At 42.3% G+C, this 127,215-nt stretch overlaps 7 protein-coding genes, 1 long non-coding RNA gene and 1 other non-coding gene across 25 annotated transcripts in view; 6 read left to right on the forward strand and 3 right to left on the reverse strand.

Moving 5' to 3' along the window:
- Positions 1 to 6,434: 6,434 nt before the first annotated feature.
- kcnn3 (potassium intermediate/small conductance calcium-activated channel, subfamily N, member 3) lies at positions 6,435 to 48,935 on the forward strand. Of its 2 annotated transcripts, none has more exons than XM_040116711.1 (10): positions 6,435 to 6,933; positions 7,570 to 8,696; positions 18,585 to 18,680; positions 30,730 to 31,026; positions 32,108 to 32,229; positions 33,628 to 33,769; positions 38,987 to 39,097; positions 45,444 to 45,571; positions 46,817 to 46,886; positions 47,839 to 48,935. In XM_040116711.1, the coding sequence occupies exons 2-10, from the start codon at positions 7,596 to 7,598 to the stop codon at positions 48,286 to 48,288; spliced, it is 2,517 nt and encodes an 838-aa protein (XP_039972645.1). In that variant the 5' UTR covers positions 6,435 to 6,933; positions 7,570 to 7,595; the 3' UTR covers positions 48,289 to 48,935. The 2 variants fall into 2 exon arrangements, with proteins under 2 accessions (XP_039972645.1, XP_039972646.1); XM_040116712.1 differs by having other exon boundaries at positions 6,435 to 6,926.
- A 7,493-nt stretch (positions 48,936 to 56,428) lies between these two features.
- Positions 56,429 to 63,780, forward strand: LOC120784455. 3 transcript variants are annotated; one of them, XR_005706443.1, is made up of 6 exons: positions 56,429 to 56,668; positions 58,366 to 58,559; positions 61,938 to 62,111; positions 62,363 to 62,679; positions 62,814 to 63,185; positions 63,401 to 63,780. It is a non-coding gene; the product is annotated as an uncharacterized LOC120784455 (long non-coding RNA). The 3 variants fall into 3 exon arrangements; XR_005706444.1 differs by having other exon boundaries at positions 62,363 to 63,185; positions 63,298 to 63,780; XR_005706442.1 differs by having other exon boundaries at positions 62,363 to 63,185.
- Positions 63,781 to 64,615: 835 nt separating this feature from the next.
- rps27.2 (ribosomal protein S27) lies at positions 64,616 to 70,438 on the reverse strand. Of its 3 annotated transcripts, none has more exons than XM_040117077.1 (4): positions 70,314 to 70,438; positions 69,504 to 69,612; positions 68,530 to 68,640; positions 64,616 to 66,473 (listed from the first exon to the last, which is right to left on the reverse strand). In XM_040117077.1, the coding sequence occupies exons 1-4, from the start codon at positions 70,317 to 70,319 to the stop codon at positions 66,445 to 66,447; spliced, it is 255 nt and encodes an 84-aa protein (XP_039973011.1). In that variant the 5' UTR covers positions 70,320 to 70,438; the 3' UTR covers positions 64,616 to 66,444. The 3 variants fall into 3 exon arrangements, with proteins under 3 accessions (XP_039973011.1, XP_039973010.1, XP_039973012.1); XM_040117076.1 differs by lacking the exon at positions 70,314 to 70,438 and adding an exon at positions 70,179 to 70,305; XM_040117078.1 differs by lacking the exon at positions 70,314 to 70,438 and adding an exon at positions 69,996 to 70,150.
- Positions 68,767 to 68,898, reverse strand: LOC120784847. Its single transcript, XR_005706511.1, has one exon. It is a non-coding gene; the product is annotated as a small nucleolar RNA SNORA13 (small nucleolar RNA).
- A 1,585-nt stretch (positions 70,439 to 72,023) lies between the features above and the next one.
- rab13 (RAB13, member RAS oncogene family) lies at positions 72,024 to 77,768 on the forward strand. Its single transcript, XM_040117075.1, has 8 exons — positions 72,024 to 72,524; positions 73,301 to 73,361; positions 73,777 to 73,837; positions 73,954 to 74,031; positions 75,109 to 75,198; positions 75,584 to 75,649; positions 75,797 to 75,847; positions 75,987 to 77,768. Exons 1-8 carry the CDS (start codon positions 72,401 to 72,403, stop codon positions 76,056 to 76,058), a joined length of 603 nt encoding a protein of 200 aa, XP_039973009.1. The 5' UTR covers positions 72,024 to 72,400; the 3' UTR covers positions 76,059 to 77,768.
- Positions 77,769 to 80,610: 2,842 nt separating this feature from the next.
- fam189b (family with sequence similarity 189 member B) lies at positions 80,611 to 88,811 on the forward strand. The gene is made up of 14 exons (XM_040118807.1): positions 80,611 to 80,844; positions 80,939 to 80,995; positions 81,834 to 81,941; positions 82,082 to 82,198; positions 82,333 to 82,440; positions 82,621 to 82,781; positions 82,902 to 83,001; positions 83,101 to 83,173; positions 83,921 to 84,209; positions 84,396 to 84,757; positions 84,839 to 84,880; positions 86,163 to 86,338; positions 86,465 to 86,611; positions 86,789 to 88,811. The coding sequence occupies exons 1-14, from the start codon at positions 80,611 to 80,613 to the stop codon at positions 87,044 to 87,046; spliced, it is 2,232 nt and encodes a 743-aa protein (XP_039974741.1). The 3' UTR covers positions 87,047 to 88,811.
- A 422-nt stretch (positions 88,812 to 89,233) lies between these two features.
- On the forward strand, positions 89,234 to 92,776 carry fdps (farnesyl diphosphate synthase (farnesyl pyrophosphate synthetase, dimethylallyltranstransferase, geranyltranstransferase)). 2 transcript variants are annotated; one of them, XM_040118806.1, is made up of 10 exons: positions 89,234 to 89,396; positions 89,860 to 90,006; positions 90,100 to 90,240; positions 90,524 to 90,604; positions 90,729 to 90,851; positions 90,937 to 91,025; positions 91,118 to 91,190; positions 91,394 to 91,471; positions 91,571 to 91,705; positions 92,029 to 92,776. In XM_040118806.1, the coding sequence occupies exons 1-10, from the start codon at positions 89,394 to 89,396 to the stop codon at positions 92,227 to 92,229; spliced, it is 1,071 nt and encodes a 356-aa protein (XP_039974740.1). In that variant the 5' UTR covers positions 89,234 to 89,393; the 3' UTR covers positions 92,230 to 92,776. The 2 variants fall into 2 exon arrangements, with proteins under 2 accessions (XP_039974740.1, XP_039974738.1); XM_040118804.1 differs by lacking the exon at positions 89,234 to 89,396 and having other exon boundaries at positions 89,403 to 90,006.
- A 4,853-nt stretch (positions 92,777 to 97,629) lies between these two features.
- On the forward strand, positions 97,630 to 107,327 carry rusc1 (RUN and SH3 domain containing 1). Its single transcript, XM_040118666.1, has 10 exons — positions 97,630 to 98,764; positions 103,047 to 103,130; positions 103,262 to 103,338; positions 103,900 to 104,074; positions 104,414 to 104,519; positions 104,683 to 104,729; positions 104,805 to 105,307; positions 105,417 to 105,661; positions 105,900 to 106,067; positions 106,374 to 107,327. Exons 1-10 carry the CDS (start codon positions 97,630 to 97,632, stop codon positions 106,537 to 106,539), a joined length of 2,706 nt encoding a protein of 901 aa, XP_039974600.1. The 3' UTR covers positions 106,540 to 107,327.
- A 2,539-nt stretch (positions 107,328 to 109,866) lies between these two features.
- The window catches only part of LOC120783754 (histone-lysine N-methyltransferase ASH1L-like), an 18,261-nt gene continuing 912 nt past the window's right edge, over positions 109,867 to 127,215 (reverse strand). The window contains exons 1-14 of one of the 11 annotated variants that reach the window (XM_040116954.1): positions 124,938 to 125,331; positions 121,238 to 122,124; positions 116,153 to 120,329; positions 114,274 to 114,478; positions 113,921 to 114,094; positions 113,741 to 113,835; positions 113,584 to 113,657; positions 113,435 to 113,480; positions 113,300 to 113,340; positions 113,106 to 113,176; positions 112,821 to 112,996; positions 112,161 to 112,252; positions 111,902 to 112,044; positions 109,867 to 111,816 (exon numbers count right to left, since the gene is read on the reverse strand). In XM_040116954.1, coding sequence (XP_039972888.1) covers positions 111,916 to 112,044; positions 112,161 to 112,252; positions 112,821 to 112,996; positions 113,106 to 113,176; positions 113,300 to 113,340; positions 113,435 to 113,480; positions 113,584 to 113,657; positions 113,741 to 113,835; positions 113,921 to 114,094; positions 114,274 to 114,478; positions 116,153 to 120,329; positions 121,238 to 121,918 — 5,961 coding nt within the window. In that variant the 5' untranslated portion in view covers positions 121,919 to 122,124; positions 124,938 to 125,331 and the 3' untranslated portion in view covers positions 109,867 to 111,816; positions 111,902 to 111,915. Of the gene's footprint in view, positions 111,817 to 111,901; positions 112,045 to 112,160; positions 112,594 to 112,805; positions 112,997 to 113,105; positions 113,177 to 113,299; positions 113,341 to 113,434; positions 113,481 to 113,583; positions 113,658 to 113,740; positions 113,836 to 113,920; positions 114,179 to 114,273; positions 114,623 to 115,569; positions 115,669 to 116,152; positions 120,330 to 121,237; positions 122,125 to 124,843; positions 124,871 to 124,937; positions 125,332 to 127,215 lie in introns of those variants that run through there. The other 10 variants (XM_040116953.1, XM_040116950.1, XM_040116952.1 and 7 more) reach the window with 10 other exon arrangements.

A 127,215-nucleotide genomic window follows, 5' to 3' on the forward strand; every position in this document is an offset into this window, starting at 1 on the left:
TACGCATGATATTGAACAGTAGTCACAAAAAGTCTGGCAGGCATCAGGCAATGTCTCTTAGCTGAGAGATAGGAGACAGCTGACTCAGGAAGTCTGCAGTCATCTCACACACACACACACACACACACACACACACACACACACACACACACACACACACACACACACCAACCCTGCATAAACTTTACTATCATGCTGACACTTTGAAACTGTAGTTCGCTTCTGAGCTCCTGAAACACCCCTCAAAATTAGTATCAGGACAGCTGTACACACTCGCAGGTATACTTAGTTAATTGCCTCTTTGATCAAGGGTGACACATATCGTATGATACAGCATTCCTTTTGTCAAAAGGCTTGGGACCTTGACTCCCTGCTACCTGTGCACTAAAAGGGGCCTAAATTTGACACTGCTTTTCAGAACTATGAGGGCAGAGATCAGGCATGTTGTCACACCACCTTCTTCCCTACAACTATCACCATCAACAGTATGAACAGAAGAGAGGGGTTGTGTTAGCTGAGGAGGAGTGCAGCAGCAGTTTTTTTTTTTGCAGCTTATCAGTGGTAGAAATGAGAGGAGGGGTAAGGGTAGCATTCCACATATCTTAAATGTGGAATGCTACATATAAATCTCCTGTTGTTAAGGGATTCAAATAAACCTGGTGTTGCGCTCTTTAATAGCTGTTTCCAGCGGTTAAAGGAACAATCGATCAATCAGAGATTAGGGGGGATTTAAGGCCTGAACCATGAATGTTAACGTCCATGTTTTGAGTCTGGCCAGGGAGCTTTGTTATATGTCTTTATATGTCTCCCTCCCATGTTAACTCTCTACTGTCAAACCTATTATAAAGGCAAAAAATAAATAAATAAAATAAATAACAAAAAAGTATTTCAGAGCAAAAAAAAAAAAAAAGGTGGCCCTGAATGTATAATTAACAGGAAAGTTACAGTGGCAAATGGTAATATTATGTCACCGTCCCCGGTCCTGTGAGAGAGGGGTCAAATTAGAAGTCAAGCTAATCACCTAGTCTGGTTGGAAAGGTGACCAGGCATCTTGCAACCTGACTGGGGCCGCCTGGCATGAACATGTAGCAGCTGAACCATCTGGATTCCAGTGGACTACAGGATGAGAATAGCTGTCCAGTCTTTAACCTTAAAAACATTAAAGTTACCCATGAAGCCTTGGAGGGGGATGAAAATGGCCCTGAACTTTAAAGTGACAGGAAAAGTATGTATGAGTGGAAATCCGGCAGTGTCACTGGCCTTCTGACTAGTGTTCCCTTAGTCAATAGACAGCTGACACAAACACACACATCCAGGATGTCAGTACCCCAGCGTACGCGTTCCTATCATGCTGACACTGTGAAATTGCACTTTTCCGCCAAACACTTCAAACACTTCCAAATATTAGCTGCATGACAGCTCCACACGCTTGCAAGCAGCACACTTAACCAACTAGCTGTGGGCCAATGATGCTCCACGTACCTGAAATGGCGCGGTGAGCATTTTGTTGTTGTTTGATAGAATTCCTTACACTCTAATAAAGCTGTTGATATGCTGTGTGTGTGTGTGTGTGTGTGTGTGTGTGTGTGTGTGTGTCTGTCAGTCCTTTCATTAGAAGGGCAGAGTTGTTTGGAGGCGAGATGTTCTGCACTGCTTGCTTACCACTTAAATAGGAGAGCGGACGCATTACAGCTTTCTGCAAGCTCCATCATCCCCTCACCCCCTCTCACCCTAACCCTCCAACATCTAATAACCCCCTGTAGTCTCCCGTTCTGTATTTCATTAGTCTCTCCCAGGCAGTCAGATCAGAATGCTGTTTGCTGTGCAGAGATCCATCTGCATACGGCGGCGGGTTTTAGGCTGTGGGTTATAGCCCGCACAGCTTCCAGGCCCCTAATGCAATCTGAGCCATTAGGATACAATGGAGCCGGTGTAGGGCAACGATTAAAGTGTGTCTGATAGAGTGGGGCCGGCCCAGTGGTCTATTAAGAAGAGCCATGCAGCTGTGCATTGCACTTACTCATCACTTCTCTGACATTAATCATAAATCTGGTCAACAACGGCTGTCTGTCTCAGAGAAAGTGAATTTCCTTTTCATTTCCTTTTTCTCACGGAGTGACCTTGTAGTTCAGCCAGAGGTGTTATTTTATTCAGCACATTATTCAACATACATTTACATACATTTGTACTTATACTCAAACAAAATTTCCAACAGAGGACTTTTACTTGTAATGAAATATTTTTACAGTGTGTTGTGGCTGCTTTTAGTGAAGGGGAGACTAATTAACTTTTGAGTTGAGATGTTTATGTTTCCTCTCAGAAGAAGAGTTGAATGTATAAGCAATAACATCCTTTCTCAATGCAAAACACACTCAGGGGTTTTGAAGCTACAGCCTTATTTGGTCTGGTTTGACCAGTAGCTAATGGCAGCTAATGATAGCAACTTAAGAAAAATATCGCTGTGTAAAAGGACATTACTGAATAAGTTTGCTCACTTGTGCTGATTCTACTTGGGCTACTATATTACTATGTTTTGAAATTAACCACCACACTGTGGCCATAACTTATGGCAAAAGATACATTGTCTTGCTTTAATGGAATAGGCCTAATATTGGGACATTTCGGGAGGCCTATTTGCTTTCTTGTAATAGTAACAGTAACATATAATACGTAATAGTAAATGCGTGAATAGGTTTGATAGAAATAGTGAAAGGAAGTTCTGGTAATGCAATGACCGCTATATGTGAATGTGTTTGTGCGTTTGTGTGTGTGTGTGTGTGTGTGTGTGTGTGTGTGTGTGTGTGTGTGTGTGTGTGTGTGTGTGTGTGTGTGTGTGTGTGTGTGTGTGGGTGGGTGTGGGTGTGTGTGTGTGTGTGTGTGAAAGAAAGAATCTAATCAATTCCTCTCTTCCCTCACTCATGAGCCTCCTTGACCAAATTCTCACATTTTCTCTGCATCTCCCTTTTTTTCCACCCATTGCACATTACTTTCTTCCTGTATTTCCTCTCCCACCCACCCGCTTGTTGTGTCACTTAGAAGTTTTATGTGATTTATACAGTATCATTTCCTGTAGTCAAGCTTTTATGTGGCTTTAATGCTCGGAAGGAGACAAGAAAGAGAGATAGATCAGGCTGAGCAAGGACTCATCTGTATACTACAGCGTTGGCATAGCAACTGCCATGCCACTTTATTATTCCTCTTTGTACTCTATTATTCACTTTCTCATTCACATATTTCTCACACCATACATCTGACGTGTGCTGCAGGGCAGGACTATGGGCTAACCTTTTCATTCAAAGGGCCCAATCATTCCTCCTCTCTGTCACTCCCCTTATGCTTTCATTGCTTCAAACTCTCCATCTTTCTCTGCTGCCCCCTGACCTCTGTCGACAATATTAAGACTTGTGAAAGATATACAGTCTGGCCTGCCACCATTCCTATTTTCTGTTAGTCTTAATGTCCCCCTGGGCCTCTGCCAGCTCTTTTTTTTTTTTCCATTTACCGTGCTTCACTGTATTGTATTATGTTTTTCAAATCTCTTTCTCTCTCTTGCCCTCTCTCCTGTGTTATATTCGCAGAGCAGCTGTGAAGAAACTCCTTCCAGAACATTAGAGTTAAGCCCAGATAATTTATATTCCTTTAGGTAATTTAGGTGAGACTTTTTATTACGAGGGATAAAATGAGAAAACACAAATGGGAAGAATTTTGTTATCCTTCCACAGCCAATCCGCACATGACTCTGTTCATAGCAGATAAATCCAGGAGATTCAGCGAAACTAAACATCTTTGGCCTCACTTTTTTTTCTCTTTCTGTTGTTGGAGTGTGGCTTTCAAACAGCGCTAGCAGCTAATGTTAACAGACCACAGCGCAGATTGCACCAAGCTCTGGTTATGAACTTCAGTCTGAGTTCAGTACATTAGAGAACTGGGTTGACACTGAACTGAACACTGAATAAGTTTAATACCATGTTCAATACACACAGTATATCATTCTTCAAAACAACAACTAATCCTGCTTTCTGTCATAACGCTTTGCGACTGTATTAATGAATTAATCAATTTTACTTTTATTTTTTGTGGACGTGAGTGATAAAATGTTTCAACCAAAGAAGGTTGAACCCACCTGTATTTAACAGGCACTTCATGAGGAAAAGTCACATCATTATTTCCTAATTAACCTAATGGAGTCATCTGATATCAGACATTTTCATTAATGGTCCATGCATATCTGATTTGATTACTTATTTGACAAATCATAATATAGTATTGCAGGCAACAAGCAAAGAATAAAATTAAGAAAATGTCTATACTCGTTGGTGCTCTTGATAGAGTAAAATGATGTGATATTCAGGAATTTTGTATTCACACTTGAGAGATAGAAACTGGGAATACTGTTATTTCATTTCATTTATTTGTTTACAAGGACAATGTACCGTCCTGGTGTAGAGCAGATCATCTAGTCAGGAGATGATGACATTTCATCACAAACTGACCATAAATAAAAGGTGTATGTTCACTTCTTTACCCGAGGAGGAGCATCTGTGGTTGAAAGGTCGGACATTTCCACATAAAATGAAAGAAGTGGGAGAAGGACAGTATTGTGCAGTATTTTCTTTTGTACACTAAATCAAGTGGTTATTTTGATGACAACTTTTACATCTGCTTGAGTAAGTAAAAGTACTTTTACTTGAGTTTTGGCTATTCAACCTACCTCTGCCTAAACTAAAAAATATTTAGTTTACAGTGAATAAAACCGAGAAAATAGCACAATTTAAAAGCCGGAACCAAAAAAACACTTGACTTTTTTGTTTGAGAAATTAAGTAGACAACTAAACAGCTGCGATTAATAGTCTTTTGATTGACTAAAGGACTAATCAGTTCAGCTCTACATAGCTGAATCCTAGTATTAATCTACAAAACTATGCCCAACTCTTCCCTTAGCTGAAACACTTAGTCTAAAGTTAATCCTAAACCACTGGTGGAGTGCCTCCTCACTTTTAGGGTCTGAAAACTAAAATCAAACCCAAGTTGTTGGCTTGATTTTAGTTGCTCGAGGGTTGTGTCCTCAAATTTAGACAAACACACGGAGACAATTTAGAGAATGAGACACGGCAAAAAAAACACACAAACAAAAAATACAAATAAATATGATACTGAGAGTAGATTAAAGCATGATGTGGGGGTCACCATCTTTTTCTCCGTCATAAACCGACCGCTGGCTGTCTTCCATCCACATTAACTGCGTGAGTGACGCGTTGGCACACGGCTGGTGTTGTTTAAATACTCGGAATCATCCTCCCCACGGTATGATTTGCTCTACTGATGTCTGTCAGGTTGCATAATCGCAGGGTAGGCTGACCTGTTATAAAGAAACGGTCTAATCCGCTCCCCCACAATTCGGCGTCTGCCCTGATCCGATTAAGGGAGCACATAACGCACACAGAAAAGCATAATATTAAACCGATTAGGCCAGGTGGAATAGTCTAATTATGCAGGATTATGCTGCATGGACTCTATAGAGTTGGAATTGTAAACTGATTAGTCTGCCAGGGATGAAATCAAAGACTCCCTGACGAAAAACTGCGTTTACATCCATCCCATGTAAATTATCCATCAGGCTTTTTCTTTCCTGACGGTATTAATCATTCATATAATACTCCATTCAGAACAACTTTATTTATCTTTTGTAAGGGAAACTGTAACCAGCAGCTCGCCACCCAGATCCACAGATGCACACTGAGTAGACAGGAAGAGAAAAACATTAATGTTATTAGAGGGCTAACATATTAGCATATAGCATCTTATTATAACCTAAGCGGGAAACTCTGTAAGTATTTTTTTTTTTCTGAATGAGTCAGTTTAATCTCAAAAAGGAGAAGTGTGCAGGTCTTTCCCTTGTACTGAGCTGAAGGCGCACAGAGACGCACCGCGCCGCCCCTTCTTTTCTGCTTACACACCCTCCTCCTCACCATATGTTGTTTTGTTTTTTTTTGTTTGTTTTTTTGTTTGTTTGGTACATCCCAGCTTTGTATTAGCAAGAGATGTTTTTGGCTTACAGATGAATGAACTAGTAAGTGTGAAAATGAACCTCCAAGTGCCTGTGTTTTGGACACGGAGCTGCCTGTTCCAGCGACCTTTAGCGGGCGTAACAGGTGCCATGGGCGAGCAAACAGGCCATATCGTCGGTATTACAGAGGCAGCAGCTACAAATGCCAAATGGATCACATGTTTTCCGAGGCTACAGTAAAAACAATAACCCCCGAATAACACAGGCACGATAAATTAGATATTTGTCTGGTGGCTGCCACCTGTTTTCGGCGCTTGTTTCGCCTTTCTGATTCCGTCCAATGGGAGGGGACGGTGGGATCGGAGGCGGAGAATAGAGGGAGTGAAGTTGGAGGAGAGAGTGAGAGACAGATCCGGGGAGACAGAGAGCTGTGGATTGAGTGGAAGTCGGCGGAGTCACAGATTAAATCACAGACTTCACTGCTCATCTGAGGACTCTGACTTGACGTCCAGCTTTGCGTTCCGCCCCCTCCTCCTGTTTTGCCGGTTCATGTTGCTGCACATTTTTGACGTGCAGCCACAGGTTGACCGATTTAATCCAGTCACCATGGATTATTCCTCTTCATCTCGTGTCGATTGTCACTGACAGGATCGAGATGGGCGCCATCCGAAGATCATTGATGACAGAGAGAGAAACAAACTGATCATATCAAGTGAGCGGAGACGGAGGCAACGTCTGTGGGAAGCGAGGCACAATTTCGAGAGACAAGCGAGGACCTGTGGAGGAGCTATATGAAAGGAGGCGAAAAGATGATGGGATGGCCGTGACAACATGAAAAAGAAAAAGTGTGGTGGTCTATTTTCATCCAGCCAGTGATTCAACACAACTAACCTGGGGGACAGGGACTGAGAGAGAAGAGGTAGGAGGTAGGTAGAGAAACAGACAGGGAGGAGGGGGCCGTGAAGGTGTCTGGTTATATCATACTGAAAGTAGGTTATTGTTTTGGACTAGTCAAATGCAACCAAATCCAGCCAACTTATGGTTAACTAGTCACAGTACTTCCCCTCGGTATCAAAATTGATGTGGAATTATTATCCTCTAGTCTCCTGATCTCATTTCCATGGTGTAAAGCCAGAGGATTTGCACCATCCTCCAGGCTGACAACAGTGTAACACAGATGACATTTTATGGAAGCACTATGTGATGTGAGAGAAGGAAAGGACACTGGGAAACATACAGAGAGCACTGAGAGTGGCTGACTGGGCAGCTGACTCAAATGGGACTCAAGGAATAACATATTCCCCAATTACAGCCACTTCTCTTCACTCTGCTGCCCCTCTTTGTCACACAACTTCAGCTTTTGGAGTTCAGTCTTTCCCCTTATTTCTTTTAACTAACCATTATCCATCACAATGCTCCCCCATTCCTCCCTCCATCCTTTCTCTCTTTGTCTTTCCTGTCTTCATTACTACTGTCATGATAAATAGTATGTATTTTTTATAATTTTTCTTTCGTGTCTCACTTTACAATTCTTCTCTTCTTTTTTTTGTGTTTGTCTATAGACAGGTGTGTGGCCACAGCCGTGACCATGGAGCCTCCCCCCTCTCTGAGCTTGGCTCTCCTAGGAGGGAGCGAGGATGAGGACCAGCGCTTCCTCTTTCCCCTGGGCATTATATCCCATCCTTCCACCACTGGCAACCAGCCAGGATCAAACCACTCCAACCACATGGGAGGATCAAGCCTCGACCGTCTAAATGGCAGCACCCCATCCCCGTCCCCTGCCACGCCCAATTTACCTCCAGCATCGCTCCCCAAGTTACCCCTATCCTCGTCTGGAGCCCAGCCTCTACCCCCACCCATCCCCAACGCCCTGCATCCCACCAGCACCCCGCTGTCCTCCTGCTTGGGCTCACAGCACAGCCTGAGCGGGGACAACTCCCCAGTCTACAACGCCCTCTTTTACTCCTCCCATTCGCCCTCCATGGAGCGTGAGAGGGACAGAGAGCGTGACAGGGACAGGGAGAGAGAGAGGGGCTGCAAACACAGACAGGCTAGCCCTCTGGTTCACCGCAGGGACAGTAACCCCTTCACGGAGATCGCAATGAGCTCCTGTAAGTACACAGGTGGGGTCATGAAGCCCCTGAGCCGCCTCAGCGCCTCCCGCAGAAACCTCATTGAATCAGACAGCAGCAGCGAAACCAAAGAAGGTGGTGTTTCAGCTGTTGCCGGGGCAACGGCCGCTGGGGGACACGACCGACAGCGAGAAGCCCCACCTACTTCCTCTGTGTCCCAGTCCTCTACCAATCCACCCCCAATCCAGAGCCCTCCAGAGATTGTGATTTCATCCAAAGAAGACTCGCCGTACCCCAGAGGAGGGTATGACATCACCGACTCCACATCCAACCAGATGTCCATTTACCACCAGAACCACGCGCTGGTGGAGAGCAGGCGTGCGCAGCCGGGGAGGAGCAGCAGGCAAGGAGGGGTTGGGACGGTGGGCACTGGGGCTAGGGGCAGCACCTCCAAGGCCCCCAAACGGAAGAACCAAAACATTGGCTATAAACTGGGGCATCGTAGGGCGTTGTTCGAGAAAAGGAAGAGGCTGAGTGACTATGCCCTCATCTTCGGAATGTTTGGCATCGTCGTCATGGTGATTGAGACGGAGTTGTCATGGGGCGTGTACACAAAGGTGAGGGCACGGACCAGTGATACTTAAAGGGACACTCCACTGATTTACACATAAGGATGACTTTACTAGCCTTAGTTTGTACTACTCAGCCTGGGAAAACAATTGTATAATGTCTTCTCCTCTGGGGCTCTGGAGGAGAAAAATACCATTATGATGTTACACTGATGTCATCAGGGTTATCTTGGCCTGGGTGTGGAGACTACAAATCAGAAAGCCTGCATTACTCAATGGGTGTGTAGCATTTCAAAGACATGGGCATGTAACAGGCAGGGAGGGTCTAATGAAAAACACTATCAAGTTGCAGAATGGGAAATGTAGGATCCAGTGTTTGACCCATACTAGGGACTAAAAGCCAGGATACCTGCTTCTCTGCTACCTCAATTTCAAGCAATCTGCTTTTAATCTTTCCTTTCAAAGGCCTCTAGCTTTATGAAGGTGCAATAGTAATTTTGATGGAGAGCCCCTTCAGTGTTGCTCCCGTACATCCAAGTGTCCCAAAAAGTCCAAAAATGTCGCACCAGGCTGTCATACATGCTGGCTGTAGCTTTGTGCGCTGGTGCCTAGCTGGAATCTCAGTCTAACTTTGGCTCTTTTTAAACATTTTAGGGTCGCTTCTGCCCTTAACCTGAAAGTAGTTAGTAATGACTGACAGAAAATGTAGGGGGAGGGTCAAAGAAAGGGGATGGCATGTTACGAAGGTCACCCCCCAGACTCAAACCAGCAGGGTTAAATATTATGCATTGTCAACCCAGGTCACAAGGGCGCCCAAACTCTGACTATATTGGACTTCCCAATTGCCAGATAATTATAATCTGCTTTCCAGTTAATCACCAAATACATGAGTGGTACACCCCACTCAGTCTGACCAGCACCATGCCCATGTTGTTGGAGGTTGTGTACTGTAATGACCAGGCTTGACAGTTGCTGCTTCTTGGTGATGTAATGTAACGATACAGAGGACAAGGGGGGCAGATTATCAGTAGGAGGCCAGGATCTCATTTGTCTGTGTAATGGGGAGTGTAATAAGCTGAATTGGCCCCTGGCTGCAGTTGTCTGTTTGTTTTGGTTGTGTGTGTGTATGTGTGTGTGTGCCACGGGGTCCCACTGAGCCTAGGAGCATGTTTTGCTCACCTTCCTGATGTAAAGGTACTTCTATCTTCGTTTCATCCTTGCTTGTGGTCTGAAATGTCACACAGGGTTGGTTTTCTTTAGCTAATAAGGTGGAAACATTACTTCCACTTAGGCAGCTTGTCATGTATGGATCACTGATCATGTGAAGGAAGATGTGGGATCATGTGAGTGCACAGATGTACAGGTAGCCCGTTAGAATAGGCCAGCTGGGTGTGTCTCTCATCTCTATCTCCCTCCTCGCTGTTTCTCCTTCTTTTTCTCTTTGTAGACTTTGGTCTCCAGTTGATAATTGGTCTTTCTCTGTTATTGTCATTGCTAGAAAAGTCTGCCTGTTCTGTTTTTGCTGACTGTGTCTTTGTTTCTTTTCCCCTTTGCCTCTGTCTCCCACTCATTACTTTATGAAAATCTCTGTTTTAGAGGCACTCTCGTTTTATTAATGAAATTCATGGTTTGAATTTCTCTCTCAATCCCTCCTTGTCTCTTTTCTTCCTTTCTGTCGGCCTATTCTCCTCCCTGAAGGAGACAGTCGACTCTTTCTCTGACTGTCTCTTTTCTATTCCAACTCCATGCCTGTCTCTTTATCCTGCTTTCTCTTTTCCTTTCTTTCTTTTTTCCCCTCACTTTCTCCCTCTGCTCCTCTGCTCTTCCAGTGGGCGTCAAACTGGGGGAGTGTGATCGGAAGAGAGAAGCGGCTGGGTGAGAAATGAAAGGCTGTAGATGGAGGGAAAAAGGAAAGGCGATAATGAAAAGCCTGATTTAGGTTCTTAGGCTACAACCAATACAGTCCTCATCTGAATCAGTCAGCATTGTCAATCAATAACAATGGATGGACATCTGTGAATTTGAGCAGGGTAGCCACTGTGTTTGCCAGTGCTCTTAATATTGATTAATCTATGTTCATTGAGATATCTAGTGAAGAACAGGAGGTCAGAGTTGAGGAAAAACAAAAAAAAACAGAAAATATTTTTGGACCTTATAGGCTCCTTTCAGGGTTGTACATTTTTAAAGAGGGGTTGAATCCGAAGAGTTAAGTATGCTCCAGAAAAGCTTGTTCAAAATTCATTTTTAAATGCCAAGTGCCAAGTTATTTTTTTTTTCTCTTTTTTTTATGGTTGCAGATTTGGTTTGATTCCAACAGATACTGGAGTTCCGTCAGACAGTTCAAGCCCTCACTTAGATAATTGATGTGGAAAGAAGCCCGCTGGTTGTTGCAAAAAATGGTTAGAGATCATGAGGATGAAAGAGAGAACGGAATAGGAGATGGATGGGAGGATGGAAGTAGAAAGGTTCATGCAGTGCTTTACACCAGTCTAAGGGGGGAAGCCTTGAATGATTTTTTATTGATTATTGATAATCACTCACCTACACATGCACTGTCCACCCCCACACACATATGCTGTACAAACATACACATTGAAAAAGGATGCCGCCTTTCAGAGGTGTTATATTGTGTGCTGTGCCATCCTTGAGAGGTGGAGGGCAAGATCATTGACAGATCATTTTTCATTACTGAAAATATATACAGTATGTATGTATGTATATATATCCTGTTATCAGCTTCATAAGACTTTATGTCTTTGACGATAGCTGTAAACTCAATGTCACTGTTTGCTGCTAGTGTGTGTGTGTGTGTGTGTGTGTGTGTGTGTGTGTGTGTGTGTGTGTGTGTGTGTGTGTGTGTGTATATATATATGTCTACCAAACACTCCTGCACTTTTTTCAGCAGGTCCAGCTGCTCTATGTTGCTCCCAAAAATAGAGCTGAAGAATAAGAATGGAACTAAACAGGGTGGGTTGGATAGTGCATGTGTTTGTGAGTGTGTTAGCGGGGATAAAAAGAGAGAGGTTAACAGAGGAGGACATGGTCTTCGTGACTGTGGATATAGTGAGTAAGCATATGTATATTCATGTGCAGAAAACAGATTTCCTGTCGGCACATGCTGTAGCCAAAGCTGAGCTATTGAATTAATTGTATTGTAGCCTCTATCTTGAGTTATTATCCAGTCCAGTTTAGTCAATTTCAAGACAAAAACTAAGTCCATGATTAAGGCTGCATCCGAGATCAGAGGGTTATATTTTTATTGCAGATAAACACCGTTCTCATGTACTGTATGTATATTCAGTACACGAGGCAGTGGCAGTAAATTCCTCTACTGTAAATGTACAATCACCGTTGCTGAGCCAAGACAGATTATACAGAGAGAATATTGGATGATGAAATAATTTATGAATGTGAAATAATTTAATTTGCTCTCAGGCAGAATTGTGAGTTTTCACACTAAAGCCAACCAACACAAAAGCAAAACTGAGGCTTTAAAATAACATTTTTTTGAGAGTTTAATAGATACTATACATCTTAAGAGGGTGAATCATTGCAGTGTATTTTAAGTCTACATGTTCTGTGGCCTCTCTTCATGATCAATGTCACCATTTCACTGCCAGTGACCCAGGACATTGACACCTCAAATGGTAACAGCAGTAAAAGGACAGTTCCTCTTAAAAACACTTTTATGAGTTCCTATTATTAATTTTATTAGGAACGGGTTGTGTGTGTGTGTGTGTGTGTGGGGGGGTGTCGCCGTCTGACGTGTCTCTATCTGAGAATAACTGAGCTCTTGAGACACCTGGGACCTTAGCATGTGGCCTGTCACTTTCAGATCAATAGATCATTTCACAAAGGCGCACTTGGCTCCTCGGGGCCCCGGCTTCACGCCACGTTTCAGGCCTGCGATGGAACAAGGCTATTCTGAGGGAATGTACAGCTGTTGTCAACTTCACCTGTCACACTGTCAATAGACACACTTGATGCCTCAGCATACAGATGGGTGTTTTGTGTTAGAGAGGCAGAGGGATGGGGTATCATGCATGAGCATGTATCCACTTACTGTCTGTTTCTCACCACCAGCACAGATGATTTCACAGATTAGCAGCAGTGTTCGCTTTCATTCTCCCTTTCCTTCCCTCCTTCCCTCTTCTCACTTACAAGGAGTGTTTATGTTCCTCCCCTGTTGAGTCTTTAATACATCTCTGTTTCCACAAGGGGGTCATTGCCATCTCAGCAGGCTTACAAAAAGTCCCTCATTCTCCCCACGCTACCTCCACCTCTCCATCCCTGCTCTTACCCCCCATCTATAACATTTCTCGCAGACATTCACAGGGAGACCTTTCCGGACCCTGCTCTGCTAAGCAACTTACAGTGGCTGTGTGCTGCTTTTCAGACAGGGCATGAGGATCATCAGGGAATTAAACTCACTAACTGCCACCATATTCTCTAACCCCCACCTCCTCTTCCTCTCCTTTCCTCCACTCCACTCCACACTTCCTTCATCTTCTAGATCACAGGCTTCTAAGGGATGGTAGGTCCCACAGGTCTTGCTACTAACAGGTACAAATAAGCTCATTTCTTTCAGCGTAACAAGGCTAGGCTACTTCTGTCTGCAAGTGTGAGTGTGTTGGAACACATGGGTGTGCTAGAACTTGCATCATCCACTGGTAAGGTAAACAGTCACGTCACGAGTATATTTCGTCTCCTCTGTGTATACACACTTATGGTTTGTGTGTCTTTACGTATTCAGCTCTGAAATATTAGTACCCGTGGATGCACCTGCTACTGTGTATGTGTTCACATCCCCCTTTGTCTGGATTTAATTGAGTGTGTAAGGCCGTAATGGTGTGTGTCAATGTGCAGTTGAGTGTGTGTGTGTTTGTGTGTGTTTATCCTGGTAAGGTGACATCTCTCCTCTGTCTACTGCCTGTTTCCCTGGAGACTTGATTGCAAGAAGGCATCGCACTGACAGGGAGAGACCCCCAAGGCTAACTTATTACAACACACTAAAACGCACGCACGCACACACACACACACACACACACACACACACACACACACACACACACACACACACACACACACACACACACACACACACACATACATACACACCCATTCATGTTTTTTGCCAACACATATAGTGAGCAACTTATCACTGCAAGGGCAATGCGTTGGTAAGCTATATGTATTTACTCTCACATTTGTGTCAATAAGGGGTGAGGTGGGGACAAATGAGGAAAACTCATCTACATACTACCTGGTTTAGTGTGTGTGTGTGTGTGTGTGTGTGTGTGTGTGTGTGTGTGTGTCTGTGTTTCTGTGTGTGTCTGCCTTCCTGCTGATTGAACTAAAGAAGCTCAAAAAGCTCATTATCTCTACATGCTGTCCACCAAGCCATTGATCAATACACACTAATCACACACTTATGCACACCTGGACAAAAAGAAATAGGAAGAGACACACTTCCACACACACATAACACATGCACATACATGCAAACATAAAGCTTATATACCAGGGACAGTTTCCAACAACTTGTATATTCTATAACTTACCTTTGGGGTTCTACAAAGGCTACTAGCTTCAATGTAGCTAACATTATTTCAAAAGTCTGATCTTTTCCTCCCCAACTGCCTGTAAATTTGGAGATCCGGAATCAAAATAAAATAAAAAAGCAACACATAACAAACTAATTTATATTTTATCAGCCTTTTTTTTAAAAGAATAATTTTTATATTGTGGAATATACTTGATTGCCATCACTCATATCTGTCGGGTACGTATGAAACTAAACGGTTGGCTTAGCTTAGAATAAAGACAGGAGGCAGCTAGCCAGCTCGGACCAAAGTAAAAAAAAAAAAGCCTGCCAACACCTCTAAAAGATCATCTTTACACTAACAGAGCTGCGGTTTTAGAGGAAGTCATATGCTGTAATGCTAGTTCTTGATGAACAAGACTTTGTCCCTCTGCCTAGCACTAAGCCTTTTTCACAGAAGACATTTTAAGTTGTGGACACACTGTATGTGACATAGTAAGAAAACCACAGGGTTTACTCCCCATAAAGCCACAAATTGTTACATTTCTGTTTGTGTATGGATTTAAACAAATGTGAAAGAAAAAGTCACTGTGCTCGGCCAAGAAATAGTCCAGCACATAACCTCCCTGTGAAACCACAACTTGTTATTAATTAGTGAGCAGTACCGGTGTTGGTAGTTCTATTTTTGAACTTAAGACAGAGCCAGGCTAATATCGTTTCCCCCTGCTTCCAGTATTTATGCTAATCTAAGCTAATACACAGCTGGCTCTAGCTCCATACTTAGAGCAAGGAGAACAGTAAAAATTTTCTGGTCTATCTCCCAGCAAGAAAGCAAGTAAGTGCATTTCCCAAAATGAGAAACATTAAGTGGTAATACAAATGTCAAAACTTCAAAACTTTTGAACTAAAACCAAGTAGATTCTTGCGGCATCCACATAACCACAAAGGTCTGTGTGATGTCTGTGAAGGTCCGTGTGGATTGTATGCACTAAAAGTGCACTGATTGACTGACTGAAAGGGAATTTGTTTCGAGGAGAGAAGCTGTGCGAGGAGATGTGTCTATCCACATCTTTATAAGTCTTTTTTAAAAGGAGCACAAAGACACACAAATTACTTTTTCTTGTTGTTCAGCAAAAAACAACACAGGAGCTCTTCTTCTTGCTGTCAGGAGGTCACAATCTAATTTTCTAGCGCCAAAGTTTGAAGTAGTTGAAGTATAAACAAACCGTAGGCCTCACTGTTGCTGTCTTTATCTAGAGTTTATTACTGGTGCATTAATTTAGAACAGCAACTACCTGCATTTATTAATGGACCCGCTCCAGCCAATCAGCATGGAGAATTCTCAGTGCTCATGGTATAAAAGAACTGAAATGAACAGAACGGAAGCATGTAAACACACACACACACACACACACACACACACACACACACACACACACACACACACACACACACACACACACACACACACACACACACACACACAAAACTGTCACAGTCCATTCATTCACTGTAAAGGTACAGTAAGTGAAGTGGAAATAGGCAGAAACAAAATGCTCTTGACAGCATGATGGGCAGAACTGAAAAAAAAAAAACTTAATGGCCAACATACGGCTTTAAACGCAGTGAGAAAGGTGAGAGTAGGAATAGAGGAAGTAAACTCAGCACACATCACATTTCAGCTCTCCAGTGTGACTGTGTAGTTAAAAAGATTTGCGGCTAAAACCCAAGTCTGCATTTTGGCTCATTAGCACAACAATGTTGGCTTCTTTTGCACCGAGTTTTTTTCAGTGAGTACAAATGAGATGTTAACAGAGGAGAGACAGACCAAGACAGGAAAAGAGAGCGTGAGCAAATAGAAGGCCAGAAGACAGCTAGAGCTTTGGGCAACCTGATAGACGAAATCAGTGACGAGCCAAAGCTAGATGGTATTTTCCCGGTGTTGTGCAGTGGCCCATAACCACACTGATATGAGCAACAAATGAACAACACTCACGTAATGCTCTCCTTGTCTGTGTCTGTCTATACGTGTATGTGTTTGTGTGTATATGTGTGTGTTATATAAATGGTAGAAAGGGCACCCTTTCTCATATTCAACCCTCATAGATTTAGATAATTATGGGAAAGTCAACAGAGAAATATGCCAGTGAGGATTAACAAACTAGACTGTATGTGTGTTTTTGAGTGTTTTTGTGATGTTGAATTAATAACATTAAGGCCATGAAGCATCTACAGAGACCCTGAATAGAAAAAATAACACACTATCACACGCTATTTTCCAGGAGGCTGACTTAATATCTTTTCCTGAACCCAAAATGCAATGTAGATTCTGCTTAATAACATCATGAAAGAAAGGCTGAGTAATACATAAACTAAACTCAGAGTGCACACTCAGATCAAGAGAGTGTTTGGCGATGAATGCTTAACAGCAACCTACTTAACAGCTGAGATTTCTAATTTGAGATGCTGCAGTCTAAAGGTGGCTCAACTCTTTTCCAGAAGAGGACAGCAGGCTGTTGTGTTCAAATGTGACCTTGGCGATCCTGAAAAGGAATGCACTTTGGGTTTTTTTGTGTATTAAATTATGCAATTCAAATCATAGTCCTTGAGCTGATGTAGACAAATGAATAAATTTAGCAAGTGTGGCTTTTGGAAACCGTAGCACTGAATACAGCTAATTGTATTTGTAAGACTTAGAAAATGAGTCAAACTAAATGTTTTGTTGACTGCTGATTCCTGTCATCTTGCCTTTGCGAACAGAATCTTTTTTTCCAATATTTGACAGGTTGGGAGAGCTTTTGTAACCGAATATTGACACTAAAATAAAATTAATGTATGACACCTGGAACCTGGTGAACTACATTGATGAAATCCAATCTCGGATAGAAGGTCAGTAAGCCAGTAGCAGTCTAATCTTAATTCATGCCTCTGCTTGTTTAAAGATAGACATGTTAGTAGACAGAGAAAAAACATCTTAGTTTTACCTGAAAAGTATGTAGCTGTTATTGGTTTTTTCCTTTTTTTTCCTCAAAATTTATAGTATAATGAGAGTCTATATTTTTGTCAGTGTGAATAAATCAGCAATGAACTGATCCCTCTAACAAGCATTGCCTGTTTGACCAAAGCCTGATATATCTCATTCTTCTGTGCCATAAAGCTCTGTTGTTGTCCAAAAACTATACAAAGCCGTCAGAACCCGTTGCGCTGAGATTTTCATACCTCCGTCCAGCTATTAATATTTACCAGAGCACCAAATGCATATTACTGATGACTGTGCTTTATATAATAACTACTTTAATTGAATAATTACATTTATAGGTTACTTATTATCATAATTCTATACCTTATAAATGTAATTCTGTTTTTGGAGTTGGCACTGCTGCTTCTGTGTCGAGTTTAACCCATGGTTAGGCAAGTTCCTCCAGTGAGAGATACCTGCCAGTGTGAGGCATCAGTGTTGTTGCTATGGTTACCTGCAGTTTAGTATACTCTCTGCGCTGATTTAAAATGGTGATTAAACTGTTGCGCGAAACTACGAATAGGTTGTCCTAAGGTCGAATTTTAATGGACATCTGTCAGCCAAACAGAAATAAATATATCCCACCGATATGGTATGATATAGTTCAGGTACTCTGTATGATATGTGAATACCGGAAACTTTCTTATTATCTCAGCTTTTTAACATCTTTTAGAGTTGTGAGACTTGGTGCTCAGGCTCCTTTTAATTTCTGGAAGTAACACTACAGAGCAGCTAACAAAACCAATCTAATACACTTTTTTCCTTCTCATATTCTTTCTGCACTTATTAATGTAGATCAGGTGTGTGCAGTTGAGTAAATGTGGGGATATACGAATGTGTTTGTATATATGTGTGTGCAGATGTGTATGATAACTCCAGTAAGTGTTGCTGTGCTCTGAGTGTGTGAGGTGAGGGGGTTAAAGAAGCCACTGAAGTGCTATGAGTTGTATTGATCGGAAGTTCCCCAGTGCATTGATTATAAACCCTATGAAACCAGACAAGCAGAGGATTTAAAGCTCGACTGCAGAGTCATATTGACTTGTGCAATACTACCATTCTACTTCTTACTTCAGCCTTTGATGGTCTGTTTTGTAAATGTTAGTTCTTATTGTTTATGCTAAGCCAGTGCTGCTACAGTACACATGCCATTTTAACTGAGGAGTGACACAGAACATCATGTGACATCTGGCAAGTTTAACCAGACTTTGAATCTGGACAATCAAGACCTTTTTAAGATTCTCTTATCTTTCCTCTGTGTTTTTCATCATTGTACTCTGAATATTGAACCAATCACCATGGTAAAGTCAATCTGAAATATGTATTATGTTTTCGCTGCATGTTTTGAAAGATGTGTGTTTCAATTTTCTCTCTACAGAGCTCGATGTATTCACTGGCTCTGAAGTGTCTGATCAGCCTGTCCACAGTCATACTGCTGGGCCTCATCATAGCCTACCATGCACGGGAAGTTCAGGTAAAATACAAACACATGCATCCACACGCAGATATATACATACTGACATTCACAGATAACTTTCCTCTGTCTAAACATAACAAAACCTGCCTGCCAGCACAACTAAACCTCACTGATATGTTATACCTTTATTTGTTTAATCTCTACAAAAAGTTATAGTACAAGATAATTAAAGCAACAATAATTTATGGTTTTACAAAGAGTTATGTTTGGGACTTTTTTAGTCAATTAAGGAAATCAGTGCACTGGACCAAGAAATAGTTCTGCACATAACCCACTGTAAAACCACAATTTGATATTAAGTAGTGAGCTTTAGAGTTGCTGATAGGCAGATTTTGTTACCTTTGGACAGAGCCAGGCTAGGTGTTTCCCCTTGTTTTCAGTCGTTATGCTAAGCTAAGTTAACCAGCTGCTGGCTGTAGCTTCATATTTAGTGAAGAAATATGGTGTCGATCTTCTCATCTCACTCTTGGCAGGAAAGCATATTTCCCAAAATAGCAACCATTCCTATAATGCCTTTTGGGTAGGAGCAATTTTCTTTAAAAATAAACAGAAGCACATCCGAGCTCCGTCCATAGTGTACATAATAAGTGTACACATTATGTTGTCATCCCTCAGGCTTCGGAGATAGACCAGGGGACCCAGGTGTGTGTCGGCTCCAGCCAATTAATGACATTAATGAGAATCTTAGTGGGATCAATGAAACAGTCTGCATGGCTTTGCATCAAATAGATACACACCGAATGTTAAATACACACTCAGCCAATAACAATCCTGTCATTCAATAGATGCACAGAGAACACACATAAACTTGCGAACGCTCGCACACACAAGGCCCACAAGCACACACACAGACTCAACCTCTTGTAAGGCTGAAACAATCAATCAGAAAAGCTTTCATGCTCCGTGATATCTGTCTTGCTGTTTGTCATTTCACTAATATAATGGTACCACGGTCATTTAGGTGGGGTTTTCATTTGAAGCCATTTGCAGTCGATGCACATTGACTATTTATGGGAGCCTTGCAGGAATCAGACCCAATGAGTGCCCCCACACCAGCTATTACTCCCACCAGCTAAACCACGGAGCTACACTCATCCATCTAACCACATATTAGTTTAATGCTGTGACTATTTCTTTCATTACATCACAGCTTGGATGTTGCTTGAGATGTCTTTTAAAGTTCCAGCGGCTCTGTGATGGGGATTCTGATGCATTCTGCTCTGACGTTCAGGCTCTCCGTCTGTGGATCAATTACTAGATGGCTGCTGCTTATTCACTGTCATACACGGGGACCGATAGACTGGTAATCACTCTGTAATAGGCAGCTTGTGTGTTTCAAGATGCGTGGCTCATGTCGATTAAGAAAGGGAGCCGACTCAAATGTGTTTGTATGCACATTTGGTGCATGTGCATGTGTGTGCTTGCGTACATTGTTAAGTATTCATTGATAAAAGAGCCCTTGTTTCTGCTCAAGAGTTTGATGTCACTTTCACATACAGAGTCAGTCATCCACCCACGCACACTGTGGCTGCCGCACGTGACAGGAACACTAATACCGACAGGAGAAGAAGAGATTGAGAGTAACAACTGTAGGCCAACAGAGAGAGAGAGAGAGAGAGAGAGAGAGAGAGAGAGAGAGAGAGAGAAAGCGAGGAGATAAAATGGTCTTTTGTTAATCTCTTTGAGAAATAATTCCTTTTGATTAAATGAAGTTAGGAGTTTGGGGAGGGTGCTGTGAAGGTATGGGTGGGAATCGCAGCACAGTGGGGGCGGTGAATTTGGGATATAACCCAAAATCACTTTTGATAATAACTTGAGTCAGGACGGTGATAATTTATATGCATTTTTACCCTGCAGCAGCTGACCGCTTTAAAGGAAAAATCCGGTTTATTACAGCATCAGCCTCATTTTAATTGTTTTGGACATCATTTCTATTTACTGCTATAGCGTTGTACTCACCAGAGTATCTGCTGAGATCAGAAACATTGCAATCAGGTGGTCAGAGAGGTTCTAAAAAGCCAACAGTTCAGGTAATCTAAAACACTTTATCAGTAGGCAAGACCAAATGTGTGCACATCTGAAAAGACGGCCAAACTAGCCGAATAAGACCCAAGTTGTAGTTAACTGGAGTTATCCTTTACATTGTTAATAAATAAAAGGGGATTCATGTTTCTGGGCACCTGGTGAATGTAAGTGTAATATTCATCTCCTCTTAGTTCTGTTTTGCTCTTTGCCAACTCCTGAGGGAAATATCTGGCACTTTAGCTGCTAAATGCTCCACTATGCTCACCAGCTTGTTGCTAACTGTGTCTGACTGCTGTTTGGTGCTGGGCAGGTAGGGTACAGTCAGTTTTTAGAGCTCTTATTGCTATTAACAGCTGCCTGCTGTTGAAAACAATGCTGATGGGGTGAGAGTGAACCAAAACAGTAAAGTTAATGAAATATTGATTAGATGAGGCTGAAGTTGGGACGTGTTTAGCCTAGCTTAGCAAGAAGATGGAAAGCAATGGTAAACAGCTAGCCTGGCTCTGTCCAAATCCAAAATTACGCCAACTAAAGAGGCTAAAGGTAACTAATAAACTATTTTTTTTTTTAACCCTGTACATAACAGAAATGTAAAAATAACAATTTTTGGTGCTGTCAGTCTTACATGTAGTTCTGTGCGTGAATGCAAAACTGCTATTGTATGTAGGCCAAACCTAAACCATACGTTTCATTACATGCATGTAAATTTTATGACTTTGTACCTGCCTGCTGATGCCAGCCCTATTTGCTTCCATACATGAACAGCATAAGAAGTGCCAGTTTGTCTCTGGTTTCTAATGTTGGTTGGTTCAAACACACAGACAAACACACATCATGAGAAGTAATGTCGTGCGAAATGAAAGGCATTGTTCAATAAAGATCTCACTCCCAGATTATGACACACTCTGCTGGAGCATTTTGTGCGGCATATAACTGGATATTACACGAATGTACACACACAACACATACATACACATGTCTAGGCCTATACGTTTGCACAGAAGGTTGGAGAGGCAGAGTCGCTGCAGACCAGAACAATGTTATCGTGGATAGGTGGCATTTATACCACCTTTCTCTCTCCCTTTTTCACTCTCTCCTCTCATGTCTTGTAACTCACAGTACTTTTTGTTTACAACCATCAGCATGCTTCCCTTTTTCTGTCTTTTTTCTTTCTTCCTTCTCATTCATTACCAGATTAGATCTGTCTCCACTGTCCTCCACTGGGGCTCGATTCAATTTTGTTGTTGAGTTTCACGTCCTTTCTTCCTGATTCCTCTCCTCCGTTGTTACTCAGCATTCAACTTCTCACCTATTCAACCTTCTCCTGTTGTACTTAAACTCTCAACTGCTTCTAAAAACCTTCACACTCCCCCCCAACTGTCTTTTCTAATTTGTCAGGGGACAGTCCTACCCCTTTGTACTCAGCGTGAAACAAGGAAAAACAATCAATTTAGTGCAATTCATTGGTAATCATCACAGATTACAAATATCTCGCTTATTCACTGCCATCAAATAAAAGATTTCTTAATAAGTGTTCTTAATAACTACGTACAGTAATTAGATAATTATTCTCTGTAAGTGGGAACATGTTTTAACCAACAAGAACATGAAGTAAAACTACGTGTGTTTCAAAGCTTTTTGCACTCATGTCATTCCAGCGTTACAGTGAAGAGTGACAGGGTAAAGACACAGGGAGCTGACATGAGAAATTTGATTTGAAGTGAGAACATTGCAGTTTTGTGTTGTGCTTAGTCAGCCGAGCCACATTGACACTCCTGGGTTTGTTTCTTTCCTTTTTTATCCAGCAAACTGGGAAGTTAAAATCCTGGCTAAAAAATAAAATACATGCAAACTTTAATGAAAATGTTGTTGTTGTAACTTTGATTTTCATTAGTTTACTATAGGTGTAGATTAAATCAGTGGAGCACAAATTAAACCATTGCTAAATTCTTTAAATCCTATTACACTGAGATATTTCTGTTAATATATACAAATGTTTCATTTTAATCGCTCATGTTCCAACATTTTTCTGGATGGCTTCTGATTCTTGACTAATTTTGTCACGTTGCTCATGTTCTCAGTTGCAAATATGCCTTTTCACAGAAGACATGTCACAGTACAAAAAGCACAGTTGTAAATAATAAAACGAATGATGGCTGCATCAGTTTCAGGGTCCTGGTGTTGTTCATGCTGTCTCTATGTCACATGACCATGTCGTACTTGGACACCTGAATAGAACAGAGCCATTGTTGATGTTATTTGTAACACCTGTGCTTTTCCTGCCATCACAAAACGGCTTCTGTGAGAAAGGTCTATTAATTTTAAGAATTCACCTTAAACATAAACAAAATGCAACAAGGGTTATAACTTGAACAAAAATATATTATCCCTGACATAACATTTAATTATCATTAATTGTTTGTGTATTAGTTTTAAAATAGATTTTAAGATTTTACTGTTTTCTTTTGTGGTGTGGATGCTCTTCAGACCCTTCCTGGAGCATGAACAGTATTACAGCCAGTAGGTCGAAGGGAGATTACTATTAACCATAAAAAAAAATTTCATGGGAGATTTCATGGATTTGAATAAAAATGTAAAAAGTCCTGTCAATACTTGATTGTTTACAGTTATTCATAAGTAATGATGTTATTAGTACATTGAACCGAAGCCAAATTAGGTTTGGTTCCATAAATCCAACCATAAAAATGTATGTATGTATGTATATATATGTGTGTGTGTGTGTGTGTGTGTATGTGTGTGTGTGTGTGTGTGTGTGTGTGTGTGTGTGTGTGTGTGTTCTCTATTGTTTTAATTGATACAGTAAAGATATTAAATTACAAGCTTTATAATACTTATATTGTAGGAAAAAAGCTAAAAGTCAAACAGAGACATTTTCCAAAGAACGTTAGTGTAGTTCTGGGCATTGCTCTTCTCTTCCTTTTCCTCTGTGGGAGAAATAAGGCCTCTCTTTGTCCTGATATTGTCTTAAACCTTGGCAAAAATGTACAATCCTCAAGTGCTTGTTCAGGTGGTTATTGGTGTGTCATGTCTGGTATTTCCAGCTCTGCTGTGCAATTTGCACAAAAGACTGGACTGCAAGTGGCCATCAGACCCAGCTGGCTCTGGCTGGGTGAAAAAGTTATGACATTTTTTTCTGAAAGCAGTCTGGAATAAATCATTTCAGCTCTTAAAAGAACCGTTTTTTCCTACACATCTACAAATTTACTCCCACACAGGTCAGGTGTATGCAGCATAGAATCTTAAGACATTTGTATCATCATTTTTGAAGTATTTTAAGATTTCTTTAGAAAACAGTGAGTTGCACAGATTTAACTTAGCTCATAATATCCTTAAAGGGGAATTCCAACGATTTTACTCATTGAAATCTATTTACAAATGTTTGGGAGTACTACTGCATATGTGAAGAAAGCTGTATAAAGTCTCTTGTAGCCCTGAAGGGAGTCTGATAAATTGCCTCAAGTGATGTCACTTGAGTCAGCGTCAATTGGTACTAAAGTACTAAAGTTTGAAAATGAAAAAAATCTGGGGATCCCGAGCTAGAAAGAAGTGCGTATATCAGACCTCTGTAGCGCGCTCCTCATCTCGGCTTGACCCTAGTACCTGAAGGCTACATTAGCCACTACTAGCATAAAATACGTGAATCTCCAACTAAACTCTGTTGGTGGTGAAGTTGCGCTGTGAGTAATGAAGGCACAAGGTTTTGAAGAATGAGTGGGGGAAAAAAATTGAAATATTTCTGGTTCTGATTTTTGACCTTTCCACTGTACATCGTGATTCCAACAATGTTATATTAATGCAATGTTAAATGGGTGGAGTACTCTTTTAAATAAATAAGGATTTTAGCCTTACAGACACGCTCACGTTGCCTCAAAGGCTCAAATTTCCTCCCTTTTCACAGTTGATATTTGGAAACGTGACGCAGTTCAGCAGCAAGATAGGAAAAAAATTTAGGGATTTGGGGGCGTCATATCAAATCCAGGAATACAACAAAATCAAGATGAGTATCCTCAAGTGCATTTCAAGGCTTCAAGGAGTATTTAAAGTATGTTTTCTGTTGCACAAACCTTGATGAAAAAAAGGGGACAGTGTACTGTATATAAATGTGCTAATAGGGGTGTTTCGAGACAGACGAACCCCTTTAAACAGACAAGGTGCATTTTCTTGGCCATTATTTCTTTCTTCTTTATTTTTTCCCTCATGTCTGAATGATCATATTTACTTTGCAAAATATTGTGAATATGCACTTTTGGCAATTTGTCATCCCCTTCTCCTATTTTCTTTGATTTTTGCAGAACATTTTAATAACCACATTATATAAACACCACCGAGAAGAGCCACTGTTATTACAATTAAGACTGGATTTACTTGAATAGTGTTACCATGGTAACAATACCATATTCTTGCGAGACTGTCAAATCATTTATTATTACACATACCTTAGGAATCCATTTGAGACATTTCGTGCATTAATCATACTTAGGCAAAAAAAATTAACATCATTTTATGCCTGTTTCCTGGGTCTGCAGGCACTGGCTCCGTCATTGAGCTGAGCACTGACTAAGATTGAAATAGACTGAAAACACAAAGTGATCAGGTTTTGACCTGCAACATCAAGATAATTCAGTATTGTCCGATTTGGAAACACGATTTCATCACCGACCTTGACAGTGTGTTTCTTTCTTAAATCACTGTTATTGTTACTATTGATTTAATCTCCTTTTTAGTTTACTTCCATCTAAGATTTCTCTACAACTTTTTGGTAACCATGTTTAGACAAATTCATAACCGATAAATACTATTATGGTACATATATTTTTAGAATTTTGAAAAGAAATTGTTATCATGACCAAACTCATTTGACACTTTGAGAGTGCTTTGATTGACTGCCCGATCTATGCAAACCGCACGCCATTAGTCTGAGTTAACACTGCACCCAATTGACTTAGATTGGGCAGGAATAATGGAGACTGAGGACTGAAATATCGTTGTTGTAGCCAATGATGAATCAAAAGAAATACTCCAAAGACAGTTGTTATTATGAATCACAGTTTTCAAGTGGCCTTTGGCTAATCAGAAGGATAAATGATTCACAGAGCCAAAACCAAGCTAAATGCTTGCTTAAAAAACTCTTTCAGAAGTGAATAGAATATCCATGAATATTTCAGAAGCTTTGCACCTTATTTTTCATTTGTTTCATGTAGCATCCAGGGACAGTATGCATGTTCATGTATTTGAAGTTCTGGTGTGTCGCATGACTCATTAATCTGCCAGCTCACCAGTGGCCTCTTCTTCCCTAACACATACACAAACGCAGAAACTTTTACGTACCTGGCAACAAGAAATAAAGTACTCTAAAGCAAAAGGATTCGTTTTAGCTTATAAACTTGCAGACTTGAAAGGCAAAAATTGAATTGTTGTTGAAATTGATCAAATAGAAACTCTAAGAGAGTGTGTGAGAAAGGGATGTTTCTCCATTCCATTAGTACACTTGAAGCATTAGTGAAGTTTATTATTTAGTTACTTTTGGAGGATTTTAGAAGCAGTCCATTGATCGAGGAAGCACCAGCTTGACACTCACAGGCACTCAAACCCTGGCAAGATGGCATTAGGGAAATAAACTGAGCAGTAGTCTTCCACAAAGGGTTGTCTTCTCTTCTATGGATGGTCATTTCATGATATCATGTTCTGCAAATTCTGCATAATGGACAGCCGCCCTGGGAACTAATATGGAAGAGGAAAAAATGAGAGTGACGTAAACATTCATACTGTTTAGACTTTAGACATGAAAGAACCGCTTTACCCACTTATTTCCAAGAAATGTTAATATAACAGATGCTATTTGTGTCTTGCCAGCCTCTGGCCATTTTTAGTAACATAGATTGTCTTTTATATTTGCACTGAAGGAAGGAAATTCCTGGTCTCAAGACACCACTGGTGGAATCCTCTGTTTACTCTCTCACAGTTGCTGTTTTTAGACGTTCTAGTGTCAAACTAGGCAGCATCGCTCATGCACACACCGCAACCGTGAACCTTTCCTCATCTCTCGCACTTTCCAACACACCCCTTTCACTTCCATAACACTTTGTCCCCTTCCTTTCCTGTCTCGGCTGTGTAGAAACAGCCATCAGGGTGATCCCTCAGAGCTGCAGTTACAGTCAAGGAAAGCGTGTTATTCTCTCTGCATATTCACGTACCGTATATTTTGGTGTGTGAATCTGTGCTTGTCTGTGTGCGTGTTTGGCTTGCCCCAGTTATTTTCTGCCAATTCCAAGGATTTCCATTCTGTAGGACCCAGACATTTCCCATAGGTGTGACTCTATGTGTAAAAGTGTGCGTGCATGCTTTTCAGTGTTGACGCTGTCACCGTCTCCTTCAATAATTAGGGCTGTTTATTCTCTGTCCCTCCCATGGGACATGCCGACTTGAGGCCGATTTGGCTGCATCTACCTCTTTCTTAGAGTCTGTGCTGCATTTTACAAAGCCATCTGGATGTGTGTGCATGTGTGTACATGCATGTGTGCAAAGTGGTCCTTCATGTCTCGCTCGCTCGCTTGGCAGACTCTGGCCAGTACTGCGCCTGGTTCCCTGATGGGAGGCATCTGCAATCAGGGACTTAACACGATTACAAAGCTCCAACGGCTGTGGTGGCTGGAAGGGGTTGAGGCATGGTTGGATGAATGGGTGGCTGGGGGGGGGGTGAAGGGGTCACAAACTCCTCCAGCAGGTTGCAGTGAGAGCAGAGTGGGGGATGCTTCAGGTGGAGAGTGTCTCAGACCTCACACCTTCACCTTAGGAGAGACCTCAGCCTATCTTTAGCGTTGTCATCTTCAAACATTTTTCCTTTTATTCCCTGTTTGTCTCCCTTGTCTCCCACTGGAATGCTCTTTGTTTTTTTCTCTCTGACTTTTCCCTCCCTCTGTCCTGCCGGCTCTCTGTTTCTTTCTCTGCCCTCTGCTCTGTGATGCCACATTTCGTTAAAATTAATAAAATAACAGAAGACATTTTTTCCATGATCTTGTTTATTTTTCCCGATGGGCTTGTTCTTCATGTCCGAATTTATTTAGCTTTGCCGTTCCCTAACCTTCCTCCCTGTTTCCTCATATAGAGTTGACAGGGTTTGTCTCTCATACACATAGACACACACACACACACACACACACACACACACACACACACACACACACATACATATACACAGACAATTCCTATCTACTTTTCCTCTTCCCAACACCCCCCCCACACACACACACACGCACACAAACACACACACACACACACACACACACACACACACACACACACCACCAAACCCACAACCATCCACCCCCACCCCACCTCCCCCCTCATTCCCTCTGTCCTGGTCATGTAGGGGCAGTGGCACTCACTCATTCCCATTGACAGATTACTTTCCTAATGGAATTTAATTATTTATCACTTCCTCATGGCGATTTAGCCAGGAAAAGACCGACGCGAGGGAGGACAGGACATGAAGGGAAGGCGGAGAGAGGAGGAAGGGAGAGGCGCTCATTTCCTCCAGTGGCAAGAAACTGGATCACCTCTGTTTTGATTTGGAGAGATGTCATTCAGAGAGAGACAGAAGGGGACAGAGGGGTGTTAGAAGGAGGAAAAACAGAGAGGTAGACAGAGGAAGAAAGACAGAGACAGAGGTGATGGAGCAGCACTGTCTCATACACACACACAAACACACATGCGCTGAAAAAAAAAAAATGAATGATTTGCAGACAAAAAGCAATGTTCTGAAAGTGTGAGTGAATATACATGAAGTTTGGTTCCCTGCTCTCTGGCTCAAACAAGGACACACGTGCACACACACACACACACACACACACACACACACACACACACACACACACACACACACACACACTTGTTTTTTCCAGTTAGGAGGACATTGCATTGAGTCACATTCATCCCCTGGAGACTTAGCCTAGTCTCAACCATAACTATACAAGCCTAACTCCATCCTAACCCTAATTTAAACAGAAAAATGAGTATAAGTCCTGAATTTCAATGGTTTACCTTATGGGAACCAGCTTTTTGTCCTCAAATGGGAGGTGAGTCCCCATAATGTCATTTTTGTCCCCAAAATGTGGGCACATATACACACACATAAGCCTTTGCAAGTTTCTGCAGAGAACATGCCTGTGAGACAACCTGTCTTTCTTCTCTGTACATCTTCGCTCGCTGTCACACACACCTCGCCATCTTTTTCCCTGTATCTCCTTTTTTCTTTCTTCTTGCCTTGTCTATGGCTTTCTCCTGTTTTGACTCTCTCTCTCTCTCTCTCTCTCTCTCTCTCTCTCTCTCTCTCTCTCTCGCTGGGGATCCTAATTAAGCTTGGCTGCTCTTTGATGTTGTCGCCTTGGCAACAGTCACCATGATGAGGCTGGGTCTGTACACTCTCTCTCAAACTCACTCAGGCATACACAAATACACACAAGTACAGTACACACACATACACACTCACTGAAATCATTAAAGAATACAGCCAGCGTTTGACCCTTGGTTCAAATGATAGCTTGTGTGACTCAGCCATGTGCGTGGGCTACATGTGTGTGTGTACATATGTTGGTTGCATGGGTGCACACATGTTACAGCAGAACACGGAAAACACATACATCTACATCCTGCTGAGCTAAATATAGATAATGATGAAACATGGAGTGTGTGTATCCATAGGTGGCTGAGGAAGTGGCAGAGTATCAATCCACCTTCATCATGATGGTAACCGTTATGACACTGAGCAGCAGGCTGTCATGCCCGCCCTTTCTGACATTTGACCTGTTATTGTATTTGTTTTGTTTTCCTTAATAAATGTTTATGTGGGCTAAAAGCCTTTGAGATGAATCATGTGGTAAAGAGCAATTGTTAGCATTGGCTGTAACTCGAGGTAGTACAGCATCTGGCAAACTTGGCTGATTTACAGCACGGGGGTTCCTTTTTCTCTCACTGTGCCCTTTATATGTTCTCTGTTTTGAGCTGGTCTCTCTCTCTTTAACCTTTTCTGTCCAAAAATCTCCTATCAAGGCATTTTTGTTCATGATTGAGTCCTTCTTTTTTTTTTAAAAATGAAAAAAATACATGCCATTGCAACATGATTGCAACAAGATTCCAGCCTGTTTCCAATGCAAATCAACTGCGCAATCATTTAATTTTTCTTGATTTTTGTGAAGCATTATGTTTTGTTTACTGACATAAATTTCTAGAAAACAAGTTCTCTGTGCTAGAAACACTTTTTTTGCAGCAAACTCCTTTCCCTGATTTTCCCCTGTTTATCCTATTTTCCTCATTTCCTATCTTTATCTCTTCATTTCCTCTGCACTTCATCCATCTTTTTCCACCGCCTTCTCTCTCTCTGTCATCAACTCCACCCACCCACCACCTCCCCACACCCCCAGTTCCTGTCAGGACAGTCTGGAGGAGGGCCACCACTGTAATGAAACCTGCTCTTACCACTTCCTTGTAACAACGGCTTTGGGCAACAATATCAAGAATAACCACAGCAATTACGAACACAAAACGTCAACATACAGTGAGGCAAAACTGCAATTAAAGTAACACTGTTAGGCATGTGCTCATGAGACTGGCAGAAATGACAGTGTAGTGGTCTTTTTTTAGAAAAATATTGTGATGGTGATCATTAGGAACCTGTTTTCCTTATGAGCAGCAGCTTCAGATGACTAGGCATCTTTGGCTTTATTTTATTTAGACAAGAGTTGTAGGTCAAATGAAAATAAGCCAAAGCACTGTATGGCGACTGAAAGGATTACTGGTTAGATGGATGGTGTTTTACATCTCAGGAAAGAGACATTTACTCTATATTGCTTCTGGCTCCTATATTCATCAGATCACTCAGCTGTAGTAATGAGTGGAATGTACCAGCAGAGGATCCTGATGAAAAGTTTGCCAAGCTCTGCATTAAAACAAGTGTAACTCCTCTCCCTCCTTAACTCTCCTCGTGTACATCCTGCCCCTGCAGCTTTTTGTCATCGACAACGGAGCGGACGACTGGCGCATCGCCATGACGATGGAGAGGGTTCTGCTGATCGCGCTGGAGCTGCTGGTGTCTGCGGTGCATCCAGTGCCTGGGGACTTTAAGTTTCAGTGGCGGGCGCGGCTGGCCTTCTCGTATGCGCCGTCCCAGGCCGAGGCTGACCTGGACATGGTGCTGAGCGTGCCCATGTTCCTGCGCCTCTACCTCATCGCTAGAGTCATGCTTCTGCACAGTAAACTCTTCACCGATGCCTCCTCCAGGAGTATAGGTGCCCTAAATAAGGTCAGAGGGGTTTTGTACTTGCAGGTGTGTGTCTGTATGCATTCTAGATTGTGGTTGTCAAAGGTTTAGCTGGAAAGAGGTGAGGGAGTTGTAAAGGTATTAAGGTCAAGAGCTCTCTCCTATGAATTAAGTCTGTGTCCGTGTCCCTTTCATCCCTTGCCTCTATCTCTCTAACCATCTCAAGTCCTTTCTTCCACTCCGTCCTTCTAGTCACCCTGTTTCTTTTCATATACCAGTTTAGATCCCCTTCCTCTCCTTTTGTTATCACTGTGCATAGAGACTTAGATGCAAGCTATGGTGGATCTTTCATAATATAATATGAGATGGGAGCATGAAACGGGGACAAGATATTGCATACGGCTCAAATGGGGCATGAAAACAAAGGACTAGAATGAGATTGCAATATGAGTGCAGAGAAATGTGTACGAGCCATGCAATAAATGATTGGTGCCAGGTTTGTGATGACTTTAAACAATAAACATTACTGTAAAATCAGGAAGTGGAGATATAGCACAGTGTTGGAAATATGCAAACTACAAGGCGGAAGATAGGACGACTGCAGGAGAAATGTAGTAGATTTCAAATGAGTAATTTAGCAGTTTGCAAGTGTTAGCTTCGATGGCACTATTCTGACCCTCACACTACAGTGACAGAATGAGGAGGTGAAACTGCCAATGAAGTGCAGCTCTAACACAACAACTAATTTATCAGCTGCTTAACCCTTCTAGGGCTGAACCATTGCTCTCAGATGATCCATTTACCTGAACTTGATGGTCTGCTTCTTATTGACAAATGGGCCACAGTAAAAAAAAAAAACTCCACTGAAAATAGACCAATTATTCAAAGACACTGTATAGCTTAATCCCAAGTCAGAAGGCGAGCCCCAATCTCGACTCCAGTTACAGTGCGGTCGCTTTCAAAAGCTACTCAGAAGACTAATTAGTAAAACATCAAGTCTGTGTGGGAAACAGTATACAGAATGAGGATTCACAGCTATGCAATACCAACCCTTGAGAAAATGTGTATTACAATGACATTTTTCAGCTCTGCTATACTGAGTGTGTGTGTACATGTATTTCAGGTGCATTTTAACACACGGTTTGTAATGAAAACCCTCATGACTATCTGCCCCGGGACGGTGCTGCTGGTCTTCAGCATCTCTCTGTGGATCATTGCTGCCTGGACCGTACGAGTGTGTGAGAGGTCAGTAGAGAAGCTGGTCCATTTGGGTGTGTGTGTGTGTGTGTGTGTGTGTGTGTGTGTGTGTGTGTGTGTGTGTGTGTGTGTGTGTGTGTGTGTGTGTGTGTGTGTGTGTGTGTGTGCATAAGACAGAGTGTTAGACTGTGATTGGATGAGGAATTCAACTGAGCAATTAAATTTGATTGGAAGGAAATATAATCTGGGACATGTGTGCAACATAATCCATCTTTAGACTTAAATTAATGAGGCTTTCTCACCAGTTGTACACTTAATTTGATCTGATCTGGTTTGATGGAGATGTTACATAGTTTGTCTATTTTTTCTGACAATAAAATGAAGAATAATATCAATATAATTGCATCCTGAGAGAAACCTTTGTTAACACTTTATTTACCTCCTCACCCCACATCCTTCAGCATTTCTAAGCAGTATACAAGCACATATAAGACACTATAATGTAGTACCAGATATACCAGATGTAAGGATATTACTATATTACAATTTGTCAACAACTATACATTCTACATTCTTCTACAACTCATTTGTAAATGGTGAATAAAAACATAATATAATTTAGCTGTAATCACAGTACAGTAGATGATGGGGGATTGGGTCATAAAAATGGGCGTATCCACAAAGCCACAGTTTGTGTTATGAAAGTTATCTGCATACACAGGCAGAGAAATACATGCTGTTGCAAACTGTGAATCAAATTGTCCAGTTGCATTTAAAGGCTAATAATCAGATTTCATGAGTTATGAATCTTTATTGATGTACCATCAGGTGGAAAGTAAAACATGCTCATCCCTTTTGATGTCTTTAAAATGCTTTGGGAGATAATCAAGGAAATATTGGAAAATGTCAGTTGGTTAATAAGCTTGGTTGAATGCATCAGTGCCTGGCTGCTGGGAAGCCGTTGTTTGGTCCACATCCAACTTTAATTGGCATTTCCCCTCCTCTCCAAACCAAATTAACGGAGGAGAAAAAAAACCACATAAAAATCAATTAAACTGCTTCAAAAAATGGAAAAATTTGAGACTTTGGAGAGCGTGCCCCCTCAAGCAAGAGAAAAGAGAGCTCAAAGCAAATATATCTACAGTATCGCTATCATCCAAGGCTAAAATTTGCGTTTTTCTGTTGAATAGTTTTTTCAGAGAACAACTTTATTTCAAATCTGCACCAGTTTGGTTCCTATGGCAACAGTGTTGTGCGTAGGGCAGAAATGATGGAAGCAAAAGCTGCAGTTATGTGTTATCTTCTGTGTCAGGCAAAATTGCAGGACACATGTTTGACGTTTGACACCCACATTTGCACATTTGTTATGTTTTTTTAAAATTATTATTCATATCTTTTACTATTGACTTACTTTATCCTCCTAACATGGATGGTGTTTGCTTTTAGGTACCATGATGCCCAGGACGTGACCAGTAACTTCTTGGGAGCCATGTGGCTTATCTCCATCACCTTCTTGTCCATTGGCTATGGAGACATGGTTCCTCACACCTACTGTGGCAAAGGAGTCTGTCTGCTCACAGGAATCATGGTCAGTATATTTCCTCCCTCCCTGTCTTCTCTTTCTATTGCTCTCCCACTCTCCCTCCCCTGGGCGCTGTCCTCGCCTTGTTCAAAGGTCAGTGGATTAGAGAGCATGCTGTCATTTGCAAGAGAAATTCTGCCATTTGTGTAATTTGGGCAGTCCTCCCTGAATTAGCCTGCATCTGTGCTTCTGTGTGTTTTGGGTTTGTAGGCATGCAAACAAGAGCACATTAGTGGTTTTGTGAGTGTGTGCATGTGTGCGTGTGTGTGTGTGTGTGTGTGTGTGTGTGTGTGTGTGTGTGTGTGTGTGTGTGTGTGTGTGTGTGTGTGTGTGTGTGTGTGTGTGTGTGGTTGTGTGTGTGTGTGTGTTATTCCTTTATCTGTCCTCATTGCATAATGAAGGTCCTACCTTTCAGTGTGCCATGTCCTCCCACTCTCTTTCTCTCTTTCTCTCTCTGTCTTTCATATTCTTTCTGTACCACTATCTACCTCTCTCTCATTCTGTCTCTCAGTCTATTTATCCCTCTATCTCTCTTTTCCTCTCTGTCCGTCTATCCTTCCCTGAGGCCATGTGTTTATTTCTATCTACCCTCCATCTGTTCGTATCAGTGTTTAAGCTGCCGACTGGTCCTCTGTTTGCCTCACTTCACAGGTGTTCTTCCCTCATCAAACTATTTCTTTTTCCGTGTTTTTCTCGCTTTTTGTCTTTGTCTCATTTTCTGTCAGTGTTTGGTCAATTTGTCTTTCTTTGTCTTCAACTTTTTCTTAATTTCTAGCAGTCAGTCGTTTAAAGGAATAGCCACATGTCTGACAAACTGGTTAACTCATTTAGGGATGTGAATCTAAAGGCGATTCATCTTTTTCCATGCCATCACGTTAATACTGTTCTGAGTGATTGGAGGCAATTAGTCTCTCTACAAGTGCAAGATAATTTGATTTTTTTTTAATAGCTTTACAGCTAAATGTCAAGTAATCTTAAATTCAATGTGGTAATAAGTATGGGGGCTTTTTTTATAAGGTAATGAAAGAAAAATAGGACTCAAAAATAACATGTTACCTGGGAATACCATTCTCATAGGACACAGTGTGCCACATGTGTTGGGGATGGTGCTGTTTTTTAACAAATTACACAATAATATTACTTTTCTAAATTACAGACTTTTGCAATGTATTTAGTACTACATTATCAATCTGTCTGTTAAAATGACATTCATTCAAAAGAAGAGGTAGCCTGGATATTAAATTAAAATGTCATTTTTCATTAAACAAAAAATGCCAGGAATGCAATTTTTTATGTTTTTAAAAACTAATGGAGTCATTGCTCATCAGCTTTGACTCATAGATGTAATTCCAGTAGCTGAGATTTTTAAATTGAATGAAAAGTAAAGGCATTGTGTTCGTACAAAAGAAGAACGGCAGTTACCATTCTAAAAAGCACCTCCAAACAGTCCTCAGATCAGTCAAGTTATATGTTAAGATGTGATAATGTGACCACTGGCTGAGTGATGATGGAATCAACCTGCAGAGCATCATAATTGTTCTAGTTTCATCAAGAAAATAAGATTATAGGCTGCTAAAATAGCATTTTATTATCACTACCATCACTGCAGCAATCTTCTATATTCAATTTACACACTTACATGTCTAGTACTTTTGCACTTGAGTTGAGTGTGTTTTGACGAAGTATGCCTAAAGTCAAGCAGCAACCCCCATGGCTGAATGTTGAAGCCAGTGGGATGCAGTTTAATGACTGCTGGATGATTTTTCAAGAAAAATCAAGAGAAGGAATCAGGGAGCCCTCAACGTGCCCCTCAAAATCAAAACTCCATTCATTTTTTTCCTTTTAGTTCCTCTGATGTTTATACTTGTTGTGTTTTGAAAATAACATTTCTCCCCAAAACTCCCAAAAACCTGCATGTGTATACTCGCATCTTCTCTGTGTAGGTCCAACCTCTCTGCATTTAGTAGCTCGACCACTTTCTCAACCGCGTTAGTCCATTAAATGTGTGATTAAACACACACTTTCACAAAGACACACAAAAACCCTCAATTTGCTGGGTTACTCATCCAATCAGTGTTTTAGCGTTTGGAGTACACCTCTTACTGTAATGTTAACACATACACAAAAAGACACAAAACGGGGGGTGGATAGATGGTTGACCCAGGCCCGCTGCTACAGACTGCATCCTCCACATAACACTGACACAGAGCATGACATACACTCTGAGTATGACTCCCACACACACACACTCTCCTCTCCTGTCACACACACAACCACACTCTCGCTACACTCTTCAGAGCGTTCAGAGTGGTCTATTTTCGTGAGGCGTGAGCTTGCAGGTAGAAAGAGAAGGGTGAGGCTTTTACGTGAGGGAGAGCAGGTGCAGCCAGTTGTGGGAAAACACCATGGAAGTGAAGTGAAAAAAAGATTTTCAAAAAACGAAGAGGGGGGGGCAGGGGTGACAGGTTGACGGCAGAGAACAGGGTATGATTTTTTTTTTCTCGGTTGAGAATTATTGTTCTGAGTTTCTGTGGGAGAAATTCTTGCTGTTGTTACTATGACAACACATGAAGGCCAACAGTGGTGGAATATACCACTGCCCCAAGGCTACCTAGGGGTGGGCCAGGTGTTAGTGTGTATAAGTGTGTGCTTTCATGTGTCTGTGTGGGAAGGTGGATGGTGGTAGGCTAGACTACAGGAACATGTTTAAATACAAAGAGCTTCTCATTATACTTACAATAACAAAGCAAAAGATGTATGTTGGCTGAATAAGAGCACACATCAGATGATGCAATTCATGTATGTGTGCATGTTTGCGTATAATAATATGTACATTCATGCATGTTGTTATGAATGGTAACACTTTACTTTAACTCCCCGTATTTAGCATCTATAAGCATTATATTAACATTTAATAAATGGTTTATAACACAATACAGTGTACTTGTACACCGATATAAGCGTTGATTAATGAAGTTGTCCACAGCTATTACTCTCCCTGTGGGTGTCCATAAGAGGTGGCTGCTGTATAAACAGATATCAAATTACAATATGGTAAAGCGTTGCTATAATAATATAAAATATTTCTTCATAGGAGATGTTAGAATTGTTGACAAATACTGTACATGAATAGACACTTAAAATGTCCTCATATCTGTGTACAGCTACTGTTATAAACCATTTATTGAATGTTCACATACTATTTATAAATGTTGGGAGGGCGTTAAAGAAAGTTAAACCATAAAGTTAAAGAGATGCATAGTAGCTACAACTTCAAACCTTTTTGTGCTCTGTGTGCCTCTAAGTGCTTGTTTTCTGCACATTAATTGAGCAAATTAACTTTTTTTTATGCTGAATATCTTCCCTTCTTTCTTTTATACCTTCCTACTAGTTTGGGAAACTATTTTTCGCTGTTCTTTTGTTTTTGTTTTTTCTTTCGCATGAAGAGAGATGCAGTTTTTACCTGGATTGTGTGGATGTTACACAGAAGCACAGATGGGTGATTCCCCCTTTTTTGACAGCTAGGTAGATGGCTGTGCTGTTGTGGAAGGAGGGAGGGAAACACCCAGGCATATGAAACAAATCACAGAAGCACAGCCATCATCAGCCGTGGCACTCTGTGGAGATTGCACAGGGAACCCTGCTGGAATCAAATGGATGCAGGCGTATACACAAACAAACTCTCTCTCTCACACACACAGACACACACACACACACACACAAACACACACACTCATACACACACACACACACACACACACACACGCACGCTCTCACTAGCACATGCATGTACATATACACAAAGCCTGCCTTGACGAACCAATCAGCACCCCGCTGTTTTCGACCAAGGAGGACAATTTTGATCACACATGCAAACACTTACACACTGCTGGGTACATGCACAGGGCACTGCACTTGTACATACTGAGCTCTACCAATTCGTAGAGCTCTCTTTTCCCTAAAGCACTGACATGTATAGATGCTCTAGGGGTTTTTCCATCAGCTCTCATCATATTTTATTCATAGTTTTTGAATAAACACAAATAGAGTGGATGAGTGTATAGACGTGGGCACTAATGCCTGTTTGTGCGTTACATTTTACTGAACCCAGCCAAAGTTATTTTTGGCAAACCTGTCTTATCGTTCAAGAGTGTGCACGATGAAGTCTTGGCTATTTCCTACACGCTTCAGAATGTTGCATGCTCCCTCGCTCTCACTCTTCAACTCACTCTGTTTCTCACCTTATATCTCTTTTATTCCCTCTCTCCCTTTCTCTCCCACTGTGAGTTGCACAAACCCACAAGCAGCCAGGAAGAGCACGCATACATTTCCATTAAACACTGTTAATCTTAATTCATTACTTATCAGATATGTGACCTCATTAACACTGCCTTCTTCTCCATCTTTCTCTCCTCCGATTCCATGCACACACCCTTGCCGCCCACATTCATCCCTCCCTCTATGTTTCCTTCCTTCCCCATTTACATTTACTCATAGCTCTTGACTCTCTTTATCTTTTCTCCCCTTCTCCCTTTTTCCTCTCAGTGCCTGCTGCTTCAGAGGAGCCTGTGAAAACTCAACAGCCCCATTGAAAACAGTGTCTAATCTTAAAGTTAATTAAGTCTGTCTTCCTCCCCGTATTCCTGCTCCTCTTCTCCTCTCAAGCATGTATTTCTGGTTGAGAGACTGCTGTCACTATCACCCAAAGGAATTTGCCATATAGCCCATGTGGGACAAGTTAGAATACAGACAACCCGGTCTGAGTTTTACACTTTTACACTTCCTGCAGACCTCGAACCTCCGTTGACAGGAGGAGACTGACTCCGTGTAATTCAGATTGACAGCATCTAATGAAATGAAATGAGGTAGTGTCAGTCTTTGGTGTGTTTTTGTATCTATACGGGGCATATTTCCCCGCCACATATAGAGGTGATATAGACAGGATCTTACACCAGATGGGTTGGAAGTGAAAATAGACTTGGCTTGCCTCTCAACATGAGGAAATGTTGATCTGGAACAGACCTATAACTCCTAATCCTCTCCTCTCTCCCTTTCACTTCTCCTTCTGTCATCCGGCCCCCTTCCTCACATTCGTCCTCTCTCCCTTCAATCATCTGGGCTAATTCCACGGCCAAAAGCCACCAAATTACCAATCCCTCCTCTGTACTGACTGACTCCGTGCTCTCTTTTCTCATCCTCTTACCTCCCTTCTCCCTCTCTCAGGGTGCAGGCTGTACGGCTCTGGTGGTTGCCGTGGTAGCCAGGAAGCTGGAGCTGACCAAGGCCGAGAAACACGTACACAACTTCATGATGGACACGCAACTCACCAAGAGGGTGTGTAGGCTTGTGTTGTGTCGGTGGTGTGAACGAGTATGTTGTACTTTTGCAGAAAAGAAGCAAAACTGTAATATGTGAAAGAAAGCAAATGTTCTCTGCATGCACCGGGATTGGGCCTCTAACAGAATTGTAATTTATAAAAGAACGGATTTATGTGTAAGCGCCCTTTGGGGGGGACTCTGCACTAGTTTAGGATTTCTTTTGGGTTGGAGACAAGGTGGTTGAGAGCCTGGCTAAATGGCTTGTTGTTGTCACTGCCCCTCCTTCACCCTCCCCAACTACTACCTCACACTATCACCCTGTATTGTTGTGACAGAGGGCCATGTTATTTGAGTGAGTGAAGGCAATAAAAGGTCGTCTCTTTCTTGCTTTCTCTGTTCTGCTCTCTCATTTACCGTCTCTCTTTTTTTCCATCTCCAGTCTTTTTCCCCGCTTGGCCATCCCTCCACCCTCCCACCTCCCCTCTCCTCTGACATTTGCCTCTTTTACAGTAAATCCCTTTCTCTCTTTCTCTCTCTTTCTATCTGTCACCTTCTCTCCCCTCCTTCCTCCTTTGCCCTCTCCTTTCCTTGCCGCCTCCCCCCTGCTTCCCTCCATCTCTCACTCCCACCCTCCTCCAGTCCTTTTCAATTTTTCATACAGTTGAAAGACCCAAGTTTTAAAAATAGCTCCCATATCAAATATGTAGGGTACATTATAGCAGCAGGATATCTGGGTGACTGAATGAAGTAGGATGATCAATAATTTCAGTGTGGATAAAATATCGACAGAGGAGCCAAATCACTCTGTCTCTGTTGGAGCCAGGCTCTCACCTCATATTTCAGCAAACTGCCAGATCAGCCAGAGTGTGTTTTCACAAGACGTTTAGCACCTTTAACCATGTGTGTGCATGTGTATGGGTTTCTGTGAGTGTATGCATGTGCATTACTGACAATCTGGAATTCAGCTGACCATCCAAAGCACTTGTTCCCAGTTTTTTTGGTCCGATGTACGCCCCCCCTCATTTAAAGGATTTTACACTGGATATTTTTCAACACTATTAATTATACAAAAGTTGTATATATATATACATACAGCAACTGCAGATCAATTTTTACATCATGTTCTTTAAATATTTAATTTGTAAATGGAAAATAATATTTTTTTGTAACTTTAAGTCATTGCAATCGATTCATTGTAAAAACATAGATGAAACTGATGCTCTCCTCACATGCTATCAGTCGTTGAACAAAGAAAAAATTCATCCTTTACACTTTTAAGGGAATTGTTTTCTTAAATTACAATCTTAACAAAGAGTCACCAAGTAAGGGAGGTGCCATTCAGTAGTTTCATTCAACACAATACAGTGTGCTGCTTGGTGACATTTCCTTCAATGTGTCTTCGGTAGATACAGTGGTAATTGTCTCCTACTTTTGATTACTTATAGACCAATGATTAAAGCTGTTGTATGCACATTGATTTACATGGTTGAGGCCATTCTCTGCCATATCATCGTAACAAGAGAATAACTCAAGGCTTTATAATGAATAATGCAACGACAGACTCCACATCCTGCCATCATCATATGTGCACACATACACGCGCACAAATAGACACAAAGGTACACACACACTGGTTTTCTACTTCACTGAAAAGGTGCTTCCTTCCCTTTGAGGGATTAAAAGGAAGGTGAATTAAATGCCAATCAGCGACGCTGTTAGCCAGCCTGTGTTTCTGGTATCTTATCTTATCTTTCCAAAAAAAAAGCATTGGGTGTTGTTGTCCACCAGCAACTAAATGCTAGTGCAGAGCTAGACCCACAAATCTGCAAGCAAAGTAACTTCTACAACACACAGTAAAATAAACTTTGCTTCAGACGACATGTACATGTACATGTATATTTTAAGTCGAAGAAAGTGTGGTACTTTTGACACTCTCTGACACATACTAATAACATACTTGAAAATGTTTTCACTTTACATCATTTGAGTGTTCTCTGCTTTCATCCATGGATCATTCAGACACACCCAACAAGAGTGAAGTAGAAACTTTGAAATCTTATGTGGTGCAGACCTAATAACCTTATCAGGGAGGATGATGTGCTTTAAAGACATCGTTCAAAGTTCGGTCCACATGGTTAATTTTCATGCAGTGTTCACTGAAGTGAAGTGTTCCTCTCCCTTTGATAGGATTAACACGGATGTTAATTAAATAGCAGTTAACATAGCCGCTAAGTCCACCATGTGTGTGAGGTTTAAGTGCTCGTGTTTGATGCCAGGGCTTGTTGTCTCGATGCAGAGTGTTAAAGGTGTGTTTAAAGGGCTGGCACTCTGGTTACAGTTTACTGTGACTTCATGCAGGAGTATTGGTTAATTCAGAGCACTGCTGATAGTCCATCTGGTCAGAATATCGCCGCGACATTCACAGAGCACTCTCGACACTGTCAGTGGAGTGGAGTAGTGTCTCCCTACTTTTGATGGCACTAAGATGTCAATTAAATGCCACTCATTGAAGTAATAAGCCTATTGAATGTGTGAATATGGCTGACATAGTCAGTTTCTGAGGTCAGTACTTTTATTTAATGCTTTTTAAATTGTGTTGCAAGAGTTGAAAATGTTAGGTCTTTATAGAAATTTGTACTCTGAACGTTGGATCATTGGTTAATTCAGAGCACTTTCCGAAGTCCCTGTGGCAAATTCAGAGCTTCACCCTCTCTGAATATTCAGAGTGCACTCTGGGCTCTGGCCAAGGAGGAGGTGCTGCAGTGCCTTCCAATGTTTACAGCACCAGCCAAACGGGAGCAATCTAACCCTTGAAGATTCCTCCTTAGCTAGCTTTCGCTCCACACAGTAAAAATAACTCCTCCGCTGACGTCTTTTAATTCACTCGCAAGTCAATGGATCCTTATTAGTGTAGACGTATTGGGAGAGTGACAAGAATTAATTTGACACACAACGGATGCATTAACACATCTCTGATGTTTTTCACTTTTTACCAATTGAACCTGAGTGTAATCAGAGTGTACTGATTTATGAAGATGTCTATGGTGTACTATGGGTGTTGTCCAGCAAATAATTTCATTCAGGAGACGAAAAATGTATTAAACCACCAGTTGAAGCCAGTTATTATTTAAATTCTATGAAATGCTCTGTTAACCCTCATTGTTTTGTTTGATCCTTGAGTGAACCCCTCAGCTTTTGCTTTAGAGGGTAGGACAGTGATATTTGTCTTGGGTTTGTGTGCATTAATGGATATTTGACCATATTTGTGTGTCTGACTGTGTGCGTGTGTGTGTGTGTGTGTGTGTGTGTATGTGTATGTGTGAGAGAGAGAAAGATACTTGTCTCTTCCCTTTGTCACTATGCCAGTGAGGGGAAGGTCAGAGCAGGTAAGGACACGTGGCGCCGTGGCACATGGATGAGGTGAGAGGTTGTTGCCAAGGTAATTGGCCTGTTTGTTTATGTTTTATGCTCTTCTAGAAAACACCATTGTATCTCTAGCACCACAGTACATAATTACTAATTGCATACACAGGTCATTAAGACCCTCCAGGGTTGGAAGCTTTAAGCGCCTCTGCTTTTCCTCTAATGTTAGAAAAATATTTCCATCCCTACGAAAAATGAAGGTAAAACAATCAAAGATTATTTTTTCCCCCTATTTCAGTTAAACAACAAAGGAAGTTTCAGGGTCCATTCTTATTTTTTTAATTTGTGATACCAATATTTATATATTTGAGTTCATGCTTATTTTGAAAAAGTTAATTAACATGACTGGTATAATTCATAGTATTTGTAGTATCTGTAATGAACTCTTTAAAATATTTCTATTTGTGCTGATTGATTTGTACTCCACGATATGTCATCAACTGCTCAACATGCTGAGGTGCGGAAACCCCTTGTCTTAACAGATTTCACATGTACCTGCCATACGGTGTGCCGTGTAGGGGAGCAGCCAGAACAGATATTTGACCCAAACCAGCCATATGGCCCCAACATCGTTGCCCAAGTACAGGCCATATGGTCCAGGGATGGCTGCTGCTGCTGTCATTGGGTTTCTCGTGGAGTATTCTTAGTAGTTCATGTTGAGTCTTTAAATTCTTGTTAATGGAGTTGCCGTCTTTGCCACAGTTTCCACATGAACTCCCAGGAGGAGAGAGAAAGACAAATAAAGAGTGTGGTGCAGATGAATTAAGTGTAAAACACAAACAGTATGTGGTATTACCGCTCCCTGTTATTTGCATGTCCCTGTTATTAGCATGTCAAGCAGTTTCGAGGGATGAGGCTTTAGCATCATCTAATTAAATGGCCTGAATTGTGTAAACAGGCTCCCTCTGCAACGCTGGACAGATGTTGGAAGTTTGCATGAAAACTTCCACAGTGAGCTGGCCCAACAGACACAAGATGCCGTCATTCATCATATTTCACTCGACCTTCAGTGCTTAATCAACTGATATTTCAACGGATGAAATAGGATTTGACCAGGATCAGTTTACGAATGGGCCTGTAGATATGTAGGGTAGTAAATGTGCTCTTCAGTAACCTGGCCTATGGTTAAAACTAGAGGAGCTGTGTTTTATTCAATCATAATTCAGACAAATTAACTCTTTACTTACTGTCACTGGTTCCAGATATCCTTTCAAACTGTGTACGCTGTTGTGATTTTAAATTTTATGCTAAAACACTAACTAAAAAAATGCAACACTACCAACAGTGATGAGGACATCAGTGCCGCAGGCCCACTGACAACATGTCATGGTTGTGATGCCTCTTTAGGATCTTTGCAGCTCTGTCAGTGCCTGTCTTTGCTATATGGATGGGAGTTCTGTAATCCCATTGATTCAAACTGGGGGATGAGCCTCAGAGGAACATGCAATATCAGGGTTTACCTCATAATGCAACCCTACATTTACATCCAAATCACTCATTTGTCATAGCCTGTGAACTAAACATGAATATTTTTTTTATTTTTTATTTTTTTATTTTATTCACATGAGATTTACATACTATATATGAATATCTTATCAGTAAACAAGCTGTATAAATGTAAAGACTGAATACATTTGTGATGCTAACTGTCATTAAGATTGACTGGTAACATGGCAAGTTAGCTGTATGACTCAAGCTCCTGGAGGGGCCTTATATATTATCTACACTATATGTTAGATTAGCTCTTTTTGGTTTGACTTCCTCTGTGTCATTGAAAACACATCTGCAAGGCCCAGGGCCTCCTACTCTCTTCATCTGTAGCCAAAAGTGCGTGTATGTCTACATGTGTGTATGTGGAGGCGTGCATATGTGTGAGCAGTCCTTGACTGCGGTGGATGGGTGCTGATTAGCCAAGCTGCTGGGGTCTTTTGTGCTCCTCAGACGGGGGTATAATTGTTCTTTGTTCAGTGCTCAGCATCCCTTTGATGTCTCTCATTCAATTTATGTCCTTAGAGATTCTCTCTCCCTTTTCCCTTCTCCCTTCTCTGTTGTATCCACCCGCGCTTTTTGCGCTGGGTGTCAGACCCCTGTGTTGTAATTACATAGCAACCTATAGAAATATACAGTACATGAAACATACAGGAGCAGATATGAATATAAATTAATGTAACAGAATCCTGATCTCGGTCCACAGAAATCGACCTGAAGGCTACACTGACATTTTGAATTTGTATTTTATTAAATCACAGCAATCTCGCATTGAGATGATACAAACTAAAAGCATCTGAAGCCTATGTCTGACCACTGAAATGGAGAAAAATAACCATCCTGTGGTTGACTCTGGCTTTCAGGCTTTCCATAAGTGAGCATCATTACATAGGCTATTTCTTTAATGTGTCTCTTCTGCAGGGTTGAGGATTGTCAGATAGTTTAATGGCAGCGAGTCATGAGGCTGTTGTTTTTCTCAGTTGTTGTCATAAATAAATCACTGAAGATCACTGGTCTTAATGAACTGCAGTGATACTGTGCTGAATTACTTTCCACTAACCAAGATAATGCGGCCCATTTGAGTTAATCTCAGATATAATGTGTCATATAGACAGACCAAGTGAAGAGAGAAGTGTGTGTGAGAGACTCCTGTTGGTTCTCATTGCCAAATCTCCCTAAGGAGAGATCTGTTTATGCACGCATGAAAAGCATTGGCAAGCAAGCTGGTGTGTGCAGAGAGAGTCAGAAAGAATGAGGGCAGCTTCTAAGAAGAGAAAGATGGTTAAGTGTTTTTGTTTGTTTGTTTTTTATGCAGAGAGACAATGGAGAATGGAGAGAAAAAGTGAAAGAGAACAGGGATGGCCAAACCTGTTGCCTGCTTCAGTTGCCAAAGGCTACCTGTTGCTAACAATAAGTGTGTATGTGTGCTTGTGTTTATTGTTTGGGAGCAGATAAAGAATGCCGCGGCTAACGTGCTAAGGGAGACCTGGCTCATCTACAAACACACCAAGCTGATGAAGAAGATCGACCACTCCAGAGTCCGCAAACACCAGCGGAAATTCCTCCAGGCTATACATCAGTGAGACCACACCTCACATGCATGCACCCACACATACACGACGGGCGCGCGCACACATAAGCACATGCAAACAGCCCTTGCACACAACAGTGCTGCTGAGTTGATGAAGCCTTTGAAATCAACTGTACTTTCTATCCACCCACAGGTTGAATAAACACTGATAATCAGATAAAGTGCATGAATCCCTGCACACACACACACACACACACACACACACACACACACACACACACACACACACACACACACACAAAATGAATCATCATCTACTTAAGGGCAGGTTCACTCCAGGCAAATACAGTTGTGGGACTGGATAATCAGTGCATTGTGTACTATAAGAGACACTTTGATCATCATATCATCGTATTAAAGAGTGTTGTTGATGATACAAATAAAACAGCGGAACTTAATCACACAATTGCAAATAATTTATCCCTTAGCATTGTTTAGTTATATGTGAATGGCCATTTTAATATCTTGTTTTGTAAAAGATATTTGTATATCCTCTGTCTAGCATCAAAATTAAGTGGCCATTTAATGTTGCTTGCTCCTTTCATCTTGAACAGTTTGGTCAAGACTTGTGAATATTAACAAGTGCCTTCAAAAGCCAAGTCAAGGGTCAAGATTCCTAAGACTTTTTTAAGTTGTAACATGGAAAGGCTAATCCCGAATCATGTGGATGAGAGGCTGATTCTGTGAACACAGTAACTAAAAGCATCCTGCACTTCATTATAATGGAAGGAGCCAAAGGATTTTTTTCAAGAAAACACAGAATAGACCTTTAGTTTACTAATTATTGCATTATGTTTTCAGAATCATCCAGGTCCTATCTATAATTAGACTGAAGACATATTTATTTTGTTTAGCTAAGTGCTCAAATTTTTTAAACTGATTTCATTCCCCTTAGTTTATTTCTCTTTAGGTTTCTTCATATTAACTATAATATTCAGTTATTCTAGACCTTAAGGTCTCAGTCTACATTCTGTTTGTGTATATTTCCACCTGCATTACAAAATTACAGTGTTTCAGAGCACACTGTGTGCTAGCTGTGTTTGTCCATTCCTATCCAGCGACAGATTGCAGGTAGAAATTAAGCTGAAGTAGGCAAGGTGACCGCTCCACAGTGTTGTTGCCTGGACCCGGGGGGATTAGCTCTCTGGACCAACCCCTGTGTGTTTACTGGGTTTCAACTTTTTATGTGTGTTTGTTTATTTTATGTGTGTACGTGTGCGTATCTGTTTGCAGATTACGCAGTGTGAAAATGGAGCAGAGGAAGCTCAGTGATCAGGCCAACACACTAGTGGACCTCTCAAAGGTGAGACACACAAATACACAGCTGACATACTCATCTGTGCTCTTCATTTATGTAGGACATATACTTATAACCATCGTACATGTGAATAACTCAAACTCTTTGCCCCCAAAATATTCCACAACATTCCTGTGTTTTTCACGCTGACCTGCCCGTTTCTGTGGAATTGCATCGCCTAGCAACCGGAACAAGTGTTGAAACAGGGATGACTGAGTGAGAGAGCGAGGAGGAAATGAGAGTAGGGAGGGGAGTGCTCATGTTTTGCTGTTACTGTGTGGGAGTCTGAGTGAGAATGTGAGCACACACGTGTGTGTGTGTGTGTGTGTGTGTGTGTGTGTGTGTGTGTGTGTTTGTGTGTGTGTGTGCGTGTGTGTGTGTGTGTGTGTGTGTGTGTGTGTATGTGACTGTGAAAGAGAGAGTGGGGAGGGAATGAAATAGAGACTTGAATAAGAGGAAGAAAGAGATGGGGTGAGGGTGTATGCGTTTTGTGTCTTTCCACGGAGCAATACCTTTAGCACTAGCTATATTGCAATTACGCCAGTGACTCCATCTCAAATGGCCACTTGTGCGTTTACCATGGTTACGGAGTCCAGGATGTGCAAGGCAGGGACACTCTGCTGCCTTCCTTTCATTGTCTCTCCTGGCTCTTATTTCTTCACAATGTTATAACACCAAAATAAATACTTCCCTCCAGCCTCTTCTTCATTCCAGCTTCTACTCCCTCTTGGACAGTTTTTCCTTTTGCTCAGTGTCTCATATACTCCTCCCTAGCCCTTGCTTGCCCTCTTTCCACTTTTACCATCTCTTCTCATTCCATCCAGATTCTTTTTCTTTAAATAAGCTTTATTAAAGCAACCCTCATAATACTCCTGTTTATGTATTTGCAATCTGTCTTCCTTCTTCAAAGTACCCTGGGTGCACAGAGTCATCTCACGTTATCCCATCCTCTCCATAGATGCAGAGCGTCATGTATGAGCTGATGTCGGAGCTCAACGACCGCAGCGAGGACTTGGAGCGCCAGATGCTATCCCTGGAGCAGCGGGTGGAGCAGCTCACCGCCGGCTTCAACGCCCTCCCTGCCCACCTCTCAGCCACCCTCAGCGCCCAGCACGCCGCCCTGGTCCACCTGCTGCGAGAGAGGGATGCGAGAGATGTAAGAGGAGGAGGAGGAGGTGGAGGAGGAGGAGGAGGAGGAGGAGGATGTGCAGTGGTCCCTCTGTCCCAAGCAGCTTCTTTAACCACTGCCCCAGCTTCAGTTTCTCCAATCCAGGTCATAGCTCCAGCACCACCCTCAGCCCAGGTCCCTACTTTGGCCTTGGACTCCCCTCTGTCGCCCCCACCACCGAGCCCAGAGGGGAGCCTGGAGGCTAGTCCCAACCCGAACACCTGCACCTCCAGCTGCTGAAGAAGCTCTGAGGACCAGGAGAGGACAAATCTGGGGACAAAACAGGGAGAAAGGAAGGGGGGCTGTGCCAGTCCCCTCACTTCAGACTAAAGGAGAGGAATGAGGGAGGAGGAGGGGAGAAATGAGAGGTGATCCTCTGAAACTAATGCTCCATGAGAGAGGGATGAAGACGGGACTATGAGGAAAAATAATGGGATTAAGATGGAGTGCCAGTGTGAATGATGAGACATGTGAGGAACTTTGGGGCGCTTTCCTTAACGATGGGAAGGAGAAGAAAAATGGAGATAAAATGGAGACTCTAAAAGGTGCGAGGGGGAGGAAGGATGTCAAGAGGGTGAGAAATGGCGGTAGAGAGGATGAGGAGGGGGAAGAACAGAGGAGGAGAAATAACAAGGAATAATTATATGAACTCAGAGCTCCTAAATGGAATCCACTCCAATTACTGAAAAGGCCTTTTATTCTCTCTATCTCTTTCTCTCTTTCTATCTCTCTCTCCTTCCCCCTCTCCCAGTCTCTCTCTCCTTTCATCAGGAATTAATGACCATGACTTTTTATCCTTATGATGTATTTTCTATCTGAATGCTAATTGTGTGTTAACGAGCATCCCTTTAACAAAAGGTTCTATCAATACGACCACGATTAAAAAAAAAACAACAAAAAAAAAACTAGTGGCATGCACCGCGCACACAAACGTACACACACACACTCGACGCACGCACGCGCGCACACACTCAGACACATACACACACACACACACACACTTTCATGCACAAATTATATCTAATCATCATCCACACAATACAAGTTACAGCAGAAAAGTAAATATACAATCGTTCACAATGCAGGCCCTATTTCCACTCACACAAAGAAATGAATGCACCAGCCCATAAAATAATACTAAAGCCTATACTGCCAAGATCTCGATGCACTGTCAAACTCCACAGAGCACTGCCAAGCAATGTAGATACACTGTAAAAAATGTTCATCCTAATGACTTATCTTTTGTGGGGGTGAGGTAATGCAGTAGTTTAGACTTCGCATAGTTGTGACATTTTAAGTAGTCAGTTGGGAGAACTGTAACGGTTCACCGAACTACATAAATTACAAGTCAAGCTGAAATAAGCTGACATGATACTGAGGGACATGAGTCATCATGAGGTCTGTATGTGATGACGAAGACAGTAGCAGATGATGAAATAACATAACACAACTATATCAGGACTTTATTACTGCATTCACTGATTTACAGATTAAGTTGAACCGATGTTTAACTGTACATGTAGGTTTGCTGTACCAAAATGAGACATTAAGAGTTTAGATTTTGTTTAATTTCTGTGAACATTTCCTATGTAAACCTCAGAGAAAATGGACAATTAATAGTTGTATCAAGTGCATTAATACTGGGATGGTTGTTGGAAGAACAATTAGGTTATAACGTAAGCATTCATTAAATTGGCACTTCAATCTGGCTGATTGAACTATTTATGAATCACTGACTCTACAACACAGAGCTTTGCACAAACTTAATGCTCCACATTCAGGGAGTCTTTTCATTATATGCTATTAAAACATTTACTGGAGTCTATCCACCCAGAGGCATACCAAAATAAATCAAAACCTTATCCATCAATAATAAACGATCTGTTTAGTCTTTTACTTGTGTGGCTGAAGTCAGTGAAGTCAAATTGACTGAGATACTGTAGTGTCTTTTGTTTTGCTGTCAATTTCTGAAAAGAAATTACTAAAACATAGATTTTTACATGATTAATTTAATTGACTTTAAAATATGACGATTTAACTGAATGATTATAAGTTGATGTGATTAATATTTTTTCACGGTGTACGGTTGTGTCGATGACCCTTCATGAAGGGAAGATAGCTGTTGCCATCCTTTTTCAAGCCTGCAGTCCCCAAACAACTCACTGTTATCATGAATGTATTCTGTGTAAAGAAATATACTCCCTTGCATGCTCGATCACTTAAACTGCCATGCAGACCCAGGAACAGACACCCACACACACGGAGACACACACACATACACACACACCTCGACAACCAAAGTGCTCTCTCTTAAATGGACTTCAATAAGAGGCAGGGAACGCTGCTGTCACTGGGGACAAAAGATAGCAGGAGGCGTTGCAGATATCTTGACAATATTTCTGAGGGAATAACTGTGAAAATCTGGGCATGGACTTGTTACAGTGCGGTACATGGACTGCTCTTCACTGCTTTAAGACAGATCAAGGTGGACTACGGATGAACACAAGGGAACACAAATAAACCTTATAAAGGAAAATGGCCATGGAGGAACAGGTGTTCATGAAACAAATAAAAACATAGGAAGAGAATAAGGTATATCTGAGACGAATTACAATGGTGTGATGGGAAAAGAGACAAGCCTACCCTTGCATTGGATCGAAAACTGTCTTATAGCGACACGCTGTGGCCGGAATACTGAATTACATACGCTTGGAATATTGTACAGTATGCTGTTAACGAAATCTAGCTTTGTATTGCTTAGTCTTTTCTACCATTATGATTAAACGCAGTTATAGCTAATATCTAATATTATTAAACTATAGTATTCTTCTCATTCGTCATGACAATTATTATAAATATATGTATTAACAATACGTTAAATAATTATGAACAAGGAAAGTGCCGTTTGAGGTTGAAATTATTTTGTAATTTTATTTTATCAGAGAGAATTAATAAAGTATATATCTATAACATTACAGTTTCCATGTTTTCTCTGTTGCCGTTATTTTTATTTTATTTTACATTATTTTTTTATTTTATTTTCATTGTATTCTTTTTTCGGTGCTTAACATGGCGAGGAAACAAAACATTTCTTGATTTCTTAATTCACGCTGTAGCCTACAGTTTAGATATCTATTTTAAAGTGCATTCCATTTCGCTTAATGTGCGATAACAGTACGCACATTTTGCGTTTAATTTTGTGCGTCTCCACACCGAACAATTACCGTTTGGACACTAAATACTGAAACAGGCCAATTTCAGAATTTTCACAGGCTATTTTTGATGTATTTTGTCAGTCACTAATGGGCCAATTGTGCACAATGTGTCACTGTAAGAAGATTATCTCTCTCTGTGACTGTGGCCATCTCATAATGGGGGCTTATAACTTTGTTTTGTTTTTTTTTCTGTTGGATAGGAAACAGTAAAAGCGAACCCGGTGTCAGGGATGTACACATTCTCTGTTTGCTATCAGGTTGCTATGGATGCAGTTGTTCCCGGGCGACGCTGACTTTCACCGTCTCATCCTCTCGCGATGTTTGAAGAAAGCACCATGGACAACGACTTGAAAACGGTTGATAAATCAACTGTAGCTAATTTTAAAGTGAGTTGGTTGTGTTTTTAAATAATATTTAAAGTTTGTGAGTTGATTTTTTCTTTCATGATGGGGCGTAAAACTGTTAGATGCTGGAGTTTTGAGCTTGCTAGGTTATAGATTAGTTAACTCTAGTTGGAAAAGTGAGTAAACAATTAAGACTTCAAAAACGTACTGACTGCATAATTGAGATGTTGCCAAGTCAGCGTGATAAAGCGAAAACACTTTGCAAATTCCCGTTTATTGCAATAAACTGGTTAATAAACTTTGGTTTCTTTGAACCAATGTTGTTAGCAATGGCCGGACAAAAAGTAGGCTACCGAAAGAAATTTCAAAATTGCAAGACAACTAACATTAAGCTAGTCAGGGCGAGGTTAACGCTATCAGAATCAGTAATAAACATTTGTTTTATGTTACAAGGAAATGGAGACTTGTCGTTGACGTGGCTCACAAGTAAGAACAATAAACCCAATAAAGACATGCAAATCATACAAACTGAGGTAATACTTATTTGCTAAAACTGTATAAATAAATACGGAAGGTATGGCTATACAGGGAGCAGCAAAGTGCAGATCTCTGCAGGTGTATGTCTAAGTGTTGGAGTGCAACGTCCTTCACATAAATGACATTCAAAGTAAACTGATGTTTTAAAAAAAGATTATGTATTTTCTCGTGTGTGTGCGTGCGTGCGTGCGTATGTGTGTATGTGCCTGTGTTAATCCATGTGTGTAACTTCAGGAAATCGTCCAGACCTGTTACAGTCAGTGTCCAAGCCTCCTTCTGTTCATCAGGTCTTAGTTTCTGCTGTGTCAGCGTTCTCTATACTGGCACCAACCATCACCGACATCATCACCGAGCGTGGGACTCTGTGAGTGGAAGTGGAGACAGGCGTTGGACATGTGTATGTCTGTGTCTGGTCTTACCTTTGTCAACTTTGGGGATCAATTTCACATTTTAATCCAGCTAATTAGGGAAGTCGTGATAAAAGTGGTATCCTCAATTTGTTTTCACTGCATTTGTATTCAGCACATACAAAAATGACTTGTGCCTTAATTGAGATTAAGTTATAGTTTGGGAAAATGTTGTGGTTGTACCAAGCATGTGTTGGTTATGATTAGGTTTGCAATCAACCTCCTACAACCTTTACCTGACATATAAGTCAATGCAATAACAGTGAATATAAAGTGCAATAATTCAGTTGAACTCTGAATACAGCAAGAAAAAATCTAATTTACTTGTGGCAGAAATAAGAACAAAACACACAAATATGAGGAAAAAAATTGTGCTCACATCTACTACAATGGTTGATGTGGCTACGGAACTGACTTTCAATTAGGTCCTTGTTTAACTGATTAAAATGCCTTTGGTAACAGCATTTCAGATCACTCATTCAGTCATACTATTTTCGATTTTTCTGTAATTAAGATTGTGGTGGGAAGTGTTTTTTGCCAGTGAAAGATGCATTTTATAACACAAGATTGTTTGTTTTAGGATTTGCATAGTGTTTGTCAGACATCTTCATTCTAATTCTCTCTTGTCTCTTGCCTTTGACTTTTTGTTTTGTTCACTTGAACAATTTTTCACTGTGTGGATTTGTCCGTCTATTATTGGCAGAGTAAAAGGTTTTTAAATACTGTATGATTACCAGTGGGTAGCCTACATTCTTCATCAGGATAGTGAAAACACCACTGTCATCTGTCTAGATTTGTCAGAAAAAGGACAACACAACTTAAAGTATTTATTTGTTATATCACATTATTTGTGCATGGATTGTCAAAATGTAGCTAAGCTTTTTTTTTCAATAATTGCTCACTGGACATACCTCATGATGTGAAATGGTGAGTCACAGTCAATACACTGAGATCCTAACAACAACTTGTTATATATTCCTTATATTATTCCTTATACCTTCCTTATATTCAGGGCTTCTTACTCATCGATGGTAGTTGAGTAAAAGCTACGGTATTTAAATTAAACACCCTCCTATTAGTTCACACCAATGCCCGTCGCAAAGGTGACAACACACCAATCTTCTCAAGGTTTATCATCTGTAAGTAAATTTACTTGATCATGAAGGCAGTCAAAGCATTAACACAATCTCGCCTTAACAGAGGACATTGATTTTTATTTTTTCACAAAGCAAGCATCGTAAAGACCCAGACTGTTGTATGTTTAGCCAAGGATTGAAAATAATAAGAGTAACAAAGGTGTGAAAGCCAGGCAGCCTGAGGCACATACCCAAATGTGATGAGCTTGTTATCTGTGTTGTTTACTGGCAGGCTCGATTGCCTCAGGGCTTTCATCATCTCTCTCAGACTACACTGCATTTTCATGATTGTGTTCTGTAACTTTAAGGTCCAGGCAAAGTCCGTAGCCTAGTTTTTTAACATTCTTCTCTGTGCTTCTATCTTTTTCTCTCCACCTGTCTATCCACCTCTCTCCATTTTTCAGGACTCCCATTTAGCCTTTTAGGATTGCTGTTTGAGCCAAGGCTACAAAAGGACCCAGAGAAAGCTGAACTAATAGGTAGAAGATTTGATTACCTGAAAAAAATGGGAATTGGGATATGTTTTTACTCATATCCCAGCCAAATTTAGCCAAAAGAAGAATATATAAGAATATTTTATTACACAATAACAGTTTGCTAAAAGCAACAGCAAGAAATGGCATTTTATTAAATGTAAATGAGGTACATCAGTAGAATGAGCAAAGCCTACATTTTTGTAGGTTTTAAGCCATTTATTAAAAAACATAAAATTTTGTATGACAGCTGACCACTTTCCAAAGTGACGTGTGTGTGCTTTAAAAAATGCGTAGCTGTGGCTCGGCAGGTAGCGTGAGCTGTCCACTCATCACAAAGTTGGCGGGTCAATCCCAGGCTCCTGTCCAGGTGTTGATTAAGACATTGAAACCCAGTTGTTGTTGATAATTACACTTTGATTAGTGCCATGCATGGTAGCTTGTTTGCCATAGGTGAGTGTCAATGAATGAATGAGTGCCTATATAAGTGCAGTCCATTTAAAAAATCACAAATCACTTTGAACAGGAGCATCAGATATTGTGTGTCCTTTTTATACTTTTCTTCCCTATGACTGCCCAGATATGACCCTTGTGGTGACTGGTTGCCACTTACCTGTAGAGCAACAACACTCGAACAATGGATTCTCATGAGATACTCAGATAAACAGTTATTCCATTGAGTAACTGTTAAGGAACACATTCTTTTTGGCTAATGGTTCACCCTTCATCCCAACTTTATTAAGGTGACTCTATTTAAAATTTGCATTTTAATCCTCTCCCTTATCTCTAAAATTAAAGACCTCACTAAAGAGATTTTTTTCTAAGTGCTCCAGAGGATAATTTGACAATGCAATTTCTAACGAAATACATAGTTCACATGCATGCACTCACACAGAGCATACATCAACACAGCCATGTGGTTTCCTCGTGTATCTTTTTCTCCAAGCCTGGTTGATTCTGCTGAACTTCAGGTGTCCTCCTGCTCTGAATGCATGGTGGAGTCCAGGTGCCTCATTACGCTTAAAAACAGAGACCTAACCCCAGACTCCTGTATTGACTAGGAGGGCTCATGTGTTTTAGTGCACGTTTGTGCACACATAGCTTTGTCAGTGGAAGAGGAGGCAGACGGATAGGTGCTGGAGGTTGGCCACTGTTATCACCTGCCTGCACCACTCTCATGTGGTATACCTGTCAACTGTAATCTCATCACCATAACAACCAGCCCTAATCTCACCTGTTTCTGTCAGTGGGAGACATTGCGACCACATCCCTTGTCTCTGATTCCTGTTTGTGCTGAGATCACTTGAGCTGTTTTCTTTGCTGGAAGCTTCTATTAACAAAACCTATTATGTTGTTGAGACATAATGTGTCTTCAACATTGTGGCAAAGAAGCAGCAGAACAAAGGAGCAAGCACAAATATGTACACAAACACACACTCTATTGGCTACTGTCCCTCCCTTTTCATGAAGGTAAAACCCTTCAGATGACCCCACCAGTTACAGTTCACCAGGAAGTGAAAATCTAGGAACTCCTCATTCCTATACCTCTGTCCTGGTGTTTCCATGGCAACCACGGACAGATATACCAAAACATACAGGTCTGTACATGACTATGTGTGTATTTATGTTTGTATGTATGGGACAGATTAGAGGCAGAACTGAATTCACAAAGACTGCATTTGTTGTGCGCTTGCGTGTGTTTATGAATGTGTGTGTGCCTAAAGTGTCTGAGCAGGTAGAAGTGGGGAGGCAGCATTGTGTGCTGGTCAGAGAGTGACGGTGATGTTGCTGTGGTGATGATGAAAGGAGAAATGATAGAGGGAAAGACGCTGGGCCAGACTGCGATTCACATAGTGGATGCACTTACCCCCCAACACATCACCACAGGATAGGAGAGTGGATACACACACATATATATAGTGTATATATATGGAATATTCATGCAAATGAAAGCTAAACAGTTTGTCCCTGTATTTTTTATTGACTGTGTCATTTTCCATCTCACCACCAGGTGCCCTTAGACTTTCCCGCCCTTTGCCAGTCACCTGATCTTGCTCCTCCCCTCCCACCTGTCCCTCATTAAGTACATAGACCATCCACTTTGCCCACTCTCACTTAAATGTTGTCCTTGTTGCTGTAATGTCATTGAGTTCCTGCTTCCTGTTATATAACCTTGCCTGCTGCCATTTTCGTGTTGCCAAACTGTAAATCATTAACCATTGTTTCAAGTGAAGCACCTTTAGTTCAGCCTGCTCTGCTTGTGTGTCTGCATTTGGAGACAACTCGATTTTTCCCATTTTTACACAACCTCATAGTTACCTGACTTGTTTCTCTATCTCATCCTTCCATATGATGTTGCTGATGTTTATGGAGAGGCCAGGTCAGGAAACAGCATGTGGGGAGACCATGTTGTACGGAGGGGTAAAAGGAGAGCGACACCAGTTTGCTACCCTCACCCAGTTTCAGGGGACCTCCACTCCTCCTTCGTGTGCCAGGCGTTCTTCCTCGGTACTACCTCTCAGAGGTCCCTCTTTTTTTAAGAATCCTGTTTGATACCTAGACTGCTTCCTGACAAATCTCCATGTTATAATTTGGTCTCCAGCATTTTAATTAGGGTCTGAGTTGTTGCAATGTCCTCATTTCTAATTACATTACTCAGAAAAGCTTGAGGTGGTGATTTATTATACCATATATATTATTTATTATACCAACTCTAAATTAAGGTGGTATTTGAAAGGTTCAGCTGAAACACACTTCTCTTTAGCCAGTACTGAAGCCCAGTTACCTTTAGCTTCATGTGACTGTTTTCTCAATGTCAGTCACTGGGTTAACTTCTATGGTGAAAGCGGGGGATAGAAAGGAGTGGACTTCAGTGTCCAAACCTGGTGATACTACCACAACATATTGTTTTTGTCATTTTTTTTTTTGGCCTTAGTCAGTGTGTGTCTGCTCAGCATCTTCACATCTTCAGCACAGCGCTTTTCTTTACCTCAGCACTTTAGTATGTTACATTAAGTCAAAGAGATGTGGAAGCGCATCATCATCTCTCATTTACTTACTGCCAACCCCTCATTTCATAGACACCTACGAAGACATTTTCATTTAATGTACACTCTTATATAGGGTTGGATGCACACGATGAATGGCTTAGGAGTTTACGGCAATATGCTTTTCTGTACGATCAACGTTTTTTATGCTAAGTCTATTAGAGACTTTATTGGATTAGTGGATTCTCTAACACATAACAATCATGGATATAATGTTGACATACCACCGGTCAAACTGGATATAATTATTAATGTGTGTGTTGTTATAACAGATCAGATAACAGGCTCTTAAATATCCACTCAATCTTTAGTTTAGTGTGCAGTCACCTTCCTGGGCATTGAAATCTAACACACTCTGACTGTACTGCAGTCCATTTTAATTTTTGAAATCCATACACATTTTGCGCAATTTTAATGCCAAGACCTATGAAGGATGGCCAGCACCCCGAAAAAAAATGTATACAGTAATGTGAACTGTGCATAGATTTCCAGCCAGGTGGTTTAATGACAGGGGATGGTCAATCCTAGAATGAGCTGATGCAGCTGAAGAAGTGCTACTCACATGGGCTCTAGAGAGCTGGCTGCTTTACATGAGTAAACTCACTGTCCTTTTTTTTTTTCCAAAATGCATATACATTTTGTTGACATCAACTGCAACAACTGTATGTGTATGTGTGCGTGTGTTTATAAACCTTTTTGTTCATGGTTCGGGTTCCTGCGCCGGTGGAAGCAGTGGGTGCAAGACATACCCTTGTCACCATCAGCACAGAAGTGGACCAGTACAATATTAGCTCCATGGCAAGACTGGCCGCCCACACTCCCCTCAGGCTGCGTATAAGGGACATGCCTGTATGTGTGTGTGAGGGAGAGGGAGTGAGAGAGCAGAGGTTGTTAATTGACCTATTTTTCAGGTTGTTCAGTTGATTTACGATGAAGGGAGAGATGAAGGGGTTTTTAATGATGCCACACGGGAGCTGTGCTTTGCTTCCTCTCCTGACAGGACTTCTACTGTTGCCACTTCCACTGACAAAGCTCGACTACCTGTAACTACTCTGCATATTATTCTCAGGGCCCAGTGCCACTTATATGTGTAATTCCCAGTTCACACTTTCTTCTCTCTCTCTCTCTCTGTCTTTTTCTATTTCTATATCTTTCTAGGTTTCTGTGTCTGAGGCAGTGCCCTCTGTCAGAGTGTCACACCTCATTGTATATGAGGCGGTTCCCATGTCATAGCCACTGGCCCCTTTGAGGAGGATGTGGAAAGGCTGAAGGTGGAGACATTCAGCTAATTAGAGCCTAGGAGTGGTCAGAAGCACGCCAGCAGTGTTACTCGTCTGGCTCTCAGCATCCAGGTGGGACTCTTGATAGATGTGGTTCAAGACAAATGAGATATTTTTAGCAACGTAACCCTTCTCTAGAGTCGTCCCTTGACATCAGTACTGGAGTTGTTATATTAACATTGTGCATGTCTGTACGTCCAGTAGCTGGTATTTGTCAGTGTTGAAAATTCTGGCCCCCTAACCATCAGCCATCAAGGGAGGAAAAGAGGCTGAAAGTGACCTGTAGCTTCTTTGTCTCTTTCCCTCCTCTTCACCCTCCATCCAGCCCAGACCCTGCCCTCAGTCCTAGTACCCCACGAGCACAGCAAGTTTCTTCAGTTTAATTTCCTCTGCTCTTTTCTAGCTTGCCTCCCTGCTGCTAGTGCTATACCTTCTTCTACTTATCACACTTATGCACTCATAGACAGACAATGAGACCCCCCCAGTTGCTTGGCTGAAAAGGGATGATGGTTTCCATAGTAACGTCTGTGTCTGTATCAGAGGGGAGTTTCCTTACACCACTAGAAAGGATTCCAAGCAAGGGGAGTCACAAAAACACACACACAAATATGCATTTTTGAAAGTGTTGATTAGCAATCAGTGTGTCCTTCACACCGACTGTTTATTTTTAATGAGCTCAGAGAAAGCTGTTGATTGGGTGATTCCATCAGGAATAGGCTTGAGTATATTACAAATTGGACATTCAAGTCAAATTGATTTTGTGGCACATGATGTAATATGAAAAAAAAATCAAGTGTGGATCCGAAAAGATTTCCTATTTTTCTGTATTTCATACTCCACTGAAGTTCCACAGTTATTGGTGTGTGGGTTACAATTAATTTTGTTGGGATTTACTGTACTGTACTGATCAACAATTCTACTGGGTATTAGATTGGTTTTTTTTTAGGGATTTTAGTCATAGCATGATCTCTCTTATTTCCTAATTTGACAACTAACTACATGACTGTTTGGTGCCTGATGAATGCTATTATGTAACACAGATCAGGCTATTTGTGTTACATATATAAGAAAGGTGTTTGGTTTTTCTGCCTCTCTTTGTGGGGTTTCTATTTTCCCTGACATGTTTGTGTCTGCCTTTATGCGTCGCTCTGGTGCTCTCACACTTTCCAGAAAAATGTAGGTCAGATGGACTGGAGACTGTAAATTGTCTGTGTGTAGGTTGTTTGTTGCTCTCCACCAAATGCATGCACAGATAGATCCCAGATGTCTCAGACCCTGAGTAGGAATGTACTGTATGAGTATAGGCATTGAACTAGAAATAGAATGAATGGATGGATAAATTAATGAACGAATGCATGAATGGAACTAAATTGACCTTGGAACTTTTCTCTCAGCCCTATATAATGTACCATAGCACAGTCATTCAGTTTCATAATTTTCACATTTTTGCAAGTATTATGGCTATGTTCTTTTGAAACACATCCTTTATAAATGATTGCTCAAATACAGAATTTATCTACTTGTGTTTTGTCTAAACTACCAGTTTATATAAAGTATGCATGAGTATACTCATCAAATGCATTTTTCTGACTACGGAAGTTTTCTGACAGGAGAAATAATCCATTTGCCACCTGTGTGTAAACACATTCGGTAACCACTGGCCTAACCAAAATAACTGAGTGGCATCTGGCTAGTGATTATTCGTATATTTACATTTTCTGAACCTGTTCCCTATGCAAACTGTTGACAGCAGTTCTAACACATTGTCTGTCTCCTCCATTAGGAGCTAGCCTTCTATTGGCCAACACAAAGCAGTATGTTCAAACATTCTCAGTGGTTGGAACAGCCTTTGTTTACATCTTCTTTCTGCCACCCTATTTTTCTCCCTCCATCTCATTTCCCTCTATCATTATACTCACTGTTTTGCTAAATGAGCTGAACAAATATTTTTGGTACTTTTATATTTATACTACCATAAAGAGCTGTGCCAGAGAAGGATTTATGTCTATCCTCACCATTCGTCAGTAGCTTTATCCCCACATTTTCCTCTGTCATTTTGTGGAAGTGTAGAGCTGCAGTTTACTGGGTTTGACCAAAAGGAGGAGCAGTTTGACAACCTCACCTCCTTCACGATGACCCCTAAAACTCCTCTTCGTCTCCCTAAATGTTCTTTCACACATGGTGCTGGCAGGCACACTCCCAGTGCACAGACTATTTAAGCTACATGGTCAGAATAATTCATGCAGAACGTGATTGCAGACCCAGGAATGATTAATTTCAAGCTGTGACAAACTGACATGACTGATTTTTTTTTTTTTACCAAGTCTTCAGTCGCCTTTCATGCTCACGGCCATTCAGGAATAGCATCCATCACAGTGACCCTCACTCATGCAGAGGTGTGTGTAGTGTGTGTGTTTCTGTCTGTCTCTATGTGCATACATGCAAGCTTGTGTGAATATGTGCGTATGTACATGTAATATGTGTGCATGTGCATGGTCCGAATGTGTCGTGTGTCTTTAAGCATATGATTACTAATTTATCAACTTTGTGACTGTAGAGCTCAGGGGCCACCACTCTGACTGCCTCTGGGAGAGGGTAAAATATATGCAGGAGAGTAGACCCACCCTAAACCTGTACAACCTCCCTGATGTAACCCGTTATGGATACATGCTTACATTCATATTTCATTATTATTATCTCCTTTTATCAACACATGAAAGACATAAAACATGTCCGACCAGAATATATTTCTTTTGCTGTCCTTCTTTCCTTTTGTCTCTCTTTATGTAGCGAAATCTGACTAGTAAGTAAGTTCGAAATGATTTCAACACATATTTTAGAAAGATTTCTGTTGCAAGAAGACACTGTTCAACGCAATAAATGGTAAACAGGATCCTGTGATATAGCAAAGACAGTTCAGAATAATAGAAAGTGTGGAGGTTTAGGAGATTAAGCAAATGGACTGCCGTTTGTGCCACAGATCCTCCAGAGTCGTCAAAGTCATTACAACTACATAAGCAATTAAACTCAGAGTGTGCTGCAAATGGTGCTTTTACAGTGCAATTACCACCAGCGCATTTTGGCATTAATACTTTTTCAAATCGTGTTTCCAATTTCTTTTAATTTTCAAATCTAAGACTCAATAGACTCTGTGTGTACACTCTGTGTGTGTATGGGTGTGCATGCATCCTGCATCGTGTGGCATGTAGGTAACAGAATAGTGAGTTGGAAGACTGAGTACTTAGTTTAAAGTTTTACATCAATAAGCACCTGCTGAAGTGTCCTTGACACTCAGTCCCTACCTGTACCTGCGGAGAAACTTTAAACCAAAAAAAAACAAAACAGTTTTTCTAAACGGTTTAATAAATTCTAGGTTTGGAAAATAAATTTTGCCCAGAAATCAAGTGTCTGCTTGTCATAACCACTGCGTGTTGTTGTCTTGTATACCAGAGATGCCATCTGCCCTGTGCACCATGCTCTGTGTCAGTGTGTGACAGGACACAGCTTGTCATTTTGGACTCCCAGGGGGTTCTGACAAGTGGCTAAGACAGTGGCTCCGCTCTGCTGGATGTCGTTGCTATGGAGACATATGGGGTCAGCCAGACCCTGGTCATCAGTGTTCAGGTCAGTTAAATGTGCACTGGATACTAATGACGTGCAATGGCTCTCTCCTTTGCCAAGGAGAGAGTTAGTAGTATAGTTTCACACTCACACACACACACACACACACACACACACACACACACACACACACACACACACATATACAAACACACCCTTTCCTGTACACTCTTGTCATCTCTACACAGTTTGTGGTTCTTTTTCATTCTGTCTTTCTCCCTAATCCTCTTTCATATCAGTTTTTCATTCTACAGCGTTCGTCTTGCCAAAAATTCATCTGGCCATGTCTCACAAGGATTTGTCTGTCCTTTGCTATCAATCCTCCCGTCTCATCCTCCTCTCTGCATCCCGCTCAGAGACCACCTGGCACAGATGACTGCAGATTTTGACAGCCACTTTTTGGTGTCCAGCCTTTGTCTGCAGGACAAAGAGTTTTGGGGCGGACCCCTCTAATACCTCCCTCACTGAACACACTTCCCGAAATGTTGATCCTGCTATATCTGCCTGGAGGATGCACTGTGGAGTTAAGTACCACACAAACAGGGGAGCATACAGCAAATCAGTCTCTCAGGTCAGTAGGGTGTTTCATAAGGAGTTTCAGGGCAGCCCAAAAGCATCCTGGGACAGTGATGTTTATAGATGCATGTATAGATAAGCAAATTTATAGAGACTGTTCATCTATGGTACTGTGTCTTGTGTCTCCAGCTTAAAGTGGAGATCATTATCCAATTCCTTTCACGTTTGGAGAATGACTGTTCGACCAAACAGCCTTACATTACTCTGTTCCCGAGGAATTCAACACCAACCTTTTAATACCTGAAAAAACCAAAAGACCAGTCAGAACTTAAGTCCTTGTGCAAACACACACCACATTTCTTTTTTACACTTATGAAATATGTGTGACCAGAATAAACCAATATCAACCAGCAGTCCCAATCATACCCATCTTTTCTCATATTGCTTTTAATGTGTCTATCAGCTTCATGCACCTTGTCACAGAGGAAAGCTACACAGAGCAAGGCTACACTCTGAGATGCTGCACTTTAGCACCCCCCACCCACAACATCACATTTTACAGTAAGTGCTGAAACAATCACCAGACTTTAATCACATTATCTTTATACTTTGCATGGTACGATTTCACTGTACTAACAAAGTGTATTCTCCCGCTATTTTTCTTTCACGGCAGTTGTGTACAGATGTCGAGTGTCTGACCGCTCCCAGGAGGGGTCTCTGTTGCTGCTGCTCTCTACCAAACATCTAATTTCTCTCTCTCTGGGCCTCTTTGCAAGGTCAGTCCCCTCTCTGTCACAGCTGCTCTCAGGTGTCCCAGAGAGGCTGCCATACCTCCTGGCGTTCCACTGCTCTGTGTCAGCCCTGTCCCCAACTGGCTCTCAGCCCAGGGTTGAGCGCACCGTGATGGGCACCAAGGACATGCTCTCATCCCTCAAGGTGTGTCTCACACAAGCATACACAGAAAAACACATACACAGAATTTGCTACACAGACATCTAAAACCCTTGACTGAGCCTTAGAGTGTCTTTAAAGTCTCACAAGTACCTAAAAGCAAATTCAGTTATGTAGTATGAAATCTGTGCATCTACAGCCTTAAAATGAATTAATTCCACTTACAGGCAAAACAAGCTGTTCAGAGTCCTTTATCAGCTGACATTTCTGTAGACACCTCATTTGAAAGTTAGGTTCATTTAGTCGGATTTGATCTTATTACTCAACTTAGTCTTAACTCATTATCAGTTGAGTTTTACGAATGTCAGTGCTCATACATATAGTACCTCAATATCAGTGTGTCCACTGATATTAGTTTTTTTTAAAGATTATTTTAGATATTTTATTCAAAATTTATGTTTGGACATGACCATACAGTGACGGCTACACATCCCGTTGGGTATACTTCCACAAACGATGTGCTGTCTGGGCCCTGACTCTCAGAATAGAGCTCTTCTATAGAGCTGTCTGTTACAACCTCACTGGACAGCGTTCAGACCCCATCTCCACTCCACCTTTATAATTATATCCATCAGACAGACATCAAAACACTCAGTGACCTTAATGGCAGCCAGACGTCCACAGGTCAGATTCAGAGGTTCTCACGCAATAGCAATTATCATCTTACAGTAGAACAGACAACAAATCCATTAGCTCATCATTGTTGTGTCCCCAAGTGAGACAGTTTGCGTTTTTCAGTTCCTGGACTTTCAGCTCATTGCGGTGATTGTTGAAATTGTCCTGTTATTGACATGTCTGCTTTTTATCACTCGTGAACCTGTATTGTAAATCTTCGGATTTGATAGCTGTCCTGAAACTAACACCACTCCTAATCTTGTCCTTCATGACAAGCTGTTTGCATAATAGAATACAGTGAAAACATGAGTAAGTTATGTAACAAGTGGTGGCTGTATGAAAATACTTTCAGTAACTGTAAAGTTGTTGTAAATGAATGAATGCATGACATTTTAATTATTCAGTAACCAAGAGGCACATCCGAATTATATTTCCCATGATTTTATTTGTAAACTGTGTCCAATATACAAGCAAGACACAAGAAAAATGTCACCATAGCAACAAGAAAATTATCATTCTATCACTCCCTCCCCCAATTTAATTTGTCTCTATTTAGCGTACAACTCAGTGCTGTCACATAGAGACTGTATGTGCTGCGAGAAAACGTATGTCACAAATCTTAAATGATTTTGATTCATCTAGCTATTCCCACTCTTCTCAAGTTTGTTTTTTCTCTCCACAAGAATTCATCCCACATCATCATTTTCACAGGAAGCCTGCAAGCACACAAAAATTCATAACCACAATATTCATTGTAATGTCATTTAGTTTCACATCACTTTGTAATGTGTTTGTTTGACAAGCAGCAGAAAACACAGAGCCAGCGAAAAAAAAATAAAATTTAAATTTAAGACTTTTTTCAGGCTAAATCATGTTCCCCATCTACAATGTGTATAAGAAGTTACAGAGGAGGGCACCCACAATAGGGCGTGTACTCACTGTACAACTTTTTTTTTTTTAAAAAAGCCGGGGCCGCGCCACCTGTTTGGAGCGGCCACTTCCCAAAGGTTTTTATATAAAAAAGGTGGAGACAGCTGAGAAAAAGGCAGACAGTGTGCACACGCCCTTAGCCCTGAACACCTGCTAAACAAGTAAAATTACGAGATTTCAGCACCACCCCATGTATAACCATTGCTGCTGTTCTATTTTGCAGCCACTTTTTTTGCCATTACTTCCATACTGACATCTCTGAGTGTTGGATTTTTCTGTACCACAAACTCAAAGGCTTACCGATCTCCCCCATTTCACTGAGCCAAGCCCATCTCCATTTGTTTTGACAATTTTAATCGATCTCCAATACATCAGAGCTTTCCTCATTAAAGCATGTCCAGTGCTAGCTAACCTGAATCACCTGGTGCTGTGAGTCCTAAGTCCCATAGGTAACAACCCCCCCTTCGGATCTACATTGTCACTTATGGCCTCTCTGGACTCCAACTGCCAGAAATCCGTAGTAGCGACAGAACTTTAATCCCTGCAGCCCTTGTTCAGACTGAGAGCTGGGGGCCCCGCACCGACGCCACAGGCTTTGGACCAGGCACTGATAAAATCATTGTCTACCTTTAAATACAATGTTGAGTTAACTGTGGCATTAACTTAACATGTGTGTTAATCTGTGTATTTATTACCGGCTCTAACACACATCCATATTCAGCTCTGCAGAGTGCCACTTTTACAACACTCTGTAGCAAAGGACATTTTCTTGGATGTAATTTTCAATGTCAGCCACAATGCGTCTCCTAGAATTTTTCTTGTGTTTTCATAGGAAATATGCATAAATCTTATAGTGCTGAGCAACTGCTGGACAGTATTTGTAAGGCTCACTGTATACCCTCACCTTCATATAAGTGCTTAATTATTGATGGGTATAATGCAAACAAATGCAAAACGCTTGCCATAGAAAACTGTTGGGCCACACATTTGTGTCCTTTAATGCCCTGATCATTACCAGTCAAATTACATCTAAGAACCTTTAAGAGATTAAAAACGAGGAACTGGATGACAAACATACAAGATTATTTTCTAGAAAAAAAAAAAAAAAAAACCTAAATTTATTATGAGAGAAGAATAATGGATATATGGTGCTGGTGGGGTCTAGACAAGGCCGAGCATTTCCGTAGATAGACTTGTAATATTACATGATTTATATTCCCGCTCTCCATTCCCCGTTTGCTGCATCAGCTCCATGGCAGTGTTACTTGATGTCCAAGTTTTGTTCATTCTCCTCCTCCATGGTGTCCAGCCACATATGGTCAAACTAGTGCTGTTTCCTCCTGAATGAGCATCCTGGAGAAAGATGTAGAGACACATACATTAATTATAAAAAAATAAACCAAAAACTTTTTTTTTTCCAATTTTAAAAAGTGTTATTTGTAGTTTTTGTGAGGTGGTGGTGCTGCTGACCGTTTTGTGACGAACATTTTGTCTACCTCGTTTGTATCAATGAGAATAGAATATTAAAAATACCTCTCAATAAAACGCAATACAATTAAGGGTGCAACTAAATTATTTGCATTATTGAATCTCTCAAATAAATTGTTCAGCCTGAAAAATGTCTGAAAATCCCAAAACCCAAATGTCTTGTTTTTGGCAACCATCGGTCCAAAACCCAAAAATAACCAATTTACTAATGGAGAAGACTGAAGAAACCTGAAAATGTTGACATTTGAGAAACTGGAACCAGAAAATTGTGGCATTTCTTTTGTGTAAAAAAAAAAAAAAAACCTCAAAGCTATTAATTGCAGCTAATTGTATTTTGCTCCAAATACAATTTAACAGAACCATTACGTATGTGTACAGCCTCCAAAATGGCCATAAACTGTTTGAAATTCAACTGAAAGCACAAAGTAAATGGACCTTGAATTTGTTTGTTTTAAAAACAACTGAAGATTATACATTTCACAAAGGCAGGATTTGTTGCAGGGCTGCTGTACAGGACTGAAATTTTTGTTAATAAACTGGTAACTGAGCGTATGCGGTGTCAAATTGATCCATATTTAGTTCAGTAGACATGATGCACTGCAAACAATCTTTAGTGGGGGATTAACAGTCCAAAACCCAAAAAAGAATCAGTTTACCAGTCAATATAGCAGGGAAGGTGTATAAACAGACTCACTGTGAAGGATGTAACAGATAAGACGACACTAAAATTCATGTTGCTATCTGCCTTTTCAAAGACTGAATCCCATCCAAACAAAGTGTGGTTTAATGCCAAGGGTTATAGCTACACCCATACTAATTCATAGCAGAGCGCACTGAGAAGCCCTTGGTTACCACGGCAGCAGAGCACAGGACAGAGTGGGAGGGATGGTGAGAGCGTCATTAAAAACCTTGACCTTAAACTCAACAAATTCTCTAACATGCTGTATACAGTGTATGATCATTTCTTTGGTGTACTTTGATTGGTGAAGCAATTCTCATCCATCTTTTATCAGAGGAAATAGATGACCTATTCTTCTGAAACTTTCCTGATGAACGTGTTCCAAGAAGTCTAAAGAAATGTGTTTGCGAATGGAAAAAAAAATAGCATGTCTCATTTGTGCTTGCAGTTGACTGTGTAGAAATGGATCAGTGATGATGAATTTCTGTCACAACCGCAAGAGTCACTGTATGCCTTAGTTGACACCCTGTTCATGAAGAATACAATGAAAGGGCAACACATAAAGGCAAATATACAGGTGTTAGTTAGATATATTTTGTACAGTGAAGTGCTGCTACCTGACTCCAACACAACAGGCCCAGACAAAATATTAGATTTTGGAAGTTTTTGTTGCGTAAAGCTTTGGGCTTGGGCAAGGTTCAGCTATGATTATTTACAAATGTAATTTTATAAATTAAATATATAATATAAATAAATTTGTTTTTCTCCCTCCAACTGTGCCAATTGCCAAAACGACCGCGGCACCCAGAGCCCTCCACTGTACTTGCTTATGCTTAAATTCTACCAGGTTTTCTGTGTGTCAATTAGTTTGTGGTGACTTGCTTCAACACCCCTTTATTTAAGAATATACACCACGTGCGTACAATAAATTCTGCAAGGTGTTAAGATAAAATTTTGACAAAGGGCCACTCTACACTACAGGGTCACAAGATTAGACAATGATGCAGGTGTTGATATTGTACTTTAGTAATTCAAATTCACTCTCAGTTTTGAATGAACAATTATTAGAACGTTCACAAAAATAGACCACAGAAAACTCCATATTGTAAGTGACACATCCACAGTGTGTATCTGTATGCCTGTTTAGAGTCTTTATATACAGATGTGCATTGCTACACGTTTATTTAAGATGGTAGACAAGTTTTCTTCAGTATGCACGCTGGATTTAACAGTGTCCTGTACCTTCTGTCAGACGAGCTTTCCCCCCTGTAGGCTGGCAGAGGACCGTGGAGCAGCCGACACACAGCACCACAGTCTGAGCGTGACTGAACACTGTGGTGATCTTGTAGCAGCCTGCAAACAGCACATCGACAAACAAATCGTTTAATGGGATGCCATGAAACCGCTCCGCAAAAAAACAACAGCCAGCTGCCAAACAGTTTACAACCGTTACTAAATCGAATGTACTTTTGATCACTGGTGTGTCCTGGCAGCTGTTTGTGTAAAAGAGTCACTAGAAACTCATTTCACAGACAACCACAAGTGTCACTGTATGCCTTATTTGACACCCCAATCACCAAGGAAACAATGAAAGGGCAACACATAAAGGCAAATTTTTGTTGTTTTTTTTTTATACAGTTGCAATCGGTAATATTAACCCCCCCCCCCAAAAAAAAAGAAAGTAAGGATTTACTGTTCTGCAGAGCTAGATTTTGCTTTAAATTAAGTCTTAATCAGATGACTGATATGGCAAATGAACAAGAAATGAGTGTAGTATTTTCGAGTAGCTTTTTGTTAATACTGCCATGTCACAATCATTCAACCCCTTTATAATATTGCTGATTTTAAAACCTGCTTCTAGCCTGTATGGCTAGCAGCAAAAAAGAAAAAAAAAAATTAACATATTAATAAAGAATGAAGATAACTGCTAGTTGCAGCCCTGAACTACTTAATATTGTGCCTCATTTTTCTCCATTATCTTTTACTGCAATGTGGTGGTACAAAAGCACATTGCCCCCTGAAATATAATTAAGTGAAATCTTACAGAAGGGAAAAATATTAATAAAGTACCTCTTTAATACAAAATTGTGAGTAAGCACAGGCTCTGAGTAAATGTACTTGGTTATTTAACAACCGTTCCTTCTCTGTTATCTGAGTGTTGTAATTTATTATCTGAATCTCAGGGTTGGGACGGGCAGCATTGTACATAAACTGACCTGGACATTTGACATCCATAAAGTATGAGTTAGGACTCTGCACAAGACGTTTTTTCTTGTGTCTCCTCTTTTCCTCCTCGGGGCTCGGGTGCAACAAATCCTTCGCGAGCTGAAAGGGAAATCCCAACACATTTTAAGTTTATCCAGAGAGTCTGAAGATTACTAAAACTTGCATGATAGCAGCAGCAGCAGCAGCAGCATGATAACAGGAAGGCAAAAGGTCGAGATGTCGTATCAGCTTTTAGACGAGAGGGAATATGGTAAAAAGGAAAGCGAAAGTGCTAAGAAGAAATTGACGAGATATATTTTGGAGCAATCACAGTGACGGCGTTCAGAAGATAAACTGATATTTTTAGAAAGTTGACATTCGCCTCCGACAAAAAAATAAAAATTAAAAGTTACAAAACAAAAAAAAAAAACGTGACTGGTGGTGAGAAAGGGAAACGCGGTAACAGCTGCCACCATCGCAGTGAAATGATCACCCAAACCTACCGTCGCTATTACTGTGAAATTACACCACAAAGCCAGTTGACCCTGTAATAATCTGGATGCCGGTACTGAACCCTCAACATCTGGCTTCAGGACACGGCGGCGGCTGACTGTGTTCACGGCGAGCAGTGCGGGCCGCTTCGATGCGCACGTGTTTCGCCATATTGCCTCTTTTCAGATCCTTACGTTTAACATTTTACAGCGGCAGAAACGCGTTGACTCCCGCGGAGACGCAACGCGGTTTCATGCTGCAGTAAACGGTCCCCGTCTAAACACTTTTCGACGACCGAGGGCGACAACAGAAGCCGCGGTGTTACTTACGGGCATGTCTGCGTGTGTGGACTCTCGCCGGAAAATTGAAAAAAAAAAAAATCTCTAGCGACACACCGGAAACTGTTGGACGACTGCGAGATCCGGAGGAAGAAATACGTACTGAAAAAAAAGTTAAATAACTTTTGGTTTTTGTGGGTATTTGTGTGATTTTACATTCAACTCCTTATTAGATAAAATTGCGAAGGAAACACAATTGCGTTGCACTAATCTCCAGTGGACCCTATAAAAACTGAATTGATGGCAAACACACACACGCGCACGCACACACACACACACACACACACCAGTTTTATTATTACCTCCGACACCCAAAAACCAACCAATGTACCAGAAGTTGTGGTTTGAGAACAAATTTGAGATTAATCAATTCACGTAGACCCAAATGATATGGAGTAAATGTGGGGTTCTGGGGCTCTCGGGCAATTGCCCACTTTGCCCCAGCAGTAATCCTGCCTAACCTATAATGAAAATTAGATGCCAAAAATAGGCCTAGTTAATTCATATTCTGGTTGCATAACACCAAATGCAGCTTTTAAAGATTTATTTTACAATGAATTTGTAAAACCAGTAACATTTGTGTAGCATTTAAGTGGGTGCAGAGTAAACTCTTTACTCCTCTCAGAATCCACCAGAAGAAAACTCACTGCAGTTAACAAAATTTACTTTTGTAAGACACACACACACAAACTGCAGTTAACTCTTACTGACTGCAGGTGGCACATGTTGGACTGGAACTGCTGCTCTGAAATGTTGGCACTGTGGCTCTGCAGTTGAATGATGGATGGAAGATGGTGGATGAAATAGTACATATATCACGTCAGTCACACAGTTTTCCCTATTTTCATTTATGTAGATAAGGATTTTAATCACATGGGTGTCACAGCAGAAAATGGAGAACAAAAAGTAAAATGTTCATATTTAGATATAGGCATACTCATGATGACTCTGTGGTGGCCTAAAGTCACTTTAGTGCCATTATAAGATAGAGTAGTTTTATCTCCTGTGGTAGACTTAACTGGATCTATACACTTACACTGAAGGTTTTCCTTCATTACTACTTTCATCAACAACGAACGAAGAATATTTTGATTTGTTTTTTGTTGTTTTTTTGTAGATATAGTAGCATTATTAGGATAGGCAAAGCAGGGTTTAGTTATATAGGTCATTTATGTAATACTATTATATTCTATATTTCATACCAAGAGGAAAACTCAATGTGCCTTACATTGCGTTTTGTCTTAAAAAGAATAGAGAAATAAAAAAATAGTATATCTATATATCATATCATCACAACACAAATACCATTTCTTACATGCAATTTTTCCATTTCTTGTGCTTACTTATTTCTTTGATTATTGGTGACTTTAAAATACACTTTGGTGTGAGCAGTAAGTCTCTGGGGATAGACATAGTTCTATGTGTGTGCCCATGAGTTAAAGCTTTTAAGCGGCAGCAGCTTTAACCTTGTTTTCCACGTGAGATCGCCGACTTTTACGCCAGAAAAGGTGAGAAAGTCCCCCCCGACGTCCCCTCAGGTGCATTATAGTTATTCCTTTTCTGATCAAACGGCGCCATCTAATGTTCACGCTGGGCGCCTGCAGGTCTGAGCCCTTAACTCCCATGAAGCACTCCCACACTACGTAGCCTTTCAGCGGATCTGGGACGACAGCAAGTTTTTTTTTTTTTTTTTGGAGGCTGAAAAAACAAGTATGGAGTGATAGTAGCTCTCGGAGGACTGTGAAATGAACCTCGAATAGATTTGGCGATGAAGACTGATCTGCAGTAGCCGGATAGTTCAACTTTGGATGGAGTGTGCTCCTTTATCGCTTGCAGTCCAAACAGATCACAGAAGCACTGAGGGGGATCGGAATTTACCGGTGACAAGTCTGGGAAGGAAGAAAAAAAAAAGCAAAAGAGCAGCATTTTATTTTAAAAAAAGGACTGTTTGTTTTAAATCACAAGAAAGGAACTCGAGATTCAAAGCGTGAAGTCGATGAGAAGGATCTTCTACGAAGAGACAACCCCCAACTTATCCCCTTTGAGTTCTGCTGTAACTTTGAAGAACAGCTCCAACCATGGCGAAAAAGTATGATTTCCTCTTCAAATTGTTACTCATCGGGGACAGCGGAGTGGGAAAAACATGTCTGATCATTCGTTTTGCTGAGGACAATTTCAACTCCACGTACATTTCAACCATCGGTACGTTGTTACAGTGTAATGTTTGCCTTGTGACCTACACGACATTGCTGCGTCTCTGAAACTTGGGATATGAGCAGGACAAATGTTTGCTAAATGCTGACATTTCATTTCTTCCTCTTATTTGATGCCCGACAAACTGTACAAACTGGTTTCTCAGACTGCTTTCATGTCTCAACTAGTCCGTGCTCTCTTATTTCTTCCTTTTTTCTCATTTTGTTGCTTATCTTTTTTTTTTTTTTTTCCTCGTTGTTGAATATGTGTGTGCTGTCTCTTCCCTGACCCTCTCCCGGATCTCTCCCTCAGATCTCATTCCTCTCGCTTGGCTCTCAGAAGGTCCACCCACCCTCATTCCTATCTCTTTTACCATCTCTACGTCCCCAGAAGAATGGTTGGCTTTCAGGCATGCACAGTTTTTTTGCACAGGACACCCCCGCCCCCCTTGCCGTCTCTGTCTATCTGTCTGTCAGCTTGTCCATCCAGCAGGACAAAAAAAAAAAAAAACATAACACAACTGCTGGTCTGTACATCTTTCCTGTATGTCTGTCTATGGACAAGAGTGCACTGACGGGGTCAAAATTGCAGTAGAAATTCACCATGAATCAGTCCCCACCCGAGTGAGGGTGACCTATATATTCTGCAATGTGTGTGTGTGTGTGTGTGTGTGTGTGTGTGTGCCCGAGTGGGTGTGTTTTTAGTTCATATCTGAGGTATTTAACTCATTCTCTGCCCCCCTCCTCCTCCTCTTCGCTCTTTCCTGTCCTCTTGTTATCTCTCAGGCATCGACTTTAAAGTAAAAACCATTGAAGTGGATGGAAAGAAAGTGAAACTACAAGTCTGGTAAGAGATGACAGTTTGGTTGCTTTCGGGAATTGGTTTTTCTGAATTGGTGAGGCAGGTCATGCTGATACGTCGAGTAGTGTTCCTCTGTTTTCTGCCTGCCTCTATCTTTTTTTCTTCTGAGTGGAAAGAGGAACCTCCCTCTTCTTCACCAAATCAGGACTTTATGACAGGGTTTTATTGTCCAAGTATCCGTCACACATGGCCTCCACAGAGTGCCACTTCATGTCATGTAAGGCTGTTGTTACAGCAGCATAAACTCGGTGCAAAATTCACGTTAAATGCCTCCCTCGGCATTTTTCTACATCTCCAACTCCAACCTTCTTTTGTCCAGAGCTGCATTTTTAAGGCCTTGTGAGATATAAATGCATCAGTGCACTTATTTTTTGACTTTGAATGTGTGTGCTTTGTGTAGGGACACAGCAGGGCAGGAGAGGTTCAAGACCATTACGACAGCCTACTACAGAGGAGCCATGGTGAGCACAGGACGCCCGCAGAACAAGCAGACTGGATAATCGGGCTGACATCACTGCCCCTTTGTGTTCGCTCTGTACCTTTGACTAACCCCCCCCCTCTCATCTCTCTGTGTCAGGGCATCATCCTGGTCTATGACATCACAGACGAGAAGTCCTTCGAAAACATTCAGAACTGGATGAAGAGCATCAAAGAAGTGAGACTGTTTCCACTTAGTCATAACAACGACAACCGGGAAATACTTAAAAATAGTCAGTTGGACCCATATTAGTCATGAGTATGGGCCTTTACTCACTGCAACAACAAAGCTATTGGCAATAGGGCTGTTGCACAACTGGTGGTTTTAAAGGGTCAGTTCACCCAAAACACACAAAACATAATTTAGCCCTTTAGCTTCTTTCTACTGGTGACATAGTCCCAGCGAAAACTCTCCTGAGAAACTTCTTGAAAAGTTACATTAAAAAGTTATAAGTTACATCTTGTTCATCTGCGTAGTATTCCTGAGCAGCAAAAGTTTCAGAGGCAGATGCCAAAGAATCCCGTACACTGTTGTTGACTTCATTAATTTATGTCTTCTCAGTTCGGTAAAATTACTTTTACCTGACGATTGTCCAAGGACCAAAAATGTATTAAATGCTTACAAGAGACCAACAGCGAGCAAGATTCTTTGGCTTGAGTTTTTGATCTTAGTCATCTCTCAATAGTACTTCATGGTGTACAACAGCAAGTGTCTCAAAACCTAAACAGATTAAATCAAAGCATGGATAGATACCATCAAAAAGGAAAAGGAAAGGGTTTTTTTTGTAACTGCATTTTTTGCACACACAAGGATATAAAATGAGGAGAATATGAAAGTATTTATACAAAGAATCCATACTGCAAAGTCAAATACCTCCACCAATCTTATAAAGAATGGACACAAAATGTGCAAAAGTCTTTGTGAAATGAAAGTCAAGAACTTACGATTACTATAAATACAGCTCCACTGTCAGCACCCACATATGGTAGATACCCTACTTTTGTTTTTATTTAATGAAACATTTTATTTGATACTTTCAGTGACCACAGAGACTACTCTCCTGCCCAACAGCTGCTGTTATCGCCTCTGAAGTGTGGATCATTCTGGTTGATCGCTTTAGATTTCATGTTGCTACTCCTGCTCTCCATTCCCTTTAATCTCTTAAGCTTTGCCTGCTGCTAAGCAAACACCCATACCAAAGTACACCTGAACTCAACTTGCCCTAATCAATTAATTTCATTCCCTCTTTCCCAGAATGCATCCGCTGGGGTCAGTCGGATGCTGCTAGGTAACAAGTGCGACATTGAGGCAAAGCGGAAAGTCTCCAAGGAGACAGGAGAAAAGGTGAGACGACCTTGACAGAAATGTAACTACAGCCCACGTATTGTACTGTTTTGATTTCGGAGGAGCGTCATTTTGAAGTATGTGTAGTGTTAAAGTAGTGCCGTTCAGAGAACAGTGGGTAGATGGATGGAAGAATGAAGAGTTGCTGTACCATCAGGCAAACGAGTCAAGAGTTTCATTGTGAGAAAGAAACAATAGAAACAAAACAATAGATTACTTTATATGGAGTCTCTTTTAACTTTAAGAGGGAGTGATTATTTGAAGAAAGGACTGTGTATGTCACATTTTTAATGTGACAGCTTTGTATTTAGTTTAGATAAGAAGCTGGAATTCAGTATTGCCCATATCCTGACCTCCTATAACCAGTTGTGTCTGTTGTTGACAGTTGGCCAAAGATCACGGCATCAGGTTCTTTGAGACCAGCGCAAAGTCCAGCATTAACGTTGAGGAGGTGAGCCGTAACACAACCACTGACTAACAAAACAGAGTCTTCACATCCCATTGAATTTTAACTTATGAGCTGGTTTTGTTATGATATTACACAAATGCCGTAGACCAGAACTTTCATTTTCTCTCACCCTTTTTATCTTTCCTATAGTCTTTTCTGGCTTTGGCACGCGACATACTACAGAAATCCAGCAAGAAACCAGTGAGTCAGAACAGACTTGTTATACCAAATGGCAGCAAACTGAAGAATTTGTTCCTCCATGACCCTGGGATTACTGACGTATGTCATACTGCATGTGTCTGTAATTTCTATTCTTTGTCTGTTTTTCCTCGTTTGGCAGGGCCTCACGGGTCGAGAGGTGAAAATCACCAGCAGTACAGAGAAAAAATCCTCCAAGTGTGTTCTTCTCTAGATATGACGCCGGCCGGCACACAGAAGAAAGCGCCATACAAATTTAAGAATGCATCGGTATTACTGGAGGAATGCAGTACAACACGTTTTCTGTCACCATCTGGTGGGCCTAGATGTCAAATACATGCAGGTGCAAAAAGTGTTTTTATACCTTAAAAATCGATACTCCCTTTACAAGTGTTCTTAATTTTGTTCATCCAGAATTTGCCAGAAAAATGATTTATTGAATACTCCCTCGAGAGAGTGCCTGTATTTCACATTGAACCTATTATATGCGCCATCTACTGCGATGGTGTTAATGTCATGAGGAGCTGGTGAAGTGGAGTCTTTGGAGTGGAGAGGATGATCCTAAACAGAGCCCTGATAGAAATTCAAAAACCAGTCCCCACCATGTTTAGTACAGCCATACATTTCTATTGCCACCCTGTATTACTCTGGCTTATCACCACATTATGAACCCTACAACAGCACTGTTTAATTTCTTGGAAGAACTTCAGTTTTGTTTTAAAAATCTCTTCTGGACTGGCTGGAGCACATGCAGTAGAAGCTTTTAGGAGCTCAGTGGCAGAGGAAGAGTTTGTTATTAAAGTCACTTTTACATACACACAGTACACACAGTAGGCCCCTGGTTGTAGTCTTTGACCCACAAAGTCATTTCTGTTCATCTTAAATTCAAGGAGCCATGGGCATCTCAATGATTCTATTAGATGGAAATGAGATGGAAATGCTAACATGACTGAACAATAAGTCATAAAATGCCTGTGGTTAGCAATGCACTTTCACTTTTGTCAGTTCACTGTTTCAAATTCAATGATGTGTATAATATTACAACAGCACAGATGAGTAGATATCCCATTCCCGCAGTGCCATATGAGAGACGTTGGACACATTTTGCTTCTCAGCGTTTTTAGTGGCACCTAAATATATGGCAGAGATGTCATAAACTGAACATCGAGCTTTAAATGTTGGCTGAATTTACATTTACACTCCTTTATGGTTATTTTGTGCGTATCCCTTGAGAATCGATGTGATGCTCTAATAGTGCACAGCATTATAATGCGTTCCACAGAATCTACAGTACCACAGTACAGTACCATTACATATTGCACACTGTGTCCACAACATGGACATTTTCCGGTTACATCCACTGAGAAATTAAAAACATGCTCTGCGCTTTAATGAATTAAACACGTTGATGTTGGTTGTGTGTTCAAGCTGAAACAAACACGGGTGGTGAACGAGCTTTGTTATAATAGATGAATGGATTTGAGAACGTGGAAGATAGGAGCTGAGATAAGTGCAATATGAGAGGGTGCAATAGGAGAGTGGAGAGATAAAAGTATGATGGATAAAGCAAGTGAATGAACCGGATGTGAGAGCCTGGAAAGCAGCAGTGCTCCCGTGTCCCTCATTTTGAATTGATTTAGTGGGTCTTGCCTTTTATCTGAAGTGCCTGGTAAATCTCCTACTGAACACGACCACACATTACCTACATCAGACACGACAGTCTCCCTGTTCAGGCGATTTTCAGATCATTCAAAATGACTGTGATTACAGGTGCTCATCTGATCCTGATAGTTTTTGTTTTTTTCTGCCCAGACCTACTGTATTTCCTGTAACAAGTTTCTTTCACATTCTGTGTCTTTTTGGTCCTGCCACAAGACTTTGTTTACAGACATGCCGCTTGCTGAATAAAAATGCAAAACTGTAAACATGACAAGTGTGTTGTAGTTTGAAATGACGCAATAATATAATCAGTATGTAGCTTGGATAGCCTGGGTTGTGTCACTTCTTCATAAATTTTGTATTTCTTTTTTATTGTATGGAGTCAAGTCAAGAAAATGTCATTTATATAGCCCCAAATCACAAAATTTACCTCAAAGAGCTTTACAATCTTTACAGCATATGACACCCTTTATCCTTAGACCATTGTTTTGGATAAGGCACAATTCCCCAAAAACCTTTGTTTAAAAAAAAAAAAAAAAACTCTCAAAGAGCAATAGAGGAGGGGTTACTCTTCCAGGACAAATGGACATGCAATAGATTATATACAGAATAGACAGAAATAACAATAGTACATTTACAATATAGAAAATCAAAATGGAATATGGAAAATCAGAATAAGTAGATTGATGGAAAACATATATTAAGTATAAATGAAGAATGGAGCCAGCGAGACATACATTTTGCATTGTGAAAAGGAAGGTGAAATAAGCAATGGCTCTGGCCCCCACATTTTCGCTCACCACTATGCTCTGTTTCAGAAACGTCAAGCAGTTTAAAATGAAAGAGGAGAAGGTTAATTTGTGTCTCAAGGACACTGACTGGAAATATGTCAGTAACAATTTCTGATAAGGCATCATTTATAATCTGCAACTCATGGCTTTATCAATGGTTGATAATTTGTTCACTAACGCTTTTATTGTCAGAGCCATTATAAGCCATTAATAACAACAACTTTTGGGTAGTCATGTTGTGGAAAATCTTCCTCGAGCCTGACACTTTGCTAGAATTTAAATTAATCTGGGAGAATGCTGTCATAAATGTTAGTAAGAAATTCATAAAGGGTAATGGCTTTCTCACTTTGTAAGGAGCCATCAGCAAAAGTTGGTCAGTCTCCTATAAATGTTAGTAAGTTATTGATAAAGGTTTCTACAATAATAAGTCAGAGTTGCAGTTGTAAGGGTTAATAGGCTGTTAATAAAAGGATTTTGGTCCCAATGTCCTGCAGCCCTTTCTCCAGAACATAAGTGGTCAAGGAGTCCATTGGAGGGGGTCTACCAAATAAATTAAAGATCCAGCTAAAAAGACAAATGTGTCATTTGAGATGTGAGCTGTAAAGCAGTAATAAATCATGTATTAATCAGTAATATGGCCATTAATTACAGCCTATAAACCCTTTATATATAGTGGCTCCAGCATGTCTGTTGATATATACGGTGCTGGTTATATATGGATTAGACCAGGCACCTATGGGACACTCATTCCCCCTGTCGCCTTCTTTTTAACTAGTATCCCTCCAGTACAGCGGCCAGTACAGAGATAGTTGTTGTTGGTTTTTTTTTTTCTTCCTCATTGCTGCAGCAGCAGGAGCTGGGCTGGAGCTGGAGTCTGTCGCCAGGCGACCGCCCCTCCTCCCCAGCATCAGCACCACGACGGTGTGCTCGCGCTCTGCCGCATCTTCAAGTTGCCTGCACGTTCTGCATGCCTTGTCATCACGTAGGGCAGGTTTCAGTTTGCAAACACGATACATTCCTCTCCCAGTGTCAGCACCGAGGAGCAGAGGGGAGACGTGAGGGCAGCAGAGGGAGGGGCAAGTCAAAAGAAGAAATAAAAATAAACTCGGAAGGATTTAAAGATGATATTTCGGATGTAGTCAGGCCATAGGCTATGTTGTTATGGTCGTGTGACGTCTGCTGGGAGGCAGTGAGGTAAAGGTCCGGAATACATACACACGCGCAAGCACACGAGCTGTACGGGATGCCCGCGTGACTGCAGGGAGGAACGAGGCGGCGGAGGAGGACGTGGGGTGGGTTGTGGTTGGGGGGGAGGGCGGGGGGGGGTTGTCCAGATGCGTGTGGACCACCGCAAAACCCCCGAGGTTGAGTTGTCAAAGATCGAAACCTTCGACGAAAGGCTGATATTTTTTGGTGCAGTTTGAAAATCGATGGAGGACATTTTTTTCCCCGTTCACGTCGAGGTAATTAGTCCCGCTTCCCGAACGGACCGATCTGATCTTGGGGCTTTTATTTTCCACACCGTCCTTTCTCGTCGCTGACAGGATTGAGGAACTGACATAAGGTCGCGGGAGGGGAGCGCACATGCTCGGATTTTTGCTCCTCCTGAGTGGACACAGGGGGCTGACCTGGGGGTTGAAACATCATTAGCGATCAGCTGGTTCTCTTTGGGATCATGCTTCAGAATTTGCGGCCTGCTCCGGACTCCAGTTACCGCAATGCCACTGGGGAGAGGAGGGAGAGGTGGAAGGCAGAAGACGGAAAGGCGCGAGCAGCAAAAAGCAATTGAGTATAACAACAATGTGAAGTTTGCAAAAAAAAAAAAACTAGCCCAGTTTGTGTGATTGTGTTATAATTGGAGAATGACTGAGTAGGAGAATGGTATAGATTGTACTATATATGGTATTGATTATATAGGCCATAACGGCCTGTGAACTCCATGGGGTGAAAGGAGCAATGTATTCACTGAAGCAATTTTAGTGTCATGGCTGAAAAGTCAAATGAGGCCAGTAAGGTGGCTGCAAATGTGTAGTGGCTGCTCATTTCTCAACTTTCTGCTGACAAAGTTCTTGGACTCACTGACTGGACTATAGTGCACACCATGGGGCATTGCGCTGCACCTATGGCAGCTGCCAGTGGAGAGCTTGGTGCATAACTGTGACAGAGTGGAGCTCCGAAGCCAGCATTTATGTCTCCCTCTTCTACTCTCTTGTGCTTCTACCCACACGACTGAACACAACTAAAACTCTGGGTTTTATGAACCCAGAGTGAGCGTGAAACCACCGCCAGCCTCCTCCACTAGCAGAAGAGCCCAACATGCCTTCACCGTCAGACTCCAGCAGCGTGGCCTCTGCCTCGGGGTCTCGAGGATGGTCGGACAGCCGCAGGGGCATGTCGGGCCGTGGGCCTGGTGGTGCACGGCTGCTCCTGTACCTGGGGCTGTGCCACCTGGGCCTAGGGGCCATGGTCCTGGCCTTCTCTTTCACCAGCATGGCCTTCACCTCCTCGGCTCGCGTGAGGCAGTCCTGTCCATTTTGGGCTGGCTTCTTTGTAAGTGTACAACTGACAACAACATGCAGCATTACAAATTAAACAAGAGATCTTAAAGTGTGTGTTTTCCTGTGTATGTGGTGTCTATTGCCAGGTGGTGGCGTCAGGAATAGTGGGGATAATCTCATGGAGGAGACCTTTGACACTGGTGGTATGTACGTTTCCATCTGATAAAAGGACCATTCAAGTCTCTAAGATGTAGGTGTAAAACCATGTGCCATGGAGCAAAGCTGGATAACCCCGGGGCCCCAGACCTCCGGGGACCATAAAAGTCCACGTTCACTGTGTTTCAACCAGGTTGTGGTCATTTGACCTATTTGCCAGTTTGTGTAGAAACATGCACCATTAAAGCATGATAAGAACTGAAGTGAAAGGTTGAGAAAACAGTCTCACCACAAGTTCCCTTTAGTTGCTGATCTTCATCGGCAGAGTTGTAGATTTAACTGGAATTTAAATTTCCAGTTCGTCTGAGAACTTGAAGGACTTTTAATCCATCTTTGCCTAAAAGCTTTGGTTCAGAGTTTATTTTTGACCTTGGAACCAGCAGGTGAAAAGTGAATGGGCCTTAAAGTGAGAGCATTTGTACCTAATCATGAGGTCCTTTGTAGAAGGACTCTGTGTTGAAGTGTAGTTGTAAAATGTTTGTAAACTTTTACATAAAAAATACTATTTTATACTGTGCTCACACTGTGCAAATCCATGTCTTAATTGAGTAAAATTACTACGAACTACGTAACGCAAAGTAAATTTGGGGGTGGGCGTTTTAGCTGGTTAATCTGGCCATGCCCTTAAGGGAAAAAAGTGTGCAGGTTTATAGTCCATCCAAAAACCAAACCAGGTGCTTGACTTATTAGCTCCCCCTCTCTTGCTGAAGGTATGTTTATCAGTGAAATCGCAGGCTGTAGTCTTTGGCTAGAAGAATAAAACTCTGCATACGCTTGGCACCGTGTGGCACAAGTTCTAACACCCTGCTCTGTGCTGCACCACAGGTGTCACTGTTCATGCTGCTGTCAGCAGTGTGTGTGATCCTCAGTCTGGCCGGCTCGATGCTCTCCTGTCAGAATGCACAGTTGGTCAAGTCCATGCTCACCTGCCAGGTACGCAACATTATGCGAGTGCTGTCTACTCCCTCTTGCTGAAATGCCCTCCCATGGGGAACCTGCCAGGATTAGTTTTTGATTAGAGGAATCTGTTTTAGTGTGCAGATCAGTACTTGACACCACTCCTCTGTGTATAGGTAGAGAATGGTCTGTGTGTGTGTTGCGCGCCCACTCAGTCCTGCTCCATCACAGAAGAGGAGACCCTGGTCCTCTACCTGAATGCTGACTGCCACTCGGTCAGACATCAGCTGAAGGTTGGTAGGATGTGTATAGAGACCAAATTATCATTTTTTTTGCCAAGATTAACCATTAAATATGACATATTCTACTGATAAAAAGCCAATTTATTGTAGGATTATGATTTTCCTGCATGCATTTTACTCTGCAGGACCTTTTGTTCAGTGCTTGTGGTCTCAGCATTCTGTCAACCATCATCTGTACTTTGTCCACCGTGACCTGCAGTATTCACATATTCTCCCTGGACCTTGTGCACCTGGTGAGCACAGACAAAGCAAATTTTTACATTTATCAGACTTGCTTTTTTTTTTTTTTTTTTTAACACAATAACAAGTACCCTGCAATTCTGATATACCGCTTACTTAAGAAATTTGGATTCACATTTAAAAAACACTGTTACAAATCTTGTGATGCCGTGTTTCCAACTCTCCCTGCCTAGCTGGCCCCCCATCGCTCTCGTTCAGTCAACCCAGAATGCACCACTCCTCAGGATGCCTTCCTGACCAACATCATGGACTTTGAGGAGTTTGTCCCACCCATCCCTCCGCCTCCCTACTATCCTCCTGAGTACACCTGCAGCTCTGAGACAGACGCTCAGAGGTAACAAACATAGAGCAGGCACTTTCAGTATTTTATTTTACATCAACATATTGGATAAAAAAAACACTTGTGTACATATTTAAGAAAATGGTTGTTTAATATTTTCGTATTAACGTCTAGCATCACATATAATGGCTCCATGGAGAGCCCTGTTCCCCTGTACCCCACTGACTGCCCCCCTCCTTATGAAGCTGTGATGGGACAGAGAGCTGCCAGCCAGGTGAGCATGTGTGTGTGTATCTGTGACTTATGTGTGTGTGTTTGTTATGTGTGATGTACCCAGTGGCTGTGCTGATCCTTCTCTATTGTGACTGTTAAGGCAACAATGTTTGACCCCCACGGCACTGAGCTGTCTGGAGAGAGAGGAACTTCTACTGCCTTCAGTGGAGAAGGTGAGAAAACCCCACATCTTGACAGACTCACCTGTAATAGTTGGAAGGAGGAGTAATTTTGGAGAATTTTACATTTAAATTTAAAGATTAGCTTATTGATAGTAAATCAATAGTGCAATAATAGTGATTATTTAATGCTTTTCTCTGTTTTACATAATTGTCAATTTCATATTTCTTTGAGTATTGAAGCCTCGATCAAACAAAAATGAAAACATAGGCCTTGAGCTATGAAAAATCTGTTTTTCACCATTTTATTACATTTATAGACTAAACGATCAATTGATTATTCAGAAAAACAATAAACAGAAGAGTTGCAAATGAAAATAAGTGTTAATTACAACCTTGATTCCATTCATGCAAAATGTTCAATTTTAAATGTGGACTCCAAATTTCCAACCTCAACCATGAAGAGTGTTAATTTTCAGAAAATGTCTGGGATTCTGTTTTGCTTTTTGGGATTGGAAGAAAGTAAAGACTAAAAAAAGTCACTGTAATTGTCTAAATTAAATCAAATATCAACATGAAAATCATAAAATATAGTCCTGCAAAAATAATTTTATCAATCGATTAGACAGTTGATTAGAGTTGCTTACTTTAAGGGATTATACAAAGTTAAGTAAAATAAATGAAGGAAACCCTGCACAAACAAGGACCTTACCTTACACACAGCAGTGTATGTTTCAGATAACAAGGTTACACATAGATTCTGGTCTTGATAATAAAAGATGACCATTTTATTTTTACTAGTGTCCATGGACAGTGGATCTCTGTTGATGTCAGAGATTGTGGACATCCCTGATGATTCCTCCCCATCGGAGGACTCCTGTCTGATGGAGGTTGGGCTAAGGCCCCATGGGGAGAGAGGCAACAGGTCCGCTGGTGAGGGGGAAGACGGAGGAGAGTACATCAACTTCCGTTGTCCTCCATCTCACACACCAGAGAGTCCCCTGGCAGGAGGGCCAAGAGCCCGGTGCTTCCTCAGAGGAGAGAGGTCCAACTCCTGCTCATCTCCCAGCACAGCCACCACAACGTACAGGTGACACCACACACTTTAATAATTGATGGTGTTGTGAAATTCTTTTCTTTTCTCTCAACATAGTACGGAGTTATTGTAATATAAGCTAATGTTTATGTTAAAATCAAGGCTAAAATCCAAAATTAAGCCTTTAACTAGTACAAACACACGCAGAAAAACTCAGAGTTCTCCTGTGTTGTCCTCCAGGTCTCCAGTATTGCGTCGCCAAGCCATGCTAGCTAGTAGCTGTTCTCAGCTGGACGCAATAGGAGGCTCCATCTCTGAACAGCAATCCTCCATCCCAGAGATTCGAGTTCGCCCCTCCACTCCCTCACGCCAAGGAGCTGCTCCGACCTCCTCTGCTCCTCCCACTTCATCCTCCTCGGCTGCCAGTGAGCAGGGCAGTGGTCTGGGTAACGGGCCGCCCCTCCCACGTCAACCATTGTACTTTCGACGAAGGGCAGGGAAGAGTGAGAAGGATGGAGAGAGTGTAAGAGGGGATAGCGAAGGGCTGCTACGCCTCGTGAGGTCACACAGTGAGCCAGGCCTCGGCTCCTCGACTGATACAGGTGACTCAGAGACCGACATGAAAAAATCTCAACATTATTTTACGACCTCCATAACCTGTCCTTTTATCCCCTCTGCTCTAGTTGACTTTGGCTCTGGAAGCAGCAAGGCATCTGTAGACACAGGTAAGAGCTCTAAGATGAAGAGCTTTAAGATGTGACGTACAGGTGTCTCACTGGTCTAAAGTGCATAAAATACTCTATGTGAATCTGACTCAGAAGCTTTGCTGCATGCTGCCACTGCCTCTCTTTTCTTTCCTGTCCACGCTCATTATAGAATTAAAGACGGAAAAGGCCTCAAGGAAAACTTTTCTAAGTTGTTTTGATGAGAAAAATCTCAGAAGCTAATGGCCGTCATTTATCAAACACTATTAGGTCCTAGTGCAGATTTAAGCACCATAGGAGACAGGCAAATCTGTCCCCCTGTGGATGTGATTTACAAGACGCTTCCTCACCATCTGAGTTAACAGTGATTTGATTACAGATTGATAAATTAGATTCCGCTGTGGAAACAATAATGTTCCTCACAAGCTCCTGATTTACATTATTTTCGGATGATACGCTGTGATTTATGATTGTTTGTCAACACTTGGCCTATCAAAAAAAAGGCTTACACAGCAAAGTCTGCATACAGTACCAGACATGCTGTATGTAATGGACATAGCTGAAGATAAGCCATGGTTACTGGGCTTCCCTGAATATTACACTGAAACATTTAAAAACATGATAATGCTCTTATTCTTTGTTGCGGAACATGTAAGTCTGTTTTATTATGAAATTTCCATATGGTTCCATACACTGTGCGAATATGCAGCATACCTACTGCCATGACAGACATGGAAGTGGAAAATGCTGTCAGTGAAATTAACCCAGATCAGATCAAAAGCAGATATAGCACCTCTGGGATCTTTGCCATTTTCTGCTGCCTGCTTGAACCCAGTATTTGTGTATTGTAAGCTATTTCATGAGGACTTAGTCCATAGCTTTTAAATGATGTAATGTCAGGAAGGTAGTGATTCTGCTGTCAAATTTCAGTTAATCAGTGAAAGACTTTTTTATCTTAAATCCTACCACTAATTATTTACTAGGGGAGCGGTGCCATCTTGTTTCCTTATCTTTTCTCATGTTTTTAATTTAGTTAGGGAATTAGCTTTTGCTGTGTAATTTCTTCTTTTTGGGTAGTTTATTTAGTATTGTATATTTATTTCTAGTCAGGGCTGGTTGGTTCATTAGTTTGACCAGGGCTCTCCCTTAAGTTCAATTTAAGAATGAGAAAATGTGCAAACTGACTCCTCTTTTTCTTCATCTAGTTTTATATCACTCTCCTCTACCATGGACCAACTCTGAGTCGTAACAGTAGTATAGCTTGATAAATGAGGGCAAAAATCTTTCTCTTCTGATTCCAAAGGTCCATCCTCTGAGGCGTGTCTGTTGCCCCGCACTTCTTTGCCTCCTGCTGCAGCTTTGCCCAGAAAAGGCAGCATGAAATCAACAGCCACAGGGGTGCAGGTCCCTGCCAAACCTCCACCGACGTCGCCACTGCGTTTACCTAAAGACTGCCACCGTTCCCTTGGAGACCTCAAGGCAAGTCTGAAAAGACAGGGTTAACTGCATTTGACAGTTCCCATGTAAGTCTTAGAAACAGCTGCACCGTTGCTTGTTTGTCTTATTCCAGCCTCCCCTACACTGATCTTTTTATTTTTCCTTCAGGTGACTCGAGTCCTCGTCGCTCGTTTCCTGCAGCGCTCCAAACGGAACCTAGCTCCCTCCTCCGAGCATCCTGGGAGCACAGGGCAGGGGCCTAAGAGGCGGAGTGGTACTGAGGGTGCTGCCACCAACCACCTACCCCTGGAGCAAGTATGACGATGAACTCTGACTTAACTAATTTTATTTGTTCACCTATGGATTTGAAATATTATGTTATTCCTCTACTTAATTTTCCACAATGAGATGCGCACATCTCCAGTTTTCTATATTAGAGTAAAGCTTCTAGTGTTTGTCTACATGTCTTTGCTTGATAAAAATCATTTTCAGATATTGAGGACCTCTTGGAGCACCGGCCGAGGACAACCCAACCCTCACACTCATCATCCACCTCATCATCGTGGACACCACCATTCCCATAGTGACAGTCGACACAACCGGCACTGTAGCGGCTGGGCACCAGAGGGGATCCACCTGCGCAGCTGTGGAGATTTAAGCTCCTCCTCCTCGGTGTCACTATGTCGATTGGTGACGCCTTATCCGACGCATGGGTCATCGGGTGCTCTCTACTCAGAGTCTGCACTGTGAGGAGGGGAGAAGGTTGACGGAGGGATTGGAGGAAAATAGAGGCATACAAAAGGGCAGGGTTGTAGGGCAAAAAAGGCAGGTTGATGATAAGGAGACTCTAAGGCAGGATTTAGTCAACTGAAAACATCTAGTATTGAAATTTTGAACATCTTCACTCCTTTTTGTCACTTCCGTTTCCTGAACCCAACTGTGCAAATGGCCTTATTCAGTGGTGCTCTTTATCACTCGGAATATCAACCAGGAGCTCAAACTTATTTCACTCTTCAACATCAGTGAAACAGGCATTTGATGCTTATTTCTGGCAAGTGTGGTCTGTCTTCTAACAGAACAAATCCATTATGAGCTGAGACAAACCTACCAGAAGCATCTTTTCCCCTGTACTCTCCACTTCCCTCCTCTCAATATTCATCTGCAAACATCCCTTTCCTCAAGACTGGAGACAGAACTCAACTAGCGTTCTTGCTACAACAACCATTTACTCATGTACATTCAATCTATTGCATAAGTATGGGTTGCAATATGCATCTGGCCCTTTTGTACATTGCTATATATCCACAGGATCGCTCAGGTGACGTGATCATAGAAACTCTTATTTTGTCTTCCATTGATTAAAAAAAATGCATCTCAATAAACATATAGTTAGCTGAGTACTATGTAAGATAAGCAGATGAGGTTTCACATGAGGACAAATGCACTCACATGGAAAACCCTATACTGAGTTGCTAATTTTGACTTTTTCTTTTTGCAAGTCAGATTCCCACTTTTTCCACACTTTGACAGCCCCGCATTGACATTCAGAGAAAGGCAGCCAGCATTTCTAACACTGACTTTACTGCACGCCACAGACACACGTTCAGCCTTTGAAATCTATTCTCTGTGTGTGGCCACTGGACATGATGGTTTGATTTGCATATGTGCATGTTTTGCTATAGCCTCCTGGATACAGCAGGAACCTTGACCGTCTGTGTAACTAAGTAACATGTCCTCAGAATGTCGTTATCTGCATGTTTTGACAGTGCTTATTACTTTTTCTCCTCTTGCACCCAAGACCTATGACAGTAGCCATTTGAATTGTGTTTGTGTTAATAGATAGCTGAAAGGAATGGTCAGTCAAAGATATGCAGTGTTCCCAAAGTTTACTTGCCAGATGGCTCCAAAAATGCCTCTGCATCTTAATTTGATTTTGATGGGTTTTGAAAATGTTTGGAGTGCACAGGCATATCTATGACAAAGGCTAAAGCAGCCTGATCCTATAAGATAAAGAGGTTTAAATTGCACTGTGACTCAGACGACATGAAGAGTCTCTTGCAGTAAATGTAAAGACATTATTTTTCACAAAGTTGTGCTTCACACTATGTGTTGGCACGGTTCACTTTGGACTTGTAGGAGGTTGTGTGTGGATGGTTAAATTAAAAAAAAACCCACAAAAAAGAAGTTCCCTTGGGCTGCAGACACTCCAGTGACAGTGAAAATATGATGGGTCTGGCAGCTCTGGTTACTGGAATTTGAAGTGCATCAGTATATGCGTGTCAGATTGGAGTTTTTTTCTTTGGAAAGTCTGACCCCATATAAGTAAAGGCACACTTTGGAGACACACAGATACCGGCACACTCATACACTCCCTTATCAAGGCACTGAGCTATGTTTCTACCTCCTGTCTTGCATAAAACATTATTTATTTGAAGAAATGTATATCTGTATGGCAGGCTTAGCAGGATAGAGCCTTGAATAATAAATGTATCTTAATATGACACCTATTCCAGATTTTAAATGCAGTGTCAATGACAAAACTTTCGATTCAAGTTATGTATTTCAACATATGAAATAAATAATAGACATAAAATAAAAAAATACCTATGTTGATGTTTTGTACATATTATGAAGGGCAAAAAACAAGACAATACTGTAAGGCTAATATTATTATAATATTATTTGTTTTTTTTGTCTCTATTTTGTCCTTTTTCTCTTTTTTCTACTCAATCAGTAAAACGGATTATAATACTTGAGGCTCACCACTCCACTTAAACCCCGCCTCTTCCCAAATTCTATTGGTCAGCCCATGTGAAAGCCCATCCTGGTTCGATGTTACCAGCCAATGAAAACGCGCAATGTCATATGGAGCCTTCGAAATCCACGCCTATATGCGCTACTCGCAAGGGCTTTTGGGAATCCTAGTTCTCCAGCTTTGTAATAAAACAGACGGCATTGGGACAGCAAACTACAATCTACACATCCTGGTTTTAGGAGACGTTCACAGACCTAATTCAGAAAGCAAAACTAAGAAACAGAAGATAATCAATTTTGCTGTTTTATGCTGAAAAGTTTGGGATAAGAGGACGGTATTATTATGGTATGTAAAGACATGTGTACGAACAAAAAGTATGCTGTTCTGATATGCTATAGCTGGCTTAGTTAACACAACTGATGCAGGAGAACTATGTAGGCTAACGTCAGCTAACGCTTCTTTTATGACAACGGAATTTGCTAGCTAATAATAGGAATTCTCATAATCCTTGCTCTTGTTAACTGGTCTTTAGGGATATGAGACCATGGAGCTAACTAGACTACACTGGCAGTTTTCCTCACCCGGAACAACAACTTTGTAACGTTATGTGATTTATATAACTAGTTAGTACACTCCGACAAGTTAGAGCGCAGCCTTTTTTTTTAACCGTTGGTCAGGACACTTCGACGGCTGGTTGAGAATGAGACGTCTTCGCAGCTTGGTCATTAATGCCCCTAAAATGTGGCTCACCGTCTCCCCGAGTAAGTTCAAAAACACATCTCTGCTGCTTTGCAAATCGTCTTTCCAGGGAGACAGTACTTGCAATTGGACGCACACCAAGAAGGCGTCGGACCCTCAGCTGTTTGAAGCCCAGTTTGAGGAGCTGGTAACGGAGCTCACAGAAAGGGACCTCGCCGATCCTGCGCTGGCTGATGCTCTGAACAGGCTGAGAGAGGTTTGTATTATGACCTGGCTCTTGACGAGTGTTGTCTGACATTGCGCTGAACTGCAGTTTCATGTCATTCCTTTCTGCACCTTTTGCTCGTAGGTTTTGGTGTACAATTCCCCTGGAGGCAAGAGGAACCGTGGCCTGTCTGTGATTGGCTCACTGAGGGAGCTTCTCCCTCTCACTAAGCTCAACCAGGACACTGTGCAGCGGGCTCTTTTGGTTGGCTGGTGCATTGAGTTGGTAAGGATATCTTATGGCATGTTGGAAAGCACGTGAATTACATGAGTAAAATGTTCCTCTGTTCCATAGATGTGCACTGTTGTCTAAAAGCTATTAAAACACACCACACTGTTGCACTGAGTGACACGTTCCTTCACATGCCCCTTCACCTTTCACATGCATCATCCTGCTGCAGTAAATACACACTAGTGCACCAAATCCTTACGAGTCATTCCCTTGAAATGCACCGTTTTTTTCCGTTTGATAGACATTTGTGTTACAACTGTGTCTCCGTTGCTTGTAGCTTCAGGCATTTTTCCTCGTGGCAGATGACATCATGGATGCATCTGTGACTCGGAGAGGACAGCCCTGCTGGTACAAGAAGGTGAGACTTGAAAAAGACTAAAATGGCTTTTTTTTTTTTTTTCTCTGGTGCGGCAATCATTTATTTTTCAATATTAATTGTGTGCTCAATTTCTCATGTAAATCCTGCCTGTTTTGTTTTTAAGGATGGGATAGGTCTGGACGCCATCAATGATTCATTCCTCTTGGAAGCTTCAATCTACAGGCTGCTTCGCAGACATTGCAGGGATCAGCCGTACTATGTCCACCTACTGGAACTGTTTACTGAGGTATTATTCGTCCGGACTGATAACACGGGCCCACACACACACACACACTATCACAGGATTCTTACTGCATCTCTGTGTGTTTCAGACATCTTTCCAAACAGAGCTTGGCCAAGCTCTGGACCTCATGACAGCACCCCCTGGTCAGATTGACCTCAACAGATTCACCATGGAGAGGTAATGAAATGAAATCTGTAAAATAAATTTGCAGAGTAGAATGTTGTTTACCAAAGTAAGTAAATCTAAAGGTTTCTCTCCTTGTCCTTAAGGTATAAAGCTATTGTAAAATACAAGACTGCTTTCTACTCTTTCTACCTCCCAGTCGCAGCTGCAATGTACATGGTGAGTGTACATATTGCAAACACATGACAGAACTAACTCATAGAAATGACAGTGATGACATCGATTGGTGGCAGTGAATTAAAGTTTACAGAACTGGCTGTGAAGAAAGGCTAGAAAAAGACTAGCTGCCACGATCTGGGCAGAGAAAATAACAGATTAATGCGATGCTGTTTCTCATAACTATTTTACCATACCTTTTGTAGGCAGGAATCAAAAGTGAAGAGGAACACAATAATGCCAAACACATCTTACTTGAGATGGGAGAGTTTTTCCAAATACAGGTAATCACTTTTACACATCATCCTTTTTCACGTCACATACTGGGTAATATGCTGCGGACTATACGGAGTTAATAACCTCCCTATGTATGTCATTTGCAGGATGACTACCTAGACTGTTATGGTGACCCTGCTGTGACAGGAAAAATTGGTACAGACATCCAGGATAACAAATGCAGCTGGCTGGTAGTGACAGCCCTGGAAATCATGACCCCTGAACAAAGAGCAGAGCTGGAGGTGGGATTAACAACCTTTTCTATTTAAACACTTTAAATATGTTCTGATATTATGTGGCTGTGTACGCTATACTGTACCAGATATTCAAACAATACAAACAACAATGCATTCAAATCTCAGCAGCAATAGAAACTTTGTTATTAATTGTAATAATTTATTTCTGAGAACAATCGCACTATTCGCTGAGCCCAGGGTGCCCTTGTTTTTTTTATCCTGTGACTCTACCATGTGTGTAGTGGCCACCCTCTGATCCCAAGAACGGTACTAGAGTCATTCACTAGCATGTTAGCAAAAGTTGATTTCATTTTCCATCTCCTCCTCAGGCATGTTATGGGCACCATGATGAAGCCAGTGTAGAAAAGGTCAAAACGCTATACAACACCCTGCAAATGCCAACACTGTACCACAGATATGAAGAAGAGAGCTACCAGCGGCTACATAAACTCATCGCTTGTCACGCTCAAAACCTTCCTCACTCAGTCTTCCTCAACTTTGCCAAGAAAATCTACAAGAGGAACAAGTGAGTGGGAATGATGATCTTTGGAGGTTATATAAACGATGTCAGGCTCATCAGCAGGGTCCCCTTTTGACTTTTATCATGATAGACAAGTGAACTCCTCTCCCTTGAGAGAGGGTTTTCCAGGGACAGGGCTCTGACTCCAACAGCATGACCCGGACACGACTGTGATATTTAGAAATCCTGCTGCCACCTTCTGATTTGTAGATGTTTGGATGTGGATGTCATCAAACAGCCAGTCTCTTAAGTTCTATTTATTGAACCCAGTGCATAATGTAAAGTGTAACCAGTCATTTGCAGTATGTAAGGGTGACTTTGGAAGGGACCACACATGGATTGATTTAGCTTCCATATTTATCTGCCATGAGAAATGCATGGCGGATGAAATAATAAAGTTTAAATGGTTTGCCCTTTGTAGGAATAGATGTATTCATTGATAATGAACTAAAAGAGACGGTACATATGTGACAGGAGTTGTATCCTGATTTAGGACAGAGGGTCAGGCCTGATCAGCTGTCTTTATTCTGTATATTTTTATATTGCTCCTGGATGTTATTGCTTTTAATAAATAATATATGTACAGTATTTTTCTCTCTTTTTCATCCTTTTGATATTGGCGTGTGTGTGCTGGCTGTAGACTTGAAATGTTTACTCAGTTTATCAATTAAAAAAAACCCCAAAAATATTGATCTGCAACTATTTTGATAATTGCTTAATTGATTAAGTTATTTCTTAAACAAAAATGCCAATAAGTTGTCCGGTTCAAGAATCTCAAATGTGATGATTTGATGCTTTTAGTTTGTCATGTACAAAAGTAAATTGAATATCTTTGGTGTTTGGACTTTTGGTCTGAAAAAACAAGCAATATGAAGACATTATTTTGAACTTTGGGAAATTTATAATGGTGATTTTGATTAAACAATAGAGTAAACAACTCATCTCTTCATCAAGAAAGTCATCTAAAGATTAATCATTGATGACAATAAATGGTAGCAGCGACCCTAGTTTACTGTAAGTGAAGTGAGGTTTGCATATTAGTTAATTTCCCCGAAGACAGACTGATAAATGCAGATAGGGTTATTCAAGAGAAACGACGGGATATTAGAGTCTCCCTCTCAACACTCGGGCTCTAAAATTAATTCTTTAAAGGAGGTTAAGTTGAAAATGACTCAAGATAAATTGAATGTGATGATAAGGCAACGAAGGGGTGTGGTTGGGGGGGGGGGGCGCTCGCGAGAAGACGGACGCTGAGGCTGTAAACGTCGGAGAGAGACTCACACTGACTCACAGGGACTGGGATGCGAGAGAGCCCGACGGGATGAAGACCTTCATCCATCTTTACCCGAATCGGATCGTGAGTCGAGTGCCATTTTATTATCTTGCTATGATTTTATTTCTTATGTTTTCAAACGAGCCCGCCCGGTCCAGTCGGGTAAGCAAAACCTCATATTCCCGCACAGAGGCTGCGTAGATCTAGAGACATGCAATTGCGCTCTTAACAGTGGTATTTCTTTAGCGCCTTTTGCTTAAATGTTATAGTTATTATGCATTTTAATGGGAATCTGAATATTATGTGTAATATTTGAGTTATAATAACGGTGGATGGGCCTGTATATCAGGGCGATGCGGTTGGAGGTACCTCCTCCTCCTCCCCCCTCCTCCTCCTCCTCCTCCCCCCATCCTCCCTGTCTCCATCAGCTCTGTGGGATCAATAACTGCAGGGGTAAATACTGTACTCTGGACGGGTAAAATTACATATGATGATGTTCTCTGTTTTTCTGTTTTATTTCAAAGATTCCTGTCTTTAATGGCCATTCTGACAAAGGCCCAGTGTAAGGAAGCACTTGAGTGATTCATTTCCCTCAGTGATGTGAAGGACAGTGTGGAAGAATATATCAGCAATAGCCTTCGGTACATGGGCTTTAAAAAGGCAGACTTGGTGTTGTTCAGTGCTGCTGCCTGATTATTTCATGCTCCAGTTAAATATGCGTTATGTTGAGTCGTTGCTCCAGGTATGGTGGGGTTTTTCAAACGTCATTTCTTTGGATCTAGATCTTACTGCTGCCTCTTGTCTGCTTGTAAGGACGGACTGGCACAGATGGAGACAGCTTGAGTGCTGTAAACCCATGAATATCAGAGCCCAATGAAGCTGTATAGACCAGATGAAGATGACGGTCGACAGTTATTGGGCTACAAATTATCTGACAGTTATTATCATGGGGGACAATTTCATGTGATGTGTGCGTGGGTGGGCATTTGATTTTGAATACCTGAAATCCAAGGAGTACAACAGATTAAACACATACCTTGAAGAAAACGTGCATACGAATGAAGTGGCACTTCTGCTATGTACATATTGAAGTATTTATTTACTGAAAAATTACTGTAGCATCTCTATGTTGCCCCAAAAAAAGATTTTTCAACATTTTAAATGCAATTACATATATTTTGTAGAGAATACACTTCCTACTGCGTTACAGTAATTCAGCTAAGCTATATTGCCCCACAACACAACATTATTTAAGGGCTGCAAGTAAGTCTTATTTGCATTATCAATTGACCTGCAGATTACTCTCTTTTATTTGTATCTGTACAATGTAAGAAAAAGTGAAAATCAGAGTCTAAGGTGACATTATTAAAATCATAAATCTTGTTTTCTCCAATCAACAGTCCAACACACAAATATATTCAGTTTTATTCAGTTTATTATCATAAAAGACTACGAAAATAGTTCACATTTGAGAAACTGGAACTGGCAAATATTTGGTATTTTTGCAACTTAAGCAATTAATTGATTATCAAAATGGTTGTTGTTTATTTTTCTGTTATTTATTAATTGACTGACCATTTCAGGTCCAGTTATTTTCCTTAAGTGGTGATGCTTGATAATGTGTTTTTTGTTTGTTTGTTTGTTTGTTTGTTACAGGAATGTGTGTGAGACGGTGTGTGTGTTCATGTCACTGCTGTGTCCTCCCACGACTTGGGCCCTGATAATTATATAACAGAAAGCCCTAAAGCAATTTGGTTTTAATGAATAGTCCAAATGATGTGTTTTACCTCAAAGACTGAGCCTAATATGAAAACATGTGTAGAGCAAGAAAATGGTATTTGATGAGCCGACTTTGCTTGTAGTCGCTATTCACTGTGTGTCTCCTTTGATGTTACAGGATCTTGGGAGTGTAGCCAAGATGTGACGTTCACGGCGCATCATTGTTTGGATCTCTCCAGCCTTTACAACACTTGTTTCTATAGCAACAGAAATATCAGAGTATCCCACAAAGTCCCATTCCGCACAATGCAGCCCTCTAGCTGTTCCTCTCAGCCTCCGAAGCCACGGCGTTTTGATGTCAGCAGACGAACCAATACCTTAGCCGGACCAAAGACTCATGGCCCTGGTTTTCAGAGGGAGGATAAAAACATGAACACAATCAACACATCCTCCCAACGCCGGGCTACTAAAGGCCCCACCGCACCCACCAGGACCAGGGTGGGAGTGCAGCCTCGAGCTCCAGTAAGCCAGTCCAGGTTTAGCTCTCAGAAACAAGGTTCCACCATCTCTAAATCAACTAAACCCAAACCCAAGAGTGCTCGTGGACCGGCAGCAACCCAAATTGCACCTGCAGCTGCTCCTCCTCCTCCACTTCCATCTGTTCTCCCTCTTGACCCAAATTGCAACGAGCCGAGCCTCCCGTGTCTGTGTTGTGATGGCCGCTCCCCACAGGACAACAATAGTATGTTCAACCATAACCACAACAACAACAACACCATCTCTCTCAGACAGCAGCTACAGCTTCCTCCTCCTCCGGCCCTGTTGCCCCAGAGGCAGGATGGGACAGGGGCCAAGGAGCAACCTCAATCTCCATCACAAGCACAGGCCCAGCTGGAACCCGCTGCCTGCCCTGCTGCCAGTCTGGAAAATGAAGGTAAGAATGCAAATGAAAGCGCTGATCTGGACAACAAGAAAAATGTAAAGGTAGAGGAAGACGATGACGGGGAAGAGAGCAGTGTGGATATTGATATTGATGATGATGAAGAGGACGCTGACAATGATGACGATGACGATGATGACGACACTCTGGTCCCCTCATGCTGTGACTGTCCCCCCTCCCTCCTGGAGTTCTCGCTCTCCTCTTCTACCTCCTCATCCTCCACTTCCATAAGCTCCTGCTCTGATCTGGAGTCCGACTGTGCAGATCAATCTGCCTCCATCTGCTCTTCCCATGGCCAAGATAATCTTTCTGTCACTCATTCCCCCAAAGACCACTGTCCTCCACAAAACCCCGAATGCCAGCCTCCTGCACGATCACCCCCATCCCTTCCTATTAGCTGCAATCCCTTCTCCTTATCGTCACATTCCCCGATTCCCCCTTGCTCCCCAGATGAGGGCTACCCCTCTGCCCTGGACTCCCCTTCTCCCGATTATTTAGGAGTCAAAGGTGATTCTGAGGTCACCAAACTAGGTTTGCTTGACTTTTTAGAATCAGTAGGGGAGTTTGGGAAAATGGAGCGCTTCAGCCAGGTGATCCAAGTGGCTCGTTGGGATCTGGAGGGGGAACAGCACTGGGATGTTCTAAGGGATCGGTTAGATCACCTGGATCGCATGGAGAAGGTGAACAGGGAGGTCAAACTGGCCTACATTGCCAGACTCCATGAGAAGGGGTTTGATCTTGGAGATCTGGAAGAGCAGGACCTCTCGGATGTCATGGATGAAATGGGCAACATCGACATTCCCTTGAAGTTGTATAAAAGCCGCGGGGAAATGATGGGAGACTCTCAGGAGTTTTCAGATGCTGGGGTCGACCTCACTGCTCCATCAGACTGCGATGATCCTCTCGTGCCAGATTCCCTCACTCCTTCCCCTGTTGAGGCACCACCTAGACCCCCCAAGCCTCCAGCGCGCCACGCCAGCGTGAGCTCTTACCTCCACACCTACATCAATATCAGCAGGGAGACCACCTCCATGGCTGTCTCCACTTCTCCTACATTGTCTACTTTCTCCCCTAACTCATCCTCCCCCACATTCACCACTTTTAGGTGCGAGAAACCCCTACCTCCATCTCCACCATCAGTTCCTCCTCTCCCTGCCTCTAAACCGGTCCCTTATCTCAGCCTCTATACCACTCCTTCTCCACCTCCACCTCCATCTATCCCCACCCGAACTCCTCCCATCCCGCCCCCTCGGAGGCGCCACCTTGCCCGGAAGGAGGCACAGCGGCTTGCTGCTCTTCAATCCGAAGAGGAAAAGACCCCTGTGTCCCTCCCACCTCCTACGACGCAGCCACCACCTCTTCCACCTCCACCTGTTGTCTCAGTCTCCTCCTCATCTCCCCCTGCCATACCACCTCCACCCGCCTTGCCTCCTCCCCCTTCCTTCCATGCACTGGATGTAGAGATTCGGAAGCTACTGATGCTTGCAGGATTGACCCAAGCTGAGCTCCTCAAACTCAGTCCAGAGCTTGGTGTCTGTGTCGGAGGATTAGAGGATGAGGGAGAGGGAGATAATCTTCCATCTAGATCCGTGGAGTCAGATGAGTTCAGACTAAAAGACAGGGAGGAGGTGAAGGAATGTGACACTGAATTCTTGGTTAGAGACGGCTGGAGCAGCAGAGGCGAGTTGGGTGGAGATCGAAGAGTAGATATAGTTGAAGAGGGCAAAAAGAAAGAGGAGAGTAAAGACGCACAAAGAACCACCTCATTCACAGAGATGGCAAGAAGAAGGAAGAGGAACAGTGGTCTGTCTTCTGACCATTATTACAGCACTGGTCCTAGCAATACACATGAAACCAAAGCAAAGAGCGTGAGCTTTGAGACTTTCCATCATCCTGCTGAGTTACCAGAGTCACCCCCCCCTCCTCCTCCTCCTCGCCCCTTACCCCCAATCCCCCCATCTTTGCCACCCCTCAAAGTCAGCACTCTCCCTGCCAACTCTGCACAACCTGAGCGATTTGATTGGCTCATAGCGTTCACACCTGATTGTGATGCCCTGCCACAGCCTCCACCCCTGGAAATGACAAAATCTCATATGGAAACCCAAAAGACGCACGGTTCGTCAGGTTCATCTCCAGGGTCAGCTCCAAAGGTCACAACCTTCAAAGAGCTGCGTTTCCGCAATAAGAACGCTTCCCTTCCAACGAAGGTGATCACTGAACCAGAGCCTGACCCCACAATCATCACTCCAGATCCAGATATACTGTACAACCTGAAGTGGAGAAGAGAGAAGGCAGGCAGTGATGGCAGCCAATGGGAATACACCTCTCAGGCTAAGGCCCTGTTCATGCAGCCGCCACCAGCTCTCACCTCAATGGCTGCGCTGAAGGAAATGCTCCAGAGAGCTGACGAGGAAGGCGGACAACCCGAGCTATGCCCATCACAGAAGATTGGCTCCTCAGTCAGTGACAGCAGCCTGTGGACCATGGGCAGAGAGTGGGAGGGCGAGGAAGTTAAGAGGGAGGAAAAGGAAGGGAAGGAAGAAGAAAAAGAGGAGGAGGTGGAGGTGAGAGGACGAGCCGATGGAGGAAGGACTTTTCAGTCAAGAACTACAGGTGAGTATGAATTTCATGATAATGGTAATAAGGATAAAGAAGGCAGTTGAATTTGATGACAAAGGGCTTTGGGGCCTGCGTGTGTTTGTGCATTTTTGTGTATATATGGGAGAAAATAAACACATCAGAGTAACTCAGTGGAAACTGGATGACAACAAATCTAAGAGGGGCAGATGATGGAGAGAAACAGATGAAGAGAGAGACTAACAGTCAGCTCGTTTACTTTCTTAGTGGTGCACAAATAATATCCTTGGACAGAACAATAGAAATAAATAAAAACCAAGGGAGATGAAAAGGTTTTTGTAATTCATTTTTGGAAATTACGTATGGAACGAGAGCAAAGAGATGGAGGATGAGCATGAGTCACAGAAAAGGATGAAGTGTTATGTGATGGATAAATGATGACGAGGGATAAACAGAGGGTAATTTCAGACGGGCAAAGCAACAAGAAAGTAGAAGCTGGAGAGGGAGCATGAGCAAGAGGGAGAGGTGGAGGAATAAAGACAGGGAGTGGAGTGGAGTGGAGGTAATATGAGGAGAAGGAGGAAGTTGGAAACTTTCCAGCCAGTATGTCCTGTACTGGTTATCAGAGTGTGATGTCATCACTGCCTTATTCAATTATTCATCCACTCTTCAGACCGAGGGGAGGGGGATAATGGAGGGCCCACTGAGCTCACTACCTCTCTCTTCCTCCTTTCTCCCTCCAACTCTCAGTTCACATCTCTTTCATTTTATCTTTCTGTCTGTAGAATGTTATTCCCTTTCTCATACCTTTTTTAGTAGTTTTAAATCCCATCAACTCAGGATGTTTATATGCTTTTCTCTTGCTGCCTATCCTGTCGCCACACCCCAACCCGTGCTCCCTAGAGTGCCATAGATAGCTCAGATCAAGTTACCCATCTCATACAGTGCAGTACAGCGCTACATAGAAACTTGAAATAGATTGGCAATGTCCAGATACAGTAGGGTGTAGGTTCATTTTACAAAATGGCTCAACTTCTCCCAGTGCCAATCAGCTGCTAATTTTATTAGCAAATTAACAATTTCTGTCTCTGGCAGTTGTATCATTACTTTGGCATAATTATATGAATTTACCTGTGCTTTCTAATGATTAAAATCAAATTAATGACTGAGTTATGTGCCGTAGAAGTTTCCGCAAAATCACTGCAGAAAGGTGCAGTGGCCATGAAATCGATAGGTGTGTACACCTTTAAGAACCCAAGGGGTGGATCTTAATACATGGACCAATGGCTGAGAGCCAGTGTAGATAAAATAGGAAGTATCATGTGTTACATTTCAAAGACAGCCCAAGTCTAACCAAGGTATGGTTGCGTTCTAGCTCATTTTGTAGCCCATAGCCTAGCAGTCTGTCACAGGTAATTGAGATTCATGAAAATTGTGTTGCCACAGTCTCTGAAGCTCCACAGAGACAATAGCAGTGATTGAGCAGAGCTCTGTCATCTGTTGACTGACTCAGCATTACACTGTATGCTGTACTGCTGGAGAGGGGAAGGGTGGTGGGGAGGGACCTAGAGAGAGATAGAAAACAAAGGCAGAGAACAGGAAGAGAGAGAAAAGGTGATCCAGAGGTGATGATGACAAGCACTGCAGTGAAGTACAAAACATTTAGCATGACGATTGACACTCACTGTGGTTTCTTATACTTAATATTCATATCTTTAAATGCCAGTATGAAATAGAAAGTATAACCAAATATCTTAGCGAAAACTTGGATTAACCTATAATCAAATATGATAAATCTTGATGGTGGCATTTAATTATGGTGAATGAGTGGCTGATAGATTTACTTCTACTATTTCTACTATGCAGCTGTGAGTCTGCTCACCAGTTATTCTTTTATTGCAATGGTATCATTTCCTGTTGTGTCGAACCCTTTTAAGTGAAAGACTGTCGTTACTGCTCTTCATAAATCAACTCCATTGACTCTCATGCACTGTCGATTTGTAACTGTCAATCAACTATTTGACTTGTTAAGATACTGCATTACGATTTCTGCTGGAAAACATTCATGAATGTGCATTTTTCTCTCGAATGACACTAACATTTTCTGCATCTCTCTCTCCTTCCCATTTCTTTGCCACATTTTTTTGTTTCTTTACTTTTTCTTATTTTCCTCACCTTTCCATCCCATTCTGTTGTTTCCATTGTTTGTCCATGGCTCTGCTTCTCTCCCTCATATTACTCTGCTTGTGTGCCTGCCCTCTCCATCTGGACCACCACACCTTACAATTTTGACCTTTTTTGCCCTTCCCTATAAGCAGTTTCCTCACCCCCACTCTCCCTTGCCCAGTCTTCCCTACCCTACTTCCTCCACACTGCCCTCCCTTCCTATCACCCAGGCTACTGTAACTTCCAGCCCCTTGCAGATCCCAGGCCCCACAGCCATGTAGGCCGGGAGTCCAAAGACAAACACTGCGACACACAGTGGACCACTGCTGCTAGCTCAGCTTGTATCCACAGAGATGACTCCAACGCTGCTATAAGCTCTCGGTTTAACTATGAATCCCTGGTTGATTTTGGTGTAGACTCTCCTCATGATTATGGGAGTATCTTTAAGAAAAACACACGCTCTGCATACCAATCCATCAGCGATTCCAAAACTAACGACAGGGAGTTCGTGTCGGATTCTATTTGTAATCTTGACTCTCTCTACTGCAGTGATGGAGAGAAGAAGAATGACGCACACATTAAGTCAGACACACCTGTTAGTGGCACCACTGAGGCACCAGGTTGCACCACTCCGTACAAGAACATAGATGTCATGATGACGTATTCAAAGAATATCAGTGCTATGAATTTGCCTTATTCAGAAAAGCGCACACGCTCACACACAGACCACAACAGCAACAAGGCCAGGACATCCAAAGAACTTCCCCCTCTCCCCACCTATTATCTGTACCACCCTAAGAGCTGCCCTCTGCACAGGGGTGCCCCTCCTCGCCTCTCCCCTATCGGAGCGCTCTCCCCTCCCCAGCGCCCCGGAGCGCCCCCTCCAGGCGTGGCAGGCTCCTGCCTCAGCTCCCCGCTTTTCCCCCGCTCGCACACCTTGCCTGCTCTCGCTGCTCCCCTCTACTATCCAAACCTCTACCCTCCTATACCGCCCAGGGCACCCCCCCTACCCCCAAAACTCTACCAGGCTCCTCCGCAGTCACGCGTGGCGAGTAAGATTTCTCTCTCTCTTCTCTATCCCTACATCTTACACACACTCTTTGTCTGGCATCTAGCTTGCATGCATGTCTGCCTGTCTCTCTTACTGTCTGTTTCTGTCTTTGTTCTCTGCTCTGGATATGGTGGCCCTCACACTTCTGTCACTTTTTCAACCTGTGGGGTTTGCAGATTTGAAAGAACTGGGTAACTTTAGCTTTTTTTATGTATCAGAAGCCAGCTCCCTGCAGGTCATCTGATACTTCTTATCGACACTGTCCTTTCAAATCTGGAAAAGGCCTTAGGAAGGGTAACAGCTGTTCTTGTCAGCGGGTGTCTAGAGTCACTCTCATCACTCTCTCTCTCTTTGTCTTCCTCTATCTTGTCTGTCTTTGTGTCGGTCTCGTCTTGTTCGTCTCCACGTTGTTCTTGTTTTCTTTTTGGTTTTGCACGGTATGTTGAAATGGACACATGCATTTCATGCAAAGCACAGCCCAAATAGCTGGTTGTTGGTGTTGTAATTTTTAATTTAAGTTATACCTTTTTATCTTTGTGTGTGTGCAGTTAGGCAGACTGAAAGTAGTTATGGCCCACAGCATCCTGTTCATTATATGAATGTTTGCATTTATGTAACTGGTTTATATAACTCACTTTATATAAACATGAGTCTGTATACAACAGTGTTATTTTATCTTACCTGATTCTTGTGGTAGCTCATACATTTGTTTCCTTTCTAGCTCTGCAGTTCCTCCTATGTATGCTTATGCTTATATTAAGTATGTGTGAGTGTTTTTATGAGTGTATTTGTGTGGGTCAAGGTTAATGCATGGGATCCAGTTTATTCCTGATGCAGACAAGAAGTTGTCTTCACAGAGCCAGATGTTGAACGCTCACCCCAGTGAACCAGTATTTACAGAATGTGCTCACACACTGTTGTCAGTATTACCATCTGCTTCTATTTGCCTATATCCAATGCTTCTCCACTGCTTAATTGCTCTTACTAACAACACTGATATTTCATTTACGGTATTTCTGTCTGTGATGATTCATTTTGCTTTTGTTGAATTTTTATTTTTTTTAATACTTGTACATTAAATAATTGCTCTTTCACTGTCAGCTGTTCGCAGTGTCTCGTTCGCTGGGTCTGTACAGAGGGGAGAGACATCCTGGATGGGCGAAGATGTGAAGTTTCCAATGAGAGGTCTTGGCCTGTCCTCTCTGTGTCTGCAGGAGAAGAAAGGTTTGGGTTGTCCCCTGTCCAGCTGTGCCTCTTTGTCTTTGAACCAGCTATAGCTCTCTATGTTTAACTGTAGACCATTGTTCTTCTTCCAGCTCTGGTCAGTGCAGTCAGTGTGGCAGTGGAAGCCATTTTGGCCCAGTTCAGTTCTTCTCGGACTGTAGTTCAGAAGGTCAGTCACTGCTGAATTTACATCATTATGGGTATTTTTTTTTCCAGTTTGAATGACTGAATTTCGTTGTTTTCTGTTTGTTTCACCTGAAGAAGTTCTCTGTCCCAATGGATGTCACTCTTAATTACGTATCATCAGTCTCTTTATATCTGGAAACAAAATGTGATATTGTGATACATGTACTGTTTATCTTTGAAAATGATTTCCCTCCCTTTCTTCTTGTTCTGACTCTACATATTTTGTTCTGTCTCTCCTCAGTCTCTCTCAGTTAACAAGGTACTAGAATATCTTCAGATAACCCAGTCTCATAGTTGTGATCATTTCTTTGTAAACTAACTCCAAACTCCCTTCTCAAATCACCTCTCCTCACATCAAACCAACCCTCATCGCCCCGTTTCTCTCAACCCCCATGTGTGTCCCGTGTCCCATTTCTTTCCCTCCCCGTCTTGAGTCGTCCTTTCTGATCTCTTCCCCTGTCTCCCTTTATCACTGCACATCTTTTTCCTCACCCTATCCAATTTTACCGCCACCATATGTTCCTCGCCTCTCCTCGCCTGTCAGGCCTTATCAGGGGACAGCACTATAAATCCATCTCTGGGCCGCCTGGTTCTGCAGTGCCTATGCCCTGCCCTGCACAACTTGCTGACTGATGGCTTGAAACCCCACCAGAGTGACCTGATTGCAGGCAGGAGGCCAAACTCTGCCTGGGGCCTGGTCCAGGCCTCCACCAGGCCAGGTAGCATACCAAAGACCACAGAAAAATTAAACTTTAAACTGGGATATTAAGAATTGGATATTAGTAATTTCTCTGGGTTTTATTTCCTGATAGATAATAATAAGCTATGGACTTTGTCTGTCTCCCGTTTTCACACACATCAGTCAATTCTTGTTGATTTAATGTCTAAAATGCTGAATAAAGTGAGGAAATCAACAGGATGCCGATATTGATTGACCGATGAGTGCCAAGCTTCACTGCAAATTTTAACTTACCTTGGTAAGTTCCTCTGTTGATCCATATCTCTCTCTGTCTCTCTTGGTGTGTATTTTCTCCTCTTCCTCACAACCCATTTTCAAGGTCCTAAAACACAAGCCTTGTTCAACCTACAACTTCGAGTTGGGGAGCTGCCCCAGCTCAGACAGAGCAAACACAGGTTCAATGCCTTCCTCCTTGGCCTGCTGAAGTAAGTATTCCTCTCTAGTCTCCACTGATAGCATGAAGATTGCACATATAAGTAGTTTAAAAAATAAAACTTAATTTTTGCACTCATAGTCTATTTTGATTTCCCTGCATGTATCCTCTTTTGTATTCTCAGTTTTCTTTCTGCTCTCTATTTTCTCTTCTAGTACCAAGTTTCTTGATTTCTGGCTGTCTCACCTTCAGTCTTGCAGTGGTAAGTTTCCTTCACTTCCATGTCGAGACTGTTTTGAGCATGCAAATGAGTAACAGTGTTTTCTTCTTTTCTCAGATGTCTTGGAGACATACTACCGTCCCACCTCCTTTATGCGTCTGTCCCTGACCACCTGCCAGACTCTGTTCGAGGAGCTGCTCCTTGTGCTGCAGCCTCTCAGCCTGCTGACGTTCAACCTCGACCTGCTCTTCCAGCACCACCATTTAGAGCCAGACAGTCAAAGCCCAGAGATCCCCAGTCCGCCCAGTCAGGATGCAGGGTTCCAGCTGTCAACGGAGGGCTCCCAATCCAAAATCACAGACAGCAGACATATTGAAAGCCTCTCAGAAGTAGACTTTGGAAGCCCAGAACATCAGGCAGCTAAAGAAAAATCGTCACCATTAGCTAATCCAAAGACCGGAGGATCAGGGGAGTCAATACATGTTGGTGCTGCACCCATAAAGGCTTCAGTAACTCTCAGTCAGACAAGTCCTCAGCTGTTGTGGGTGCAGGAGAAGGAAATTGGAGAATTACCTCCTCCTGATATCGAAGAGGACAGCCTTGCTCAGCAGGCAGGACAGGTAGCCACCTCTGGGTGTATGTTCAATGTTTATAATCATTTATGATTTTGTGGTGGTGCAGGAGTAACATGTTTTTTTTTTTTTTTTTCTTTTTTCTTTTAAATCACAGGTGATCCAGCAGGGGTGGGGGGCAGTGGTGCGCTGGGGAGGCCGACTGAGCCACAACCTGGCTGAACTGAGCCTGTCTGCAGGGAGAAAGGAGGAAATTAAGGCAGATTTGCCGGATCTCCAGACCCAGGCAGGAAGTGACTACACTCCAGTCAGCAGTGGTACTCAGGTTCCCTGGGGTCTGGGACGGCTGTTTGGAGCCTCTAAAAGCCCAAACAGCCCAACAAGTCAAACACCACCAACCAGGTTAGCCAATGAATGTTTAGTATGCTGACCCGTTGTGATATACATTACACTAAAGCAGTCGATTTCACTGATTAGTATATTTTCAGCCGGTGAATAAATAATGAATAAATTAAGTCAGCTACTGCTGCAGTGGGAACTGCACTTGAAACTGTTACAACACAGAAATAAACTGCATGAGTGGTAGCTATCTGCGATCTAGGCCTGTGATTTCTCTTTTTCATATTCTATCCCTCTCCAGGCGTCCCTCTCAGTGGTTGGCTCCCGGTGTCACGGCACTGACCCGAATGGTGAGCAGCACCTCCAACCCGATGGTAAAGAGGGCCCCGGAGCCTCAGGGAGAAAGTGAGCCAGAGTCAGAGAAAGAGGTGGACATACTGGAGATGAAGGCTAAAGCCCGACCACTCAGGTACAAGAGACATGAAGTTATGGAGATGGTAATATGAAGGACGTGTATTTCTGTATTATTGTTGGCTGAGACAGAATAAAATTGGGTGGAAAGGTGAAAAATCAGGCTGAGTATGTGCGCTCTTGTTATCATTTTTGTCTGTGGAAGACTGTAATTGGTGATTCACCAGTCTGACTTTGAGTGATCTCGCATTGTGACTCATCCAACATTGGGCTGCATCATAAGCTGGAGATTACATTCTTGTTTGCGGTTGGTGTATAATGTAGACCTTTTTTGGCTGAAAAGGTCTCTGCTTACTGTTCCCAGGTCAGTACGAACTCTGTGTGACCACACTGGAACAGGCTCGGAGCTCAGCTTCTGCAAAGGGGAGGAACTCGTGGTGTTAGGAGGCGTCGATCAAGACTGGATTCGCTGTCGTCAGGGAGACAAAGAGGGGCTGGTACCTATTGGCTACACGTCCCTCATCATGTGACTTCGACACCATAACTGCTGCACTCAATCAATAAAAAAAATGAATAAATAAATAAATATATATATATTTTAGGCACGTATTGAGAAGTTGTGGTGAGGCTCCTCTACTCTGAAAAGGGATATTTCACACTTGCTCGGTTAGCGATTTGAGTTGAGTGCATAACACCATCTGCTCTGCTTTACGTTCATCAGAAGCAGTCTGCAGCCCTCTGCCTTTATGAACATATGGGAGTTTTTTTTCCCATCACAATCCATCCAGTTTGGTAGCATTCAACTGAGGGATTTTAGGAATGCAGCAGATGGTGTGAAATAATGACTCAAGTCAAATTTAGATGATTTCCCCCCTGGAAGACCTTTTGATCTTGGACTGAAGTATCCCTTTAAATGCCCTTTTCTCAATTTCTACCCTCCTCGCCTTTAGCCACTGATCTGAAAATGATCACAGGGGAAATTCTGTGCGATCAAGCACTAGCACTGCTGTCAAATCAGCGGCTGCCTGTATTGAGGAGGCAACAATCGACAGCTTTGTAGTAGCCACGTAAATATCTCTAGTCGTCAGTCGTAGAGAGTCGTGGTTCACAGGTTGTCGAGTGGAGAAAGCATTTTAGAGCACTGGGCCATAGTTCCTGTTGCATACTGCGTAGTAATGTAGTGAATTGTAGCTGTGTAGATCCGTGTTCTATTGACCTTTCACCCCTATTGACCTTTCACTTTTATCGCCTGGTTCATGTATGTTTGACATGTTTCTGCTACTATATTTGACTATATAAGTATACATTAAAAGAATAATAAAATAAAATTAAAAATATATATATATTTATATATATACGTACATATATACGTGTGTGTGTGTGTATATATACGTACATATATACATATATGTGTGTATATATGTATATGTATATACATGTGTGTGTGTGTATATATATACATAAGTATACATAGGTATATAAATCGAGATTATTACCAAGATAGATAGATAGATAGATAGATAGATAGATGAAGAAGAGAAATCAGCTAGTGAAACACAAGCAGCAGCTTAATACTGTGACCACATTGAGGAGGTGGATGAGTAATAATGAATGGATTCAGTCTTTATCTTTACATCTGCAGCTTTCCACACAGTGCTTGTCGTACATGCAAAAAGAAAGGTGTACGTATTTGTTTTAAGTATGAAATCCAATATCTTCCCTCTTGTGTCCTTTACGTATTGCCATTGTCTTGACATCATATTAATCAAAAATTAGACATAGTGTTATTACTTTTAAACACTGTATGCATTGCAATGTGCCATGAATGCTTTGAATTAATGCCAGAAAAAATATCTATCTGTGCCACACAGTTTTAGAGGATAATATCAGGCAACAGCAATCTGTAGCTAATCCCTCCACTTGTCCAAAACCTCACAGGGCCAACGTGGGTTGGAGTAAACACCTCAAAAACTATGCTCGGATCTTGTTCAGCACTATCTGAATTTGGAAATTATGAGAAAATACAGGATGTATGTAATCCATAACTGCTACTGTAAAGTCTGCAGGTTTGGTGGCTGGTTTTCACCTTGTACCTCAGCTTTTGTATTTGATTCTCCCCTTCCTGCCATATATGCTAAGCCTAATCATTGCTATTAATGATAGTGGTAGTAGAAGTGGTATTGGTGGAAGTGATATGTTGATTCTGTTGCTTTGTGTCATATTTATTAGTTATTCTCTAGATTCTGTATTTATGACTATGCATATGGTTAAATGTGCAAATTAAAGCTTTTTTTTGTTTGTTTTACAAAATCATGATTATAAATTAAAGTTCTCATGCAAGTTGACACCTAAAGCCTAAAGTAAGAGCTTAAATAGTTAAGTTAGAATACGAGTATGGTTTGAAAAAAAAAGAAAAAAAAAAAAAAAAAAAAAGCCTGACAGTAAAGGAACTCCATTTAATTCAGCAGGAAAATTTCAATGCTGTCGATCAGGGAAAGCTCAGTCCTTCAAAGTTTCCTCGTGTTATTGTGTCAATGCCATGTAGCATGAAAATTACTGTCACTATGGCAACAGTCCAGTAGCATTAAGTTAAACTAGTGCTCATATTTGTAACTAATGATCACAATAAAATGCCATCAAATGGATAATACCTAGGTGTTTACAGGAGATAATGTCTAGATAAAGATTAAAAAAACAGCTGACACATTGTGTTAAAGTTGTGTTTTTGTGTGTTTTTTTCAGATGTGAGATTATACCTTAAGTTCATTTGTTTCAAAGCTGTTAATTTATTGGATGTACTGTTTCTTGATCTTGAGGTTTCTGAAAGGAATAGCTCTCTATCTATCTGGGTTCTTTGTGTGTGTGAGTGTGTGTATGAGCGTGCACATGGCAGCGCATGAGGCAGTGAAAGCAGAGATGAGTATGATCACATCTGTGTGTCTGCGCATCCTGCACTTTCACTTATGTGTGCATGTGTGTGTATAGGTGTAACAATGAGTTCTGTACCTCCTTCTCTTCCTCATCCTCCTCTCTTTCTCTCACTGGTGTCATGTAGCCTGTAGACATCCCTGTGTCCCACTATTGCATTTAGTTGAGTGCCCCTCTAATGTCAGTCACTGTCCACCCCCTGCATGTGCTTGTTTGTAAATACACCAAATAAATTGATCAGTATAAACCAATCTTGTTCAGCTGTTTGAATCTTCTCCTTTTTTTGCACTATAGCTCATTTAAAAAGGCCTTATTAATTAGGAGTTTACATGATATGCCACTGTAAAAAAAAAAAAAATAGGGGGCAACTCACTGAAAATGTTCAACAAAAATTACATGTCATGTATTTGTTGTTGACTGAAATTTGTTAGGAAGCTGCCTGCTTGTGTCCGATTGCAAAGGAAGTGAGGACTCAGTACTTAGCCCTCTGTTAATACCTAACTAAATACTCCATCCCTTTTAAGCTCCAGGGGAATACTTCAGGAGATTCCTCTCACGTCGTTGCTCAGATCAAAGGATCCCAGGATGCCCTTGGATGTTGTGAAGGGCAGAAAGAGGAGAATAAATCTCTGGAGTGAGCTGCAGCCCTCCCCCATCTTGTAACCATGTTCCTCTGATAGTTTCCTCCATTGTGGGTCATTATGGAGGACAACACAATGTGAGATATACAATCTAACACCACTAGATAGCACTGTTAGCTCAAGCTGATTAACATCACTGCAGTACTTCCCCAAAGAGACACACGCGCACACACACACACACACACACACACACACACACACACACACACACACACACAGCAGAGAGGCGGCTTTGTAACTGATACACAGAGAGTGTGCAGGGTTTAGTACTAGTAGACATAAAATGCTTTTATTATTATGGATATAGAGGCAAAAAGTCTGAGCTGACATTCTATGGCGTTGAGTTATAACTGTTTTTGATGTTTTGTTTTTCAGATGCACATTATCAGAGGCAACAGGCAAAGGTTACATGTCATGCAAACTAGATAAATAACTCTTTATGTGTACCTTTGCTATAAAGTTAATCATCCACTGGCAATAATGTAGTGCTCTTAGTTAAAAAAGGAAAGAGGAAAAATATACATACAGTATGTAAACAGTCAAAGAAATTGCACTTTCTTGGCTTTTTATTAGAAGCCACACTACTGAAGGAGAGCAGAAATGTAAAACTGGAAAAACTAAGTCACTGTCACTGATTGTCTGACCAATTAAAAAAAGTATGTTCAGCTAAAAAAAAAAAACTAAAAAAAAATTATGTTATTCTACAAAAAAAAATCATATAGTGAAATATAAGGAGAAATGTCTGATATATTGGTCAGCTGTATAACTGGTTAAAAACATCTTAGTAAAATGAAAGATTTGACTATTAACCATTATGTATATTCCCAATAGTATTGTCATGTATAATACTAATTTTACACGCTACTGCTGATAGAAGGAAAACAGGTCTCTCTCTATGTACATTCACATGAAACTAAACGCTTATGGTTACTTCCACTAAGGATTAGCCCAATGCTCCTAAGATGAGAACAATCTACTATGCATCTGTACAGAAAAATGACCTCCAATCCTCAAATATTCACAACTTTAAAAAAACAAAACAAAAACTTAACAAAGGAAGTCCTTATATAGTCCTTATCAGAGGAGATATTGCTTTTAAAGACTGCATGAGTTCGCTTAGGTACATACACAAGACAACATGGCACTTCTACAGAGCATTTGGGGCGAATCAATTCTAGTTTTCATTCCCTTTCCTCTCTCCTTTCTCCCCGAGGACATTCTGATTGTCAATGCTCTGAAGCAAAGAGCTAAACATTCTCAAAGGCAGTCTGAAGTAAACAGAAACACTTTTTACCCCTCTCCCTCCCTTCCCCAGGAAGCAATACTGAAAATAGTCAACAATAAACATTCCTATCGTGAATATATTCTGTCCATTTCTTTATCAGACAGTACTCAAGCTGTGTTTTTTTTTTTCAAAAATAACTTCTTTCTTAAAACCTCATTAGAAATTCTGTTGCAGCAATGCCAAAATTCCTATCACTAAGCCCACCCCCTCCCCTGCCTATTCACTGGTACATAGCAGACACTGTCTTGGTAAAGTGAAGAAAAACCCCTAACACTGTCTCAACAGATTTTAACTGGCTCACTTCTCCTCATGTCATTTCCCAAAGGTGCAATGTGACTTTGAAAGCCTAACGCTTAAATGAGGGTTCAATTTTGACCTACTTAGGGCCCAGGCTACATTTTTGTTTCCACGGGCAGCTTGTGAACTCCTTGTCTCTTGGAAACTTCAGAGCCGCAATGCTGAGTACTATACTGTATGTGTCCACTATAAATCTCAGAGCAATGTCTGTCTTTCCCAGTTCGCTTAAGGTGCTGAAGTAAGAGCAATCAAAGTGTATGTGTGTGCGTTTATAGTGTGTCCACTCAGCATACATACAGTCCTTAGTGTGCTTGTTCATCCAGCACTAGTGCAAATTCATTTCAGCTGGTCTGTTTCGTTCTTTCATCCAGGACAGTCTATCTCTGTTTCTCTCATCCCTCTCCGCTTGGACAAAAGATGCGTTGCCATGGTTTCATCCTTGGTGTGATGCCCTTCAGAGCGCTAGGTTCAACACACTCATCTGTCAGTGTGTGAGATGTCTTTCTTGCATTTTCAGCCATTATAATTCTCCGGATCTCTTCTCCTTTTCTCGCTTGTTCTCTGCAGCGCTATTACTGTTAATAGCAGTGTTGTGACATCAGTTCGTGTCCATCTGGCCAGTGGTGGGCCTGGTCCCTTTCTCAGAGTGGTCCCACCTGCATAAAGGCAAGAAACTATGATCAAAAGATTGTATACACATCTCTGAGTCAATCCTCTTTCTCTGTCTGATGCTCTACTCACCTCCCTCTGTTAGCTTATGATTGCTGCAGGGTCAAAAGTAAATCGTTGAGCCGTCTCCTCCTCTGTTCTCTGCTGCAGACCTCTTCTTCCCCTCGTTTTTCTTCCTCTCCCTCCTCCTCTTGTCTGTTCTGGTTTTTGGTGGGCTGTGGTGAACAAGTATGCATAACTAATTGCAAAAGCAGATTTTTATCCTTGTGGAACTTTGCATTCATACAAGGAAATGTATTTTTTTTTCCATAGGTAGTGTCTGTTAACTCACACAGGGACTGGCAGTGAGTGAGCTGGAGGTGTCCTGACTCTGATGGTGGGGGTCACTGCTGATAATCGTCACCTCCATCCCCACCGGCTGATCTGAGGGTCAGAGGTCAAACAGTATACTGTATGTTAATGAAGGTGTTACAAGGGGGAAAGAAAACAGCACATCATCTCTTCTACAGATATATGTGTAATTATGCCATTGTCCTGATTTCCCCTTGATTCCTTCCTGCAATCAGTCAGGGGCCCTTTGATGGAAACTGTGTGCTTTCACTGCTAATGGGGAAAGTTGATGCCTGCTGGGTTTCTGGACACCAGCAGTGGATGACAGAAATGGGGAAACATTTCTGCCGGCTGAAATTCTGTGGTTGGAAAACCACTTAGGTTGTGCTGCTGAGTATGATATCGAGAGACAAGCCAAATATGAAGATGATGGGCTGTAAGCAGAGCACGCGCACACACACACACACACACACACACACACACACACATACACACACACATACATGCTCAAATAAAGTAAAAGACACAAACACAGGACATAAAAGGAAGTCTATACAGATGTACAGTAAAAATGAAAATGTATAGGGTTCAACCACATACACGTATGCATACACAAACACCTACAGAAACAAAAACTAACACACACACTTGCTTCATGGACCTGACTTGATGTGGCTGTCGTCCCCATTGGCTCCATCACAGGACAGACGTCGTGACTCCCTCTCCTCCCCCTCTGCGTCTCTTTCTCGCTCCCTCCCTATCCTCAGACGGATCTGTCTGTCTCTCACGAGCTCCCAGTTCCTCACGAGGAACACGTGGTGTTTCACCACAAAGCTCCTGGCCCGGCACACAGGGGGAAAAATTAGCTGTCCACGCTGACATTAGTTCAGTAACAGCGCATCAAGTAGTTTATCTTGAAATGTGAATCGCTGTCTTCTTTCCATACCTCTCACTGCTGGTCAAAGGCTCCATGTCGAGGTGAGGGAACAGGCTGGTAATGTCACTGGAGCTCTCCTCCTGTACAATAAAAAGCAAACAGAGGGGTGCATGTAAGTTTTAGAGAAAAAACTACTACATTCTAACCACTACAAGTTACATTCTTGACCGGCATAAAAAAGCCCTGAAGCCACATAAACTCACCGCTGTCTGGTGAGAGGACATAGTCCTCTCCTTCAGCCGGCCTGAGTGAAACAGAGAGAGAAAGAGAGTAAGATATCGTATGAGAGTATTGATCAACTAAACCTGAAGACTACACATCTACTACTGGCAACTCACAGTAACGCCGCTTCCTCTTCAGTGGGACAGCAGGCTGGCTGTGAAGCTGCAACCAAACAACTTGAGAATTACATCCCTGTACATTTGTAACACTCCAGAAATCTACTTGTAACACTCTTTTATCTCTGTGATATGGGGCACCACTATACCTGGTTGTGCTGCCACAGCCACATAACATCATAGGGTAACTGGAAATGAATCCGCTTTAGCCTCAGGTACTTCCCTAGAGGTTACAAAGGGAGTTTAGATGGAAGATCACAGCTACAACAAACTACAGCAGTTTTTTGCATTTTCTTATATACTTACCAACATGTATGGGAGCAGGTAAAAGGGTGTGCTCGTGCTCCTCTGGTGTGTACTCCAAACTCTCTCTGGAAATCTGCTGGGCTTGTGAGGGGGGACTAGGAAAGACATACAATAAATAAATAAACACACATGATAACAAACAAATTTTTAATAGCTTGTGTATGAAATCTGTCAACTCACTCTGTAGTTTTGTAATCATCCGAGTAAAGACCTGCCCTGAGAAACTTCTTCGTGGGAGGACCATCAGCTCTCTCCTCTCTTTGGACGGTTACTGGTAGGGACGGAGCCTGGTCAACATCTGATTGGCTAAAACATTCAGGGGGGGTGTCACACTCAGGTTTATCCACAGTGACACTAAAAGGAAAGCATGAACAGAGAGATAGAATGATAGAGAGGAAAAAGAGAAAGAAAGAAAAGGCACTGGTTTAGCACACAGTGCTGAAAACAATAGGTTAATATAGCAATAGTGAGTGGTTGTATTGAATTTTCAAATCAACCAGCTCAGGTGCTTTCTAATGCAGTTGAGTGTTTACCTCTGATGACAGGGAGAGTCACCATGTTTTCTCTTCCGTCCTCTCTTCCTCCTGGCCTGCAGCTCCAACTCTGTCACCTGCTGCACTGTGTCGCCTCCTCGATCTCTTTCTGGCGCTCTTTCCTCTTTTCTCCCCCCCACGTCTCTTCCATCTCTGTTGTGGCTGTGTCCTGGCAAGAGGTCGAGCGATGACATGGAGGGAGCTGCTGCAGAGTGTGTGGGGGAGGACACAGTCAAGGGCAATGGGTGCTTCCTGGGCCGCCCCGGCCTTCTTTTGTTTTTCACTGCCACACTGTCTGGTGTTGGCACACTTTTCTGCTGCCCCCGGCTTCTTGAGTCACCTTGTAAATCTGCAGTCATTGAAATAGAGCGAGGGAGGGGTGGAGGCAGGAGGGGGGGAGGTGGGTGGGGTGTAAGTGGCGGAGAGGAAATGAGACAGATGTGGATCAGTGATTGAGGCAGCAGGAGGTGTGAGGTGAGGCCAGTCTAGGCTGAGTCATGCGGATGGGCCACAGATTAGGTGAGTCACAACATTTCCTTTGACCAGATCACTTCTGGGAAATGCGTTAACAAGCGATTTGTGTATGCACGCACACACACAGCAAATAAACCACAAGAAATGACACAAACACTGATCAGCAGGCAGACTTATTAATGTGAGCACGCACATGTATTCACTCTTGCACACAAACCTTATTGGCACATTCAGTTAATGTGGCACAGAATCTCAAAAGGCTGAGTAGACCGAGAAAGAGATAAAAAAAAAGTGTGTGGGAGTCTGCCTATGCTAGCATGCTGTACTTTAAAACACATGTGTTTAGTTAGATGATGAAGTCGTGTCAAATGTATTCCACTTCTTTCAAGAACAACATTTTCCCCTCACAAGCTCTCTTTGCCCCCAATCTGACCCCAATGCTTTTCCTTCATCAATCACTCCTGAGGTCATCTGTCTTTTTGTTCCATTTTCCACAGTCCCTGACAAGACTGACCACTCTTTCCTTATTGGATTTTTCCAAGTCAAATAGGCCCTGTTGGCCAGCAGTGAGGGATAGGCCGGGCTTTAAATAGCCAATCTGGTGGTTAACTAATGACTGTGTTCACTGGGTAGCCCCAGGCTGCAACAGTGTGCGGTTCGCTGCAGATCAGGAAGATTTCAAAGATATTCTGGCAGATTCCCATCAAGATGCTGCCCTCCTGCTATAAGACTTTTAAAAAGTGATTGAGAGTGATTGCTGAGAGGTTGCGTTTGTGTGTGTGTGTGTGTGTGTGTGTGTGTGTGTGTGTGTGTGTCAGGCACGTCCCTTGCACAGCAGAGGGAGTCTGAAATTGGCTATAAAAAGAACAGAGTTTTATTTCCTCTCAGACACCCTCCAGGCTTTGATGTGTGGTTCAACACCTGAGAAAAAGCAATGCTGTCACTATACTGGGCAAACTTTCGGTGCCACAGTCTCGTCTCCACATTGTACAAATATAAAAATCTGTCATACTGTGCAATTGAAAAAAGGCTCTTGGCATAAAACCTATTCACTCAGCTAGCTGTCATGATTTGGTTGCTATTGTTATATTTCAATAGTAGGCACAGCTGATGTAAGATTTCCCATATTATCTAGACTGCGGTCGGTATTCTACATATTCATATTTTCTGGAGAGGAATTAATAACAGAATTAATCTGTGCATTCACATAACTCAAGAAGCATATATCAGCACAGTTTCCAGCCAGTGAAATGCAAACACTGCTACTATGTCTAAGTACTACTTTGTACCAACTTTAGCACTAATGCTAACATAACCTCAATTTGAGCCGTCAAACAGAAGCACAGGCATGTCACTGATCTATTCATTCACATATTTATTGGTCAGATTATTCATGCATCCTTACCTGATTCCCTCCTGTCTCTCCAAGCTGGCTCGTCTCTCCTCCATGACCTGTCTTCACTTCCAGAATTCCTACTGGTCAATCCACTCCTCGGACCCCTCCCCCCTGTTGCCATGGCAGCGGATGTGAATAGGTTGGTGTGTGTTGGGGATGGGGATGGGGATGTCCTGTACAGGTGTGACTCTTGAGCATCCTCACCGTCTTCGTCCTCTCCGTCCGATACAATCCGTCTGCCCGTACGTTGCTCCCCGGTGAATCCTCGCCAGCTGGGGTTTGAGTTTCCAAATGCTGACCCTCCTACGCCCCCGAATTTCATCCAACTCTGGCCCAGGCCACCCCAGCTTCCTCCAAATGATGACAGGTGAGAGGAACCTAACCCCAGTGAGGTGAGAGACGTGTGTTTGTATCTCTCTGCTGAGGAGGATGATGCTGTGGCGGCAGCAGCAGCAGAGGAGAAGGAATCATTTCCATTCTCACATAACCAAGGCGATTCTTTGGACAGCATGCTCCCAATTCCTCTTGTCCCTTTTCTTCCTCCTTCTCCTTGCCCCAAAATGAACCCAGATCTTGGCTTTGAACTGGCCAACCCCTCTCTCTCCATGCTGTCTTCCTCCTCATCCTCGTGTAACTCCTCCTCATCATCCATGTCTCGCTCGCAGTGCCGGTGACGGTGTTTATGTTTGTGTTTGTGCTCGCTCCTCCCACAGCCACAGGAGAGGCCGGATGTGAACCCTGAGCTGAGATGCGGGCCTCCTCCGCTGCCTCCTCCTATATCTCCCTCAGCTTCTCCCCCTAAAGCTCCCTCTCTCAGCAACCTGCTCCTGCGCCTGTGGAATCTGGCAGGGTTGAGGAGGAAGTGGGCGTGGTGGGGCTGATGGGGGGCATACTGATGAGGAGATGGAAGCGGGTAGGAGCTGGGGAGGTGGTGGTAAAGTGTTGTGGCTGGGGGATAGCTGCTGTAAAAGCCCAAATTTTCAATGGTCTCCTGGAACTTTGATGGGCAGCCACACTGCCTGCGGTCGGGCTTCCTGTTACAATGTACCGGCTGGCAGGGGTAGAAAGGCTGGGGGGAGAAGGAGGGATTAGCAGGGTAAGATGAAGGGTGAGGTGAATAGAAGCCATTCAGATTGATCCTGAAGATGTTAGAGCGGAGAGAATGGGAGGAGGGAGGATGGCGCCTTCCTCCAGCAGTATTCCCACTCCCATCAAAGCCCTGTCCCAGTCCGGTCCTCACCCAACTTCGCCGTCCGATATGGACCTCGCTGAATTGACCAATCAGATCTTCTAGTTCAGCCAGAAACTCTGGATCCTGCATGTGCAGCTGCTGGTGCTTCTTCTTGTGTTTATTTTTCTGTCTCTTCAGTGCATTGTGCCCAAGGCAAGAATAATAGTCTGAATGAGTGCACTTATTGTGTCCTGGGCAGGGGCAGGGGCACAAGCAAGTACAGGAAGAGGAACAGTCGTAGTCTCTCCGCCTGTGCCGGTGTCTGTCTCGGTGCCGCTCCGCAGTACTTGAGTTGCTGATTGGGTTGGTGTGTCTGGGAATATGAGAGGGGGATGAGGAAACAGGAGAGGGACGGTCCACAAGAGAGGATGGGTGTCTTTGACCCCCAAGCATCACTCCCGACCCCTGACCCAACCTGAGAATGCCTCGTGCTCCCCTCATCTCGCCTCGCTCAGAAACGCTGTTGTTGTCCGTTCCGATTCCGCTGTCGCTAGGCAGTGTCTCTTCGCTGTGTGATTCGCTCCTGGGGGAGGGCGTGGCCTCTTTCAGGTGGCCAGGAGAGCCAGGTGTGTGATGCAGTGGAGGGGTGGGACAGGAAAGCTTACATGAAGACTGGTGAAAGGGGAAGTGATGCCTTCCCTGGCAAGGACAACTCTTCTTCACAAAGGGAGAGAGGGAAGAGGAGGAGGGAGGACGCGGGGAGGTACAGGATGATGATGGGGAAGGGAGGGAGAAGGGGTGAGGAAAAAGTAGGGAAGATGATGGTTCTGTGAGGCTGCCCTCACTGTAAGGACTCTGGGCCCCACTGGAGTGGGTAAGAGATGGGGAGGGAAAGGGGTGAGAGGGAAGAGGCTGGGGTTGGTTAGACGAGAAGAGAGAAGTTTCAGAGGGATTAGTAAACAGAGACGGCTGAGTGGAGTTCTGAGAGTTGGAATTTAGGTTAGCCGTTTGGACTTTAGGCTTGCGTCCTCGCCTCTTGCCCATGTAGATGGTCCCTCTCTTGCTCACATTGATCTGAGGGCCCAGCTTACTCCCAAAGGAGGAGGACAGAGCTGAGAGCGTGTGTACCGTTGTAGCCTCTATTGATTTACACATTCTCAGAGATGTCTTGCCATCTGCTGCCTCGCCTCCCCTCCCCTCCTTTCCTACATAACCAGACAGCATTACCTTCTGAAGTCTCCTCTTCTTTCTTTTCTTCATCTCATTAATCAGTCTCCTGATCTTTAGCTGCCTGTTCCCCTTTTCAGGAGGATGAAAATCTTTACTCCTGTCTGTATTATCAGTGTGATTCAGTGCATCTCCACTCTGGTCCTCAGGGAGGGGTCGTTTGGGAGGACGGCCACGCTTCTTGGGGCTGGATTTAGACTGAGTGGCACATTGCAGCATTGGACTTGGCTCCTGCACAGGGGCTTTCTGAACTCCGTTACAACCCAGAAGAGGCACCTCAGTTCGGATAGCGTTTGGTGAAAGTCTAGAGGGGGGTTCATCTAAACTAGAGCTGTGTGATTTAGGGCGGCCCCTTTTTCGAGAAGGAGTTATGGGGCATCTGGATGTAGGGGGGCTAGGGTCTGATGTGGGGTGACTCTGCCTTGGGGATGGGGGTTTGGTTGCAGAAGAGAGAGCGGAGGAGCTGCTGGTTAAGGAGCTAGACGGAGTTGGGTGTGACTCATCGGTCTGCTGAATAGTGGCCTTGGCAGGAAGGGATGTCTTGGGGTTGTGGGGGAAACTTAGTAAAGGATTATGCTGGGAGTCTGAAGGGGCTTCCTGATTTTCCGCCCTCTGAGCCCGGTGTACCAGCTTGGTCCAGCTGGGCCGCCTGGCTTTACGTTTCTTAAGCGGTCGGCTGTCTTGCTCTTGGGGGGAAGAAGGGGGAGAAACAGCGGCACGGGCAGAAGGAGTGAGCAGAGAGGGAGGAGCAGAAGAAGAGGGATGGCTAGTAGGCACAGTTGAATGTCTTGTGATGTCTTGTTCTTTTGATTTACTGTTATCACCTGTTGTTGCTGGCTCAGCTTGTTTAACTAGCTTGCAACTGTCATCTCTCTCTTCATTTTCTTCTGGTCTGCCTGGATTCACTACTTTACAGGTTTTATCTAGTTTGCCACTATCAACTGTTTCACCACATTTTGCACTGTTATCTTCTGTTCTTTGTCTGTCTGGACTAAGCTTATCCATCTTTTTCTCAGCCTTTCCCCTTTCAGTCTTTAGTTCATCCCTCCACATATCATCAGTCCTAAGTCTTTCAACTTTTTCTTTACCGTGCCTTGATTTTACATCTTTCCCTTTCTCCTTTTTCTTCTTCTTGCCCTCCTCCTTTCTGCTCTCACTCTTTGCTTTTTCAGCTCCCGATTTATCTCGCTTTGATTTTTTGTCTTTCCGTTTCTCTTTCTTTGCTTTCCTCTCTTTCTCTCTCTTTTTCTCTAGTGAGGGCTGTAGAGAGGGATCGTGATCTTGGGATTGGGCTGAGGAGAGATCCACAGTTGGGGAGGACTGTGGTTTAGGGGTGACTGAGGGAGAGGGAGGAGAGTGTGGCATACTCTTATTGGACAAGCTAAGTTCTTTATGCAAGCTGGTGGCGATTGGAGGTCTTGTCGAGGATTCCATGGCAGAAACAGACGAGGAACTGCTGTGTTTTCCAACTTTGATTTTCGACGAGATCGAAGTGCCAAGGATGTCGACAGAGCCTTTCCCATTGGGTAGTCCCTTCTGTTTCCCTGTCTGTACCAAACCATTATGTTTCTTGGAGGTGTTTCCCTCATTCCTGGTCTCCGATGCAGAGAGTGCCTGGATGCATGGTGTGGAAGGAGTAGCTGAAGCTATCTGGTCTCTTGATGGGGAGCAGGGTTTGTGTCCTGCAGGAACAGGCTGGCCATTCACACTAGGAAGTTTCTCTTTCTTCACTCTCTCAGATGAGCCATTTGAATTCACCTCTGTCTTATCGGCCAGTTTGATAGAAACCTGGGGAATGCAAACATGCAATATCTGTCATAAAGAGCAAAGGCTGTGACATCCATTAGTTTGCTGTAGACAACAATAAAGGACAATGGGGAAGAGACGATAACTAAAATGCTTTTGGTTTTCTCTGCCCATTAAAAGAGAGGGTGAGGACAAAATGACTCAATCAGGCAGAGAAAAGAGGGCATAGTGTGGAGAAGGAGAGAGTGAGGTGATGGAAACAGGAATGGGGTTGACACAGAAAGGAGAAATACAAAGGCAGAGAAAAAGAGAGGAAGGGGGTGGGACAGGGACAGAGGGGGAGTGAAAGATAAATGAGAGCAGGTAGAGAAAAGAGGGGATGTAAAAATAGAAGAGAGGGACAGATATAGAGAGCCTGGCAGAGACAGAAAGAGAGAGAGAAAGAAAGCTGTGCTATTGGTAGCTATAAATTGCCACTAATACAGATGAGAAGGCTTGACATTTCATACTTGTCCTGTAATTTTGGTATGCTGCAGCCTGAGTGGCGTTTGTGCAGCTAAAGCAATAAGCTTCCCCTTGGGTGATTGTCATAAGGACTGGTGGACCAGTGTCTGTAATAGCTCCAAGTGGTTGCCGTGCTGTTGTCCTATTTTTAGGTCTGTTTATTTAAATGTGCTGCTTAAGCTTCAGTATTGAGACAATAGCTCATTTGACCTTATTACAACTGAGCACAAACTTAGGCGATTTTGCAGGCTGGTGGTAACTGCAGAAACTAAAACATAGCTACAGCACATACGTGCCATTGATTACACACGACTACCTTCAGTCACTGTAAGCCTCAGTTTTTTTCCCATTTTATGCTAACTTCAACTAATAGCAGTTTTAATATTGGCAGCTGACATGAGGGAATCTTTATGTGTGAGGAAAAATTGCCCTTGCCCTTAACTTACCTGTTTGGCAGACTTCGTCCCTTGGCTGGCTATGGCAGGGACTGACGCTGGGGTGGAAGCTGTAGTAAATGTTGATGATAAGGACAGTGGCTGCGATGACGAAGACGGTGACGATGATAATGATGATGATGCAAGTGGTGGTGAAGCAGCAGATGCAGTTTGTTTGGATGTGGTCTGGACAGCATCCAAGCCTGAGCGTTGCTCTCTGGTTGTCTTGTCTGGGGTAGAGCTGGATTTACTCTGCTGCCCCACTCCTCCTTCACCATCCCCCCTCAGCAGCCCCCCCCTGCCTTGTCTCTGATAGGTCCTGATGGTGGGCTTGCAGACATAGCTCTCCAAGATCTTGGGCGGTTTCTTGGTGCGTTTGGCCTGGAGTCCAATCCGGAGTCGTACATTCCCCTCAGGGCAGCTGGTCTCTCTGCCAGAGATCTGAAGCTGTTGCTGCCCTGCGCTTCCACAGCGCCCCTCGATGAGCAACTCCAGCACTGCCCCCTTGTCTCCTTCTCTCTTCCGCCCTGCTCCTCTTTTCTCCTCCTCCTTTTTCCCTACATCTCCATTCTCCCCCTCACTTCTTCTTTTTTTCTCTGCCACTTGGTCCTGTTCAGAGTCTTCAGGTGCAGAGGTGGGGTCCAGAGTGGAGTTTGCGGCTGGAGGGGTTCCCCCCTTCACTCTCTGGTCCATCAGAGAAGTCAGGGGGGAGAAGCAGGATGCTGTGTGGTTCCCAGTATAACACTTTCAAATGCAACCTGTGGGGTTAGTGTGGTCAAGGGAAAGAGCTGAATGCAGGTGTAGGTCAGGAGGTTTCCAAAAGAATATCCTATAACAGTCCAAGCACAGTTGGGTGCCTTCATCCAGCGAAGGTCTCTCTCTTCTCCTTTAGGCTCGAACTGAGAGGGAGTAAGTTTGAGGCAGAGAGAGAGGGAAGGGAAAGACAGACAGACAGAAAGATAGAAAGGCCAGTGATTAGTCATTTCAGTGACCTCAGATGCTGAGTAGCAGCAGTAAAGAAATTGAGGGGAAAGTCCCCCTCCTGCAGGCAGCTGTAGAGAGGTGCTAAAGTCTGTGTCCACAGAGATGATCTCATCATACAGTAAACCCAGGGGGCCAATCAATGGTGCCGATTCCCAGAATGTCGGCACTAACGGGAAGAAAGACCTACTCACATTCTTAAGAAACAGCATCCGCTAGTTTTCTATAAAAGTCTATAACTAATGGCAGCTGTAAAAGAAAGCGAATACTCCTTAAACCGCTACACTTTTACTTATGTTGTAATCCTTACTCTGCCTCCTCTTTCCCAAATCAATATATCAATCAATCAGCTCCTGGCTAATTCAAGCACTTGATCCAGTCTCCTCCCCTCCTCTCCCCACTGTCTTTGCGCCTTCTGTTCTCAGCTACTCCCACAAGCACTTCTCCTCCCACCCTTCCCTCTGCTGTACTTTCTTTTCTCTCCGAAACTCCCCTTTTCATGTTTGGCAGAAAGCTTTTGCATGCATTCTCTATTAGCCCCATCCACTCTGTCTCTCTCTCTTTTTCTCTCTCTCTCTCTCTCTCTCTGTAGACCACACAGTAAAATGGTCAACTCATGCACTGTATCCATGTTAATCAGAACCATATTTCCTCCTCCACTTCGTGCTTTTTCTCCTCTCCAAACTAAATCCCTCCATTCACGATCCGACCGTTCCCCTCCTCCCCTTTCAGTAGTGGTAACACAAATCCGTAGAAAGGGTAAAACTTATTTTTGGAAAGGAGTGCAAATTCCTCCTCCTCCCATTGCTTCCTCTAAGTCAAGTAAGCTTTTCATTGACCCCATTGTAAACGGACTTTTAATGTGACATTACGACGAAGCAACACACCCTAAAATAACATTCTCCTCACCAGAAAAACTTTCACTCTCCCTCGCACCATGTTCAGCCCGGTTTTTAACCTAACGTATCAAAGGGAAGCAGCATCTTCTGTCATGCTTCCTTCATTACACTGTCTCTCTCATTAAGGGAGACAATCATCCATTTTCTAATAAAACAGACCCTATCAAGCATTTTTGCAGCTCTCTCCTGAGAACCTCTTATGAAATAGCTCATCGGTCTCTCAATGCTCTGAACTGCGCCCTTAAACTTACAAGAGCATCTCAGATAATGTTTTCATTTAAGAGCTCAGTGGGCTATCTCTCCTGCCTCTTGGTCCCTCCACACCCCAACCCTTTCCTTGAATCATACTGAGCTCAAATCAACATCTGTTCCAGTAACTGTTGTTATGTAACCATTTTGGAAAGCATTTTCCAAGGCCAAACCTCCTTACAATAAAATAAAATAAGCACAGAGATGGATAGTGGTCCTCTTAAATAACAGCAGCCACTTTTTATTATGACCTCTACAACAGAAGCCTGACCCGGAATGAGGAAGAGCAAACTGAAGCGGACCCAGGCACGAGGAGAAGCTTGAGTCATACGGCTTACAGTCATGATGTGCAAAGTGACTATAAGGAGAGAATAAGGGTGGCAGGTTTTCAAACTTAAAAGGGCAAGTCCATTCGACATCAGTCAAAGTGCATACTAATAGCGTTTTATACTCTCCAGAGACATACCTCTCAAACATAACTCAAAATTATTCTAACATTAGACCAGAAGCTATTTCCAGTGACAGGATGATGGGTGGACTTGACACTGGAGTCAGTGTGGTTCCTCGGCAGCGCTGAGGCGGACGATTAAATCATGATAATGGCCCACCATATTTCCAGCCATCATCACCGTCCCATGACGGTGTTATCATCAATAAGTACAACACCATTGTCATCTGCCTGACAACAGCACAGCAGCCCTGCCCCCTGGAAATGAAGGTGCTGTGATGGCATCTCACACATACTGAACCTTGAAGCCTCACACAGCAGAGGTGCAGCCTTTACTCCACATACACAGGGAAGTTTCTCACGTGAGTCCCCCTCCTCTTCACACTCACACTCTCTCTCTCTCTCTCTCTCACACACACACACACACACACACACACACACACAATAAAAAACATATACACACACACACTGGTTAGTGTATTAGAAGTGTGTTGCTCGTACATTGTGTACCCAGGTCGCAGCTGCGTAGGCTGACTGATGTTGCTACTGTAGATACAGTACGGGCAGTGGGGGTGTTACCGCACTGGAGCAACCTATCACTGGTTTAGTGAGGACGTCAACAGGAGCTTCCTTCTCCATAATGACTTTGCGCACCTCTGAAAATCACTATCCGCCTGATGCTGTCGCACTTACAAATGATACACACTTGCACGTGTTGTTGTTGTCGTCACTCCTATCTCCATAACGAAATATATCGCACATTTAAGCGCCCTAAAAACACACACACGGCTGCGCACTGAAACTCAACATGGAAGTGGGGGGCTACGTAGCTCGAAAATGTGCTCGCTGGCGGTGTTTGTGATGTGGATTAGTCCCGAGCCACCTTTTTTTTCTCTCCTGTCTGTCCTCTGCTAGCCCTTCTGCTGGTGTCAGCAACACTGAAATAAGAAATATCATCATGCACGGAGAACAGAGGGGGAAACACACTCAGCAACAAGGGATAAAATTAGCGCAAAGCGGATGCACAAAATTCTCTCTAACCTGCTGTGCTTTGAGCTCGCTGATGATGACAGGCCTGCACACATTAATACAGACTGCCATGATAATCTGTAATAAGGCTACGTAGGCTACTTACCCGAGAGCGCGTCCCGGAGCCAACTGCGTTCAGGCAGGAGGTTACGGTGTTGCTGCCCTGCTCTCCTCTTCGCACAAACGGCGATCCACAGCTTTTGGTGCATTAGATGTGGCTTCGATTACATAACTAAGGCCAGCGGAGGTTAAAACACCTCCGAAAGCCGAGTTTCAGTCCCATCGGAGCGCGGAGCCCACTGTGCAACAACATTGGCGCGGGTGTTTTCATAATCATACAGTCGACAGACCTCCGTCGGCGCGTCTCCGCAGCTAGGTGGCGGACTGGTTACACTGTATCCTATTTTTGCCACTTCTCTCGGGGAAAGTTACATCGCTCCCGCCTGTGATAATGGCTCAGATTGTGCCCTCGTATGCGCACAGGCTGTTAACGTGTCAGGCAGACGGGCTGAAGGCTGCAGCAGTGTGTGTGTGTGTGTGTGTGTGTGTGTGTGTGTGTGTATGTGTGTGCGCGCGCGCGCGTGTGTGTGGGGGTGCTACAGCGGTTACGGGCTGACGGGGCAGAGGGGTTGGTGGATGTGCGGGAATGCAACTGCGTGGCCATTTTCATGTGGCCAGAGGAGGAGATAAAACGCTGAACACGGCACAGGATCTTATTGCGGTTCATAATAGGCGATCGGGGAGGGCTATTTAGACGCTTAATAAAATGGCGACGACTTGGCCAAATTAGGCTGTTGGTAGGGTTTTGAGGAGCAGCTCCAAAAGTTGCGTCGTGCTAGGTAATACGGGACTCAGCTCACACAGTGCGAGGGAGAGCAACGAAAAGGCAGGCTGGACTTACCACTTCGTAAAAAGTTCATGTGTGAGATCTGTTCATCGCGCATCAGTTAAACAGAAAATACTGATCCAAAACTACGAGCAGTGTTTTTTGATGCAGTAGGAATAACACAAACTCTATATAATGTACAGCAAAACATAGCCTATTTATAATATACATTCGTACATATTTTAAATATATGTCTTAGTTTAAACATTAAAGTCACAAATAACAATAATAAAACAATAATAATGATGATGATAACTAGAATAATATGAATCTAGAAATTACTTCTTTATATGTCGTTATTTATTGTCCTATTCAGTACTATTAGCAATAGTAGTGAAGTAGTAACAACATCATTACTGCTGTTTTGTTGTTTATATGTATATGCACAGGACCAGATTAACCCACTGTGGAGCTACAGGACGAAGAAATACTTATGGACCTCTGCTTGCCCCCTGTACAGGGTTTGATGTATGTCCAATAGATACCGGTAATTAAAATTAAATACACAGTTTTATTTAAGAATATGTACCATGCAAGGGCATTATCACCTAAAAATCGAGTTTTTAAAGCTAGATTTTGATGTAGGGTACCTCTACAAGACAGACCCTCGGGATGAGGTAATGATGCTGGACTTGTTAGAAAGCCCTTAGCATTTAAGTTGTTTAAGCAAATGAGACCCTATCATTAGCCATCATTGGTTCCTATGACTCAAATAACCTCAAATCTTGAGAAAGAAAGGCCCTGCACACTTAGGTACAGAGGTATTTAATCAAAAAGACAACCTCCTAGCTCTGATAAAGGTTTAAAGACCAAAACCATGGCTTTTTCACATTTGCATTGGATCCAAGTGAACAGTCAATCATCTTCAAACACAATATTAACTAAAATAATTAAGGTCTTTAAACTAGATTATAATACAAATTAGATGAAAATACAGGACCACTTTAGTTGATATTGTACTATAGAGGTGCATATTCCTAAACCAATTTGAATTAATTCAAATAGTGTAAAACTAAGGCACACACAGTGAACTTCAGCCTTTTTTGGCTGCTGGGGGTTTGAGGCTTAGGGGCAGTTTCCCTCCTAGCATGGTTGGCCTTGCCGTAACATTTCACATACAGTAATGTATTTGTAAAATGTCTGCTGTAGATGTGTCACTTAAGGGCACACATCCTGTTTGGAAATTGAATGAGTTGATAATTAAATAAGTTCTAAAAAATTAAAACAAATATTAAAAGATTTATTTGTCACACACACATTTGCACACAGTAAAGTCTGCACCGAAATGCTTTGTTACCATATCCATAGACTGTGCATAGTGTGAGTAAAAAGCAAATTTAGGTGAACTATAATAGGAAAAAAAGAGGTAGAACGAGTATGTAGTCCTATAGTAGAGTTAGTAGAATGTAAAAAAAGTAAAAAATTGGATAAGGAACATGGGATATGACATATGGAGCAACATGTAATATAAAAATGTGGTGCAAAATGAGGATATTTA

Source organism: Xiphias gladius, chromosome 22 (assembly GCF_016859285.1).
Source record: "Xiphias gladius isolate SHS-SW01 ecotype Sanya breed wild chromosome 22, ASM1685928v1, whole genome shotgun sequence".
Lineage (NCBI taxonomy): Eukaryota > Metazoa > Chordata > Actinopteri > Istiophoriformes > Xiphiidae > Xiphias > Xiphias gladius.

Bases quoted from the DNA above. Each gene is read 5' to 3' on its own strand.
- kcnn3 (XM_040116711.1), top strand. From the start codon at position 7,596: ATGGAGCCTCCCCCCTCTCTGAGCTTGGCTCTCCTAGGAGGGAGCGAG. The intron at 32,230-33,627 runs GTCAGTAGAGAA...GTTTGCTTTTAG, and splicing joins ACCGTACGAGTGTGTGAGAG to GTACCATGATGCCCAGGACG. The intron at 45,572-46,816 runs GTGAGACCACAC...ATCTGTTTGCAG, and splicing joins TTCCTCCAGGCTATACATCA to ATTACGCAGTGTGAAAATGG.
- rps27.2 (XM_040117076.1), bottom strand. The intron at 68,641-69,503 runs GTCAGTTTATGT...TGCTGTTTGCAG, and splicing joins TATGGATGTCAAATGTCCAG to GCTGCTACAAGATCACCACA. The intron at 66,474-68,529 runs GTACAGGACACT...ATCTTTCTCCAG, and splicing joins GAAAGCTCGTCTGACAGAAG to GATGCTCATTCAGGAGGAAA.
- rab13 (XM_040117075.1), top strand. From the start codon at position 72,401: ATGGCGAAAAAGTATGATTTCCTCTTCAAATTGTTACTCATCGGGGAC. The intron at 73,362-73,776 runs GTAAGAGATGAC...TGCTTTGTGTAG, and splicing joins AAAGTGAAACTACAAGTCTG to GGACACAGCAGGGCAGGAGA. The intron at 75,199-75,583 runs GTGAGACGACCT...TGTTGTTGACAG, and splicing joins CCAAGGAGACAGGAGAAAAG to TTGGCCAAAGATCACGGCAT.
- fam189b (XM_040118807.1), top strand. From the start codon at position 80,611: ATGCCTTCACCGTCAGACTCCAGCAGCGTGGCCTCTGCCTCGGGGTCT. The intron at 83,002-83,100 runs GTGAGCATGTGT...GTGACTGTTAAG, and splicing joins GACAGAGAGCTGCCAGCCAG to GCAACAATGTTTGACCCCCA. The intron at 84,758-84,838 runs GTGACTCAGAGA...CCTCTGCTCTAG, and splicing joins CGGCTCCTCGACTGATACAG to TTGACTTTGGCTCTGGAAGC.
- fdps (XM_040118804.1), top strand. From the start codon at position 89,752: ATGAGACGTCTTCGCAGCTTGGTCATTAATGCCCCTAAAATGTGGCTC. The intron at 90,605-90,728 runs GTGAGACTTGAA...TTTGTTTTTAAG, and splicing joins AGCCCTGCTGGTACAAGAAG to GATGGGATAGGTCTGGACGC. The intron at 90,852-90,936 runs GTATTATTCGTC...TGTGTGTTTCAG, and splicing joins TACTGGAACTGTTTACTGAG to ACATCTTTCCAAACAGAGCT.
- rusc1 (XM_040118666.1), top strand. From the start codon at position 97,630: ATGCTTGCAGGATTGACCCAAGCTGAGCTCCTCAAACTCAGTCCAGAG. The intron at 98,765-103,046 runs GTGAGTATGAAT...TTTCACTGTCAG, and splicing joins TTTTCAGTCAAGAACTACAG to CTGTTCGCAGTGTCTCGTTC. The intron at 106,068-106,373 runs GTACAAGAGACA...TACTGTTCCCAG, and splicing joins GCTAAAGCCCGACCACTCAG to GTCAGTACGAACTCTGTGTG.